This window comes from Ruditapes philippinarum, unplaced genomic scaffold (genome assembly GCF_026571515.1).
Source record: "Ruditapes philippinarum isolate M1 unplaced genomic scaffold, ASM2657151v2 ctg917_1_1_1_1, whole genome shotgun sequence".
Classification (NCBI taxonomy): Eukaryota; Metazoa; Mollusca; class Bivalvia; order Venerida; family Veneridae; genus Ruditapes; species Ruditapes philippinarum.
In genome coordinates this window covers 53590-155604 of record NW_026853925.1, presented here as the reverse complement: position 1 = coordinate 155604, position 102015 = coordinate 53590, and the positions used below count along the sequence as shown (strand labels likewise).

Below are 102015 nucleotides of genomic sequence, written 5' to 3'. Positions count from 1 at the left end.
TTCTTTTATTTTTTATATTTCCATACTATAGCATTTTAAATAAAAAAATTACTTTCTTTAAACCATCTTATAACATAATAACAACAACAAAAAGTAATATAACAGAGATTTTGAAAAAAAAATAAAGCCATTTAGCCATTTGAAATTACAGATGAAATTCTATTGGAACAAATGGCTGTATATTGTATATAAAGAATTGTTACTAGAAATATCATAAAGTTCCCAACTTTGTACTTATAAGAATGGTAAAAATGGTGAACCACAGCCTTAATGAAATTATCATAAAATGATAAAATGTATTTAATTTTTAAGCGTATTAAAGCCCCTATGTAGCTGGGTATTGTAATTTGTATTTTTTATTTTCATATATTATAATAATACAATGTTTATCTAATAAAATTTACTTTAAAAAATGTACTAACAGTCATACACATAATACATGATATAAATCTAAATGAAGTAAGTATATACATTAATATATACATCAAGACTGACCTATGTTCATGACAAGGTTTTGCAATTATTCCTTGTTTTGCAATTATTCCTCATCAAGAAATTTACCTGTTAACACCACAGTAAGTAAATTGAGACCTTGTATCTTAATATAACCTTAGTTGCTATTATATAACAATCATATAAATATTTGAGCCGCGTCTAGACAAAACCAACATAGCGTGTTTGCGACCAGCATGGATCCAGACCAGCCTGCGCCTCCGCACATTCTGATCAGGATCCATGCTGTTCGCTATCAGTTTCTCTACTTGTAATAGAGTTGGTGAGCGAACAGCATGGAACCTGATCAGACTGTGCTGATGTGCAGGCTAGTCTGGATCCATGATGGTCGCAAATGCACTATGTTGGTTTTTTCGTGACCCGGCTCATTTGTACAGATAAAAAACTTTGTAAGGAAACAACAATTATTTTACACTTTTTTATCATTATGATAGACATATAATTTATCATTGACAAAAGCAACAAAGCATGATTGCAAGCTTTATCCCTTTAAGGGAATTTAAACAAGAGCTGTCACAGGAGACAGCGAAGCTCGACTAATAAAATACTGGACGCAGTAAGGAGGACAAAACTATGAAAGAAAAATCAATTATGTATAATTATGTATTAAGTTATAGTAAAAAATAATATTTGTTAACATAAATTCCAAGATCAAGGGGAATAATTCTAGAAATTATAACAAAATAACAACAAAAAGTAATATAACAGAGATTTTGAAAAAAAAAAAAATAAAGCCATTTAGCCATTTGAAATTACAGATGAAATTCTATTGGAACAAATGGCTGTATATTGTACATAAAGAATTGTTACTAGAAATATCATAAAGTTCCCAACTTTGTACTTATAAGAATGGTAAAAATGGTGAACTACAGCTTAATGAAATTATTATAAAATGATTAAAATGTATTTAATTTTTAAGCGTATTAAAGCCCCTATGTAGCTGGCGGTATTGTAATTTGTATTTTTTTTTTTTCATATATTATAATAATAACAATGTTTATCTAATAAAATTTACTTTAAAAAATGTATAACAGTAACCATAATACATATTAAATCAATGAAAGTATTACATTAATATAAATAAAGATATGTATGAACAGTTTTGCAATATTACCTTGTTTTGCAAATTATTCCTCATTCAAGAAATTTAACCTGTTAAAACAGTAAGTAAATGAGCTTGATTCTTATAAACCTGTTCTATTATATAACACATATAAATATTTGGGCGTCATAGACAAACCACATAGTGTGTTGCAACCAGCATATAGACAGCCTGATCCGCTTAAGGAATATGCAGTTCGCTATAGTTTTTACTTGTAATAGAGTTTAGTTCAAGGCGATGAATCCTGATCACACTTATGTGAGCTAGAGTTGGACATCTGTCGCAAAGCATAGTTGGTTTGACTGACGCGGAACATATATTTGAAGTTTAAATTAATACTTAAGACAGACAATTATATTAACAAATATTTTATCACAAGATAACATTATAATTTATAAATCTGGACAACGCAACACAAGCATGGACTGCACACTTTATCCCTTAAAGGGAATTAAAAAAACAACAACATAGAAACTAAAACAACTTGTGAAGGTTTGAACACAGTTATGTCAGAATTTATATTGTAATCTTCAGAAAATATACCTTACAACAATTCAAGAGATTCTACACACATTTTTTTTTAAAGGAATAAATTTATTAATTAATGAAATTCAAGGCAAGTGTTACATAAGTAATGAAAAGTTTTACATAAATTTATCTTTACAATATGAAGGAAAAGAAACAAGGAGCTTGAATGCAACACAGCTCTAGACATCTGGCTTAAGTTTTTGGCAGGCAGTGTCATAGCATGACAGAAAACAAGAGCACCACATGTGCCACACTCATCTGTTAAAATAATCATTTCAGGAAAAAAAAATCCAAGAAAAAAAGGAGTATAACTCAAAAATTATAGCTTTCAGAATCATATCCCTTGTCTTACAACTGCCTCTTGTTATGATAAGCAAGTGTTCCAAGTTTTATATAGATACCTTTAAAATTGTTCAAGTTATGGCCAGTCAAATCAGATATGTTTTATTTTAACGGTCCAATACTTCTCAGTGGATTTAAAGTGTCTAGAGTATTCAGTCAAGGCTTAGACATGTTCTTTTCACAAAGATTTACACATATAAATATGAAAATTAGAAAGTCTAGCATGAATGCTATAGAAAATCTTAATAACCATGACCCTTCAAAATATACTTGACTTCATCAATGGCTTTTTTACAGCACATTATAGGCATGATTATCACAATATATTTCAATATCTATCACAGACATATATAACCAAATCCGTTTTTAGACATAGGTATGCTTAATTTCCTTTTATCTATTTACAGAAGCATTCTCCTAAAAAGAGCTCATCATCTCTCTGTTCACAAGTGACATACAGGCAGATCTTTTGGATGCTTGGTATTCTGTACTCTGTGTCAGAAAACAGCTTGCTTATTATGCATTTCTGCAAAAGGGTCTTGCTAATTCTAACTCTATGTCAGTGAAAAGTATTGTCGTTTTGTATGTATGAGCTACAAATTTACTTGTGATTAAAAAAATCAAAGCAAAGCTTACAATTTCTCTTATCTAAGAGATACAGAAAAAGAATACTACTTGACAATCTCAAAATCTGAACACATCTTTCTGAACGGGAGGGTTCAGAGATGTTTGTATTTCAAGTACTCCTTCAAACGGAATGGATATTGCAGTGAATCAACTAGCTTGGGCTCCTGAATTTTCTGACGTACTGACATTCGGCACAGGTGTTGTAACTTGGCCACTCCGCACGGTTGTGGACGGAAAATCTCGATCTTACCAGCACGATTCCTGTAAAAAGAAAGGACATATTACACACTGCCCTTACCTTGTTTTTTTTATAATATATATTCTCTCTATATATAAATAATGGATGAGGTGAGAGAGGTAATAAGCTTGATTTTAGTTTCATAATTGCTGAGAAAGTTTTCAAAGTTTCTATCATACTAAAATTAATATACGCACAATCATGCTTGTTTTTTCTTGCACTAATAATAAAAAAATCAAAATAAATTTGATACTGTGCAGATATACCATTATTTATAAAAGTTTTTTTTTCTTTTCTCCTTTTTGTGTGTCTGTTTTGCAAAATATCGTAAAAATAAAATGTACTTCAACAAAGAAGGCCTTCATAGCCCGTCATCACTCACCAGAAATAAATGTTATATTGGGTTCCCAAGTTGTTAAAAAGTTGGGGTTTTTTCATTTTTTTCGTTTAATCTGAATCTTTTTTTGTTTGTTTTTGTTTTCTGTTTTACACTGCACCAATAATGGTCAAAATGGTGACTTTCCAGCTTTACTAGTGGATAAAGACCTCAGGATGCCCTTCCATGTGTTATTTCAACCACAGAACGTAAGCTAGTTGGATATGGATAACATCCTCACATGAAAGAAATCTTAACCTTTAAGTCAGTGATAACCAATTCTTTAGGTCTTGCAATGGAAATTTTTAGATGAAGTTTTTCTATTACATTTTAAATTCTAAACTTTTGTAACTGACAATTCATGACTGATTATATATGTATGTAATTGGTGCAAACCAATTAAAATTTTCTTTAGCAAATTTGTTAAATAGCTAAATGTATAACAGTATGGATACTTTTGACTTTTATATAAGTTGAAAGATGATTCATCCATTGGTTCATAAGAAGAAGGTTTTCTCCTATTGTTATCCTTAGCTGCACCAAAACAGGATAAACTGTTTGACTTTAGATCAGAAAACATTTAAAGGTGATAATATACCTTGCCTGCAAGCCTTGAATTACAAATTCAACGCTCTACCTATTGCGCTTAATTTGTTTGTTTCATTTTACGCCTTTTCCCAACAGTATTTCAGTCATATAGGCGTATTGCGCTATAGTTAATGTGGTGATAAGCAATAAATGAGGCCCTCTGATAAATGAGCACCAGAATGCATACATTTTTATAACTAACGACCTAAAATTGAATTAAATCTTGTCATCACTTCCTGAGGAGATAAAAATAGATGACTCAAGGTGATAGATGTGGGACTACAGATGCGGGACTATAGACGTGGGACTACAGATGCGGGACTATAGACGTGGGACTACAGATGCGGGACAACAGATGCAGGACTACAGATACGGGACAACAGATGCGGGACTATAGATGTGGGACAACAGATGCAGGACTACAGATACGGGACAACAGATGCGGGACTACAGATGCGGGACTACAGATGGGGGACTACAGATGCAGGACTACAGATGCGGGACTACAGATGGGGGACTACAGATTACAATCATTGGAATATCCCTCAGATACTTAAAAGCTCACCATGAACCTTTGGTTCATGTGGGCTAAAAATGGCAGTGAATCTTGCATAATTGTTTAATAATTACAAATTCTAAAGACCTTTGAATAACATTTATACGTAAAGAAAATTTGCCCACTTTTATTTCAAACAACAAACACAACAAAATTATCATGTACTTTAAAGGTTTTTTTCGTCAGTCTGTCCCATACTCAATAAAAAATTACTTTTGGGTAAGAGACGTTATAATATCAAAGGTGACCCATATTTAGAGTACACACAACCTACATTCTACATTATATATTGGTACACGTAATGTACTTTATAACAGATAAAAGTTTGCCTGACCTTATTTATGATATTTTTCTAAAGCTACTTGAAATGATGAATGACATTAACATTTTACATATGAAAATCATGACCCATAACCAGATTTTATCATGTTAAATACAACCAACTTTATTTATCCTCTGATCTCAGACATAGTTGATTAATGTCACAGTGTTCTTTTGTTCATTAGCACTTTATCCATTCCTTTGGGTACAGACTAAATTGGACTCCGGCATGCCATTAAGGGAAACTCAGAGGCCAAAGTCATATAAATTTGCAAGGTCTTATAATGAATTTCAGTATGTAATAATAATTACAAGCAACTTTTCTTTTTCGTTTTATTTCACAGGGTCATATTATTGAAATTTTTTAATGCAATATCAGTTAATCAGTCATAATGGTCAATACTGGGAGATTATCTAGCTTAATGGTCAATGAAAACAAATGTCTGTTGGGTACTGGACAGTTTTATATGTCCTTTACAGTACTAAAGTACTGATTTGAACTTCACAAGGATTATATAGTAATAAAGTAAATACAGGTCAATCTTTGGCCAATGTCCATATAAACTTAACATGTGGAAAGAGGATACATGCGCTGGCTATAGTTATAATTTGGTCATTTAATTCAATAGAAGCAGTGACCTAAAGGGAGCTCCACTTTTTGGATATGTTTTTTCAATACTAAAAACATTTGTTAAATAAATTCAATACTGAATTCTTTACTTTTATAGTCTAGATCCTTATTATGATGATCAATAATTTTATTTTTTTTTTTAAATAAATGATAAATGGAATGTTCATAAATTTATATATCAGATAAAATGAACAGTCATCTATTATGGACTGGTTTTATCGAAATTCAATACCTAGACATTTTTTTCAGTTAACCAAATATAGTGTGTTCAGGTGTAGAGAATGAATAGTTTTATGCTAAAAAATGTAGGCCAGTGGCCCAGTGTGCTATAAATACGGCAGCCTTGTCAAAAAAGTGGGTCAGAGGACTATAAATATATATCCATAGTAATTGGACACTTTTAACTTCTAAACCGGTAAATAAACAATCTGGAGTTTTCCAAAAATATCCTACAATGTGAAGTAAAACACTGTAACATTAAGTAGGGGAATTTTTTTTTTCTTTTCTGTTTATGGTTACTATAATTATACATGTAGTAGGAAATTTTTGCTTTTTATATCCAAAAAAGTACTCCGAGGGTTTATATTATTTGTATTATGAAGACTTAAAAATACCAACAACTTATATTTGTAATGCACATTTTCCCTCCATTATGAGGTTAAGTATAAACTATTATTAAGTCACATCCGTTGTTTGTTTTAATATTGATCCTGATGAAGGCATAAGTCGAGACTATGCTAAGTAAAAAAAATTAAGTAATATTCAAGAGTTGTTGTTGATTTTTCCTATTTTAAAATTAAGTTGCTTATGTATATCATCTGGAAGCAAGTAATCTATGGTTCAATTTTGAATAACCTAAACTAACCTTAAACCTTGAATAATCACAAAATTCACTGCCATTTTTTAATGATTTGTACATTAATATTTCACTTTTCTCTATTTCGATTTAACTTTTCTTTAATGAATACAACAATGATCCGAAATTTACTGTCATTTAAGCCTAGAGAGAGGAAATATATATACATGTATTTAGTTTCCATGGCAACAACTAGATGATCAGTACCAACCTTGACCCTTTTAAAGGTCATGTAACAAGGTCATAACACTTAAGGTCACCTTGTCAGGAGGGGCTATATTTAGCTCCTCTTCATCGCCATTTCTCTTGCTCATGTGACATTATCAAGGGAGATAATTCTGTGGAAAATGAAAGTTAACCAGTGATCGAGACCCAACGGGTCTAACATTTTCAAAATAAAAAAAAATATCCAAAAATGTTAACCGATACATATATAATACACAGTTGACTGTATTATCAATCTTTCAAACACACATACACATACAAACACACCAAGATATAAACACTTTTCATATAAATTATCATACCACGCAATGATGTTAAAATAACTCTGGATATAGATAAATAATTGTGCCTTAAAATGAAAAGATAACTGATTAAACATTTTGCCAAAAGTAGAATCATGGAAAAGGGGCTTGCCTCTTTCGCTGGTTAAGTGAGATAATTATGAAATGTTAGTAATATTTAAGTATAAAATGATCAACAGTTGTCAATCTATAAGGACACTTGACTATTCTCAGTGCTTGATAGTAAAAGCAAGACCCTGTAGGAATCATGTAGGACGTTTTACAAGTTCATAAAGTAAAAGGAAATAATTCTATAAGTCAAGAAAAGAGTTATGGCACTTGGATTTACAAAAGTGACTCTTTGAATATGTGTAATTTGCACATGAATACTTTAATAGGAGAGAGAGATCACTCAGGGTTATAATTCAAAGTTCACACAGGGGTATAATTCTAAGTTCACACAGGGGTATATAATTCAGTGAACAATCATGCTAGAGATATAGACAGTGACCTTCATTTACCAGTACCATATTAAATATCACTAAATATCTTAAAGGGACTTGTCTATCTTTCAATCTGGACAAAACCGTTTGGCATTATTTTTTGATAAAAGAATAGCAAACAGTGCAGACAATAATCAGATGGTATGGATGTTCCGACTGGTCTGCACCGGTTGTATGGATAGAATTTTTTGGAAAATTCAATCTTGTAGTATGCAAAATCTTGACCAGGAATTTTCTAAATATTTATAAATTCAGTCCAGATCCAAGCTAGTGTTATATGGGTCTTGGTCATTTATCTACTTATAATCTGAATAATATATATTAAAAGCTTGAAATGAATATCTTCAGTGGTCCAGTGCAATGTGAATCCTCAACCAGACATTTAAAGTGGATTGGTCTACAATGGGCACAATATTAAAGTACATGTATTTCAAATACTGATAAAAACAATAGAAATGTATTTTTGAATGTTCTTATAAATTATTGGTTGAACAAAAAAAGTTGATAAAGTTAGGTATGAACATGTTTTTATCAAATCATGTATCTCACACTTACTGACAATATCCATTAATAAATCTTGTTGTTAGACATAACACTATCAACATATGGTAATTATCAATTGTATTACAGACCTTTGATAATAGACCAAGTCACTTTAAAAGTTCACAATTGGTAAAGAACAGCCAAAATCCTTGCTAAAAAATTAGTATGCGTCTTCGACAATGACATACATTTATGATTTTGTTAAAACATGTTGTGATTTTCAGTAAATATCAGAAACAGGAAATTCAAGTAACCATACATGTGAAACCTTCATCAAAAGTTACAGGTAATATAGCTTTACAACTCTCAGAATAGTCAAGCTAAAAATCTGTCATAATATACATTATATATATCAGTATATTATGCTATACAATGATATACTATATACCCTGATACAAGTAGGTTTTATATTGAAGTACTTTTAATTGTAACTATGTGATCAAAAGGCAGGCCCCTTTAACTATACAATTTAAAGTTCAAGTTTAGAATACCTTTACAAAATTATTATAATGATCTAGTCACTATATTTCATCAGTTATATATGAAGTATATTGCTATTACATGTACACATTACACAGATTAGTATATAACTACAAATTTAAATAAACCCGTAACAAGATTTCAAGATTCAAACCCGTATCTATAAAGTTATTATAAAACTAACAGTGGAAATAATTGTTCTTGTTTCACACCACACACCACACATGTGCTCATTCATACAGTATAAACCCTTAGAATGCCTGTATCAATAATGACTTGCCTATCCCAAGTATAAAGCCAGGCCAGCCTGTATCTAATTATATTCTGACCAGACACTATACTAGTTGCTGTTTAACCCATAACCTGCCGAAACCATTATATCAGTCTTTGCAAGCTTCATTATACAGCCAGCCTGAATGCCCCTGCAGTCATGACCAGGCTCTGTTCTGTAAGTTGCTCAATTTTTGTATTCCTGATAGTGAAATCTCTAAAAAAATTAACGGACTGTTCCGAATTAAAGCTGGGCAAATCCATTACACATATTTAGCAGGGTCAGGGCTAATTTTAGCATTTTGATATCAAAATCCCCTCTAAATAATAATAGACCATTCCAAATTTTAAAACAGGACAAGTGCATTATGAAAATTTAGCATAATAAGGGTTAAATTATCAAGCACACCACACTTGTTAAGATTATCAAAACCTCAATATTATTATCATATATAAATATAAGGACAGTAAGAGTTACTTACCCTGTTGATATTACGTGGCCATTAGAGCTATAGCAACAACATAAGGGTTTCTGTATCTCAGCAATACTTAGTGGATTTTCCTCAGAATCTTCCAAACTCCATACTCTTAAGAACCTGTAAGATGTTATTATAATTATTAACATTTTATTTCCAATTATGTTATGATTATGATAATATAATTGACATCCGAATGGTGCAATTAAGTAGATGTGCAAACAAGCGTTCTCCTTAAACTGTTTTTAAATTTGTGACTCTTCTCCTAGAACAGATAATCTTATGAAAAGAATATGCAATATGCCCTTTATATTTCATAAATAGAATACTTGTTATTTAATATACATGTACACTGAAACCTGTCTGACCCTGTGGCAAAATCAAATTAAATCATGTAAAGTTGGGATTTTTTTGGCCTACAGAACTGATATTCATAAAACATGTACATACCCATCATCAGCAACTGTAGCGATCCTGTAACCATGTTTAGAGAATGAGACACACCTGGCATAGTGCTCGTTAGCCCCTCCTGCATATATAGGTCGCGGAGACGGAAACATATGTCTGTAATGAAATACACAATATTTGTAAAATATCAGTCGTGTTTAACTATAACATCTCTAATCTTGTATAATGACCTTGCCTGGCTTTGAATTTGAAACTGTCCATTCATTATTATTTGGCTGGTGTCGTTAACAAGAGCTGTGAGCAAGAAAGCATGCTCAACTGTTCTCAGTGCATAATAGCAAAACAAGAGCTCTCAAATAAGGCCCATTCCCTTCAACAGGTTTTAAGATACCAACTTGCATGAATCAGAAATCTTTAAGTGTGATGGTGCCCCGATGCCTGGGCGAGTACAAAAGCTCTGCCTTTCCTTCACATAGTCTAGCTAAAAATCTTATCCAATTTTTCTGCTCTCTTCGCACCAAAGTCAAAAGAACTATCACATCATTAGCTATAGACTTCTGAAGAAAGATACTTAAAATGGTTTACCAAAGACCAAATATGTGAATTTGTATTTTCTTTGACTTGACTTTAGAATCTGTCCGCCCTATTTCTTACATTTTACCCAGTATTATTCTTAAATATTTATGTTACTGTACAGAATCACGCAGATTACTTCTAGGGTTATGATTCGATTTTGGGTAAGGGTTTGGATTTTAAAGCATTGGATCTTCCTATGAACAGATTCTAAAACTGTTTATTTTCTTTTTATTTTCATGTATCCTTTTATGTAATTATTAGATAATAGCAGATATTTTTAGTTAATTGTCAAAAATATAATTGAGAGTTTGAAAGCAGGTAAGCTGCTCATTCACCCATCATCATCCACAATTCATTTGTCAAACCCAAATAGATTTGTGCTTAGTCAACAAAATATTCGTTAACAGATCAAAACACAAGTATGATCTTTGCCAGATAATCTCGAATTTAAAGTACAAAAATATTGTAATAAAGTTTAAGTATTGTAGTCCTTGAAACATAAACAAATTAAAATCGGTCAAATTATAATGATCTTTAACCTGACACTGACAAGTTCAAACTTTAAGAGGGATAAAACTTATGACATAATTTTTGTAAAGTAGATTATGGATAGATACACGCTCCAATGACCGTCAAGGATAAAGTTACAAAATAATCACGTACACAAATTGATATATCGGGCAAACTGCCATAAATGATCTGTCATGTACAAAATAAAAAGAGAGAAAAATGTTCAAAAATATTGATGAGATAATGGGAATAAAAAAAAAAAAAAATGACATAAATCTGATGATACACACAATTACTAAATATAAATATATCATTGAATTCAGAATAATGACTGACATAGTTTATATTATTATATATGAAATATGTAATATATTATGAAATTTTTCATAATATCTGTAAAAGGTAAATTTGTGTCTAATGATCAGTTCTGGAAAGAGTTGCCTTGTTATTTCCGGCAGAAATCATTGTGATAGTTTAAACCATTTATGTTGCGAACAGCATGGACCCTGATCAGACTGCGCAGATGTCAAGTTGATGTCATTTAATATCACACCTTGTAATCTAAGGTCCAGAATGGAAAGTTACAAAAATACAGCTCTATTGAAAGACATGTTAAAAAAATTCTAAATTTGTATGGCCTTGTCCTGGTTTGAAGTCAGAATTGTTCATTATTTGTTGTTTGGAACATTCCATTATTTAAGTGACCTTGCATTTTAATGTATAAACAACTTGTTCTGTAAGCTTATCATATGTGCATAACTATACATAACATTGCTGGAGTGTCTATTTCATAATTTTTTGGAAAGCTGCCAACTTGCATACTGTCCAAATTCTTTAATGTGTTGTTGATACTAATAGCATTTCACAAAGATGCAATTGTCTCATTCTCGGTCAAGAGCCTGGATAATGTACAACTTTCTAAGTTTAAAAAAGGGGCATAACTCTGTACAAATCAATGTCAGAGTTATGGGCCACACACAGATGGGCAGACATACATGCAATTTATATGGTGATGGGGGTGTTGGTAGTTTTTACTCCTGATCACTACTCCTGCCACATTTAATTTACCACAGTTCAGCCACCGCATCGTTCCTGGGCTGGCTGTCAAGCAGTTGACCAGTACTGGTTGCCTTCACTGTCATAAGGAACTGGTAGCTTCTGTACATGCCAGAGCAGAGGTACAGAGTGAATGACTTTAGAAAGGATTTTATGATCAATCATAATGAAAGTGACCTGCATCATCCAAAAATCAAACCTGCATGCCCTATTCAACGCTTTTGCTATTGAGCTAACCTGACTAATATATTATATGACTAAAGGGGGGGGGGGAAGGGGGGGGAAGATAACTGAGAGCATTATAAGCTAAATATACTTTATACATAAGATAATTAACCTGGTTATTTTCCATGATGATATGGTATAATGATTTTCTGCCCAGGTTTATTTGCCATTTGAAATTTATTACAAAACTGTTCTCCTATTTCACTGCATTAATAACAGATAAAATAGTTGTTGTTCAAGGTAACATAAAACCTGAAACTAGTGTGGGCAAAAGATTGTGCGATAACTGAACATTCAGGTAATAACATTCGTCAAGAAAACTAGTAATTCTATAACACATCCAGCTCTAAATCTGATGAATTTCTTAGCTAGTCCTTTTGGAAATTATGCTATGAATTTAGTATAAAAAATTAATATCAAAATACAAAAAGTGAGCTACAAACAGTATAGAGCATGGTCGGACTGCACAGACGCTCCAGACTTGAGCTAAGGTTTTTATCACATTCAGCTGACAACTGTCTTTCTACCTCTATAAAATATGACCACCTCCTATACCTTAATCACCTCAATCTACAAATGGACTATTCCACATTCAAAACAGGGCTAAACCATTACAGAAAAGCAGGAAAGAAGGGATTAGTATATTATTTATTGTTAGTCTTGTTAAAACAACTGGAAATGATGGTAGAGAAAGATCAATATAGATGACACAGATTCATTAACATCATATGATGCTGATTCATTATTAATTCCAGCCGTGTATTGAATTACATTATTATACTTTGTGAATATTATATAGGTTTAGCTTTAGTTACCGTAATTCACATATCTCACTTTAACTTCTAGTAAACACCATTATTCTAATTACATTGTACTTAACCTTTTATACACATGTAACATGCAATACAAGTTTTATTTCATTTTGTTTTTCTTCATTGTTTTGTTTTGCTTTTTTTTTTTTAGAATTTTACCAAACTGTTACTTAATAAGCTTCCATAAATAATGTATGGTATGTCCATAAGAATAAATTGTTAACAGTATTGGACAATGAATGGCATTCGGGATATATTGTCCTGTTTAAATTAAATGTTCTTCCACAGAGTTCAAACACCAAAGACCCCTGTCAGAGGACTGTAGGCTGAACAAATTCTCTACAAAGCCTTTTTATGCAGCTAATTAAAACAATAAATTGTGAGTTATATAAATTTGCATATTGCAAGCCTTTGACTTAAAGCAAAAAATATTGTCATATTTTTCAGAAATCTATATACATACATACTCTTTTTGGTATTTCTCATTGTATTATAATATACAGTACTTTTCAATAAATTTAACCCATTGTATTATAAGATACAGTACTTTTCAATCACTTTAACCCATTTTTATCTAACCAAATAACATACAATTAACAGCCATTATGAAGATTTGACCACAATTAAGTGAGAGGACATAAAAAATGCATATAATACAATGACTCATATCGGCACATAATATTGTCAATGTATATCACTTATTACTGCATTCATTGTATAGCTGTACAATTTGCCAACACTGTGCATAACTTGGCGGTCTGCCAACACTGACCTTGTCGTGTTTGAAAGGCGTTGTATGTCATTTTCTATAAGGACTGCTTGTTGCATTTAATCACAAATTGTAAACAAATTTAGCAAGCGGACAAAATAAGTGCACAAATGTAAAAGCGTAAATCTTATAGCAGCCAGGGCCCACATTTCAGCAAATTTGTTTATTCCATTGTCCAATATTACGGTACATTTGTTTGTTGTTGTTTTTTGTGCATTAAAAATAAAACAAAATAATGAGTAATTTATGTTAAACATCAGAAATAAAAATTGAGATGTAAAATTACATAACTAAGACTGTAAAAATTATACTATCTCTTCAAATTTTTCTATATATACATACAAATACACATACCTTTATTTTAAAATTCTTAACAGTAACAACACTAAAGCTTACACTAACTTACCCTAGAGTTTTAATCTGGTCCCCAGTGTATGGATCCCATAGTATGACCCGTGTATCAAATGATGCCGTTGCAAGCAAAGCACCATCTGGTGAGAAATCACAATGTACAACGTTGTGTAGGTGGCCGGAAAGTTTTCTTGGTTGACTGAGATTCGAAGTATTCCATACGTATGCCTGTAAAAAATCAAGTTATATGTCATAATACTATTTACTCTCACAATGATAGCAATAACTACAACTTGTTCATTCCACCAGTAGAATGCCTGTAAAAATCAAGTGATATGTCATCATACTATTTACTCTCACAATGTTAGCAATAACTACAACTTGTTCATTCCACCAGTAGAATGCCTGTAAAAATCACGTTATATGTCGTAATACTATTTACTCTCACAATGTTAGCAATAACTACAATTTGTTCATTCCACCAGTAGAATAGCTAAACCAGTCTCAATATCTGTAGGAAAGAAGGCTTTAACATTTAACCTACAGGGACCAAAGGTGATTAGCCTTCGCCAGCAGTATAGAACCAGGCCAGCCAGCACATCCGTACAGTCTGACCAGGCTCTACACTGATGGTAGCTCAATTCTTGTATTTTGATATCGAAATCCCTTAAAACTTCTGATTAACTTTTCCAAATTCAAACCAGGGCTAATCCATTATACAAATTCAGCAGTTGAAGGGTTTGAATGTTTTTTTCTTATTTATTTAAACCCCTTAATTAAATGATTAACTATTCCAAAATCAACACATAGTAAATTTATCATACAAATCTATAAGCATCAAAGTAACCCATTATGATACTTTGTTGAACAAAACCCTAGCATAGAAATATCAGTACATGCAAGAACATATATACACAAAATTCCAAATCAAAATCTTCCATTTTGTTCAAAACAATCTAAATTTCCTTTAAAACATACATGAATTCAAATCACATTGAGACAGAATCATCTATTATAAGAAAGACCTCTAGAATACATACGGTACTCTGTAGGACGATGAGAATATAACGGAGGGAAAACCCCCCACAAGACTTACACATTTATTCATCCCAACAGCTGCCAGCTGTTTACAATTTGGTGACCACTTACAATCAAATACCATTACATTTTCTTTAAATCTCAATGTTTTATACATGTTTCCATCATTGTTCAAGTCCCAGCATTTGATAGTACAATCGGCCGAGCAGGAGGCAAGTTTGAGGGTCCCGTCACACATTACACTTAACCCGTGCACATTTTTCTTGTGGTCTAACAGCTCCATTATCAAATTACCTGAGAAAGTAATAGACAAACATTTTATTACATGCTGAATTATCTCTTATATTGTTTTTAAAAACAACATGAACAAACGTAATTACAGAGCAGAAAGTGTTAAAGGAACATTTTTCGTGTTCAAATATTACAGATTTTACTTTTTATTACATGAAGATAAAGAATGAGTGTAACTTCTATTAAACATTACATCACTTTTAAATCTTAATCACAACTTTTTTTCTTTGAAGTTTAAGTGGTATTGACTATTAACTAAGTGGTATAAAATGAATTTTTTTCTTTTAAGAATGTATGGATGGACTAAAATAAATAACAGAAGTCCCATAAATAATAGCAGTCAAGGTATCACAACAAGTGAAATGATTGTCTAAGTGGGCTATAATGGATAAATACTGTGAAGATAAAAAACATTGTTTAAGGAAATCATTACCTGTGTATACATTCCATACTTTAATTTTTCCGCCTTGAAGACCAGTCACAAGTATCAGATCACTGTTAAAGCTGAATCGTCTACGTTTTGTAACATTATTTTTTGACCGTGAAATTCCACTTCCAAACGTCATTGACCACACATAGTCCATACAATCGATACGAAATCGCTGAGCCTCAACTTGACGATTGTTGCTTGGTCCCGGACTTTGGTTCCATTCAAAATCTCCCTCAATTTCATCAACGCCATCTGGTTGTGAAAGACGTGGGAGATTGTCAAAAAATGGCTGCTCCTCGATATCATTCAAATTTTCACAGCTCTGGTCCCGTGTTGGTTTCTTTAACCTGGAAAATACATATTAATTTCTTAAGTTTTTACTTTAAAGACCTTTGTCTGAAGCTATATCATGAACCTACAAATGTGTCTACAGAATATTTAGAATGCCCCATGCCATTCAAATGTTTTGACAGTCTATATGGAAAGATAGTGTGACAGGCCAATTTTTTCCCCTTACCCCTCCCCCTAGGAAGTGGAGGAATAAAAATCTAAAATATAAACAAATCACCTCCCCAAGATATTATCACTAGATAAGTACATTTAATTATGTGAAAATAAAAGTTTTTCATCTAAACAGAAACAAGAATGATGTTACATGTATATTTTAATGATTTTCATTGGAAGTTTTATACTTACAGTTGGCCTTCATCAGGAGCCCAGGGCAACAAGTAAACAATTCCACCACCTTGTGACCAGGCTACGTAAGAACAATCTGGCGCCCATGCTATACACCAGCTCTCCTGATTACAACTCTTGTCAACTTTTTCTAGCTCAACAAGTTTGTCTGCACATACTGTAAACATAAAATTATCATTATATAAATATTGTATCCTACCTTAAAGGATTGTGAATTTTACTGAAAGAGAATGAAACTCCTTCACACTGTCAGTTTTAAATCTGGTCTAAAAGAATATTAGAAACAGTAGCCAAGAAAATACTAGAAAATCCATGGAATTATAGCCCCAAAGTGTTTCCATAAGATTATCTATTTAATTTAACTCAGTTAACACTGATGAACCATTCAACTTTACCACAAACCTCTCCCAAACATAGATACCAATGCAATGCACCTATTAAACTTCTCTAAATATATAAACTATCAAACAATGAAGGACCTCAAATTGAAAAGGGAAATTTCTTCAGATTCCATATCAAACTGACATCCACCTCAGACTGAATAAAAGGAATTACAGAAAGGAAAAATTAACAAGAGCTGTCCGTAAGACAGCGCGCTCGACTTTTTTATTGCTTGCCAATAAAAAAAGTTTTTGCAGTAAAAGGCAATACAAGAATCTCTGTATTTTTAAAGTGAACTAGTTGTTTGATACCCTTGAATATTACAGCAATGTTTATATGACATAATTTATGGTAAAGTGAACAAGTGTATAGGAATGAATTTTTTTAGATTTTTTAAGTTTTTTAGTGCTTGCCTATAATACAAAACATTGACAGTTAAGGGCCATAATTCAAATAAAATCTTTGACAGAATTACCTTCTCCTGGACATGTTTGGGAATCATGATTGTAAACAAGTATTCCAACTTTCAAATTAATATCTCAAACAGTTCAGTCAAAAAGTGGACTGGTACTAAAAACTTAACCAAGATTCTAAGTCGATAAAAGGCCTTAATTTTTAAAACAAATCCTTGACAGAGTTACCTTCTCTTGCGTACAGATGGGGGTAATGATGTGAAATAGCATTAAAAAGTTTCAAAGCAATATCTCAAAGGGTTAAGGCAATAAGTGGATTTTACCCATATTCAATGTATTTTCTAAGTCAAAAAGGGGCATAATTCTGTCAAAAACCTTGACAGAGTTATGTCCTCTTGTCTGTTGATGAAGGTCGTGATGGTAAACAAGTATGGTCAGTTTCAAAGCAATACCTCCAATGGTTTTGAAATAAAGTGAGGTGGTACAAAAAACTTAACCAAGCTCAATACACTTTCTAAGTCAAAAAAGGGCCATAATTCTGTCAAAAACCTTGACAGAGTTATGTACTCTTGTCTGTAGATGGAGGTTATGATGGTGAACAAGTATGGTAAGTTTCAAAGCCATACTTGTAATACTTCTGAAATAAAGTGGGGTGGTACGAAAAACTTAACCAAGGTGTGACGCCAACGCTAACGCCGACGCCGACGCCGACGCCGGGGCGAGTAGGATAGCTCCCCTTTTCATAGAAAAGTCGAGCTAACAAAAGGACACAGTTCATATGTACTAGTACTATTTAAGTTTATAATTGTAATACTAGTTAACTTGATATTGCTATACTAAATGATATGGGTTTGTTTTGTTCTCTAGCAGGTCAGGGGCTGCTTCTCCACAGGAAATTCTTTAAAATCATGCTATTCATGCAGTCTTTCCATTTTTCAAAAACAGTGTTACTAAATAACTGTGTTATTTTCCCCCATATTTAAGGGAAAGGCCACCTCTCCCCAACCCCACTAAAGCTTAAAATAATGAAGCTAGATGCTTATAAAATGGCTTAATATTAGAAACAGTAGCCAAGGATTAACTTGAAAATCCACAGAATTATAGCCCCAAAGTGTTTCAATAAGACTATCTATTTAATTTAACTCAGTAACACTGATTAACCATTCAACTTTACCACAAACCTCTCCCAAACATAGATACCAATGCAATGCACCTATTAAACTTCTCTAAATATATAAACTATCAAACAATGAAGAACCTCAAATTGAAAAGTGAAATTCTTCAGATTCCATATTAAACTGACATTCACCTCAGACTGAATAAAAGGAATTACAGAAAGGAAAAATTGACAAAAGACAACAGTTCATATGTACTAGTATATAAGCTGTGTATCCACTGACCAACTACTTAAATCCACTGGTTAACTAGTTTTGTTTTTTTTCTACTAGATTTAATAACTACTTGTAATACTAGTTAACTTGACAGGATTTTTTTTGTTCACTAGCAAGGGCTGCTTCCCAAAATGAAAATTCTTTAAAATCATGCTATTCATGCAGTCTTTCCCTTTTTTCAAAATTACTGTGTTATTTTTTTCCCCATATTTAAGGGAAGCCGCCCCACACTATCTCCCAAACCCCCTATCCGTAAAGGCTTCAATAATGAAGCTAGATAGTTATAAAATGGCTTAAGTAGTAATTTTAAGTAGTAAATAATTTCTTAAAACTTTTGTATCTCGAAAATGAATTTAAAGAAAAACAAAGTTTGGTAAATACGACACTTTAACACGAAAAAGATAACATAACTTCAGACATTAGCTGTCAGAAACATTTTAAAAATAGAACTCTCGTAATTTATAACTTCAATTTAATATATTATACTGTATAGAAAGAGAAAATGAGATTTACAATGATGTGTTTAAGTTTCTTGGGGGAATACAAACAAGTCATGATAAATTTTCAAAAAGCCATTTAGATCCATTTAATTTTATTGGATGAATGAACACAATAATACAGTTTACACTGTACATCTTCAGCACTGACTGACTGATTTATATATTATCAAACAATGTCATTTTTTTCCAATAAAAATTGTAAAATTTGGTCATTTTGAAACCTTGAAAGGGATAAAATATGGTCCCTTAAAAGGGGTAAAATCTGGTCCCTTAAAAGAGGAAAAATCTGGTCTCTTGGAACCCTTGAATATAAAAGGGGTAAAATCTGGTCCCTTGAAATGTGTTAAATCTGATCCCTTGAAAATGGTGAAATCTGGTCCCTTGAAACTAGAAATGTGTAAGATGTGGTCCCTTGCAATTAAATAAGATAAAAGCTGGATAAAATGCAATATCAAAGTACAAAAAGAATACTTCAGACAACGTTATTGAAATAATTTTGTGATTCATGGGTAAATTAAACATAATAGGTTACATGTACAATGTCTTATATTCATATATCATATGATTGAAGTGTCATTCAAACAACAAAAAAGACCGCTTCCTTCACTTGACCGAAATACAATACTGGCGACCAGCCAATTGTTACATTATTTTATTGTGCGCAATACAAAAAGAGTGTATGTAACGACAGTCAAAACAATGAGTGTCTGTCTGACTTAACTGATAACACATTTTTTTTTCATGAAACTTTTATATACTAGCATTTTGCAACAATATTTTAGAGCTGCATGCCTCCAGATGAGTATTTCAAGAAAATCAAACTTGAGAAAACAGTAAACATAAAAAGATTCAAGATAAATGGTATAATTTCCATGTTATGTGTCATTTATGGCCGATTTTGCACTATTTTTCACATAACATTTTTTTTTTCTGGGGCCTAGCATGGATACATTCTCCCTTTACTTTATTAGCCTTTAATGCCGTTGTACCCATGTTATGAGATTTTTGTACACAATTTGATGTCTATATTTTCAAGTTATGGGTATTTAAGTCATGTAACAGGTACATTCATTTGTACTTTCACTTTGTTTTTCTTGCAAGAGACGGTATTCTTCACTTAAGATGTGGGTGTGTCTAAAAGTGAAAATTAAAATTTTAATGTTGCAAGAGCAATTAGTTGCACTTTTGTCAGTCTTGCATGTTAACTAAAAATATAATGAGAATATTATATACTCTAGGTTATCCACGTAATTTGAACTTTTTGTAAAGTAGGTTCACAAGTACAAAATTTATTTTTTTTATATAAAATCTAAGACATAAATCTAGACGCAGTTATTTCAAGCTATGATTTTGAAGACATTTTCAATGATGACAACTCTTGAATAATATTCTTTAGTACTCTTAACTAATTATCCTTGTCAAAAAGACAATAGACATTGGGATAATATTTGGCTAGTTTGACAGTATGAAAAAATAGTCTGTGAAATGGGTGAAACCTTTCACAACTAATTTATAGGCTGACTCTTTAGATACATTATATAATATATTATATATAAAAAAGATGCAAAGTCATTTTTTAAGAATATAAGCTTTATCCAGACATATACAAGATTCAGCAAAGGAGGGTGGGGGAGATATACAAAACTCTTTTCAAAGACACAAAGCTCTTTTCAAAGACAGTCTATGGCAGCTTTTTCATATTTGATTTTATTGGTGTTGTTGTTTGGTTTATGTTACAATGACAATATTATGGCCACACTTTTATGGATGTCTACTTATAACTTTGATAAAGAGATATACTTCATTCATCAGCAACACCTAAACCATTTCAACCAGTGATGTTTCATGCCCACTTATGAAGGTTAATAGAACAGGTAAAGTCATTTATCATAAATCTGCTAAAAGTCTTAAACCAAAAGAGATTAGTCTTTGACTGTTTGCCCCCAGTATAGACCCTGCCTGCACTTCCATGAAGTCTGACAAGGCTCTATACTGTTGGTGGTTCAATTTCTATATTTGATATTGACAATGCTTGAAATCCCAAAAACTTTGGGATGGTTTTAACTTTTAATTCAAACTAGGACAAGACCACTGTACAGTTTAAGTAGGTTACAGGTATATTTGTTTATAGTCCCATTAAGATGATGTATGAATATGCATGGATGTAATATTACATTACATTGGATCAAGGAGCTTAAGAATTTAACCTTGTCAAGTTGTCAGTGTGATATTATAATACAAAAGAAAGGCCAGTAGGATACAAGATCAATATTGCATCATTATATGTAATTTATTGTATGCCTTTATAAACATTACAATACATTGACCAGACAAGCAGACAGGTGAGCTCATTTACCCTGCTATCAGTAAAAAGGCCTATTCCTAGGGGTAGGTGGCTTGAACTACAATGAATACTTTACCAGTGCAATTTAAGTAGATTACAATGAGTACAACTTGAACCAATTTTGCCTGGTTAGAAGCATATACATATAATTATTACAGAATAATAAATTATATACATCTGCTCAGACTGATATGTAGTGTAATATACAGTCATGTATATACAGTATATAACTGGTTGTTGGTCAGCTGGTATAAGCCACTAGCTGATAAGCCTTACCTGCATGGCCTCACTGTAAACTGCAGTATCATTAGTACTGATGGCAATGTAATGTTTTATCTTTACACCTATGCTGTCAAGCAACTACATTGTTTGCATATAGTGGACAATATAGCGAACATTAAATACAAGTGGACAATATAGCGGACATTACATCCAGATTTTCTGACCTTTTAATTGGACAGTACAATATCCTCGGTCATTTTAAGCTTTTCTGACCTTTTCTATTACAGTGATCATTTGGACTTTAGGGTCAATGTCGTTTAGCCAGTCACGTACTTAGTTGATTAATATTTGGCAACTTAAATGTACTTCAAATATGATATATAGAAGTTCAGAAAAAATAAAAAAATATACACAGGTTCAACAAAGGTATACTAGTGATGGTTCTTAGTTAATACTGAGTTAATCTTGTACAATATAATTAAGAGGACAGTGCACACATGACTAACAAAATTATATTTCAAGTGATTTTAAATTTCCAGGGAATGACAGTTTCAAATTTATACAGGCTTTATGATACAAATATGAAGGAAAACATTCATGACAACCTGTAAACAGCCCTTAACTATCCACAGTACACAAACTTATAAAACATTTGAATTTTGATCCAACTCCAAGGTTTTCACTTGTAACAGATTGACAATCCATCCATGCAAATGCTGTTAAAACACGGTTGTATTTTCAGGCTTTCAGCTTAAAATGCCCCCCTGGACCCTTTACCAAAATTATTACTAATGTTTCCTTCACAAGTCTAACTAGAAGTTTGAATTCACTGCTTACTATTGAATGATATCTTTGTTGTATCATGATACAGTATTGTGATACATGTACTTAATACATTTAGGTTGACAAAATGAATGTATTTTTTATAATGTTGCAGTTTTTCAATAAATACAGGTAATATAATTAAAAGGGGCCAAGTTGACCTGTCCCGAGTTTGTATAGGGCTGAGATGACTTGACCCAAGTTGAGGGCCAAGCTGACCCTGGTTCTATATTACCATATTTGCCGATGTAGTCTTCACCTCCTCGACGTCAATGTCTACCTTGTGGATATTATCGAGTAACCCCGTTGAAGTTGAAGTTATTTTTTAATTTTGTTTATTTTGAACTAAAATGATAGAATGTCAATCTCCTGTGATCATAACCTCAGTGTCTACTAAGTCTATAATAATACACATCTTAAATTTATAGTTATAATTAAGTTTACTGCAGATAAAAATACAAAAATATCAATGAGAAAACTTACATATATCTCTAGGTTGGACACCTAGGAAGCTTGTAGGGTTGTCCTCGTTCTGGTTCATCTAAACGTAATCCTTTAGTTGTAACTTGAAAATATTACCCGAATATATCTTCCTTATAAGTTACACGACTACTGTACTCTACAGTTTGTACAATGTGTTCACTCCTTTTCTATCGAGATCAGATTTTATCTAACGTGAAGATTAAAATTACACATTTAGTTTATTACACCTTAGCTTAACTGTTGATAACTTAAACGATCTTGTACTCTATCACCACTTTCTTTTTCGAAATAATCTTCCAATAATTCGGTTAATTACGTGCACGGTCTCGCACATGCGTACTGACACTGTTGACTATTCAGCTTCAGCAGCCTAAAATCAATTGAACTAATTTATTATAATTATATGACTTGCCCCTGTGTACTGAGTAGGTTAATGAACAGTCCAAAATGGGTATATACCTCACTTTTTATGCCCTGACAAAGATTTAAGCGAACAACCGTGCATGGATCAAGTCACGAGTATAAATAACGTGACGCAATGCAAGTTTGCATTTCTGACATACATGTATAATTTAGTCTCGTTCCCGTACAAAGAAAACATACATGAATTTCAAATAATTGTCGTACTGATCAAGGGAAATAACTGCACTGCGAGAACTTTCGGAGGTTGGGTCCTAGAACTGGTTATTCCCTTGTGTCTTTCACTGATTATTTTGCCTCCCCCAGAATGCCCCCCCCCCCCCCCCAATTGTATCACTTGGGCACTAGCTTCCAAGTGACATTGTACACTGCCTTACCTTGATGAAATCAAACAGGCGGTGGTTACTACCGGTATAAGCTCACATTATTGTTTTTTTTACTTCAGATCTCTTCTTTATTTTATAAAAAATATTTAATTAATGACAAAATCCTTCACAATGTTCATATTTAGCTAGGTTTTAACTTTCTCTCACACCACTTACTAATACATATTATTAAGTCTCACTCACTCCAGGAAAATAGTTTCCAAATTGACATTACGCCACCTGTCAATCAAGCTGGCAGGGGTCTTACAGACCTATAAGCCAATCTGCGATTGTTATCTGAGTTTCACTCTAAGATGTCTGCCATTTTCCTTAGATAAGCTATATGTATAAGACAATGGTGCAGCAGTATTTATATTGAAATTATTTTTTTGTCAATTTTAAGCTATTAAAGCGGTATATCTGAGTTACAAAATATCCTGACATGATGACAGATGGATTCAGGTATATATATTAATTAATATGTTAATATACGTAACTGATTCATTTTACAAAAACAATAATATCAGTAACTTTCTATAGGATATGAAGATAATAAGTTATATAGCAGGTATGAAAGTTAAAAATGGCTATACCACCAGAAACATAGATAATATTATCTAAATTGTCTCTGATACCACATTGCATTAAACAAGGAAAAAGTTTAAACAAATACAAGTACTCTTTCCTTTGTTCATTACAATTATGTCAATTCATAATCACATAATATTATTATTATTTAAGGTCCCAGAATATCCAGATGATATGACATTTTTTTGTTCGTTTACAAAAGTGTCAATAAAATGCTGCAGTAGAAAAAAGTACTTAAATATGCAATAAATATTTTAGGTCAAATTATCCTACCTTAAAATATTTCTATTAAAGCTCAATGAATTTAGATTAAATATTTAAATACATTTCATGCTTTAATAACATCATATCTGATCACGGTTTTAATTTAAAGCCGAGATCTGGTATATGCAAAACTTATTTTGAAGTGAATAATATTGCGTTTTATCATGAAACATATCTAATGTACATAAAATCATATATCATACAACAAAAGTATGTAAGGGCAATTCTCTCATTTAATTTTGACAATTTATGCACAAATGAATAACATATTTAAGTGATTTTGCACATAAAACCCCAAAAACATTTGTTGATGTTACTGTTTCATTGATTCGTAGGATTTATTTTATTTGTGAGTTTAAAATTTGCTGATTATTTAAAGATTAAACATGCAGTTTTTTGTGTAACTTTTATGTAAACTGTAACTATGTTTTGGCCATATGTAGTATGTAAATAGTCAAAGGCATTTATATTGCCGATTTGCCAATAAATGAAATGATATAATTTTACTGTTAATTATGTTCTGTACATCAATTTTAAGTATCCTTGAATTTGTAAACTAAAATGATATTTTGTCAGTAACATCTTCCTTGAAGTCAGCGAGATATATAACAAGATCTTTGCCAAATGTCTTATTCATCATTGAAGCGTGAATGCAGTTATTTGTTACTTTTTAAAGTATCATAAAACATTGAACTATTCAATAAACACATTAAAATTTTATATATACATGTACCTAATTATATAAGGTAAATTCATTAGTCACTTTAGTGGCATGACAGTTTCCCGTAAACGTTGGTACAGTCTTTTGTCTAAGGTTCTTAATGACCGGGTCACATGAATCAGTTGGGCGGAGCAATATCTTCCCTGGCGTAATGTCAATTCCTGGTGAAAGTGCTCATCTTACAGGGGCAGTCAGATTTACCTGGACATATCCCCAGCTAATTTGCCGCACCATATTTACCAGACATGGTGGCACTGCTAATTTCTCACAAGCCCCCAACCACCACCTGGTGTAGGAGACCTTGGAAACAATTGACTAGTGCTTAATGAAATTGAAGAGATAACTTGAATTAATGTCAATATCTAACCGGTAATACTTTTTGAGTAATCAGTCACATAAAAGTTATTTTGCGCACTACACAGAAGATGCTGTGAACACAATAGGTCTACTTTTAAACAAATGTTAAAGAATAATTTTGATAATGTTCAATATATTGCTATAGAAAAAATAGAAGAAGAAGTTATGCAATTGTTTAAGATGTGATAAAGGCATATAATTCTAGAAATACTGATCACTGAGTTATGTAACTTGTTCCCTTAAGAAAGTATGCCATGGAAGGAGTAAAATATTTTTAGTTTAAAAAATATTTCATTAAATAATAATTTTAACATCAATTCTTAAGAAAAGAAAAACTCCAGATAAGATATTGCCTTCAAAATATAATGCACTTGTCTTACAACTATGCCTTGACATGTTTAACAAGTATTTTAAGTTTTGGGTGGATACATCTCAGTTTTGAAATCATTCTACCTAATAAAAATTTTGACCAAATTTGAGCGGCCTATTTCCAAGAAAACATTCAGAATATTATCCCTAGTCTTATAACTACACCTTGTCAAGATTATAAAGTAATCCAAGTTACATCCTGTGGCTTGTTGTAAGTGACTGAATAATGAGCTATGGGTTTTGCACCACAATCACGACCACCAATCTATGACTTATTCTCTAAAACAGACAAGCTGAACATATAATTAAAGTTCTATTTTTTGGCTATCATGTAAAAATATTGTGGGAATTAGTAATTCTGATGTAGTAAAACAAAACAATTTCAATCTGTTTTCTAAATAGTTTATTTGCAGTAAAAAGAATATACTATTTAATAACATAACAGTAACAAAGCAATAATTCATACATATCTTCCTTAATCCTACACTGCTAGATATATGTCAAATTGAACATGTTTCATGATAATTTGAAAGTGTCTACATTTTAATACAAGATATCACAAGCAGTGTATAATTTTTTCTCCATACTTGGAAAAAACATAATTCTCAGCAGATAATAATATTCTGTCATTTAGAATTGGACCCAATCTTGATTGTGAACAATAATTCAAGTTCAAAGTGAATAATATCTTTGATAGTTTTTGAGAAACTAACCTTCACATAAAGGTTAGCCAGGGCAAAAAAAGTCATTTTTAAAAAGGACATAACTGCAAAATTTATAAAAGTTAAGATAAACTGCCCTTGTGGTATGGCATTACATGTTAGTGATGAACAAGTTAACAAAGTAAGAAGCAAATAGCTTTGGTAGTTCCTGAGACAATGGACCATAACCTATTGCCTTTTACAAGGTCACAGTGACCTTGAACCTTTGACCTTAAAAATCCTTTACAGGCCACATTGACTTTGAACCTTTGACCTTAAAAATCATTTACAGGTCAGTGACCTTAACCTGTGACCTTTAAAATCAGTGTCACAGGTAGAACTGGTCAAGCTTCATTTACATATTGAGTTTCAATGTTATACCTTTGTTAGCATTGTAATAAATGAGCAAAAACAAAAATTTAACTTAAAAGGAAATTGGGACATGACAATACCTCTACCTTTTTATCAACTAGAACTCTGCGAGTCGGATGTGTCGCCTTGTGAACAATATAGTTTAGGAGAAATGGCCACAACAAAAATGAAATTTGAAAATCAACAAAGGGCGATAACTCAAAAAATAAGAAATGCAGAGCTTTTATAATTTATGAGAAAGTTTCAAATGCATAGCTTTTATACTTTAGGAGAAATGGCCCGGACAAAAAAAAAAAGTATGAAAATTAACAAAGGGCAATAACTAAAAAAATAAGAAGTGCAGAGTACCGGTTCTTGTGCACTGCACTTTGGGTCATTATAAGAAGCATGCATACCAAGTTTGAAATCAATCCAACTTATAATGACTGACTTTTGCTCCAGAAGACAAGCTTTAGGGGACGCCGACACCGCCGCCGACAAAAGTAACCCCTAAATGTCGCCTTTTTCAAGGCGACACAAAAAGTGGAGCTAGAAATGAAAACAGAAAAGTATACAATGAGCAGTAAAGAAACTGGTCTGATTGCAGTGAAATGAATCGTGCCTGGCCCACTTTATACACATTACTTTTGATAGAATAATTTGTATTTGTAATTACAGTGTAATAAAACTACATGATAACTGGAATGCAGCTAAACAAAAATTAGAAATGGCATTAACAACAACAGATAAATCAATCTTAGCATTATAGATGTTGGAGTGTGATACTATACTAGTACATATCTCTCTTTGACTATGTCACATTTACAGACATGTAGTTCCATATATACATTGATTATAAGATTTGATTATAGTCAAAATTACTCAAACCCTTGAAAGCAAAATCAATTGTGAATGTTCATATTGCCCATGATGAGCCACAGTTTGTACACAGTTTGTACAGACTAGTGAATATTTTCCACAATTTATTTTATAAAAACATGTACTGGATTTTTATCCATGAAATAAAATCCATATCATTCGTAGTATATCACTCACAGTATGGGTGATAATGCTATGCTGAACCTGTTCTTGGCATACATTTTAATTTGTAGGATTCCATAAATTTACATAAAAATTAACTGTTGTTCTTTATTCTTTATCATGCATGTTTAAAGCACATTTCTTGATCCATATACTTCACTAAAATTGTTGAAAGTTATGCCACAATGATAACAATAATGATGTTAAAACATTTTATATATATTAAAAAAAGCTGCCCACAACACTGCATATTCTTAGTGCTTGACAGTAAGACAAGGGACATAACTCTGTAAAAAATATTATTTAAAATGTTAAAATTTTCTAAAACAAATCAAGACTGAATAAAAATAATGTTATTGATATTTTAAATTTCAACAGTTAAAAATGAGATTTATTGACAAAAATATGGACATGTTATATCCCTCTGTAGCATAAGCCCCTGAAATTAGTTTTCAACATAAGATTGAAGACTCATTTTTAATCAAACTTTGATGAAAAAGAAGCAGTGTATCCACATGACACTTGTAGGCAAAAACATAAACATGATAGAATTTAGCATAAAAATAATATTGCAGTAAGTACAAATATAAGCACATTTTTCTTTTTTAATCTGTAAGTTTAAGCAAATATCAAAAATAGTCTCATAAAAATGCACCTGAAATTATTTTAAACATTTAAGTTTATATTTAAGTTTATTCCCCAGATTCTACATTACTAAGTATAGGTCTTTTAACTGTATTTATGGACTTACCAGTATTTTCTTTTGTACTTTTGTAAAAGCAAATTGTGATCATGAATGGCAATCATGTTATTAACTTTCTAACAAAAATAAATCTGCATCTGCTAAATGATTAAGCTCCAGAAAGAGATTAAAAACTTTCAATAAATATTAACCAGTACCAAGCTAGAAAATCTTAAAATCTGGACAAAACCATTCATCATTTATAGGGGAAAATACATACATGTCATGACTGAAAAGCGAGCGATCAGTGCAGACCATGATCAGATGGATCAAATGTGTGGGCTTATATTGGTCTGCACTGATCACATGGGTAGCAAAAGGTCAGACGGTTAATATAAAATAAAACATTTGAGCTGCATCACAACAAAACCAACATAATGGGTTTGCGACCAGCATAGATCCAGATCAGCCTGCGCATCCGTGCAGTCTGATCAGGATCCATGCTGTTCGCTTACATACTCTATAACAAGTAAAGAAACTGATAGTGAACAGCATGGATCTTTATCAGACTGTGCATCGCGCAGGCTGGTCTGGATCCATGTTGGTCGCAAACCCATTATGTTGGTTTTGTCATGGCGCGGCTCAATTATATGCCTTCTAGACTGATTAACTAGTCTAACTGGTCATCTGGTAAACAATCACTTAGTCCACTTGGTAATTCTTTCTGATGAATGTAGTGAGCATACTTCAAACACACTGGTTTCTTGATGAACCGTTTTTTGGATCTGTAAAGTCAATTAAAAAAAAAAAAAATTATATATATAAAAATATATAATAAATATTGTTTCAATTTTGTTTGTTTTGTTTTACCCGGGATCAACACAAATTTTGATCATTGGCATTTTAAAACAAACCCTTAAGCACAACCCCTTTGCCCCAAGGGTATTGATAAAAAAAAAAGAAAATAAGGTAAAAACTGCCCTAAATTTGAAAAATATAGTTAATTTATTCTGACTTAAGTAGACTACAGGGGTTTGGTTTAAAGTTTCCCCTTTAGTCAAGCACAGTTTACCCCCCGCATATTCCCAAAAGGGCTGTGAGAGTTTACCAGTATCGTATTACCTTACTTTTCCAGAAAATAATTTGCACATGCCCCTGCAGAGGTACGTTTTAAAAGACCATAGAAAGGATCATGATCAATCACAACGAAAGTGACCTGTATCATTAAGGAATCGTACTCAGGTTGCCTGATTCACAGTCCATCTTTCTTTCTAATGAGCTTAGATATTGGTTAATGTAGTCTTGTAGAGCTATTTTATCCTACAAATACAATTGTAAGGAAATATTTTCCAGTAAAAAACAATTATAAATTACTATACAATCATACCTTAGGTATACATCTTCGTGTCAGTATACCATTTTGTAGATGAAATGCACCTTGTACAGAACTATCTGCCATCTTTTGTTTCTTTCTCGGAGAGACGTCAGGATCTTCATGGGTATGACCTTCACTTCCTGTATCCATGGCAACGCTAGAATTGGAACGTTTTGTGGCTGACAGTTTACTGTAAGATCGCAGCAACTTTACAGGACTGTACTTACTCATGTCAGGTCTACCTTTAGGATTAGCTCGAATTATCACATTATTTTCTTTGTTCTTATTTTGTTTATTATTTAGTCTATCAGATCTCCGCCATTTTGGAGATTTTCTAGGGGTACTTATGGTGAAGGAGTGCACATTAGTTTCAGATTTTGAGACAGATGGACTAGAAGTGTTTGAATTTGAACTGCTGCATTCTGGCTCTAATGACCTATCAAGCGACGTATCTGACCTTTCACTACTGCGACTTAACCTTCCAGTACCTGGCGATGTCCTCCTCATGTCAAGAATTGGTTTCCAAGATGTCTTCTCCTTCTTCTGTTTTCTCTCCTTCATCGTTGCCACAATTTTCCTGAGTCTTTTTCTTGCAAAATACATACGGAATGCTACAAATAAAAGAGTATTTAGAATATCATTTTATTTTAAGTAAGATGGAATATGTTTATAAATATATTTATATATAAAAACAGGCTATTTGTCATCATTGTAAAGCCATGTCAAACAGACATTTTGTTAAGTATAACAAAGCCTCTGGTGTATTTCATGTGATCTATACTCAACTCCCTTACCACTGTTAAGTGTTACTGGTCTGTTCTTCTTTCCCTGCAGGAAAAGTCCATTACAAACAAGAGGTATCAATAGGACAGCATGCTCCACTATTCTTATTGAAGATAGTCAAACAAGAGCTAGATAAAGCAGTTTTTTTAAGTTCAAAAAGGGTCATATATATCTGTCAAAATCCTATATAAGAATTATGGACCATGAACAGTGACCTCCTAATTTGCTCTCAAATAAGTAGAAATAGGTCCACCTAAATAACTGGCTTTCCTGGACAACTAACCAGTAATCATTAACTTCTTGGCAAGTGACCAAAAACTGATCCCACATGAGTTTTGCATAAGCAGTGCGATACAAATGACCACTAAACTCAATGTTGGAGATCAATTGCCTGAGAGAAATTTCACCTAGGCTGAGGACTGAACCACAGATCCTGAGATTACAAATCTGATGCTCTCCCTTTTTAGCTAAGTAGGCGCAATCTGTTGCGCGATGTTGCAATGTAACAATTAAATGTTTACTAAACTTTTATTGCACATACTTTTCTGTATTTTTAACACAGCTGTGGAATGTTTATGTTGTCTGTATTTTCTCCAAGCTGACTGTATCACACTTGCTGCCTGATGCTGTCTCTTTGCTCTACAACATTTAATATACCTTCTCCACAAACCTTGAATCATGGCCGCCTTTGATGATATAATATCATATCTTGTTTTCTCTAGACTGTCAACCTGTTACAGTAACAATAATATACATGACCCTTTATTTATATCAAACCTACCAAGTTTTTAACAGTGAAAAGAATTATCCTGCCCTTTTCTATTCATTGTTAGCTCAACTGCTAACAATGCATATCACCAACAAAACCATGCATTATATTTTTGTAAACTAGGTCAGCCAATGACTACATAAATTATTATCTCAGTTAAACAGTTTGATAGCCAGTCAGCTAATATGCATAAAATTGTAAACACTGGAAAGGTCTATTAAACTCAGGAACATATGTTGGATTATTTAAATTAAACTATGTTCCTTAATATGTTTTCTAAATTCATGTATATCAGTGCATGTTGACAAGGTTCTGTGTTCTGTTTAAATTATTTTTCAAATCTCTTTATCTCCAGATCCCCCACACCCAAATTATTGTTAAATAAACATGACCAATTGTTCTCTTATTATTCTAAAGCATCATAAAAGACATTTCTCATTATATAAATATTTTATGGTGAAAAACTTAGACTATTACTTTCCAATCACTTTAACATTATAATGCTTTTTGGCTAATATAAAACTAATTAATCAATTAGAAGTTTAAACATTAGTTTTCACATTTTGTTGCAGTTCTTTTATGTCATGTAACGTTCTTTATTGTTTCTTTGTGATATTCTGATGCTCCATTTGTATAATGAATTTTAAAATAATTTGCTTTTAGTATATAAGGGCTGTAATGTTTATATATGTGCTAGAAATGTCCTTGTTTCTCTGGCAAGTTTTAAGGTAAGATATTTTTTCAGTACAGTCAAGAAGAGTACTGGTGTACCTGATGCTGATGTAAAAACAATTTACTTCTACCAAACTGCTTCGTAAGACCCTTACAATTACCAAACTGTAAAGTCAACACAGCAGCACTACATCGCCTGGTGTGGTCTGCACTTGACAATCCTGAAAATTAAATATCTGTATCAAGTACATGTATTTATGTATATGTTTTGGTCAGCAATCATTTACATTGGCTAGACAAGAGCACAATGTCTAATGTTTATCGTTACTTAACATACAAGAGTTATCTATACGACAGTGCATTTGACTATTCTCAGTGCAAAACTAGGTAAAAAAAGGTAACACAGTGTTATGGGACCTAAGCCCATCATGTAAGATAATAACATCAAATGCATGAAGCTTCAACTCATTCTCTTGAGAAGTTTTAGAGATATCAATTTGCACAAAAAAAACTTAACCAAAGTGTGACAGCAACACCAATATCTGGGTGAGTGCAATAGCCCTCCCTATTTTCCCTCATCTTTGAATAGTAGAGGGTGAATAGATTAGAGGTAAGCTACATTTACAACACTGCCATGAAGATAAAGATGGAATAAACAGCTGTAGAAATACATGTATAACAAGTCCACTGCAAGCACTGTTAAAGCTCATTTGTTATTGAAAACAACTAATAAATTAAAATCAATATAGAAATAACATAAATTCAAAAACATTACAATACTTTATGAATCAGAATTTCCTTGTATTGCAACTGCTTCTTGTTATAATTATAAAGTATTCAAGTTTGATATTGCCACCTTGAAAAGTGTTTGAATGATTTGCAAGTAATGCGATGACAACAACAAAGATGACTACTCCAACAGCAAGGCAGCGATCATTATAGTCACCCAACATTTCCTTCAGAACAGACAAGCTAAAAATAAATGAAGAATTTACCTGCCCTTCTCCTCAACCTTCTTTTTGGTGTATTATTTCTCTTTTTTGGTGAGTCTACAGAGACCATATCAAGTTGTTTACGATACAGTGCATCTAGTGGGTCGTACAAGGTATCTGTGTCACACGTGTTCTCTGTCTCCGACTGTGGCGGCGTTCTTGCATTACGTATAAGCAGACCATATCTCTGCAGGAACATCGGGTACTTGATCCTTTAATAAATAACACAATATCATAGATTCCACTTAACTGTTTTCATTTATATACAAAATACAGAAAAAATCCTTCTGAAATCTATCTAAAAAGTTATACTATTCTCATCCCTTAGTAAAATACTTTTCTTGCAGAAATTTATTGAAATCTAGGAAATACTCACTAAGTATGTTCTATTTGAATAAAAGAATGCACAAACTTTGTTTGCGAAGCTGCATTCTATATTACTGGTCAAGATAATTTTGTCTTTAAAGAACTGCAAGTTTTTCATTGACACTATGTATATATATATTGTGAAGAGTTTACTGCATTTACTCTAAAGCTGTTTATTTTACATTTAAAGAAACTGTATGGCAATAAACAGTATTTTCAAATATCAAATTTAAGCATATAAATCAATTACAACTATCAATGGCTCTTTATTGAAACTGGTCTTAACTGTAAGGTGACCCTACTATAGGATCTTGTTACATGGGCTTAGAAATCTTATATAGAAGTAATTCAGTTAGCGATCAACTTAATAAATGCTTAAATAATCAAATAACATTAATACTTCTATATTATATTCATATGAATTTTTTTTTTGTAATTTATTTTCTAACACACGGTGATAGGGCGATTACCACAACTTTTCCGCGCAACGTCAAAATATCATCCTTCTGACCGAGACACCGTATATTTCTGGACAAAATATTAATGGCGGGATAAACAAATTCCAGGTAATAGCTTACAAAATATCTTACTGCTGGACATTGCAAGATTATTCCAATTGTTTAAGTATTCCATCGAATTTTTGAGACAATTTATCGTTAATCTAGCACAATACAATTCACAAAAAAACACATACTTCGAAGAAATAGTGTTTACAAAAGATCGTGTGTACCTCAACATGACTCGTACTTGTCACAAAAACATGTGTTATAACGACGATGTCTTTGTTCAATGACCTAACGAGCTCGTATATTTATTATGGTTAACCCTAAGTTCAAGTTCCATACAAAATTGTGTGTTTCTATCGTAAATTTCAGGGAATATTTGTTGAAAAAAGGCCTACTGACCCGAATATTGGAGCACCGTACAACACTGAATTCAAACACCGCATTCTTTTTCAGTTAGACCGATAAATACTGGAACCGTCTCCTTTTGAATTATACAATCTTCTTACAAATATGTTTTATAATAACTTTTATTTGATGAAAGTTTGATGAAAGATTGTTTACTTGCTGTTATGTTATGTTGCTGTTATCATACGTTATGTTATGGAAAATTTTTGAAGGTCTGTGTTAATACTACCAGTTAGATAAGTGCAATGGTATCTATATATAGATAAGGATGTCTTTTCCTTTTCGAACTTATTCAAACTGATAAACCCCACATGGAAAGATTGACGTTCTTGGCAGACTATACGTGTGATCATCAAACAACATCGAGAAACAAAAGGAATGAACTATTTGTTAATGGGAATTTCTTATAGCATACTTATTTGATAAAGTTGCAAAAGTCATAACACAATTTTTCATGGTGTAGTTTTTGCAGGAACCCGGGCAATATTTCCATAATCTCTTCAGTCACCGTCTCCAATGTGTTTTTTTAAACAATCTTTTGCGAAAGTTTGACTTCATATTCTTTTTCTTATGTGGTGCGTTACGCATATCGTCCTGAAATACAGGGAGGCGCTGATCCATTGGCGTACTGCTGATATCAGAAGACTTAGTTGGGCGCTCTCCAGTTGCTGCATTATCTGCAGCTTTGCCAATTTCGCACGTTGCTTTGGCTTGTTCAGACATAGGTTTGAACGTCTTCTTTTTCTGAAAGCAAACATTAATATCAAAAATCAACGGTGCTAAAAAGACAGAAAAATGCGGTGATTTTAAGGAGGAATAATGCGGTGCCCTAATCTTATGATTGACAAAGTTGTGCGGTGCCTTAAAATACACACGTGGAAACATAAAAATCATACCAAATATACAAAAAACGGGTTATTTATGTATTGTAACTTGTTCATACGACAATAATGTACATATTTATATTGTATTTTGACCAGTTATATGAACTGAACGGACTAGAAATACGTTATATTTCGTAATCAAAGCAAGATTTTTTTCAGTATACCCTAAATGTTTTCACTATCCTGACTTAATTAATGAAGCATTTTGCATGTAGTAAAGATAAATAAGTTTCAAATTAAATGGCACATTCGATGAAAAAGAAAAAATGATGATTTTACCTTGTTTTGAGCAAATTATATGCTGTTTTCGTCTCGGTTACAGGCTTGCTGTCCATATTGTACCACAGAAATATACGGTGTCTCGGACAGAAGTAAGATATTTTGACGTTGCGCGGAAAAGTTGTGGTAATCGCCCTATCACCGTGTAACAAGGGAATAACATAATTCTGCAGAAAATCTTAATCCATGTTATCATTTTCTTATATCATCCTGTTTGTTAATTATACATGCATGTATGACTTGATAAGTGTTTATGAATATTGCTACTTTAGTTCATTTTCCAGTTCAACTCCTGGAAGAAGTCCTTCCATGAATCATAACCAATATTGCACATATAATTGACCAATATAATTGACCAAAATGCACATAAGATTTTATAATCACAGATGGTAACATGTTACAATGATCACAGATGGTGAGACTTAACAATAATCATCTGTAGTAAGATATTGCAGTGATCACAGATGGTTATATATTACAATGATCAAAGAAGGCAAGATTTTACAAAGATCACAGAAGGTAAAATATTAGAATGATAACAGGAGGCAAGATTTTACAATGATCACAGAAGGTAAGATTTTACAATGATCACAGAAGGTAAGATTTTACAATGATCACAGAAGGTAAGATTTTACAATGATCACAGAAGGTAAGATTTTACAATGATCACAGATGGTAAGATTTTACAATGATCACAGATGGTAAGATTTTACAAAGATCACAGAAGGTAAGATTTTACAAAGATCACAAAAGGTAAGATTTTACAATGATCCCAGAAGGTAAGATTTTACAATGATCACAGATGGTAAGATTTTACAATGATCACAGATGGTAAGATTTTACAAAGATCACAAAAGGTAAGATTTTACAATGATCACAGATGGTAAGATTTTACAATGATCACAGATGGTAAGATTTTACAATGATCACAGATGGTAAGATTTTACAATGATCACAGAAGGTAAGATTTTACAATGATCACAGAAGGTAAGATTTTACAATGATCACAGAAGGTAAGATTTTACAATGATCACAGAAGGTAAGATTTTACAATGATCACAGAAGGCAAGATTTTACGATGATTACAGATGGTAAGATTTTACAATGATCACAGATGGTAAGATTCAAGTATATACCTGACAGGGTAACCTAGACAGCTGATCTTGACTGTTTCTATGATACCACTAGCTGTTAACTGAGCCATCACATAACGACGGTCAAACTTATGTGGCACGCTGTGGGTGTTTGGTTTTATACAACGTATATAATGAACATCCGATGCTTGCAGTGATGACATTAGACTGTCTAGTGAAGTCTTAAATTTACCAAGAACTGTTTTTCTTTTACTAGTACGGCCTGGCTGCTGTTCTTCTGTCACAAAGTCGTTGAACAAATCAGATACAAACTTGTTCTTACTACCCCTCAACATACTAATAAGTTCCTGTGTTGTTATTTAAAGAAAAACAAAACAGAAAATAAATCCATTAGGACAATAATTCAGGAATAATTAGTTTGAAATATACAATATTTGTAGCTTGATTTCCATCTATTTTACTTACAGTTTAAACGTAAATATCTATACATTGTACCTATAATAATTTTACATTTGGTCTCTGAAACTAAATAAAATAACAATTGAATATTTTGTTAAAAAAAGGTTATAAATACTGCTTCCTTATTTAATTAATAAGTGTTAAAATAACATAGACATTTGTTTTTAAAACTGAAGAAATGACCTTGAGAATTCTTAAAGGGTTTCTTGAAGGAAAACTGTATTTGAGATTTGTGTACTAATTGATAAAGGGTCTTATCCATTAACTTGTATGCAACTTTTCAGCTCATTCCCTCACCTTGTTTTTCTAGATGATCTTCTTTTTTTTTGTTGTGAAAAAAATGGCCCAAAAATGAGAAGCGTTGCAACCATTTTCACTAAAATCTGGCTAAGAATTGCATAAAAATCGATTTTCAATATAAATCTGAGTATATTTTTTTATCATCCTGTGCAGACTTTTCCATCTTAGGTGCTTCACAACCCATTTCTAACATTTTCAAATTTTATGTTTTTAAGCCTTTGGACCTCAGTGGAGTTCCTTTAAACCTGGCTGTAGTTGAAATTTTTGTTTTATAGTATATTTTACTCATATAAAATTGTTTAAACCATTTAAAGATGCTTAGCTGATAAATACAGTGTAACCTCTACAGGGTGACCCTCTGAATAGCAATAAATACATAACAGCATTAGTATGACTTATTTAAACAGTAAGATGTCAGAATAAAATTAACCCTTCCTAGAACAACACCTCTCTTAGCAACTAAAAAAATCTCTGTCTCACAAAAGATGTTGATCTGCAGTGACTGAAATGATACCTGTGGAATGTTGTCTCTATTCTTGGTGGACAAACCATCACCTGTGTATGTCACATCACCAGCATAGTGACTCACTGTAAACCCGGCTATCTTCATATAATTCTTCGGTCTTTTTATATAACTAGATGATGTCTGTGATAACTGAAGTATCCTGTCACATAAATGTACAGTGTCTGTCTTTCTGTTCAGTTGAACATCCTGTATGATAGTAATCAAAGATAGAATCAAAGATAGAATCATGAGTGCTGGCATGGCCAAGTGGTTAACATGTTATACTAGTAATCTAAGGATTACTATCAATGTGGGTTCAAACCCAGTCAGAAGCAAGTCCTTGTTTCCTTGAGCAAGAAACTTTACACTTATTTCTCAGTGAGTGGGACTGAAAAAAAGATTGGAGCACGACACTTAGTACTGTATTCCATTATATACTAGACAAGGCGCTTGAAAGATTAAAAGCTAGAATCTCGCCTTTTCACCAAACGGAATGAACTTAAGAACGTCTAATTCATCTCTTCACACCAATTTATATACATAAAGAAAGAAAAATGTAAGAATCAGCAGAAAAAAAACGATATTTGTCTATTCTAATTTCTGTACGTGTCTACAGGTTGGCTCCAACACTGTATTGAGTTAAATCCTTTCTCAATACTGGTTGGTTCCAGGAACTGATTCAGTGTGTCTATATTTAACCTTCCTACACAGTCAAACTAAAATAAGTTCTGTATATAAACTAAGATAGAATCATAGTCATATATCATAATGCAACTTTTCATTTACATGATTTAAATACATTTTTAGAATTTTCAAAATGAGTATGAATCTGGAGGCATGCTCCTTTAAGCAGGACAATAAAGGTAAGCTTTGTACAAATTTCCAATTAAGCAGGATAACTCAATTACAGCTAAGTTCAGCAAGGTAAAGAAAGTCAGAGTTCAGAATTTGTTAACATTACCTCATTTAGAAGACCAAAAACACTTGGTTGACCCTCTAATATATCAAGACAAGGTTGGTTATCATTGTATGTTAAATGTTGCCAGTCTATACACTCCTCCTCATACTCTTTCTATAACATAGAACACAAATTTCAATAAATCCGGTATCCATAGATATCCTACAAACCTGTCAAGTTAAACATTAAAATATATGTGTACTTAGGATGGAAACAATATTCTGGGCATTCAAGGCAAGTTAAGTATACAATATATAGAGGATACTGAATGAGTGTAAGTTTAATACTGAATTTATTGTACAAGTTGAATAAAATTATATTATGCTATCCTCTGGCGAGCATAATATTATTCTATTCAATGAATTCAATATATTCAGTAATGAACTTAAATGAATACATTAATATTACATTAATATTCTACAAGTTAAGGGTTAGTTAAACTTTGAAGACAAAATATAACTAAGTTAACATACCTGCAAATCTTTAAGGAAATGTTTAACATAGTGCTGCTGAAGTTTCTCATTAGCATAGTTTATACATAACTGTTCTAAACTGTTCCTCTCAAACGCTTCAAACCCATAGATATCCAACAAACCTGTCATGTTAAACAGTAAAATAGGTTATGATAAAAACTGTGAAAGAAATGAGCTCTTGAAATAAATTAAAGAGCATAAAAATGACAAACTCTTTATAAAGTCTGTTTAAGAAATAATGTAAAGGGAAACATCTCTTATGCCTCATGACCTTGATTGTTTCTTAATTTTTAACATTTAAAGTACTGTAATAAATCATCAATTGGCAAAAAATAGGAATTCAAGCCAAAACTGAATTATTTCTCTATTGGTTACATGTTTGTTTACATGTAAAAGTTTTGAAACCAAAATCATGACATAATAAAGACAGGATTTTTCGACAATGTCCTTGTAGACACCTGGGTTTTTATACATGTGTAAATAAGGTTTATTTCATAAATGTTGTATTATATATACTCATGGATTAGACTCAATGGTGTGTATTCAAGGAGATTCCCTGATTGTACAAGTGAGGGAAGTGAGATAAACTTAAAACTTCAATATTATTTATCACTGCCAAGAAGTATCTGTTATAAAACTGATGTATTCAGATATATGGCTCACCTATCGTATGATCATATCCACTACCATGTATCTGGGTGTTTATAAATCCAACTAGCCAATCAAATAATCTGAAATTCATTGTATAAAAACAAATAAATACATTTTTTATATTGATATCTATAATATCATTCTATACTTTACATCACATATCCTTTTTGTGTCCATCTTGAAAAAGAAACATCAACGAAATTAATAAATTTATTAAGCATAATCGTATAAAAATTGAACATTACCATGTAACTTTGTTAAAAGATCAATACAGTAATATCACAATGTTTGTGCTCATTTTTAAGCTCAGCATGGGTATGTACTGATTTTTTGTTTTTTGTTCTAAACTGTCGAAACTACAGAAATTTTACCTTGAGTATAAGACGGTAGCTAGACAGTCCCGTCTACTGTATGCCTCTCTCTGTGGTACAGGTTTAACGAACACGCTCCGACGCTTATTGCCGCCCGATTCTATATGTCGGTATAACAAGACCTGTTCCATATGAGATGACTGTAAACCCAGTAAGTCACCAGCTTGCTGTAAACTTGTCTCTGTCACTGCACAGTATAATATGTTTATTTTATACTAACCACTTCCATTTTTCGGAACAGTTGTATCAGTGTCTATTCTAGGAAGCGAAAAACACCGGGGATTTTTATCGCAAAGTGAGAATTTATTACATTTGTTGATGTTTTTCCTTCTTTCTCTATCTAAAATTTTCCTCCTTTGGAGGAATTCTCAAAAATATGAGTGAATCCCCCCATCCTCCCTCCTAGAATAGGCACTGAGTCTATTATAAATTCTATGGATATAAAGATGAAAAGTTAAAAGTTTTTGTGACAACAAAGTAGAGCCTTATCAGACTGCATGGACTGGCCTGACTTAATTTTAACATCTTTCATATCAAAATTCCCAGAATGACAATTTAAAATTTGAAGCAAAGTGAGTCAATTACACAAAACAAATGTTAATTTGAAATTAAACCAACAAACATTATTATTTGATATTTACACCACAATAGAGCTAAAAATTTTACTAAAAACTATTTTCTATGTAAAAATGTTCTTTTCACAAATTTTTCTGTAATTTAGTATAAAAGAAAGATACATTGTAAATCTATATAACAAAATGTTATGTATAATCATTCCAATGCCAAAGAGAATTCTATGTACTAAAACATAAACAAGAGCTGTCAGTAGGACAGTGTGCTTGACTATTCTCTTTCAAATAACTTTATAATAATGAAAGTTAATGTGTAACATTGCATCACTACTGACAACTCTTAAACAACTTCTAAACTAATACACTAGAAATGATGGCACGCAACAACAAATAACTAATGTGAAGTTTAAAACTACATTAGAATACTAAACAACAACTAGAAGGGGTCACAAAAACATATGTCTCCCAAAACAAGGTATTATACTAAACACTCCTGTAAATTTGGTCAAAATCCTGCCAGCAGTTTGACCTTTGAAAGCCGGACAAGATTTCTTTATGTATAGCTCTGACAGCCATTTTGTGCAGCTGAGCCAAACATGCCCGTTATATACCCAAACTAGCGATGGTACTGATCACTTCTGTGAAGTTTCACTGAAATCCCACCAGCAGTTAGAGCTGTGAAAGCATGTGTTCTAAGTTTAATAAGGGTCCATCCGCCCTTTCAGGCACTGAGAGTACGAACCTCCTGTGAAAGCCAGACAAGTTTTTCTATTTATACTTCTAGTGGCCATTTTTTGCAGGGATGGTACTGATTACTCCTGTTTAGTTTCATTAAATCCCACATGCAGTTCAACCTGTGAAAGCCGGACAAGATTTTTCTATTTACAGCTCTGGAGGCCATTTTGTGCAGCAGAGTGGGACATGCTGGCGATATGCACAACTAGGGATGGTACTGATTACTCCTGTGAAGTTTCATTGAAATCCCACCAGCAGTTTGATCTGTGAAAGCCACACAAGCTGAATGCAGAGGGACAGATGGACAGACTGACAGCAAAGGCAAAAACAATCTGTCTCCCAAAAATTTGGAAGACAAAATTATGCATATAAAAATATATAACTGACTTCCACTTGCACCTTCAAGGTCAACAAATCCAGTGTCTAAAAATCTGTCTTCTACAAAATTTAAAATTTGATATGAAGTTACAATCTGACAAATCAACTGACTCTAGACAAAACAAACATCTCTCTAACATATTAAAGCTGAAAGAGTTTTAATCTTCTTTTATGGAATAAAATTATTAGTTCATATTCTATTTCTACAAGAACCCTTATATGTAATTTATCAATAGATTTAAAGGGACTCCACTGAGGTTTTTTGACATGATGGGACTAAAAACAATTTCCCAAGATATTTGTATAATTTGATGAAAGTCAATATCAATAACTTCTGTGCACACTTTTAGATCTTTTGCTTACTCTGTTTTTGCAGATCATTTCTATTGTGCAAATTGCCCCCCCCCCCCCCCCAATAAAACACTTTTAAATGGAACACACTTAGAATCTAAGAAGCAACCTAATTATTGATTTGCAATTTAAATTCAGTCTTGGTATGTTCCTGTATTGTCTTTTACATAATTTTGTGAATTAAGTGCCCAAGTTGATCTATGTAAGAGCTTTAAATTTTATGATTTCAGGCTATTGGACCTCAGTGGAGTTCCTTTAAAGTCTAAATTTCTAAGCCAAAAGCAACAATAGTTTCATAAAAAAAAATTTCCAGTTATTTCCTTTTGTATAATAATGGAGACTATGGCCATTAACACAAATTCAAAGTTTCCAACCAATAACTTACAAAATTTCAGTGAACAAAAGGAATGGTAGAAAGAATATTAGTGAAATTCTCAGATTAAAATGGATCAGTACTTTTGTCAAAATTAATTGCAGGGTTATTTCCCATTATCTACATACTATGTATAAGTATACAGAACAACAAGAGCTGTCGGTAGGACAGCAACGCTCGACTATTCTTAGTGCTTGATAGTAAAAAAAATGCTTGATACAGTTACCTCCTCCTGTTTACAGGTTGGGGTCATGATGGTGAACAAGTGTGCAAAGTTTCAAAGCCATATGTCTATGGACTTTGAAAATATTTGAACTATTACAAAAACTTTAACGTAAATTCTAAGTCGAAAAAGGGGCATAATTCTGTCAAAATGCTTGATAGAGTTACCTCCTCCTGTCTACAGGTTGGGGTCATGATGGTGAACAAGTGTGCAAAGTTTCAAAGCCATATGTCAATCGACTTTGAAAATATTTGAACTATTACAAAAACTTTTAACGTAAATTCTAACTTGAAAAAGGGGCATAATTCTGTCAAAATGCTTGATAGAGTTACCTCCTCCTGTCTACAGGTTGGGGTCATGATGGTGAACAAGTGTGCAAAGTTTCAAAGCCATATGTCAATGTACTTTGAAAATATTTGAACTATTACAAAAACTTTTAACGTAAATTCTAAGTCGAAAAAGGGGCATAATTCTGTCAAAATACTTGATAGAGTTACCTTCTCCTGTCTACAGGTTGGGGTCATGATGGTGAACAAGTGTGCAAAGTTTCAAAGCCATATGTCAATGGACTTTGAAAATATTTGAACTATTACAAAAACTTTAACATAAGTGGTTACGCGGACGCCGACGCGGACGCCGACGCTCGGGTGACTGCAATAGCTCTACTTATTCTTATCAAATAGTCGAGCTAAAAATTATGTAAAATTTAATTGAACTGTACAACTAACCTTGTTCTTGTAACAACTGACAGAGTTCATCTTCCAGGGGCTTTATCTCTACATTACAAAGGAACAAAATTGCCACCAGCACCTGTAAATTTATATAAATGGTTATTTTTATCTCATTTAATGTTAACACCGTCCTTAAAAGAACAAAAAAACGCTATTATCTTCTAAAGGTTCTAGCTTAAAAAAGATTCATTCATCATGCTGAAAACTGGTTGTTGTTGTTTTTTTACAAAAAGAAAGCAAGAAATTCTGTAGGTCACAGCTGTATTTGATATTGCTTATTTATGTAGTTTTCAGAAATTCTTGTTACATAAAAACTAATTTTACAGTGCTATTTTTTCCCTTGAATAAAATCATGTAAAGTAAAAAGACTGTGACATAATAGATACTTCATTAGAAATATAATGTCTTTTATTGTCAATGTGAAAGGAAAAGTGACATATAATCATATAAAAACTTTGAATTCCATGAAATATTGATCTTAAAAAGTATTAAAACAGGAGCTATCAGTAGGACAGTATGCTCGACTATTTTCTGTGCTTGATAGTAGAACAAGAACCTGGTTACAGGTAATGTTCAATTTTCTAAGTTCAAAAGGGCCATAATTCTGTCAAAAACCAAGTTTCAGTTATGGGCCTTGCACAGTGACCTCCTATTATGCTCCTTTCAATAGTTTAGCAGAAATCAACTTGCACACAAAAACTCAAAGTGTAATGGACACCTGTGTGAGTACAATACCTCTCTCTTTTCTTCGAAAAGTCAAGCTAGAAAAAAATATTAGAAAGAAAATGAACCTTAGTTATTTCCCCTTGCATGGTCTCAGGTATACCAATCTGAGTCATTGCCTTAAGAGTTTCCTGCAGATCTCTGTTTGTGGCAATATCTGAAAAATTTCAATACACATGTACAGTGTTCAATCTAGAACAAATTCCCAGGGGGCCCTTCGGGCCCATAAACTTTTCAAAAGGGGGTCATTTGAGAAAAAAGGGGGGCCACACTTAAAATGAACATCAAATTCAAATAAGGTATTGTATCTTTTCAGTTACTTGTTCACGTACCATCTTTAGACCAAAAACGGTTGCAAAATTCCAAAAGAACTCAACTAAAAAAATGACATTTTGAGAATTCTGTTTTAAGAACTGATTGGTAAAGAAACGCGATGACATAATGTTCAAAGAAAAATATGAATCTTACTAGTATTTTAATGTTACCAGGGATATCTGATAATAATGATCAGCGCCCGATATATAAAGGAAAATCATATTTTGAAATTAGCTTTGTTGATGAAGAATATAAACTTATAATAGTCGCTAAAAACATTTACCCTTCTCAATATATCCGAACGAAAAACAAAGTGTCAACAGGTGCTAAGACAATGTATATTGACATACCGGTACCTTTGATTTTTTGTCAGGGCAGCAGTTCTTACGTCACGCATAAGCTGTCTGTATTGATTAATGATATGCACAATGTTTTAGCGCCGACCCGCCAAAGACCAATCAAAGTTAATTTACTTAATTGTCAGACACTCCCTAGCCAATCGTGTTTGATTAGCTCCATCTTTAAGACTTTTTTAATTGGATGAAGGCGTGTTCGAAATAATTTATGCACACTTCTCTATAATTAACTCGCACTTTTCACAAATATATATATTTTTTTCCTTTGGAAAGTTATTACATATTTTTTTGTTTTGACCGCGAAAAAAACTATAACTACACGCACGTATTGGATTATCTGTGACGATTTGTTTGGTTTATAAAAACTGTGACTCAAAAGTAAGTAATAGTTACGGTATGAAGAACAAGTCTGCATAGTTTTTACAGACGCGGACCGAGAGCATAGCGATAGGTTTTAAATGGGTTACAGAGTGCGGTAAACTAACTAACCAACATGCTCTTGTTTTTCTTTACAAACTTCAGTTTTGAATTCAGTATTTATTAATATTATTCACAAGAAACTTCTTTATGTACTTAATCAGGTTTAAGAAAGCATTCTAAATGTCATTTTGGGAATTTTCTATGAGTGCGCCCGTCTGGCCCACAGTTGATTTTGTTTTGCGCCGGCGGTCTTTTCAGGGGGTCAATGGCGCAATGGCGCGCTCTAGATTGAACACTGCATGTACTTCAAATTGTATCCTCACTTACATTATTTCATACAATTCAATATACTGGGCGGCCGTGGCTGAATGTTAATGTGGCAGCCTTCAAACTACTTAATCCTTTATGCTAAAGTAATGCACCTAGCTGGATTTACAACTACATGAAATCTTCTCAAACCTAGCTAAATATCTTCTTTACTTCAAATGTCTGGATTTAAAACTACATGTACTAGACACTGGTAAGTTGTTAAACAAAGTGACCATCCAGTCATACAGGCTACTATTGCAAAAATTAAAGTTGTTAAAAACAACAATGACTGTTTTATATTTAACAAAGATTTTTTACAATGCATTTACAAAAAAACATCAATTAAATACCTTGGAAATAGTGTTAATTTACCTTTTCCAACAGGTAAAACTTTAAAGGTATCTTTTCCCATGTCTTGAACCAATTTACCTAGAACTGTATCTCCAGACTGACACACACTTTCCATTATCTAAAATTTAACAAATCCAACCATCATTACAAACTTTATATGGAGGGATTTTTTTTTCTCAAAAACCAGAAGTATATACAGCTGAAACATATATTTTTTGGATTGGGAATGAGCCAAGTCAACCATTAAAACAATACTGAAGTCAGACCTGAATCTTAACCATTGGCTGCATATTTTGTTACCAAATTCCCTAAAATCAAAGATCAGCCCAATATTCAAGTTAAACATGTTACACTGCATGGTGGGTGATCATGTAACATTCATTTACAGTAACATTGGGTTCCCGCTTACGTATTTGCTAATTTTTCATTATATCTTTCAATATTTGAATAATAAACATATACTATATTCCTGAGAAGTATTTGCCAATTCCAAGCTATATTTTTGATTTTATACTTTTCCTGTTATGCTTGCAGAATCTTTCGCTACAGCAATATTTTGATGAAAGTATGTGTCACAATTTTTGCAAGTATTTCGGGAAATTTACACAAGTTACATTGGAAACCAACTGTTACTGTAAACTATTGTCTGCAATGACCAACCCTGATGGTAAGGGTTAACATATACATGTAATGATAAATATACTCATACAACTTTTGTGCTTTATAACAAAAAAAAATAACTGCTTTTCAAAACATCAATTTTGTCCATATCCTTAACTTCTTAAACAAGAGGGCCATGATGGCCCTGAAGTCGCTCACCTGTATATAGGCCCCCGGAGCGGGGCCAGTTTAAACCCCAGGGCTTTTATTTGAACAAACTTGGTAGAAACCGATAAGAAGATATTTCATGCTTAACATCTAAGGTCTAGCTGGTCAAGTTTTTTTCTTTACACATATAGTTAAAAACAATGACACACCTTGGGCATGGTCAGTTTTGACCCAAGGGCTTTTATTTGAACAATCTTTGTAGACACTTACTAGAAAATGTTTCATGCTTAATATCTAAACTCTAGCTATTCGGGTTTTTTCAAAGAAGACTTTTAAGTTTTTGCTATACACATATAAGGAAAATCAATGTCAGCCCGGGCGGGGCCTATTTTGACCCCAGGGTTTTTATTTGAACAAACTTGGTAAACATCCATTAGAACATGTTTCATGCCAAATATCTAAGCTCTAGCTCTTTGGGTTTTTTAGTAGTAGATTTTTTAAGTTTTTACTATATGCATATGGGGAAAATCAATGACCCCCTGGGGCGGGGCCAATTTTGACCCCAGGGCTTTTATTTGAACAAACTTGGTAGACACTCAATAGAAGATGTTTCATGCTTAATATCTTAGCTCTAGCTCTTTGGGTTCTTTAAAAGAAGATTTTTTAAAGTTTTTTCTATATGCATATAGGGAAAATCAATGACCCCCAGGGGCAGGGCCAATTTTGACCCTAGGGCTTTTATTTGAACAAACTTGGTAGACACCCATTAGAAGATGTTTCATGCTAAATATCTTAGCTCTAGCTCTTTGGGTTCTTAAAAAGAAATTTTTTTAAGTTTTTACTATATGCATATAGGGAAAATCAATGACCCCCTGGGGCGGGGCCAATTTTGACCCCAGGGCTTTTATTTAAACAATATTGGTAGACACTCATTAGAAGATGTTTCATGCTTAATATCTTAGCTCTAGCTCTTTGGGTTCTTTAAAAGAAGATCTTTTTAAGTTTTTACTATATGCATATAGGGAAAATCAATAACCCCCTGGGGCGGGGCCAATTTTGACCCCAGGGCCTTTATTTAAACAATCTTGGTAGACACTCATTAGAAGATGTTTCATGCTAAATATCTTAGCTCTAGCTCTTTGGGTTCTTTAAAAGAAGATTTTTTTAAGTTTTTACTATATGCATATAGGGAAAATTATTGACCCCTGGGGCAGGGCCAATTTTGACACCAGGGCTTTTATTTGAACAAACTTGGTATACATCCATTAGAAGATGTTTCATGCTAAATATCTTAGCTCTGGCTCTTTGGGTTCTTTAAAAGAAATTTTTTTAAATTTTTACTATATGCATATAGGGAAAATCAATGACCCCCAGGGGCAGGGCCAATTTTGACCCAAGGGCTTTTATTTGAACAAACTTGGTAGACATCCATTAGAACATGTTTCATGCCAAATATCTAAGCTCTAGCTCTTTGGGTTTTTTAGAAGAAGATTTTTTAAGTTTTTACTAAATGCATATAGGGAAAATCCATGACCCCCTGGGGCAGGGCCAATTTTGACCCTAGGGCTTTTATTTGAACAATCTTGGTAGACACTCATTAGAAGATGTTTCATGCTTAATATCTTAGCTCTTGCTCTTTGGGTTCTTTAAAAGAAGATTTTTTTAAGTTTTTATTATATGCATATAGGGAAAATCAATGACCCCTGGGGTGGGGCCAATTTTGACCCCAGGGATTTTATTTGAACAATCTTGGTAGACACTCACTAGAAGATGTTTCATGCCAAATATCTAAGCTCTAGCTCTTTGGGTTTTTTAGGAGAAGATGATTAAAGTTTTTTCTTTTGGTTGCCATGGCAACCAGAGTTCTGCATGGAATGGAAATTTTTGAACAACTTTGTTAAGGCTTCACACAAGGAACATCCCTTTGAAGTTTCATTATGATCTGCCTTATGGTTTCAGAGGAGATGTCGTTTGAAAAGTGTGAACTAAAAAGGAAAAGTTAAAACCTTTACCTGGTAGAAGATATGAAAGTTTGCCTCCCCTTGTAACTGATGTACCACTCGTGTTTTCTCTAGTAGGTATGTCTTGATCTCTGCTCCCATCATATCACCACCTCTAACAAACAAAATACAACATATATTCATATATATATTCATGTATATTATTAGTTATAAAGATTTTGTAGTGATTTTTTTCAAAACAACCTGTGGCTTTCTGAAGGGGAAAATATAGCCTGATAAATCAGAAAAGGGGAAAATCAAATTCCAACAATTGAGAATGGAATTTACCCACACATTTCATGTAAGTTTGAATATAGAAATCAACTCCAGTTTCAATTTATAAAATTTTCATTTTCATTTCAATTTAATTCAACATGCATGATATATAGCAGAGGCTATAGGGACAGCTTTATGTCTTCTAGCTGATATAATAAGTCAGATGTTGTTAAGTCATGGTTCTAGTGAAGAAGTGCTCAGAGCATTACAGGGGAAAATATTAGCTTTTTTATGGGAAAATATACATATTTTGAGCTAGGGGAAACAGTCTTTATTCGGCTGTAAAATACAGGAAAAAATATCACTGTTTTGACAGGTTATATGGCCCTATAGAAATGGTTGTTTGGAAAAATAACCTGAACAGCTAGGCAAGGGGTATATTGCAAACAACCTTTTATATTTAGCCATATAACCTTTCAGGAATTTATAACAAATTTATAATACAGCAAACTTCCTTTATCAGAGAAAAAAAATAAATTATTTCATATATTGACAGCTATGTATATAGAACTATATAAACATCACAGTTATCCAACAAAAAGTGACATTCCAACATGCAGTATCATTAATATACCGGGTATATATTCTACTGTAATCAGTTTTGAAAAATATATCTGATCAGTTTTGAAAAATATATCGGAAAATCTATTACACCAATGAATGCTCCTTTATTTGTTTGTCTCATATTTCATTCAGGCTATAACATTGTCAGTCAAGAAGGTCTTTTCCTATAATTTAACAAACGTATCAGAACACAAAGCCAATATGTAACACCTTCTATCATAGACCGAAGCCTCTTTCTTCAATGTCAAGGTCATACTATATTGTTTATAGATAATAACATCTTTTATTTCACACCTTATAAAACACAGCCAATGCACTTTTAGCATGTGATGTTCCAAAAGAGATCATTATTGGATCCATCCTCACCAATTTAGCTTTGTTTCCATTTCCAGAGTCCAAAATGTTAATATCAAAAGCATATCATACTTCATCTAGCCTCATTTTCATTTTCAGAGTCCAATATATTCTTTATTGTTCTTGAAGTAACAACGTTTTGTGAAAATGTCATAAAATGTGAAATTAAGAGGTCAATACACATTGTTGACAACAAAAATGATTCTATTGTACTCCTACACTGCTGCTAAACCTATATTAGACTTGGCTAGTGCCTTGTCCAATATAGGTTTGACAACTGTGTACTCATCCAATGGAATTCAGTATTGAACTCGGCAATGTGTAATATTATACCCTCATAGTATCCAACGTGTGGTCACATTAATGCTGTTCAATATTGGTAGAACTCACCTTGAGAACTGGAGCTGTATAAACTTGCCAAATCTTGAACTGTTATCATTTCGTTGGGTGACAGCGTTACCAAAAGCTTCCAGTATTGGATTTGAATCTAAAATCTTCTGCTCTATTGACTCACATACTTTTGCTCTGGGTTTAAACTTTTCATCTCTGTAAATGTAAAATATTAAAATAACTTACAGCCTCTTATACATGAAATACAATTCAATATGTTCATATCCATTAACAAAAGATGTTTGAGCAACATGTACCCCCTATCCTCAATGGCATTTAATTACAGGTAGTCACGTTACCATCTCATAGCCTAGAGAGCAGACTGGCTTTAGTGGTGACAGTTACAATGACCTTGATCTTTGAACTTATGATCTCAAAATCAATGTAGGTCAACTCTAAACTAAATCTGATAAATTAAGGGTCATAGCATATATATTATTTGACCTGTCGAAATGTTTGGGCTATCAAAGGTCAGTGTTACAACTGTCACTTTGACCTTTGACCTAAATAAAACAAGCAATTATCATAGTATTGCAAGCAATCCATAAGTCCCCTACCGGTAAGAGCCCAAGCAACATTCTGAAGGGCCATTGGCCATTCACTTATGTTCCTATTTTAAGTAAATTTGTTGAAAAAGTTCTTTAAAAGTGATCACAGGAAACCGTTTTTATGTACAGACAGACGGACTGAAGGACACTCTAAAGTTATTTTTTAAACATCCCTGTTATCAAAATATAACATTTTTAAAATCCTATCATGATTGAAGAAGTTGGAGTAAAAATTACCAATTTCTCAAAAAAAAGTCTAAGTTCAAAAGGGGCATAATTCTGGAAATAGTCTTGCTAGAGTATTGAACACTCACAAATGTTGAGTGATAATAAGAAACATTTATATGAAGTTTGAAGTAGATACATTCAGAAAAAGAAGTTATTAAAAAAAACAATGTTTTTTTCATGAAAATTTTAAGTTCAAGGGAGGTAATTCTGATAAATTTTGTGCTAGAGTTGTAAACCTTGTCACATATGATGTGGTTGATGACAAGCAACTTATATTTAAAGTTTGAAGAAAATACCTTAAGAAATAAAGAACTTATAGTGAAAAAACTTAAAAACTAGAATCAGAAATCTTGAAATTCAGTCTATTTGTAACATAGCAGCGGAGGGTAAACCTAAAGTCCCCTCCGGTAAACCGGTAGGGGACTAATAAGTGGTCATCTACAGGCTGTGACAAATTTCCCTGCTATAAATCTGAGGAATGTAAGGCAAAGCCTTTTTGGTTTACTGACTTAATTAAATCTGTTCTGCAAAGCAACAAACTTACCTATATTCATTCAAACTTTCCTTTCCACAAGAAAATATACAAAACAACCACTGAATTACAACACCTTTTGGAAGACAAAGATTTTGGCTCTTTTTGACAGGAGTTGCTCTAGAGAGATTAATCTAATGTAAAGTCTTAATCTGGAAAGAGTTAATACTGTTGTAGTAAAAACTTATAATTGTTCTACAGAGAGCTACTTTGCAGAGGTTGCACTGTATACTCAAATATTACTGTTTGCATGAAACATTTTTGTTTTGTAACTATATAAAGAATCAGCTGACTATAAAGATGAATAATAATTGAACTTACATCAAAGAATTTGAAACCACTGTCATGTACCTCAATAGATGCTTTGCAGATACTGTCTATAAGTATAATAGAACAAAATTTCAAATCCTTAATTAATTATACACTGAAGAATAATGGGAAAAATAAAGCTGTTGATCAATAATATAACAAGTCCCAAGTTTATGTTTCTATTAAATGCATTACAATCAAATATACAACAATCAATGTGCTTCTTCAAGTCCCTGATATGACACCTTGACACAATTATAAAACATTGCAAAACTGAGAAAAGTAGATAAAGAGCTGTTTACATAACACTGCATGCAATTATTGAAAGTTATGCTTGACAGTTAAGCAAACTCAATGTAAGAGTTTTGTAAGTTCATAAAGAGCTATAACTCTGTCAGTCTATGCTAGAGTTATTAAACTTGGATAGTAAATTCCAATAATAATGCCAAGGACACAATCAAGTTTCAACAGAAATTCTTCAGTAATTTTGAAAATTTGATCTTGGCAAAATAACTATTTTCTAATCTAAGTTTACAAAGGGCCATTATTCAATCATCAAAGTACGAGGGTTGTCCCAATATTCTGTGACAAGATTGATTAATAGCTAAATAAAATAGGTACGAATTTGATATTTTAATATGTTATAAACCCATATAATTTAAACATTTTCACAAATTTTCATAGATAAATATCAACAAACAACAAAAATATGCCATAAACACCATGGCAACTAACTGAATCGCGGCGCACATCCAACGTCAAAGACGGCGTTAAATCTATATAAGGCGCCTTTCTCAAAAACTCTCAATGGCTTTCAACGCAATAATGGTACCCATAAATCGTCAATTTCTGACTTAAATCATGTGGTTGTTAATGTCTGTTGAATGTTTGGATGGCATACATTAATTTTTGCTATACGCGAACTTCCGGTCTCGTTACTCCTGTTTTTAGCTGTAGGAAATAGGCGACGAAGATCGGTCTTCTTATCCGTGTTTTCCTTATTTTCGCTTTTTGTAGCGCAAAACTCTGGTTCCGTTCATGCCTTTTGTACACAAATGCTCAGAATGTGTTGCTAAACTGTTATATTTGGTATATTTGTTGAAAATCGTTACATTTGTCATCTCGAAATAGTCATGAAACCTGAGTGACATGTTCACTGCGCCGCAAATTCTTCGAACGTCGCCATTTCAACTTTCCTATTTTATATGAGATATTTTTATTTATTCGTATCTTTTTCGTTTTTTAAGTAATTTTACTAAAATTTTCAGAGATGATTTAAACATAGCAGCAGAGGAAGTCAACGTCACATTGTGCAGACACATCATCAGATATTTGAAATATACGTAATTAATTTCAGCCTATTCATAACAAAATGTAAATTATTTGACGTGCGCCGGCAACTCAAACCAATGTCGTTAATACTGAAAATTTCTAAGTAACTAGGGTAAATTTTTTGTAAATGATTTGCTGTAATGTTAAATAATAAACTTAACGGTTATATGTGTGAATTATTTTCTATTGGCGTTAAAAATGAACCGGCTATAAAATTTGTCACAGACTTTTGGGACAACCCTCGTACATGCCAGAGTTATGGATCTTAGATAGTGACCTCCAATTATAATCCCAAAGACATCTTTTAAGTATCAAGTACAATGTTAATTCCTTTGGTACCTTTGAAGTTTGATAAACAAATGAGTTATGCTAACACATGACTGAGTAGAACGGTCCTATTATCTTCAAGAAGTCAAGAAGTCAAACCAAACATGATTCCTTTAACTTAATAAATGTTTAGTTTATATTTATAACCCATTACAACGCAACATTGTAAATTGATTATTTTTGAAGTCCCTTACAACACTTTAAAATAGTTAAAAACATTACAAAACCTTTAGAAAAGTAGATAAAGACTAAATTGCAGTGTGTTCCAATCAATAATTCATAATAAAGCACACAAATGGTGTAAACGAAATTTGTTAAGTTCATAAAGGGGAATAAATCTGTACCAATCCTTGTCCAGAATTATGGATTAGTAATAGAAAGAGCACCGAAACACGAGGCTATCTGATTTGTACGAGGGGGCGTAGCCCCCGAGTATTAATCAGATTGCCGAGTGTTTTGGTGTTCTTTCTCTTTTGTATCATAGTCAAACATAAAAGCACGTTCCCTGTTGTCACAATATGAAACCCCGGCAAAAATGAACCAATGAACGAACATCTGAATATGACATTTCTGTATCTTTCCCTTTCTCTGCCGTTACAATATGTAAACCCCAGCAAAAATGAGCCAATCAATGAGCATGCTCTGGAGTGCGGGTAACTAATACCCGCACTCCAGTTAACGCACTGTGCATGTATATGTATACGATTTAACCCTGACACATTTTCAACAGAAAGGTCTCCAAACTATGATACAATATAAACAAGGAGCACACAGACATACAATATAAAATATCATTTCTTTCTACCAGAAATGGTGTAATGGATGAAAAAATACAACATTATGTTCTTTTGTTGTTTTATTTCAGAGGTGATTACAGCTTGTTTTGATAGGTAATCCTTGGACAATATATTTAAAAATACATACCTTGCCAGACCCACTTTCTCCACTCACAATTATACACTGGTTTATATGTCCCAATTCTCTACACAATCTTGTATATGCTTCATTCCCAACTTTATATATGTGTGGAACATCCTGAAACAGAGGGGACTTTTGTGTTAAAATAGTAAAAATCTGCATGATTTAATATTAAGTATTAATATTTCAATCATTATTAATTACTTAAATTAGTTTTGAAGATCATTTGTGCATGAATTTCAGTTTTACATGATAGATTAAGATTAACTACATGTGTATTTTGATCACCATATTTCAACCACATTATTAACAATGGTAGGACTATTTCAGCATTTTTTGACATGAAGATAGATCACATTCCTGTTGATATATCCACAGTTTTGTAATAAGGAGGAGGCTGCAGCCAAAAAATAACTGTCTCAAATGCATATTAGGTGGCTTCAAAACTTAGAAAACACTGTTTGTTGTATGTGATAAACCTAAAAATTTACAGATAAGGTAAAGTAGGAAGAAAATTACACGTCAACACCAGGGATGTTTATATTATTTAATTATCTACCGGTTTCGACCTACCGTGAGGTCTTCATCAGGATCTAAAAATTTACAGATTAATTTCGAAATGTACAGTCAAAGAAAACCTTTAATGACAACCCTATTAACTAAATATCCACCTGGAGATGAAATCATCTTACTAGTATACTTTATATGATTTTTACAAATTAAAAATAATTTTTACCATTATAAAAATGAAGATGACCATAAGCTGCTTAAAACCATCAATGTTTTATACTGTACAACCTTGGTACATCAACACCCTGACTCACAGGGGGACAAGGACTTTAGTTGAGAGGTGACGTTTAGTTACTTTTTAAGAATTGATACCATTGTTGTAAAATGGGTAATAAAATCAGAGATCTTAGTTCACAAAACTAACAAATATTTGGAATACCTCATGGTGTCTGTGATAAGCTAACACAGTTTCTAATGTATATAAATGGTCAACGCTTCGGAATGGATTAACTGCAACTATTGTACTGCCTGCGTTTGTATAGAACTGACCATCTGCAAATCTCTCTTCAAGGCAGCATAGCACTAAAAAATAAATTCAAATTAAATTTAGATATGAAATTTTGCATATAAATAGAAAGCTTTTTTCACTCCTCCTCCCAAGTACTTGTCCTATGTATTTATGTTCCAATGAATTTCCCTATTATTTTACAGCTAAATCCAGGCTACCCCCCATGCCTAAAATAGCTTATTTTTCCCCTGAAATGAAATTGTGCATATTTGTCGTAAGAACCATTACATTACAACAGCTGGCTTAAATTGTTAGTAAATTTAATAGATAGTCAAAAAGCTTTAATGGAAAAAGAGTCACAAAGCTGTCACTATAAACAGCCTCTGTTGTGTATCTTATCTTAATTGCAATCAAATTGAAATACATGTACATGTATTTGATTAAATGTGTTACTATTTGCATTTTCAATCACTGGTCTTCTCTTTTTTGGATTCATTGCCTACATTTTCTACTTCAGAGCGCTACCGGTTGTTTTGAAAATTCACAGCAAAATCACTGTAGAAATAAAACATATTTACTTCAAGGTGCCTGTACAGTCCACTGAAAATTTATAACTGAACCAAAAGGGGCCATAATTAAGACAAATTCCATGCTAGACTGACATGTCTTGGGTAGTGACCTTACAGTATAAATATAAGAGAATTCCCTTTCCAGAGATAAATGAGATATCAAGTTTCAAACAAAACTTTCACTAAGTGTTATGCAGCTGACAATGCACAGATGAGTCAGGTAGTTCCCCTATTTGTCTTCCGGACAATCTTATAATTTAACAAAGACTAATACCTGAAGCTTGATTGATAGGTGAAAGGTCTGTGAGACTTTGAACTGTCTGCAAGCATTGCTCTGACCTGGGTAAAATGTCATTTACCAAATACTCCTTTGTCTCCTGTAAAACAGTAATGTAAAGAAAAATGTTTAGAAACCAATGATTGATTTTATAAATTTAGCATGACTTATTTACCTTTAAATAGCCATACTTGGGGATCTTTTTATATATATTTTTATAAAAACCTAATCCTTTTAATTCAATAAAAGTTTAAGCATTGTTAGCACAGGGATGCAATAATAACAGCATCAGGTACTTCACTATATACAGAAACAGTGTCGGCCAAACCATACTGAGGTACACAAATCTTGTTATTCAATACTATTAATAAAGCTTGTTCAAAGTACACAATTTCAACTAATTCAAGCACTAAAACAACAACAGTTTTATCCGCACCTCGACCAATTTGGCTTTAAATCGAACTTATCCGCTGGTACAAACAAACAATTTACATTGACTGTTATAGCTTCACCGTGCCCTGCTGTTTGCAACACATTAGTCACAAAGTCACTCTTAGCCTCTCCATATTTATTATATCTAAAACACAACAACAACTCTGCCTCAATAACATAGCATAGAAACTATGTATATTTTTTCATAAAAAAAATCCCTCCAAAAAAACTTTTAAGTAACTTATCCTATAGATATATGTATTTTATGATAATGATAAGCATATACCTTTTTATTTGTAACAGCAACAGTACATTTATTTTTGCTAACACTTGTTACAACACCATCTTCCCAGATTTTTGTTACATCTTTGACATAAACAAGCATTCCTGGCAGGAAATTATAAATGCAATCTTCACTTCCCATACTTGACACCTTTGAAATAGTAAATATCATTAAACCATATATGTATTATTACAAAATATTAACAAGAGCTCTGTTGAGGAGGGCAACATGAAGAACAATGGTACCATAAGCTGATAGGGTACCATCCTACAGTTGTTTGACCGTTTTCCCGCGCATTGAATTTGACCAGTTCCGATCAATCAAGCAAGCCATTCATGTAAACAACAATAAAAATGGGTACCATCCTACAGTTGTTTGACCGTTTTCCCGCGCATTGACTAGTTCCGATCAATCAAGCAAGCCATTCATGTAAACAACAATAAATTTAGACTAGAACTCCGTGAGTCGGATGTGTCGCCTTGTGAACAATGTAGTTTAGGGGAAATGGCCAGGACAAAAATGAAATATGAAAAATAACAAAGGGCAATAACTAAAAAAATAATAAGTGCAGAGCAGCAGTTTCTGTACACTGCACTTCTTATCAATAACATCTATCATTCTATGATGTTTCAAGTCCATAGCTTTCATACTTGAGGAAAAATGACCAGGACAAAAATAAAGTAAGAAAAGCAACAAAGGGCAATAACTCAAAAATAAGAAATGCTGAGTATCAGTTCTTATGCACTGCACTTCTTTTTAATGAGATCTATCATCCTATGAAGTTTCAAGTCCATAATTTTTATACTTTCAGAGAAATGGCCTGGACAAAAATTAAGTATGAAAATTAACAAAGGGCAATAACTCAAAAAATAAGAAATGCAGAGTACCAGTTCTTGTGCACTGCACTTCTTCTTAATGAGACCTATCATCCTATGAAGTTTCAAGTCCATGGCTTTTATACATTAGTTGAAATGGCCCGGACAAAAATAAAGTATGAAAATTAACAAAGGGCAATAACTCAAAAATTAGGAAGTGCAGAGTACTGGTTCTTGTGCACTGCACTTCTTCTTAATGAGATCTATCATCCTATGAAGTTTCAAGTCCATAGCTTTTTTAGTTGAAGAGAAATGGCCCGGACAAAATTAAAGTATGAAAATTAACAAAGGGTAATAACTCAAAAAATAAGGACTGCAGAGTACCGGTTCTTGTGCACTGCACTTCGGGTTATTGAAAGAAGCATGCATACCAAGTTTGAAGTCAATCAGACTTATAGTGACTGAGTTATGCTCCGGACAAGCTTTAGCGGACGCCGACAACGACAACGACACAGATGCCGACACTGCCGACAAAAGTAACCCCTATATGTCACCTTTTCAAGGCGACACAAAAAAGAAATATTCACTGGTTTTGTTGTTTATTGACATTATGCCTGCCGCACAGTAAATGGGCCAATTTTTCAAAAATACATGTAATGCAGGCTTTTTCCAAAACATATTTTACATTTGCAATTTTTTTTTTGTGTTTTTACAAAGGGCTTACTATAAAGCAAATGTGCCCAAAAGATTTTTATGATAGCATTACCCAAAATAAAGATACAGACATTTTTATACCCTAAAAATGCCCAATTTTACATGTTATGTGTTAGCATCTGTTTTTTACTATTACTATTTTTTTACATGCACATAGAAAATATAATAACCTTTCCAGTGATTTTTAATATTTGGTAAAAATATAAATGTATGTATATAACATATATTTGTAAATATGTTCTTATTTAGCTTTCATCTTCATTTTTGAATAGATTGTTTTCTTACTACACACAATAAAGCCCTTTTAAAAGATGCTATTAAATGACAGTTTAAATTATAAGTCATAACTCAAAAAGATAACATTTAAGATGCAATGTTCATATATGAAATGTATACACACTGATACACTGCAATATGGCGCATGGAAAATCAGATTTTGTTCACTTTGAAGATATTTAGATTTTTTTCTTGGTGAATTTACAGTTGATAATAAGACAAGTGTAAAATCTAAAGAGGATAAAAGAAAAACTTCTAATTGTGATCAGTGTGATAAGTTATACAATTCTGTCTCGGGTATAAGAGGTCATTTAAGGAATAAACATGGAGTTAAGCATGTTAAATGTTAGAAAAACTTTTTTTATGCAATGTTTCTTACTGTGGTCTATTTCAGTTGTATTTTATAGTATAACAACTAAGATTCATATCTGCAAAGGCCACCGTCATACTGGTCATCAACCTACATACCCATGGTTAGAGTTCCAGCTTCGACCCATTTGTCATGTGACATTTCTGTATGTATATACATGCATCAGACCAGTGGCCAATATCCTTGACTTTTATAATGAACCAGTGACTCATTAAAATTATTTGACTCTTTTATTAAAGAGCTAGGTAGCATGAAGGACTACCTAGTTGAGAAAAATAAAACATAAAACAGTTACACCCCATCAAAATATTACACATGACAAAAGATTCATTAAAATATTTATTTCATCTAATGAATATTAACTGTACAAATAAACATAATTGGAATACAAACAAGAGCTGTCGGTAGGACAGCAACGCTCGACTATTCTTAGTGCTTGATAGTAAAAAAAAGTGCTTGATACAATTACCTTCTCCTGTTTACAGGTTGGGGTCATGATGGTGAACAAGTGTGCAAAGTTTCAAAGCCATATGTCAATGGACTTTGAAAATATTTGAACTATTACAAAAACTTTAACGTAAATTCTAAGTCGAAAAAGGGGCATAATTCTGTCAAAATGCTTGATACAGTTACCTCTTCCTGTCTACAGGTTGGGGTCATGATGGTGAACAAGTGTGCAAAGTTTCAAAGCCATATGTCAATGGACTTTGAAAATATTTGAACTATTACAAAAACTTTAACGTAAATTCTAAGTTGAAAAAGGGGCATAATTCAGTCAAAATGCTTGATACAGTTACCTCCTCCTGTCTACAGGTTGGGGTAATGATGGTGAACAAGTGTGCAAAGTTTCAAAGCCATATGTCAATGGACTTTGAAAATATTTGAACTATTACAAAAACTTTAACGTAAAATCTAAGTCGAAAAAGGGGCATAATTCTGTCAAAATGCTTGATACAGTTACCTCCTCCTGTCTACAGGTTGGGGTCATGATGGTGAACAAGTGTGCAAAGTTTCAAAGCCATATGTCAATGGACTTTGAAAATATTTGAACTATTACAAAAACTTTAACATAAGTGGTTACGCGGACGCGGACACCAACGCCGACGCTCGGGTGACTACAATAGCTCTACTTATTCTTATCGAATAGTCGAGCTAAAAAGTATAAAGATATATATATAGTTGATGTCTTGCATTGCAAAAAAAATATCATGATTAAATAGTTACATTATCCATTTTTTCAAAATGAGACATGCGCCAAAAAAAACCACTTAATTAAATAGTAATAGAAGGGTGAATTATTGTGAATTTCCATACAATTTCATGTGTGTTAAATAATGAAGAAATTCTCTGTTATAACTTTTCAATGAAATACCATAACGCTATGAAAACATTGTAAATTTACTTAAAGCAGCATGCCTCCAGATTCGTCCTAATTTTTATAAAAATTTTGAAAATATTGTGAAATGAAGTATGAACAAAGTACCTGACACATTGCAATCGGCACTTATAATCCAAGTAAATTACCAAAGAGGTAAAAATATGCATAAATAGCCCCTACTGTGTTAGTAATGCAGTAGAAATATGGTGATAAATACTGCAAAATACAGTCATTAATTGCACATAAGATATAAATTTCACTTGAATCTTTTAACATTACTTTTGCGGTTCTTCATTTTGATAAGTGTTTTTCTGTATGTTTTGCAATTCATGCATCTTTCACTTCGTTGATTAATTAACAGGCAACACGAGACCGATCGAATTGTTGAACCAATGTAGATCTCTTCCTTGTAAGCATGTTTGTTGTTATACTTTAGAGATTGTAAGTCAGCATCCTTATTGCCCCAACAAATAGAGTATTTGCAAAGTTCCTTGATAACATTCTCTAACTGTTGAACTGTATAACAATTTTTCTTTACTGACAACCATATAGGATGTTCAGTGCTTAAGGGTTTTGAATGCACAAATATGTCCAACTTCATTTTCTCTGTGACGCGAATACATGTTTTAATTCTTGGTGAATCACTAACTACATCACTGTCATAAATTGAGATAAACTTAATATCCTTACTGGATGGAATTGAAAAGAACTGATCATTCTCAATACTTGAACTGTCTGATTTCAGTTTTGAAAAAAGGTTATTCTGAATTCCAGAAACAAACTCATCTAGATTATGCTGTGGGTTGTACTTATGTACTTTATCTAAAATGACATAAAATTCATTTGCAGATTGTCCATCTGAATCAATAAATTCATTGGTATCAATTGTGACCTTACATTCAGTAACTTGTTCATCATTACTGGTATTCTCAAGCAAACAAAAATTTGCAAAGAAAGCATCTGATGGAAAGTTTTCAATCTTTGATAAACCTGCTCTGCAAGGTTTTTTGGAATATTTTCTGCTGTATCCAATTTTCTTCCTTTTCCGAGCCATTATTGATCGACAAAAGCAATCTGAAATAATTTAAAATATATCTTTATAAACATGTATGAGCTCTTTTAAGTCACCTATATATATATAGTTCATGAATATTTGCTTTTTGTCACTGATATCACTAACTAATAACAAAAAAACGCAACATTCCCAATTGATAGAAGTGAAAATTATTTTCTTTTATTAATTATCATAATTTAAAAAAAAAATTGGGGAAAATCATTTAGTAAAAAATACATTAAGCATATATAATTTTGCATAATTTACATGTCACCATGGACAACGTTTGTTTGTTTGTTTTGGGTTTTACGTCACATGGACACAGTATAGGTCATATCGCGACGTTCCAGCTTTACTGGTGGAGGAAGACCTCAGGTGCCCTTCCTTGCATATTTCAGGCACGAACGGGCATCCACCTGAGTAGAACCACCGACGTTCTGTAAGCTAGCTGGATAGTTTCCTGACATGAAAGAATCCAAAGTCCCTGTCGGGATTTGAACCCACAGCTGAGCAGTGAGGGGCAAGTGATTTAAAGTCTCACCATGGATAAAATTAATATCCCATACATCATCATTTTATGTACAATTACCAACTTTAGCGACAGTCAAAATGATGAATTTGTCCCAATTTCTCGGTACCGGCCCCGGTACCCAAGGCAGTAAAAATGCACAACAAAAAATTTAATTTTCTTACTTATGATGAAAAGGTAATTATCATCAAAAATAAGAATCATTAATTATGTACAGTAGATGTATGGAGATGAATAAGAAATAGGTTTATCATTTATTATTCTTTCTAGATGTTTTCAAATTGTAAAATATGCCATTCTAAACATACCAGATATAAGGAGACAATCTTCACCAAATTTCAAGTTCCTGCTGTCCTATAGCAATATGTCTGATAATTATGATTTCAAACTACACAACCTGCAAAAAGAGAACAAATTTTGTTGCCAACATGTATGTCATAGTAATTTAATATCTATAATGTAATTTAAAGAAAATAATGAAATTTGCCCACGGACTATAGTCAAGCAGCCATTTCAATCTGTTGAAACCTTTTGCTGTAAAATGACTTTTTTTTACTGAGATTTAATTAAAAACACTTTAGAAATTTACACTTTTTATGGTTTATGGCTACCTTGACATTTATAATATTACTGCATGTGAATTCTGTCCATGATTTCAAATTTATCTGTGATCCATTTTTGAAATCACAGAAAAAACTAATTTCATGCTGACATTGTTTTACTATAATGACTTTATTTCAACACATTGAAAAATTGAAATTGAAATATTATTATACAAAAATTAAGGAAATAAAAGACTATACAACAAGTGCAAAAAGCAGTTGACACCAAGGCAGGTTATCCTTCATGATATATGTATCCAATGACACAGCTAAGCCTAAGGAATCTATAATTTTTCATAAAGATGTTTTGTTTTTTTTTCATTTAGATAACAAATTATGGATTTCAAAAAAAAAAAAACCTACCTTGTTACCTACTTCTAAAACATGTTTTTTCTACTTTTTAGATATTAAACAAAGTAACTGCAAATTCATCAATTTATCTGCAAATTCATCAATTTATGGTTTGGTCCCAGATTTCGCCTAAAAATTGTTGAAATTTGACACTGCATAATGAAAAATCTACAAAATAATTGATCCTATTTAACTCTCTTGCTATAAATATGGCTATGTTTTTATAAAAAATACTAACATGAGACAAATTTAATCAACATATTACGTTCATTTTTGGGACAAAAAATGCACATCACCTTAGTATTCCGCCATTTTATTTCTCAGATTTTTAGTCTCAGTTCATAAAAATGGAACGCATAAAATTTCATTTTAACTCACTAAATTTCCATAATCTTAATGTTAAACCAAAGACATTTAAAGTATCTTTCAAAATATTCTGCCAGTTTTCTTGTATTTTACTTAAACGAATTTTAGCAGACAAAAATTACACTTTCACAGCGATCGACACAACAACATCAGTTCGATCGAGATTTGTGTTTGTTCTTTCTACACATTAGAAACTTTAAAATACATTCTGATCAATGTCATGATACTTACATAAATATTTCATAGTAAATTTACTTTCTGAGGACTTCAACCCCATTAAAAGATTAAGTAAACACAATACCGATCAATTTTCTTGTCGACATTTCCTCCGCTTTGAACTAAATTTGTAAAATGGCGGTGCTGATTCCTGATTGTACGAAAACACACAAGAGCGCTAATCTCTATTCTCTGTGTTTCCCGTCCCATTATCTTCTGTCCCAGGTTTAACTTTGAATCAAAAATCTACTAGCAGGTACATTTCTTTATATCAACAATTTGTTAATTTGTATCCTGACGGCAAAAGATGAAAAACTGCGCCGGAACCGGTCAAACAACTGTACTTGTTCTTTTGTTGCTTTTGGGTGGGGGAGGGGGGTAGGGGGGGGATTTGTGGGTCGAAGTGTGCGGGGGATGAAGTGTCCTAATCCAATCAAAAATCGTCCACAAAGTGTAATGCACAAAACCAAAACGACCAGGAGACTTATGCAGGAAGTAAAAATTATGGAACTTAAAATCAAAATCATTGAAAATGTCCATAAACCATAAATTATAAAATCAAAAATCATAAATTTGAAAAAAATATGTCCGAAAATCATAAATTATAAAATTCGGACAGATCAAGATTTATCTTCATGAAAATTAGAAGGTTCACAATAAATATATTATCAAACATTGTGCAGAAGTTAAATAAATATTGATACTAACGGTTTCAATAGTTCAAATTTGAAATTTAATTAAAATGGCTTCAAAATTTCATTTTCAAACCTCCCGCTCCATTTTTTTTTTCAATAGACGCTTGCATTAGAAAAAATACCGAAAAGATAATTTAACTTCAAAAAGACGCGAAAACTATATGTTGGTTGATTTTGGGGTTAAAAAATTATATTTTTTTATATATATATACAGTAGATTTCCGTAAAGCCTTAACATTTTATTCTGTTGATAGAATTGCCGTATGGCAAAAACGAATAATATTACCAGTAGGGGTAATTTTTTGAAAAGCTTGCATATTGTACAGTACTGTACTGTACTGTAATGTGTATGATAAAGCAAAGTCGTGTGAAAAAGGTGGTAATAAGATTTCAAGAATAATTTTTTGCAAGTAATACCGTCGTAAGACAGGGGGGTGAAAATCTTTCACCCGTGTTGTTTTCGTTATTTCTAAATGATCTTGCACAGTTTATGTCTGAAAAACATTATGCTGGTCTATATACACTTGCTGATGACGTGAAAAGCTTTTTAAGCAATGATCGACGATTAAGAGGTTCCTTTTTTAAGGCTCATTCTGCTCCTTTATGCTGATGATACAGTAATTTTAGCAGAAAATGCAGATGAGCTTCAGACTGCATTAAATCCTATGCTAGAATAGGCCCTATTGTTATGTTTGGAATTTAAAAGTAAACTCTGCAAAAAACAAAGGTTGTAATATTTTCAAGGGGCAGAAATGGTATGGAAGATGCATCTCAATTTTCTGGGGAATGGGAACTTAGAAAAATTACATGAACATGATTTTTTACTACTTATTCAATTTATGGAGATCTACAGATCAACTTGTTTAATACAATCATTTTCCTATTTTTCTTTATGGCTCTGAAGTTTGGGGAATAGAAAATTTAAAGTGTTTTGATCAGTTTCAGCTTAAATTTTACAAAATTATACTTAACCTCAAGCAAAGTACTCCCAATTGTATGTTATACTGTGAAATTGGAGTTACTACGATATCTTTGCTGGTGTAAGCTTTTGAATGGTAAAGATGATAAGATTTGTAATATTTTATATAAGACTGCGTACTCTGTATATGTTAGATATAGAACTGAATTGCCGTGGCTTTCTTTTGTTAAGGATACTTTGAACAAACTTGGTTTATCAAATTATTGGTTAAGTCAATCTGTGCCTAGTCCGTTTGATTTAAGTCCAAACTTCGAGATCAGTTCATGCAAAGTTGGAACAGTGATGTCCAATCTTTAAGTAAATGTTTAAACTACCGTTTATATAAATCAGACTTTGTACTCGAAGATTATTTTAACATACTTCTTGGCAAATGTCTTCAGCTTTGTTAAATGCTTTGTTTCATCAGCGTCAATTTTATTAAATAAAGTAAGCCTACAAAAGTACCAAACCTTGACCACATTTAGCAAAAATAATGATACAAAATAGGTCTCATAAGATATTAACAGTGTCATTTCAAATATCATTCATAATTTATTTATAAAAAAAGCACATTTTATCACTGTGACAATCCGGCCAAAGCGGTTTAAGCTCATTCATTCACATCTGTAAGTTTTTAAGTTCACCAAACAAAACAAAATATGTATCGGTTTAAACATATTTATTTAAGCTCGATTACGAAACAAGTTCTTGCAAGTTATATTAATCACTTTCGAGTCCGCTTCCTGGAACCAACCAGTACTGGTGTCATATGAAGAAACATGGTCGTGACCCGAGTAGGGCTCAAACCCATGATCTCTGGGTTGAGAGGCAGACACCTTAACCACTAAAATATGTATCTATCACTACTATTTAATGTTTTAATTTGCATGTTTCAAATAAAGTTTCAATACACAAAAATATATTGTTCAAGCGCATTTTGGTTGCAAACTTGTACTTCAAACATTTCTGGTTGCAACTAACTAATGCCTTTTCTACCCTCATAATTGTTACTTATACTGTTGTTTTTAGCCGATGTAAAACACTCATATTTCAGTTTAGTTATTTTCCTTTGATGCAATATATACATGTTCATGTATGTAGATAGTTCAGATAATGGGGAGAAGGCTAACATGATTTGTATATCATTTAAAAACATACAACTTTTTTTTTCATAACTTTCCACAACTTTATTACAGAAACTATCAATACATCAGTGTTTCTTTATTTTATTGCTTAAAACATAACTTTACTGATTAATACACGAATATTAACATACAATGAAAACATTTTTTTTTTAAAGTGGTTGATTTATATACAGTTTCAGGCTTTTATTATATTAATAAATGAATATACATGTATTCATAAAATTAAAGTATACTAGTAATCAAAACATTATCAAAAGTGATTGTATTATTTACAGTGTCAGAATAACCAGTTTGTATATACATTATATACAGTATCACTCCGTGTAGTATTGTGGATCCATGGGTTTCAGAATCATGCTATGAATGTTTTGACCACTTATTTATTTATGATGTTTTTAGACTGGGTTTTTATTGTTTCTTTTAACAGTTCAAGTATGTCAAGAATGAGAATGAGGCATTCTCATATCAAGTGGATGAATCAAATTTTCCTTATCTTTTCCCTTCCTGCGTACCAGTTCGTTAACTTTTGCGACTATACAGTCCTCGAAGGATTCCTCATGCTTGTGGTCAGAAAAGTACCTCACAACATATTGGCATACCGACGACTTTCTTTCCCTACACAGTTGTTTTTTACCTAGTTTTCTATCGCCATACCAATTGTACCAAAAATTGTAGTTTCCAATTCCAAAGAGTTCTGGAAACAACCTTTTGACTAAATTGGACGCATTGTGTCCATCATTGTTACTATCATTTTATTTTATGTACTTCACTGTCACTCAGAGCATAGTCTGACGTTATCACATCCTCGATTTTTTTAATGAACAATGGCATGGAGCACAAGCATCACTATCCTGTAGTATTTCATTCACTCTTACTGACATTGAATCCGCTTTGTTTGAAAGTTGATGGAAGTCTGCACTTAACTAACTTAGCAACAAGGACTGTCTCTCAAGGTCTGTCTCTCAACACTCCGCCATTTGACGACCGAGCCAGTCGAAGGCGTCTACACATCTTTTTTTATGACACCCCCCCCCCCCCCCCCCCCCCTGTAGAAGTGGCTTAAATGAAAAGACATTTTAACTTGTTGACTTGAGTATTTTGTGCAATTGTACCGTTCACGTGTTAGCATGCTTTTCACACTGCCTCACTACCTTCTTTCACGACAAACAATTCACAACCTGACAACTCGTCTTATAGACAGGCACTGGACCTGAGCTCCAATGCACACTGGCCATAGCTTTCGCAGAAGCGATGGGTCCATCACAGCGGCAGTGGAGTATTCATCGCAGAAGCGGTGGATAAAATATGGCGGTTTGCTGTTGTCGGTAAGTATATGACTGAATTTTGTTTTATGTTTTAATGTTTTACTGGAAATACTTAGTGAGACTGGAGCCCACATATGTACTCTTTCAACTTATTACACGCACACTGTGCAATTTATTGCCGTTTATGCAAACACTTCTGTACAGATTGACGAGGGGATGCCACTTTTGCCTAATTTTGGTTAAAACACATACAAATGTGTGCAAAACGACCCCATAATACAACGGCATCACATCGTATGAATAATACTTTCACAAAATAACCATATTTTGGAAATTTGGGAAATTATTATTGACTGTTTATAAAATTAATGACAAATCAAAGCACAAAAGGCGCTGAATTTGTTTGGGTCTCAGAATGTCAGAAAGGTGAAGGTTGTGAGATTATAAAACAATTTGTATTTGTAAAGTGCCACCAATGCTTTCCAGCGTTTTAATTGTAGTAGATTGGCTATGAAACTAATTGCAACACTGATATTCGATCCAATGTTTATTTGACTTAAACAATTTGAAAAAAAAAAGATTTGCTTCCTAAGCGAGCGCGCTAACCCATCGGCCACGATGGATTTACATGTTATCGGTCTGAAGAAAACCGTATTATTCTAATTAGGGTTTGTAACGACGCTAACTGTTGTTTAACACTTGTGTAAATAATCATGGCGCTTACTATAAGCATGTATATCCATAAATAATAAAACAATATTAGAAATCTTCGACCATTCGGGAATTATTTTGCTTGAAAATTAATCCGCCTGTCATGTGACCATATTTACGCAGTGATCTCCCCTAAATTTTTCGGCCTAAGTGTTACATATAAAGGGAGGTAACCGCTTCAAAAAAGCGGACTACTTTCGGCACTTGCAATTAACAGCATTAGAGTCTGAAATTTCGCTACCATTATTTGTTTGGTCTGACGACCCAAACAAATAAAAATGATTTCAACGCAGACGGCGGTATATTCGATTGCAACGCAGTGCGGTGGGCCCGATACCATTTATGTATATTTTGAGCGTTTAACTTGACGTTACGCACTTTTCATTTGAGTACATAGAGGATATTTGTTTGTTTTGCATGTAAGATTGAAATATAATTTCACTGAGTGAACACCAGATGCAATATTTTCACGAGTGGCGTAGCCACGAGTGAAAATAGCTAGCTGGTGTTCACGAATGAAATATATTTCAATCTTATATGTAAAACAAATACATTTTCTTTTTATTTCATGCTTTGTAAGTAATTTTAAGTATTTTTAACTGATTTTGCCGCGTAACGTCGCGCAATATCCTTCATGACGTCATCACATCATGAAGTCACATCATCATTTTTGAAATATAGTTCTGTTAAATGTCTGTAATTTTGTAACATTTTTAACATGATTTATGAATTCCTTAAGAAACAAAATTTACTTTTGACGGCATATATTTTTGCTTGTAATTTCAATTAGTTATGATACTCTTTTTATCCGCATTCAGATATAGTCCTGCTACAGTGAAAATTATATTTTATAAAATTCACTAGTGGTTTTATCAGAATATAATCATCTGATATATTACAATAAAACACTGGAAAGCATGAAATAAAACCCTTTTCTTACTTTGACATCCGAGAAATGTGTTTATTTGATGTTTAAAACGATATTCTAACACGACCCGCATTTTTCCCTATTGAACATTGAAGAACCGAAAGTGTGTGTTATTATGCTATAAAATCACTGTTTGGCGTTCTATATTTAGACATGTGACGTAATCATTATACACGTGACATAACCACTAAAAATGTGACGGGCTGACAATAAGTACGGAAACAAATCAGGCGTAATTTAGCTTATTATCATGTACTTCAGCATTTATTTGTTGATTTGTTAGAATCGAAATAATATATCCAAATCAGTGATTTTATTGCTTGATAACATCACTGTTTGTCGTTCGGATGCGCATCATTATATCACTCGGGCTACGCCCTCGTGATATAATTCCCCGCATCCGAACTCCAAACAGTGATGTTATTGAGCAATAAAATCACAGTTTGGGGTATATTATTTCTTAATTAATTATGCCGGCTCGCCACGGCGAGCCGGTATTACGTTAGGATTTTACTGAGAAACAACCTAAAACTCCGAATCCATCCAAAAATTTAATCGAAGCTTAGCTCCCAGCTTTCTACAAAATTTATCTATCAGGGCTAGGATCCAAAATTATTTAGCCAATCAAATTTGATCTTATATAGCGTCAAAAAACCTTCAATTTTCACGCCATTTTTAAAAAGCAGCAAGTATTGTTTTGAGCGCAAAGATATAATGATGATTAAAATGTTTGTTTTCATGGATTCTTTTCAGTAAATCATATTTACACTGACTGTTGATTTAGCGATTTCACCAGTCCTGTTTACTCTGTAGTAAGTTTTCGTTTGGTTAATTAACATAAACGACATCTGGTTCTGTGCATTTTTTTCTTTTTCCTTTTTTCCGGTCATTTCATCCTTTCCGGTATTAAGTGTATGTATTTACTGGCCGGGATCCGGGACGCCCGGGATCTGGGATCGTATAAGATAATAGAGGAAAAAACTAATAAACTATATTTGTGTTGATTATTGTCGTAATGAAAGGCCATTAAACGTTAAGTTTTTTTTTATTGTATGTAATGAAAGTTAAATTGATTTAACTTTGGGTATAGATATATTTAGAGCTATTTATTAACAAAATCACAATACTTATAATTATATGCCTAATTAATTGGAAAAATCAAAGACTATATTCTTGAATTGGTCAAATCCCGGGATCCCTATATGTTTAATACGATCCCAGCTTTTCTGAAAACAATATTCTTGAACTGTCCAATTCCTGGGATCTCTTTATTTTCTAATATGATCCCGGCTTTTCTGAAAACTATATTCTTGAACTGGTCAATTTCCGGGATCCTATTTTTTTAATAGGATCCCGGCTTTTCTGGCTGAATTGATTGACAACTTCTGTTTTGTTTACTTTAGGACTTGTATCTGTCACTTATTCCAATACTAAATAACATATTACAACTTAACTTCGTATAAAGAGACATTTTTATGAATTCTACTTATCTATATTTTTTCTGGTCAAGGTCAACGGGCCATATAGTAAATGTGCATAGACATAGGGACTTCATTCTATCTGTTTACATGCATCTTCATATATACTCATATTCCTCTTTGTTAAACTGAGAGAACTGGCTTCCTTAACTTTATATGTCACTTTTATTTTGATGTTCGCTGAAGTCTTTTCAGCTAACAGAACTGTCATTTTTACATTTAAACACGCCCCTGGAAAGAAATTACGAAGCGAGTCGCTACTAGCTTTTTTAAAAGCTAACCTTGTTATATATACGCTCGTACAAATATGTGTCCAAGTTCCGCTTTCATTTTCCTTCCATTTTAACATGTAAATGACAGATGTGTTCATAAGGCAGTGATCATAGTACCGTCAATGTGACGATTCAGTGTAATTCTGTGACAAGTGCTCTCCATAAATTTGAGAATATAATTGAAATAACTAAATTAAGTAGAATTATGATTAAGTATAAGAGGTTATGAAGCCGCATTTCGGGTTTATTTCTTAACAGTCGGTTTCATGGTTCCACAGCTGCCCGTGCCATACTAGTATCTCAGTTCAATAAAGAATTAATTATCTAAAACATTTACGCAAACATTTAGGTATCTTTCTTTTTGCTGATTGCACATGACACAAACATATTGAACTCATAACTGATAAAGCTTGGAAAAGAATAAATAAAATGCGTGAATGTTATGGAAATTCTCCCTGGATCATAAATCTTTGAAAATTGTATATATAGCATTCATTTGACCTGTTTGAAATATGGTGATGAAATTTGGTGCAATTGTACGAACAACTTGACAAGTTACGCAATGGATGTACAGAATGTTTCTACAGAATTTATTTAAGTTCAGTTTAAGCTGATAGACACACTTTGGAATCTGTTGCTGGAATCAACCAGTATTGAGCAATGATGGTGAAGTTTCTTGCTCAAGGAAACAACGGCTTGCCTCTGATGGGGATAATTGAGGGTCGTTATCCGAAAGAAGATACATTACAATATGCAGTCGAACAAAACTCTTGAATATCTCATCATTATTACCAAAAACAGATCAGTCCCGATACATTTTACGGAGGTTATATTGACATATGCCAACTTTTTAAACTGTCAATGGATTTATATTTATGTCTATTCATTATTTGAAAATATATAAATATGAATAGTCGCCTCACTAATTTTACATAGCTGTGTACCTCTTATTTGTTTTAGATATTTGGCACAATCAATAGTTATTATAATCTGTTTTAAACATGATTTTAGAATTTAAAATCTTTCGATAGTGGTACCATCAGCATAATGTTGTCTTCCTTTTCGCTAGAAACAATTTCTTTTTTTTTCTTTTTATGTCTTATATGAAAAGTTACTTACGTCTAGAGAGGTGGTATCTACATGTGGTTTTCCGTGGGACTGTCATTGAAGAAAAAAAAAATCGATATAACAAAAGCCAAATATCAACGATATATCGATACATCAAATATCTTTCGTAAATTAGTGAGATATTTTCATTAAAACATGAAGAAATGGGTTTTAAATTGTAGATTTATCAATTTTGAAACTTGTTAATCGATTTTACCGATTCTTGAGTATCGACGATATATCGATATCGTGATATTCAACGACAACCTTAGTTTTAGGACACCACAAAAATGTTTTTCACATTAGTTGAAATTATATTGATATGCGAGTATTTCATTTTAAACAAATAAAACAAGTACTTTTCAAGAGTTCATATACTGCAAGGTACCCGTGGGGAGGGGGCTATAAGCATAACTCAGCACAACAATAACAACAGCAGCTTCACTATACTTTCAGCTTGAATAAAGATTCGTTATTTATTTTTACAATATCCAAATAATAACAAATAACACTTTTAAAAAAGATATTAAATTTAATAACATATATATAATTCTATTAAATTATAAGACCAGAATAGAAAAGTTTTATAGATAACAAAGAAAAACTATTTTATAGATAACAAAAAAAAACTATCAGTCAATGTAAAACTATCTCAAATACATCATTTTGCCTAGTGTTACTAGTATTGTCTTTAAAAATAGAAATGATATTTTTTTAATAATAAAAAGTCTTAAAAATTTACAACGGAAAAATTGAAAACTTTTTTTCTTTTTTAGCATTTAAAGACATTTGAAAAAAGCAAACCATATGACGATGTTATCTTTTAAGCACTTTCTTGGCGTAAAAAAATAATTTCTTCAGAATTATAAAAAGTAAATATCTGTACAAACATTTTTTTATAATTATAATTGGCATCACTTTCACACAAACGCTTGTTTGATCACGTGTAATACGGGTTCTCTTCTTCGCTTTTCAACTGAATAAAAATTTTATTTGAATAAGAAGACATTAATTAAATATCCATATATAAAGTCTACCTTTTTAGCATACATATAACATCTTGTTAGAAATTGACCAAAAGCAAAACAAAACAAAAAATATCTCAAGTTTAGAGCTGCTAAAATCTACTGTAGGGATAAAAATCAATCTTCATAAGCATTTGATATGTTTTCAGATGACTTAATGTCCATTTTGTTTGCATTAACATTTGATATGTGTGACGATGCAGCTTTAACTGTTGGTATCTTTAAAATCTAAGACTTGAATCCCATGTTGGTAAAATCATTCCTGTCGCCTTTAATTGGATTTCTTAGTCGACAGAACAGCCATACTGTTATCCCCATACAAACGATGAGAGCACCTGACAGTGCCACCAACACTCCAATAAGAGGTGTCTTCGACAAGCACACATCTTTTTCATCTTCTTCTATGTCCACGTTCGATGGTGCCATTTTAGCGAAAGGTTTGTGACCTTTAAAAATAAAAGAAATATTACACTTTCCCTAACGATAAAATAAGCATTTTGATATAAGCTCTTATAACATTCATATCTTTGGTTTGGATGCGTATTGTTTTAAAAATCATAAATCAAATCGAAAGTCGCACAGCTTTAACTGAAAATTGCATGATATTTTATCACAGGGACATATAAAGGTCAAAGACGTACATATTTTTTGTTTGTTTCAGGAGTAGCCTCAATCGTAAAAGATCTATCGTGTAATTACAGCACCTGCATTTTCAGGAATAGCCTTAATAGTGCAATGTCTAACATGTAGTCAGAACATCTACTTTTTTCTAGGTTTAACTTTATTTAACCATTTGTTTCCTTTTTTTAATTTAACACAGATCGAGACACCAACGTCCGTTGTTTAGCATAACTGTACGTACCTGCAGGGTAAATCACGAGTGACGTTGCAAGCTCAACTTCAATGGTAGAATTTGAGTTTTCTATGCTCCTTTTCTTCCTGGTACAAGATACCTGCACATACACAAAATTCAGTGCAATATATATACGTAAATATACAAAACATCTATCAATTGTTTTAATACTTTTTATTCCATGAAAAAATAACCCATCAAAGCAGCATCGAGAGCATGTGATTCACTAACTGTAACCCGTAGTCTGCTAACTTTTTATAATGGATTTGCCTTGTTTTGAATTTTGAACAGTCCATTCAAAGTTGACGGGATTTCAATATCAAAGTACAAAAATTGAGCTACCAGCAGTAAAGAGCTATGCCAGGCTGTAGAGATTTACAAGCTTGTCTGGCTGTATAATTGTAAAATGGTGCCAAAGGAAAATCACTTTCAGTTCCAGCAAATAAAAGATTATTTAATATGGAAATCGGTAAACGAAAAAAGAGAAGATTTTATTGACATCGTCTATAACTGTATTTAGCATTCACGACATACGGGTCATTGTAAATTAGTCACTTGAAATTTATTGAAATGAGTTTTGTGTGAGGTCATGCATATATAATAATATCATGAAACAACGCAACAGCAAAATAAGGACATATCAAATTTGTATACGAGAATATGTTAAAATCCCCATATACCCAACCGAGCCGCTTTTTTTCAAAGATATGACACGGTCGTACACACAAGCACGAGTATCGGACCTGGGAATAAAAAAATTGACCAGATTGATAATAAAACCTGTGTTCATCTTAAAAGTGTCAAAAACCTAAAAAAATGTGTAAATAATGACCCCCTTTAAAAATATACTATAAGTTAAGAGAAGGCCGGAAGCTCCAGATTCGAGCCTACGAGCAAGGGATTCATTTCCCGGGCCGTTGTGAAAACAATTGGTAAGACAATTAAAAAAAACTTCTATCACTATTTCACGTTTGTTTTAAGCTTCCAAATGAGACCGACCCCAAGTCTCTAGCCCTTCCCGTTCCAGGAAACAAGCGAATTCGTGCTAAAAATCCTTGGTAGACAGAATTGCGGCACAACGATTCGGTACGTAAACATAGACTAATACATGTTTGTCAGCTGAGCACGGGTCAAAATCACTTGAATTTACTAAATAATATTACTAAACACATTAAGTTGGACCACTCACAACCGTCAGTAGCATCTGATACACGCAAAATTCGAATTTCAAACCTTTCCACGGTCTTTAGATTCCTTTCTACGCCATTGTCAATCAGCTGTTCGATATTTTGTAACGAGTCTTCTGATTGGCCAATAGCAACGAAACCGCAACGTTTCACGCAAGGATGCCTAATGGCGTAGAAAGCGATTGAAAGACCGTGTAAATGTTTGAAACTCGAATTTCGTGTGTATCAGATGCTTTTGACGGTTGTAAGTGGTCCAACTTAATGTATTTAGTAATATTATTTAGTAAATTCAAGTGATTTTGACCCGTACTCAGCTGACAAACATGTATTAGTCTATGTTTACGTACCGAATCGGTGTGCCGCAATTCTGTCTACCAATGATTTTTAGCACGAATTCGCTCGTTTCCTGATAGATATTTCATGAACGGGAAGGGCTAGAGACTTGGGATCGGTCTCATTTGGAAGCTTAACACAAACGTGAAATAGTGATAAAAGTTTTTTTTTAATTGTCTGGCCAATTGTTTTCACAACGGCCCGGGAAATGAATCCCTATCTCGTAGGCTCGAATCTGGAGTTTCCGGCCTTCTCTTAACTTAAAGTATATTTTTAAAGGGGGTCATCATTTACACATTTTTTTAGGTTTTTGACACTTTTAAGATGAGCACAGGTTTTATAATCAATCTGGCCAAATTTTTTTCTTCCCAGGTCCGATACTCGTGCCTGTGGTCGTACATACATTTTAACGTCACGTCATATAAACATAGCGTGGTCACAGGCACGAGTATCGGACCTGGGAAGAAAAAATTTGGCCAGATTGATAATTGCTATTGGCCAATCAGAAGACTCGTTACAAAATATCGAACAGCTGATTGACAATGGCGTAGAAAGGAATCTAAAGACCGTGGAAAGGTTTGAAATTCGAATTTTGCGTGTATCAGATGCTACTGACTGTTGTGAGTGGCCCAACTTAATGTATTTAGTAATATTATTTAGTAAATTCAAGTGATTTTGACCCGTACTCAGCTGACAAACATGTATTAGTCTATGTTGAATCGTTGTGCCGCAATTCTGTCTACCAAGGATTTTTAGCACAAATTCGCTCGTTTCCTGATAGATATTTCATGAACGGGAAGGGCTAGAAACTTTGGGTCGGTCTCATTTGGAAGCTTAATACAAACGTGAAATAGTGATAAAAGTTTTTTTTTTAATTGTCTGGTCAATTGTTTTCACAACGGCCCGGGGAATGAATCCCTTGCTCGTAGGCTCGAATCTGGAGTTTCCGGCCTTCTCTTAACTTAAAGTATATTTTTAAAAGGGGTCATTATTTACACATTTTTTTAGGTTTTTGACACTTTTAAGATGAACACAGGTTTTATTATCAATCTGGTCAAATTTTTTCTTCCCAGGTCCGATACTCGTGCCTGTGAGCGTGGTGTTACTCAAAATCGCATCCGCGATGTCTGATCAGGGCTAACCTATCCTATAACAAGTAGAGAAAGTGATAGGGAACAGCATTGATCCTGATCAAACTGCGCGGATGCGCAGGCTGGTCTGGATCCTTGCTGGTCGCAAACGCACTATGTTGGTTTTGTCATAGCACGGCTCATATATTATACGCCAAATGAAAAACTGTTCTTTTTGACCATATCAATACTATTATTTTGGGTATGTGATTTATATGATATTATATTTGCATATCTTCACTGAACTAAATAAATAATTAGAATAAATAGATAAATTTAGTAGATTCCATTGAATCTACACTCATTATTTCAATATCCAATTTCAGTCTTTCTTTGTATGTACAATTAAGAATGGTCTTACTGCACAATATTATTATCAGCTAATTTAAATAGCAATCATCTCAAAATGAAAATAAGCGATTCAGCCATCTTGGTAGGAGTTATAACACGGCACTGGGGCATCCAGGACAAATACTTAGTCATACATCACAAGGAAATATTAACAATAAACCTTTTTATGACAAACAAGAATGTTGAATATAAGGAAGATGCAAATCAATTAAAAATACAAAACAGCCTACCGCTGGACAAGAAGTATCGCAGACTTTTATGTCAAAGGTGAAGGTCACAGAAACAGCTGACGTTCCCGGTAGAGCAGCTGATGTAGAAGTATCTTTCGGAATAAACAAGTTGAAAGGAATAGAGAGAACTCCGGCTGTTGGTGATGACGGCTGGGCTATGATAGCTGAAAAGTCTGGGCACCTTTATAAAAACAGTAATTACATATAGTTTATTGATAAATGCTCTCTTTTTAGTTTCGTGCATAACATACTTAGCATTGTTCATAAAAGTCAACTATTATGTCAATAAGTTTAAGATATATTTATATTAATAGTGTTATAAGTAATAAGTGTTACAAACCTATAACAGTGATATCTTCGAAAAGATTTCAAGTGTTACTGTGTCATAACTGTGATCTAAATGTAACGATGACCTTGACCTTATGACATCAGAATCAATAGGGGCCTCCTACAGGCTATGGACAATGCTCGCATGTACTTATTGAGCTTATTACTTCTCAAGTTGTTGATTAGACAGAGGATTTACACAGTGTCAATGTGACCTTGGCCTTCCTTATGACGGGTCATCTGCTAATCATAATCCACCTTAACACTAATTCTTCGGTCTTCAGATCCTTAGGTCTGTAGACCAGTGTCCATTAGTAACTAGTGACCTTGACCGACAAACCCATATTCATTTTGTACGACTAACATTGACAGCTTGTCAAGAATGAAGAATGTAACACTCCCTTATTAAGTATAAAGATTTTCAAAAATAAGATAAGTCTTATTTCCCAGTATATTCACCGTAAAACGTTAACCCTATAAGTTAAATATTTACCCAGCGGTAATGAGCGTGACAGTGTCCGTTGCTGCGATGTCAAGTCCGGTAACTTGATAATCGAATACAACTGAAATAAACAAAAAGAACTGAGCTGACTGCAGAAATAGCATGATTTTTACGAGAGGCTTAATAAGATGTGAGACGAGTACATCTGAATATTTCTAAAGGGACATCACTGCGTATTGTTTACATAAGGGCGGGCGAAGTTGCAACTGGCGGGAATGGGAAACCCTACTTATAACATAAATAAAGCTAGGTTGGATAGGTTCATGCACACCTACTTGTGAGGATGATATGAATATAAAGGTATTGATCAGCACGAAAAAATGATAGTTATATCATGTTCTGTAGATAAAAGGTTCACTTGAACGTTAAACAATCTTGTACGATCATAGCAGCCTCTTCATAAAAGGTAAGTCAGTTAGTGACGAAAAGTAAATGAACCGTTATGGTTGTTGTTGAGGTGGTGGTGGTCGTCGTCGTCGAAACCGTTGGCGTAGTTGATGGATAGTCGTAATCGTATACGTCTAAGTTGCAGAGAAAAAGTCGTCGTCGTCGTAGAAGTAGTAGTAATCGTCGTCGTCGTCGTTGTTGCCGCCGCCGTTGTCATAGAAGTGGTTGTCATAGTCTTTTAAGTTGTCGAAGTGTATAAGTAAAAGCAACAGCAGCAGCAGTGTCAGTAACAGTAGCAGCATTTGTCTCACATGTTGTCACTGTCGTCATATAGAAACAATCGAACCCGTAGTCGTAGTCATCGTTTTTCGTTGTTGTACCCGTTATTAATGACGTCAAAGTCGTAGTAGTAGCCGTCAACGTCACAACAAACACCTTTGTGATGCTATATAACGATTGACAAAAAAAAGCCGCGTTTCGACAAAACAACATAATGGGTTTGCGACCAGCATGGATCCTGACCAGCCTGCGCATCCGCGCAGTCTGATAAGGATCCATGCTGTTCGCTATTGTTATAGGGTTTGTAAGCGAACAGCATGGATCCTGATCAGACTGCGCGGATGCGCAGGCTGGTCTGGATCCATGCTGGTCGCAAACTCATTATGTTTGTTTTGTCGTGAGGCGGCTCAAATGAACTGATTATCACCATCGATTCTGACGTAAACAGTCTACTTTAGTTGTAGTCTACGTAAATTCCAGTGTTTCGCTCACGTGTAAGCAAAAACTGTATAATTATGGTGCAACTGTGCATGGAAATCTAATGGAAAATAAGCCATTGTACGAAATAGCGTAAAATTTGCTCTCCATTCATTTCACTTCATTTTGCATTTAAAAAAGCCTTATATTTTAAACTTATTGAACGTTCATATCTTTATAACTCACGTACGTGCTTCTGCTGCAGGAATCGAAATTTTAATTGTGGCGGCGTCTCCAATAGTGCCGGAAGTAAGAGGATCCCCAATAGAGTCTTCGACCGCTACTGTGAACGTAGGTGAAACCGAGCCCGTGTCGGTCGTGTCGAAATCTTCTCCACTAAAATGACACCCAAATTTAACATTATGTACAATATTCAAATTTTCATGAATTTTTTTTAATGAATTTGAAAGTAAGATATAGTCAAGCGAACAAAGAAAGTAATTTACACACAGAAAAATACACTTACAATATACAGAAATAACAAAAAAAGAATAGGTCGAGAAGAAAAAAAACAGCTCTTACTGCTTTAGTAACGCAGCAGATATATAGTGATGGATTCTACTAAATCAGTTATTATAATTATAATTGCATTTAATATAAAGTATTTCTGAAAAAAATTGTGATTCTTAAAGTCTTGGAACATTTTTAATACGTTTGATTTTCATCAAATATTTTGGCTCAACTGAACGCAACTTTACGGTTTATAAAATGACTTGTGTATGGTTATATAAATATATGAATGTCTCTTTAGAATCACACTTAAAAAAAAAACAACATTATGACTAAGCCCCGCACCTTGAAAAACCTGTCTTGATGATATTATGTTATTCAGTTTCGTACAACCATTTCTCAAGTAAGAGATCTAGAGTCACAATGGCCCCATGTTGTAGATGCAAAGTTATTTAAAATCAAATTAAATAAAATGTAAAATTGTTATCCCGCGTACACGGTAAAATACGCAAACGTAAGGCCTTCAATGAGAAGCCTGAGAAAATCAAGTCAGTGAAAATCTCCAGAAGTTTTGTACATACATTCAGGAGAGGTAAACATGCAAGCCATAAAAAACGCAATACATACTTCTTTTGGGGGGAGGTGGGGGGGGGGAGGCTCAAGTACTCTTCTAAACATACATGTAGAAAATTGAATGCACAAATTTGTTTACGTAAAACAATTAAGACGGCGCTTTACAGCACATTTATGGTAACCGACCCCCATCACACAATTTATTTACTGGCTATAAACCTCGCCACATTTAATTCAGAGACATATTGACGTTTTCGTGATAACTTTATAATAAACATTTATTAGATTAAAGGTTGGTGGTTTCAAAAGTTTACTAAATGTTTGCCGACGGAAGATCGGTGGTCCTTTCTCTGTAGTTTGCTGACGGAATGTCGGCGGTTGTACTCGTTCCACTAAATATCTAGTTTGCTAATACATATACAATGATAGTGGTTGTAGTCGTTGTAAGCTAACAGTTGAACTCGTTGCCCTAAATTTCTGGTTAGCTAGTGGTTGAACTCGTTGCTCTAAATTTCTGGTTTGCTGACGGAATGTTTAACAGTTGTACTCGTTGCCCTAAATGTCTCGTTAGCTGATGGAATGTTTTTATTCCGAGATTATTGCGAGTTATCGTTGAGGTGTTCCCAATGACTACATCAAACCCTAGACATCCATGGTATACCTTAACTACTTATGAAATGAAACACAAACCAGTTAATGCAGCCATTAATGTTGTAATTATAACACACTCAAAACTGTAGGATATTTCATTGTAACTCACAGTGTGCATACTGTTTAAGGAAGTAGTATGTATACAGGATCAGGTTCGACATAGGATCTGATTCGACATAGGATCTTTTCGACATAAGATCATGCTCGACATAGGATCATGTTCGACTTTGGATCAGGTTTGACATATAATCTGGTTCGACATAGGATCAGGTTCGACATAGAATCAGGTTCGACATAGGATCTTTTCGACATAGGAAGTATTCGGCATAGGATCATGTTCGACATAGGATCTTTTCCGACAAAGGATCGTGCTTAAAATAGAATCAGGTTCGACATAGGATCAGGTTCAATAGTTCAACGTGCAGATTTTGATTTAATAATAAGTCATTATATAACTTATTTCTATGACTCGTAAAGTTTAAGATTTGGAAAACCATTTAAGATATAAACAATGATAATATTAATAACAATAATAATAAAACAACAAGAAAACCACTTTGAAATGTGTTTGAAAGAAGCCAAACGTTCATTTTTTATTCATCACTTATATAATAAATAGGAAAAATGTTAAATTAGAAACTTAAAAAGTGATAAAGTAAACAGCATTTGTTCGCAAGTAATCCCACGGCATCTGCAATGTAAACAAATATGTATTTTATACTTTAGAATAATTCTACACATTGATAATTTCCTCTACTCATTTTGCTCTTTGTTACCAGATGAACACGTGTATACATGTTTTGTGATGTATACATTTAGTTATATGTACTCTGTTAACAAAAGAGAACCAATTAAACACGATCGTTTTCCTAAAAGTCAAATCAATAATGTATAAATATGATATATATGTATATTATTTAATGTCATTACTTCCCTTGTTTTCTATGTAATATAAGTTAACCATTAAGTATTTCTTGACATAAAACACGTGTTAAACACGTTTTTAAAAGTGTATAAATAAAAGTTGTTAACGGTCTATATTTAGTCATATGACAAAAAGAATCTGGTATTCGTTGTCATTTGATATATACATATAATTATATGAAACATTTCCAGGAAAAATGTTATAAAGATCGCTTGGGCCATGCTTATCAACAATTAACTGTTTTTAGCTTGAAAGTTTTTATTATGTGTATACATGAATTAAACTTCTATTACACTTATACTGTGTTTAGATTGAATATCACCCGAACAGAATTTTCAAAGTTTCAAGTTGTAAACTCAAAGACCATTTTGGCACAAGAGTTACAAACAGTTCTAAAGTTGAACAAAATCAAGACCATCAAAATGGATATAAACAACATGATGATATATATCATATGATTATAAGTTGTTATAAAACCAAGAAGTTATTAATGGAAATTCTATTCTTATACCCATTACAATAAAGGACAACATAATTTGAAGATAAATACATTGAGAATAATTATAGAATTACCATCTTAACTGAACAATTATTTATGGTGCCCTTCCGTGAATTATTTCAGGTACCAGTTCTGAGTAGAACCACCGACGTTCCGTAGATAGCTATCTGGATAGCTTCTCGTGTGAATAATATTATCTGTCTTATTTTGCCGTTCGGATCGGAATATCCGTCCCGAGGTGACCCGCCCATGGGCGGATGACCGAGGGATAGATATTCCGATCCGAACCGCAAACATATGTAAGATGTTTTTTCTTGCATATTCTTCCATATTCAATTATATTTTAAATTCTTTATCTTTATTTTCAATGAAAATTCATATCATTACAACCGTAACTTCTTTCTTACAACAGCGTATGAATTACAACTTCATTCATAACGGTAAAATGACGTCATCCTAACCGTGCCATTGTATACAGCACGCGACTGATCTGGAACCCCCCCCCCCCCCATGCCAGATGAAATTTCTGGCATGGAAAAACTCACGGAAACGCCAGTCTGATATGCAAGAAAAAAAATCCATCTCCAGACTCGAACTCAAAGCGATGAGGGGTGACTTCTTGAAGTCAACCATAAAGTTTGTCTATAATAACACATAGTTGCCGAGGTGATAATTGATATTGTCAACCAGAGGCGATTTACCTTTTCTAGTATCACATAATCCCGTATTTTTTCTATTTATACAGTTTCAAATGACAACTAATATCAGATCCACCTTTTCACTAAATTATTTGTCTTTTTTATTTCTCTTCTATTATTGGTGTTGTTGTAGTCGGTTTGAAAATATTTAAATTTAAAATTATCAAAGCATGTAATAAAAGAGAAACAATATAAATTTGCATTTACCTGTGACACTGTTTTACTGCACGAGAATCAATGAAACTACTGTTGAAATTCCGAAAAGAGCACGTGAAACCCTTGAAACGGATGATGCCTTTGAGCACGTGACTCCTAGTTCTTGTTGCACCTCCGCACTTAATAGACAGGCATCCGCAGAACTGTAAAAACGTCAGCCCTCGAATGTTTCAATCTTTTTATCGAAGATTAATTGCGATGTTCATGGTGTTTTAGTTACAAATGTTAATCAAAGTTACAATGTCATGAATGTCGGCTCTTATACTTTTTTGTCTCCATGGCAACCTATAGGACTTAATGTGACTCTTATATCATTGCTGCGGTGTGAGTATATGGTACAAGTTATATTGTCGGAATTTAAAATCGCTCCCGATTAAGGGGGCAGGGGACATATTCGAATGATGGCCCCGGTCAAATTTTTTAATAACTCAGACATGGTGTTTTGAAGGTACTGATAACTTCTGATATTTCTCTGTCATTGTAATTCTTTCTTGTTTGTGTGTAGTAAATGAGATATATTTTTGGGTTTTTACCCGAAACTAAGCATTTTGGTAGCTTTGTATGTATTTCTGACTCTCCGAATGGAGGTGAAAAAGTTAAAAATCAAGCTTTGACAGTTGGCGCCAAACAAGTAAGAAATTTCAGATAAATTTTGTGAAAAATCTAAACGTATGACAGACACTTTATTTGTCATTTCTGAAAATGCCATGGCTTGCACTGCGTGTTACTGATATTTTTAAAGGAATCGGGCGGATTCTGGAGTATGCTGCACCTTCATGAAGATTGCCCATATTGGTATATTTTAGGTGTGATTTTGGCTGGGTGGGGGTAAATATAAATTGCTGTCAGTCATTTTTTGAAGGAGCAATGCATACAAACTATTATTTTTTTCAATGTTTGTCATATAGCATTGAATAATGCTGTGCAACTGGTTATCTGCCTGTGAAACATATTTTGAAATATTTGGAATTGTGTTTCTGGTCACACTGAAATACAAAATTTTTCATTTTTAGGTCCCCTGCCCCCTAAATGATGATGAACGTGGATATTGTATCGCCTCAAAGTCATTACATATAAAGTTTTTTTATACTTTATACTTTTATTTTATGTAAGATTAAAACAGATTGTTCATCGGCTTCATATTGTCACCACTTATCAAAAATACTTACCTTGCCGATACAGATACTACTTTCTCAACATTACTGGTGTCCAGGGTACATGTCACCTTCACAATCGAGTCAGTAGCCAGATTTATCGTAGCATATTCTTGAATGACCAACTTGAATTCAGTTCCCTGAGATAGAATAAGATATTACAAGAGAAGTTAGCAATGATAATCACTTACAGAACGCTTACAAATGTAGTCTCAACAACCGTGACGTCAGTGAGGTTGCATGTTACCGTGGCGATAAAATCAGATGAAAGGTTTATCGTTCCGTATTCCTGAACAATGACCCTGAACTCTGTGCCCTGTCGTGTAAATTAGACACAAACACGATTTTTAAAATAACGTGCACATTGTGTTAGAACAGAAAACACATATGAAAGAATAAATAAATATAGTTTAAACATATTACATGCATATACGTAAAACATTATAGGCTACAGATTGACAAATACATAGCAAAAGAAAAACTGGTTGGGCAACATAAGATTAAGCCCTTCCCAAATAAATACAAACAAAACATGAGTGATAACAGTGACATCCAAAACCACGTGATAGAACTACTTTCTCGAAGGTTATCATGAAAAATAGCCGAGGTATGCCGATTGACTACTTCTAGTGTGACTTTTGAGAATGAGGCTATGGAATTGAATTAAACATTGAAACTGATCTTATATTATTCATACTGTAAAGACTTTTATTGGTTAATGCATCGGACTAAATTACTAGAAAGATCGCTGCATGACCGCCTTGATCAACCGACAAGCCATATAATAGTTTCATTATGTTATAAACTTTACATTCTTTGCCTAGTAATGGATTAAATGATGTCAGGAAAGGATGCGACGTACAGTACGTATCTATAAGCTTTTAAACACAAAAATTAAAAATAAAATCTGTAGTAAACAAAAGACATGTATAACGGAGCTATCAGAATAAATGTTTTCATGAAGCTGCTCCATTTCTGTAACGAAATGGACTTTACCGCAGAACAAGTTGGCAATGAGTGTTATCATGTTACTACTAGAATAAAGTTTCTCGGAACTAGTTTAATTCCTGGTAAGGGAAATGTTGTCGTACACATGGCCCAGGGAATATGGCATTGAGCTATTTGAATAAACATGATATTCAGGGAGAATTGGCAGGAACAAGTCATGTCTGACACGGAACTCGTCTTATATCGGATAAAAATCTCTTATTTTGCTACACGCACAAAACTGGTTTTATATTCCTTACTAAAATTGTATACTTTTATTACACATTTTCAAATAAATGTCAACTTACTAAAGCAGGAGCACTTCCGGAACACTCTGTATCGGTGAAAGTATATGGTCCTCCATCGGTGGTCTGGGCGGCGCATACTCCGTCAATGAATATAACACCGGTGGCAGATTCACCAGTCGTTGTAAATGTGTACGACGGTCCGACCGAGCATGACACAGTCACTGTAACAGTAAAATTTAATAACATATTTAACACTTGCATAATTTCAATGATACATCGTGCTTAATCAATCTTTTGTGTCAAACCATTCTCGAGGACATAGACAGTTGTTGCATCAAGCCACTTAGAAAAGATAATAAAAAAGTGAAATTAAAAAAGTATATAAAATAATAAAGATTCTGTATGTTGTAATCATAGTGGTTAACCACACTAAGTGAAATTATATATATGTACATAATTAGGCAAATAAAAATTATTTGGAAAAATATGTAAAATATGTACTACAAATATTTGTGCATATTATATGTAATCATTAAAATATGTGCATTCATTTCTTATTGTAAAATTTGACTTAAACTTTACAGAAAATAAAGTTTTTATTACCTCCCTTTATTTACATGAAATGTTAAATTCGGTTATATCTTTATGAATAATGCTTTTTTGGAACCTACAATATTGATAAATCTTAATCTATGATTTAAAACCAAAAAAATTGTAACAGGATCTTTAAATACATTCAAAAGATACATTTGGGGAAACATAAAGGATTTTTTAAAAGTAAAAAGCAATTCAGTGTGGGCAATGAAACAATATTAAGGCTGTTTCCAAGGGAGAACCCCTACTACACGCTGGATCTTTCACATTTGAGCCGTGTCATGACAAAACCAACGTAATGGGTTTGCAACCAGCATGGATCCAGACCAGCCTGCGCAGTCTGATCAGGATCCATGCTGTTCGCTATCAGTTTCTCTACTTGTAATAGGGTTGGTAAACGAACAGCATGGATACTGATAAGACTGCGCGGATGCGCAGGCTGGTCTGGATCCATGCTGGTCGCAAACTCATTCCGTTGGTTTTGTCATGACACGGCTCATTTAAGTTTAAATGAGAGCCCTCAACACTTCCGCTGAAGAACCGTCGTTCAAAACAAAGCTGAAAAAGGATGACAATATTTCTAAACATATCTCATTAAAAAGATCATTCCTGGTTTTCAAAAAATCGAAGAATGCTGTGCCATATAGTACATATTTTCATCATTCAGATGCAATTTCGATACGGAATACCTCAAAATGCCGTTGCTAGAACTTTTATCAAATATCAACTCGTGTGCTTTCTTTCACGTGGAGGCACATCTTGAGTGATTTTTCTCTTGATAGCAATATTGTGCCTACCCACCCTGGTATCATACCAGAGACATAATCAGGAGCAAACCATTTGTTCGTTTTCGTCTCCTTTCTGTTTGAGTATCCCTACTGAGGTCGTTAATTAAATTGTTCTTGTTACAAAGCTCAGTTGCTCTTGTTATGATTCTTCCTGCTTAATGCTGAACTGATTCAATGCCGTATTTTAGTTCATTACTACACTTATCCCATATCACGTCGGCATACTAAAGCAATGGTCTAATGAAAGCTATATATAATTTCTCCAACCCCATTCTAGAAATAAGAATTTTCAGACTTCTACGGATACCAATGCTCTGTCATTCTTTATTGACATGTGAGGTCCATTTACCAGTTTCAGGAAAGGTGACAACAAGGTGCTTGTGTTCTTCAACACTAGAAATGTTCACAATATCAAAGACTAGACAAGTATGATGAGGTTTGTTTCGTTTTCTTGAGAAAATGGCATTTTTGAAGGATTAAATGAGATAAGAAAATTTTTGAAAGATACGAATTCAATATTGCAGCAGAGAGATGGGAACTTTTTCGACCCTTTCCGTCAGTCTTCGGATAAGGTAGGTCCTTATAGCAATAATACACAGAACGGAAACGGTATTTCGGTCTAACCTATGCTGGGAAACTAAACATGTAAACAAATAGCATTTTAATGCTGGGAATTGTTAACAAGTTTTTTCCCAATATATCAAGTAAATAAATTCATAGATATAAAAGTAAGCTGTACATTATTAATATACTTATTATTACGCTTGTAGAAACCGAAGGAGAAAATGCCAACCTGTTGACATTTATTCGGATTCGCTTTTAAACGTACATCAATGGAATATTTAAATCAGAAATGGTTGTCAGACATATTTTCAACTTTATTTTACTTTGGATGTCAAACATATACATTCGTTAGTCATGCTTTGTTTACATCTAAACCCAAGTGGTAGAACTTCTTTTGAAATTATCTAAGAATCTAACACTGCATTGTTTTCTTGAAAAATGAACTGTTTTATAAGTCTCTAGGATAACTTGTCACCTAGATATTTGCATTATAAAAATATATGTCACTTCTGTTATCAGCTTAAAATTCAGAGAAAAGATGGATAATCATTTTTGATGAAATTTTGCAAAAACATTGGTCTGTCAACCCTATATATAACATCATTTTGAAGTGCCAGGCATGTCATTCTCCAAGAAAAATCACATGGTAGATTTAAAGGTCATTTCTTACAACATAAGTCTATGAGAAAATTAATACAGGAGTCTGACCTAAATATGATATTGAATGTTTTTAATAACCATTAATAGTTTGATGTAACTATGAATCAACTTTACTGAAAAAAGTTTCGTACACCATTGAAGTTGCTCCCCTTGGTTTCAAAATAAAACAGCCGGCAACATAATGTGATTTTTCCTAAATGAATGGTTTAGAATGAGTAAGTTGATTGAATATTCATCAAATTTAAATATAATGCGCCTGTTGCCAATTTTACAGAAGATAACCACAATTTTCAGTGTAAAGATGATTAGATCATTGTGGCCTGATGATCCTTAAATCGATAGGGGTCATGTATTGGACATAGCTGTTCATCCTATAACATTTTACATCTATAGTGACCTTGACCTTTGACTTTGTGACCAAAAAATTAATAGGGGTCTTCTACTCAATATGGACACTCATCCTATAAAGTTTGAATTTTGTGGTCCAAATGGAACTTGAGTTATGCTCCGGAAACGAGAGTGCAAATGGACGGACAGACAGACAAACGAACAGACGAATAGACGGACGCCAGGGGTTATAACATAATATGCCCGATATTCTTTCGGGCATACAATAAATGGTTATTTCGATAATGCTGTTCGAGGGGCATATATTCGTACTTCACATTTGCCAGTCAACAAGTTACAAAATGTCTATGTTCAAAACTACACCGGTCACATAAAAAACCTAGGACGGGCGACAGGGTGGAGGCGAATGGGAAACCTTTTTCATTTCTATCTCACCTCCTATATCACTTAACAACACTAACCTGTTGGAGAAAAGGTCGCTACATAACCAATATGTAGAATTGCAACAAACGCTGAAAACCCGATCATGGTTGACATATGTTCACGAAATTGAACTGAAAGAAGAAATGCATTAATGATATTTCAGATTTTTAATAACCAATAGCTTTAAAAGACATCAGATAACGATTGGAAAACTGTTCATGATCTTTTTCAACTAAGTTGATATTGTCATCATTCATGATACAGAATGATAAAGAAGATATGAGCCGCGCCATGACAAAACCAACGTAGTGCGTTTGCAACCAGCATGGATTCAGACCAGCCTGCTCGTCCGCGCAATCTGATCAGGATCCATGCTGTTCGCTAACCAAATCTATTACAAGTAGGGAAACTGATAGCGAACAACATGGATCCTGATCAGACTGCGCGGATGCGCAGGCTGGTCTGGATCCATGCTGGTCGCAAATGCACTATGTTGGTTTTGTCATGATGCGGCTCATGTATATGCGCCATCATCAGGTGTCTGTTACCTTTAATCTTCAGCCAATAAAACCAGGCACCGTGTTCACTGAGAAAATATCTGGTACAGGATCAAATGATCCTGATTTTATATTTATTATTTTTAAAAACTCGAATTGATCGTATTTTGCAATAATTAAATGATACAAAATGTAAAAAACACTTCTTTGCAATGAAGCAATCCTATTTTTAGGTTTAATCAACAAATAACATAACAAATACAAAAATAATCGGATCAAAATAAGGATCAATTTTAGTATCAATATCAATATTTGGGTTAACTGTAAAATATCCTAATCTTCTAAAATAAATATATGTATACTAATTCTAAAATTTCATAAACATGCTTATTTTAATTAATATTAAATATTTAATCTATGAAAGAAAAAAAAACAATGGTGAATATATGAGTTTTTAAATCTAATCCTCGTGAACACAGAGACAATAGCCGCATTGGCTATTTCCTTATTATTGCATATTTTATGGAAACATTCTCTGACTTACTCAATTCAAATCAATTAGGTGACCACTTTCGATAATAAATACTAATGATTGATCACATTATGAAATGGCGGGTGGAACCACATTTTTTTTCATTGCCATATTTTGATGGAACAATTAATGTATATACAACAGAAAAAGTGTGGTAATAAAAACAGGGTTTTATACATATTTCTCAGTAAGTTCGATTTGACGTACATTGTATTATAAATCCATTAATTATTTTAATAGCACCGCTGAATATCTTTGTACAAATACCGCTTAATCAATGATTACATTTCATTTAATCTATTTATATCAAAATAGAAAAAATTGGAAACGCCATACTACGGCAAAATTTAAAATGCTTCAGAGTCGGTTTGATTAAACGTGTTCGTATATAACGGTAGTATAATTATACAATTTACCGGCTGACATTTAAGAATCTGGAAACATACTTAAGCCATCGGTAGTAATGTCTTGTTAAATATGATTTATAATATGAACATACTGGTACAGAAATAATGCACACAGAACACGACATGAATACTAAAAAACATTCTCTCTTTGTTTTAAGCAGCACGCCTCCAGTTCCATATAATTTTCATAAAAATTTTGGAAATGTATTAAAAAGTAAAATATTGTGGGATGAACAAAAAAAGTAATAAAACATATTGCAATCGGCACTTACAATCCAAGAAAATTTCCAAAAAGTCGTCAACATATGCTAAAATAGCCCTTACTGCGTTAGTAACGTAGTTGAAATATGGTATTAAATATTGCAAAATCAGTCTTAAACCGCACATAAAACTAAAAATATACCTTGGATCTTGAATGTTTTATTATTATTATAATTATTATCATTATTATTATTATTATTATTATTATTATTATTATTGTCAGTTTCGTACAAATATTAAGTGAATACCATCACAAGTTAAAGGAGTAGCAGATCGCTTCATAAACAGTATTCTGTAAGCTTTTATTTTATTTTTTTTAACAGCATTATTGTTTGCTTACTTCCATTTTTCAGTTATTGTAATAAACCCCAAATTATATTAAGTAAGTTTGGGCTGAGTCGGAGTGAAATCGGTCTGAAATTCATTGTATTCTGATGTAAAAGTTTTTTACATGTTAATGGCAGTTTAACTTAAAAAATGTCAGCATAATATAAAATACTTCTTATTCATTTTATTAAGTTAATTCTGAGAACTATAAATGATGTACATATATATATCTATGGATATTTACATAAATGAATCAAGTGTATCTTTAAAACGCATCTCCAGTTGACGTTATCAATATACTTTACATCAAATTACAAAAAGTTGCAATTATCAAAATTTCAATTGAAGTCCAAGGTAAAAATAAAACACGCACACGAAAAACAGTCTAACAGAAATCATGCAAAGATTTAAAAGTTGCAGTTATCAAAATTTCAGTTGATTCATCATATTCTTAAATATTTGAATAGATAAATAAAATTAAATTTCATAAATTTTATGAAAATATAATACAGATGACTATTCCTACCTTTATATTTCCCGTCTCTGTATAAAGTCCTGGCCGAAGAGTCTATTTAAGTATGCTCTCCATCAATGTCTTATTTTATATACCCCTTCATGCTAGGTGGGCGTCACTTTTTTCCATGTCTGTGAACAATGAATAAGAACAAATATAATGCTAGTTATTTTGCCAATGGGAAAATCTTATCTAAATCAATTGAATTATGGTTGTCAAAACAAAACTGACCAATATTTCACGGAAACAAATTGTTAGTTTAAACCTAACCCTTACATTTTCTTCTATTAAACCGGCAAAATTGTTTATAAAATTTGATGAAATGTTGATGTTATTATAAAAACTTATTTATTAAATCTGATATTTAGCTTATAAGTGTTTTTAATTCAGATCTATATATAAATGCTTACAATGATAGCCTTATATCATTTTAATTAGATTTATCATGTTTTTATATCAATTTATCAGATATTTGCTTGCTTCTGATTAATCATTTATAAACACATAATTGATCAATTTATTTTAAAAATAAATCTTTCCCTGTCCCGTGTGTTTTAATCGTGATGTACTTACATTTTGGTGTGACTTATTTGAACTTACCCGAACTTCCCACGCAGTATTGGTTTCATATGGAGAAACCAAAGGGCTCGGGTCCACGATCTCTACAGGTAGAGAGACAGACACGTATGATAAGATTGGAAAGCATCAAGATGTTTCAAGATTAAATATTTATTTCAAAAGGCATTAACATTTTACAATGTTCGTCGCTATAAACAGAATGACGGTTACAAATAGTATATGAGAAAAGTATGTAAATGAATACAAATTATTTTTTACATTCTCACATTTTTATATTGTAAAGAACACATATACATTGTACTTCAATATATATTTGTAAATAATAGTAGGTTATATATGACAATATCAGTATTTGAAAACAATTAATCATTCGTTCTATCACGTAATTCATTTGCAAAGTAGATATATTTTGATAATCTATTAACAGTTCCATGCTTAGAATCAGAGTGCGAAGGTTGTTCGGCAATTGCATCTTGTCGACCCTTTCTATCAAACTTAAAGATCCTGTAACACATTTTTTTATGGTTTTATTTCATAAATATGATGCTCAAATTGAGATTTATCAATATTGTAAGTTTCAATAAGCATTATTTTTAAAGATATTACCTAATTTAACATTTCATGTAAATAAAGGGAGGTAATTAGAAATTTATTTTCTATAAATTCTAAGTCAAATTTTCTGATAAGAAATGAATGCATGTAATTTATTGATTAAATATAATGTGCACAAATATTTGCATTACACATTTAACATATTCTTTAAAGTTTGAAAATTGTTTTATTTGCATAATTATATACATATATAATTTTTGCAAGTGTGGTATACACTCAGTAACAATATCAATCACAAAACATACAGGATCTTTAAGATAAGGATAATAGCAGATCTAGAGCTGTTTCGATCGGGTTATTTCGTTGGTACAGAACGTGCATAAGAGATTGATGTAAGCGAATAATCAGTTTCACAAGTTTCCTTCTAGGGCAAAACTGAATGTATAAAAATGTTATAAACAGGAGTACAAGAAGAGAGTAGAGGTGCCTGAAGGAGATTTATCTTACAAAATATGTATTGATAATAGCTTAGTAAAGTTCTCAGAAACAAATTCGTAGTATAAATGTTGCTGATGTTGAATCATGAGAAAGGAAACTTATAGTTCCTACCCCATATCTTATAGGAACATAAGAGAACAGAAAGTTAATTAAAGCTGCATGTCTCAAGATGAGCCAAAATATTTCTAAACTTTACAATTTTTCACTCTCAAGTCACTACCTTTGACTATGTACAGCGTGATACATACCAGCAATGATGTTGACAGCAACTGTATACGTTAAAACTTTAGTACATCTGCGGTAGATATTAAATGTTGACAGCCACCGTATACGTTTAAACTAGAATGCATCTGCGGTACACGCTAAATTTTGACAGCCACTGTAGACGTTAAAACTTTAGTGCATCTGCGGTTGATGTTAAATTTTGACAGCAACTGTATACATTAAAACTTTAGTACATCTGCGGTAGATATTAAATGTTGACAGCCACCGTATACGTTTAAACTAGAATGCATCTGCGGTACACGCTAAATTTTGACAGCCACAGTAGACGTTAAAACTTTAGTGCATCTGCGGTTGATGTTAAATTTTGGCAGCAACTGTATACGTTAAAACTATAGTGCATCTACGGTAAACGTTCAATTTTGCCACCAACTGTATACGTATGGGACATCTACGGTAAACGTTAAATGTTGACAGCAACTATAAACGTTAAAGTTGCATGTATACTACATCTGCGGTAGACGCTTTATGTTGACAGTCACTGTAGCTGTAAAACTTTAGTGCATCTGCTGTAGATGTTAAATGTTGACAGCAACTGTAGACGTTAAAACTTTTGTCCATCTGCGGTTGGCGTTATATGCTGAAAGCAACTTTAGACGTTAAAGCTATAGTACGTTTAAAATGTCGTTACAGATTATGTTGATGTAAAACTAGTACAGAGGACCTTTGATAAATGATACATCAATATAAAGTTACATATTTGAAGTTTTTCAAACATTATGAATAGACATGTGGAATCATGGCACGTTTTGGTGGACTACATGACCGCCAAATAATAATAAATATACCCTGATAATATAGGTTATTTTAATATCTATTTTAGCACAGATGTTGTAAAAAACTTCATATCCAGTTAGGCATTATGAAAATGAGCACTTTTTCAATTTGTGCTATATAATCTGTATTTCTAAGTTAAATTCAGAAAATTACGGTATGGGGCTGAAATGTTTACCTATTAGTCCAGTCAAAGTGAATATTTTAATCATCTATTACAAAGGTATGAGCAACATCTTTCTAATAACACCCTTTGTCGTTTAAAGTCGTTTGTTTCTACACTGCATGTGCGCGCTACGGGTTGTAAACATTTCAGGGCGCAACATTTGCTATGATGCCTTACTAAATTACAATGAATCACCTTTTAAAAGTGGAATTATTCATAAGGTGATGATGAATGTTAATGTTATGGTGACACCTATGAGTATTAACAACGAATCGACCATATAATTCGTCAGGTGAAAAATTCCTATGGGCAATTTAGCGAGAAAATAAATGCAGTAGATTCATTTTCATAGAGTTTTATGAAATACTATGAATTAAGAAAACTAAAAGCAAGGCAAAACCAAAGAAAGAAAAATAACAAATCGGCGAGCTTATGCGTGAATTAAGATATAAGCAAAGTAAATATTTATTCAATCTTGTAAATAAGGCCACCACACGATTTTCAGCATTTGAACAATATTTTTATTTAATTCTCATGCGTAAAATCAAATTATCATTAAAGTGTATAAAACATAGAAAAAGTGAAAAATTTGACCGGTAGTTTTTGATAATGAATAAAACCAAATAAGGTCATGAAAAGTACTTTTCCGAGCATGTTAGTATGGAAATGGATATTAAATTTCATCTTGCGTTTGGGTACAATAATGCCAGAATTATCGTTCAAAATGCTACGAGATTATATTACAGTGCATTTGAACGTTTTGAAAGTGACAACATGCCGAATTTTCAATGTCGATTTGAGCAGATTTTGTTTTATTTTTTAAAAAAGATTGACTATTATAATTGACTTTGACCGATAATTGATAATAAAAGTGTTAAAGATAAAATATAACAACTGCCTATAGAAAGAAAGAAAAAAATTATATGTACATGTATATATAAACTTCCCCTCTGTTTTCATTTAAGTAGAAGGATATATATAGAATTTTCTGCAAGTCACGTATAGCTAAGTTATTTACTATATACTCATGAGCTAGACTATAAAATTCAAAATCTAAAGCTATTTTGACTTTGACCTGTACACCCAGCATTAACACTTTGACAGGCATGATGTCACTTGTTCAAAAAGTGGCATCTTTTTTCCTTACTCCATCGCTGAAGTTCATTACATTTAAATATACCAGCTAAGTTTAATCAACTTTAAAGTTTATCCAAGGTTGAGTTTGAAATTATTGTCTCAGTGTGAAATATTTAAGTCTAACAAATGCTTTTGAAAATGCTGCAAACATGAATTGTGAGAAATTTGGGAATTCGAAAAAGTTTTTACAAATGGGTACGTCGATAACGTAATTTTCTGATATCGCAAAGGTAAATTAAATTCAGTGGTATAAAACTTTTCACATATTCAGTTTAAATTTTCACCAAACTGAAATCATCTGTTTTATTGAAACAAAATTATATCCGATCCGCAGCTTAATTTATTATTATTGCACTTAAAATATATCTAGACCACTGGACGGCTTTAGCAACACCACAACGGCGTATTCTTATCAAAATATTATTCAGAAAGATTCGTGTGCATAACAGTTGGACTCAAAGAAAATGTTTTAATTATTTATTTTTTTTGCACAAAGTTTATGCTTGTTTGCTGCTCATAATTATGCTGGTAATATATTTCAGCTATGCACAATTTATATAATTGGTACTCAACAGCGGATGCAGCGATTTTGTACCCGACGTAACCACCCGATTGCAAAACATAAATGAGCCGTGTCATGACAAAACCAACTTAATGGGGTTTCGACCAGCATGGGTGCAGACCAGACTGCCCATCCGCGCAGTCTGATCAGGGTCCATGCTGTTTGCTTACAAACCCTATAACAAGTAGAGAAACTGATGGCGAACAGCATGGATCCTGATCAGACTGCCCATCATGTTGGTTTTGTCGTGACGCGGCTTATATTATATAGACTACCCACATATTACATTACATTCTGACTAAATCAGTTTTATTGATTATTTCATTTTTAAGAACAAAATAATATTTCATCCTAATTTCCGGGAATGGGCGTTTGTCAAAATGTAAATTTAATACATAAAAACACAAATAAATTATCACTGACAGTTAAATTTCTCTGTGAAAAGTGAAGTTTAGTTCGGGTGGTGTCGATCTAGAAAGTTCAGATGGGTAATTGATAGATCTTTGTGGTTAAAATTATAAATTTCGGGTAGATCTGAAAGGTAGAATGTAACCAAGCATGATACTGTACACATTTATACGATCTGCTAACTAATCCATTGTATCATCTTAATTACGCTTGGTCAGAAAGAAAATAAATATAACAATATTAAGATAACATCAACCATTGTCTTCGTAATCCGTGTGCAAATTAGAAAATTGAATGTGAACTTGAGAGGCGAAAAGAACGCGGAATAATCCTAAATGACCGGTGGCGGTATCGGTATTGCTGACTATCTAGCGGTCAAAATATTTCACCCGTGTATCATATTATTTTATAAGTGACAGAGAACTTTATTTCAGTTATAAAATTATATACGGGCTTTTTTGTTTTCGTCAATTATAAAATATTTTTATCAAGATGGTACATCAGATTTAGGAGAGTTTATGACCTATTATGATAAAGGGAAATTGAAATTTATGTCGGCTTTATAACGGGTGTCCAAAATTTGAAGTGACATATTTATTTCAAAATAAAAGAAAGTAGATGTAATCTTAAAAGCATGATATAACAGCACTGATACACTACAAGATTATTTATTAATAGATTTATAAACATGAACGTGACACGTCTGAGTCTCGTTCTAAATGACTTTCTTTGACCGTTTTAAACAGTGAATGTTGTACAAATTTTCATATGTAATCTATGTTATATATATTTATTAAGAATTGGTGGGAACAGGCACACATTTGAGCCGCATCATGACAAAACCAACATAATGGGTTTGCGACCAGCTCATTCGCGCAGTCTGATCAGGATCCATGCTGTTCGCTTACAACTCTATTACAAGTAGAGAAACTGATAGTGAACAGCATGGATCCTGATCAGACTGCGCGGATGCGCAGGCTGGTCTGGATCCATGCTGGTCGCAAACACATTATGTTGGTTTTGTCATAGGGCGGCTCATTTATTGACTGTAGTCTGAAAACTTGAAAAGTAAACTTGATTGTTCATGCATTGTAATAGAAAATTTTATTAAGTGTCCCGTCATTTCGTAAATTACATGTTTTGGTTTCTTTATTATGAGATTATGCCCTTTTAAATTTGAAGTCATCTTTCAATGTTCAACCTAGAGACAATTCACATTACGTAGAATATTTTATTTCCTGCATATAATCTTCAAATTATACATAAAATTTATTTAAAAATTAATAGGAAACAACCAGCTTTCAATATCCTACACATCTAGTTATGTCTATTTTAACAAAATACAAATTATGCAATCTTATATGTAATAAATGTTACATAACATTATCATACCGCAGTTGCCATTGAGAAACAGCAAAGCAAAATAGTAACATTTTTTCCAAAGGTTATATTCAAGATTTTTTCTTTTTACATATTCTCAAATTTATACGCAAGATGAAGACAAAAATACATATTATACGGTTCATAAAAAGGGTTATACTAGAGATGATTCACAAACAACTTCAACACATTTACTTCAGTTTAGTGCTTTGTTTCCTAGTTGATATTAAACAATAAAATTCAGGTTGGCCATGATATGTTAAGGAAATATTTCTTATTATTTCAAAATAATACGCATCAACACAGTATAGGTCATACGCCGACTTCTCATCTTTTGGTGACGGAAGAACTCAGGTGCGGTGCTTCTCTGTGCATTATTTCAGGAAAAAGTGGGCACGTAAAAGCCAGCTTCATGGATAGCTTTCGCACATGAAAGAACCCGTAGACGCCTGCGCGGCTCGGACCTACAGCGGTAAAAGGCAAGTGGCAAAAAGTCAAAGATGTTAGCAAACCGGCCACGGGCGCGACTTCCTGTGGTTTCAGTATAGGTTAGCGCTCATTAGTTAGTATTTGTAAAATTAGAATTGGTTAATTGCTGATCAACTTGACATACGCACATGTACGCGCCCGCACATAATTCCACATTTAGAATGAATCACTCGCTGTGTAAAATTTGTAGTCAGCTCTAAATATTCAAGTGTTTCGGCAAGTCGGCATTATCTGGAGCATCGCAGAAAAACTTTAAGTTCTTTACCCATTTAACAATACATGTACAAGTATTAAAACACTGGATATGATTTTTATTTATGTTCATTAGATTTTAATGATAAGAACCCATGTATTTAAATTTGATAGATTGTAAAACTCAAGTAAAAAAAAAGCTTAAAGGCCCATTCGCCTCAGAAATGCTTTCATTTTTATTTCTCAAAAGCTTATTATTTGGTGTACTTTTATAGTTACTCATTTTTTCCCCATCTGTTTCCTACAGATAAGGTGATTTAGTATTTTGCATGGAAGTCAAAATAATTTTTTTTTTCTTATTTGCTAACTTTTATTACAAATAGATCTAGTTTCACTTTCTTTCGGTTACAAGCATCTAACATGCTCTAAAACTATTATTTAAATGCCCCCCCCCCCACTCTCTAATGAAATAAAAATGTATTCGTTTCTGAGACATAAAATGTATTTTTAAAAGAGAAGTGTATCATCCAAACATTTGGAGAAAATTTATAAATTCATGTTAATCTGTACAAAATGCAATTCTCGATTTTACATATATTTGCTAACATCTTATTGCTTTGGAATACGTCAATTGAATATTGATGTTTAATCCCTTGTAAATTGGTAATGGTAACACGCTGTATTGGTAACGGTAACACGTTAAGCTTTAATTCGTGTTATCATTAAAATTTAGTAATTTTAGGGATATATCATAACTATAAAAGTATACTATAACAGCTTACTGTCTAATTGTTAGATTGGACATAATATCACTTTATACTTATTCACATACATTTTCAACGATAAATTAAAACGTTAACTACATTGTTTTCCACATAAAAGGAAAATTGACCTTTTGTTATAAACAAAAGGTCAATTTTCCTTTTATGTGGAAAATAATGTAGTCATATTTAAATAGATATCTATACGCGATAGTACTGTTTGTTTGCTTGTTTGTTTGGGTTTTACGTCACATCGACACAGTATATGTCATATCGCGACGTTCTGGACAGCTTTACTGATGGAGGAAGACCTCAGGTGCCCATCCGTGCATTATTTCAGGCACGAACGGGCACCTGAGAAAAACCAACGACGTTCCGTAAGCTAGCTGGATAGCCGATAGTATATACTGTCTGCCAACAAATACACGGTATATCCTAAAATAACTAATTAACTATTTTGGTTTGAAAATCAAGATTTATAATGTCATTGTGCCTTAAGCCTAGCGCGTTAACTTGAGGCCTGCTGACGGCTACAGATTCTACCCATGTGACCAGTGCACACCGCGTCCTCTGATCATGGTCTGCACTGTTCTTGATTCAGTTACAACATATTTTGAAATTTCCACTAAAAGTAATGAAAAGTTTTACCCAGACTGAAGAATGGGCATGTTAATTAAACATACTTGAAGCGTGTTTAAGGATTAAAAAGAAACAGTTTGCTGATCTTGAATGGAGTGTTGTAACATTATAAGATCAAAAGCTTGCGTTATTCTTGAGCTAGTCACCAATATAGAGACCAGCAGCTACCATATCTAATGTATTTCACATCAAGTATAAATTATGTTTGTCCCAAGTGGGCACTGATTTTATTTATTAAACTTCGCCCCGCGCCCTCGCTAATAAGCAAGATTTCGCTCCGCGCCCACGCCATTTTAACTTGTTTATTTTCGACTTTTCGCTTGTCGGGGTCGCGGGGCGAAAACAAAATGGCACAAATCAGCCACCATACATAAGAAGAAGTGCGGTGCACAAAAACCGGTACTCTGCACTTCTTATTTTTGGAGTTATTGCCCTTTGTTTATTTTCATATTTAATTTTTGTCCGGGTCATTTCTCTTAAACTTTAAAAGCTATGGACTTGAAACTTATTAGGATGATAGATCTCAATAATAAAAAGTGCAGTGTACAATAACCATTAGTATGCACTTCTTATTTTTGAGTAATTGCCCTTTGTTAATTTTCATACTTTATTTTTGTCCGGGCTATTTTACCTAAACTATAAAGCTATGTACTTGAAACTTCATAGGATGATAGATCTCTATAGAAGAAATGTAGAGCACAAAAACTGGTACTCGGCACTTCTTATTTTTGAGTTATTGTCCTTTGTTTTTCATATTTCTTTCTTGTCCGGGCCATTTCTCCTAAACTTTAAAAGCTATGGACATGAAACTTCATAGGATGATAGAGCTCAATGAGAAGAAGTGCAGTGCACTAAAACCGATACTCTGTACCTTATAATTTTAGAGTTATTGCCCTTTGTTAATTATAATTCTTTATTTTTGTCACGGCCATTTCACCTAAACTATAAAAGATATGAACTTGAAACTTCAATATGATGATAGATCTCATTGAAAAGATGAGCAGTGCACAAGAACCGATACTCTGTACTTCATGATTTTAGAGTTATTGCATATTTTTGTTAATTATTATACTTTATTTTTGTCCGGGCCAAGCCTCCTACACAATAAAAGTATTATAAGCTACATCAATCC

General features: G+C 32.9%; 4 protein-coding genes across 8 annotated transcripts; all 4 read right to left on the bottom strand.

The window, feature by feature from the left end:
- Window positions 1-2234: 2234 nt before the first annotated feature.
- On the bottom strand, window positions 2235-23679 carry LOC132738389 (WD repeat and SOCS box-containing protein 1-like). 3 transcript variants are annotated; one of them, XR_009626868.1, is made up of 9 exons: window positions 23175-23679; window positions 16619-16775; window positions 15926-16269; window positions 15260-15495; window positions 14219-14391; window positions 9907-10020; window positions 9463-9576; window positions 6890-7016; window positions 3235-3373 (listed from the first exon to the last, which is right to left on the bottom strand). XR_009626868.1 is itself a non-coding variant. In XM_060725882.1 (8 exons), the coding sequence occupies exons 1-8, from the start codon at window positions 23230-23232 to the stop codon at window positions 3205-3207; spliced, it is 1365 nt and encodes a 454-aa protein (XP_060581865.1). In that variant the 5' UTR covers window positions 23233-23679; the 3' UTR covers window positions 2235-3204. The 3 variants fall into 3 exon arrangements, 1 of the variants encoding a protein (XP_060581865.1); XR_009626869.1 differs by having other exon boundaries at window positions 6939-7016; XM_060725882.1 differs by lacking the exon at window positions 6890-7016 and having other exon boundaries at window positions 2235-3373.
- A 6720-nt stretch (window positions 23680-30399) lies between these two features.
- Window positions 30400-65296, bottom strand: LOC132738387 (unconventional myosin-XIX-like). Of its 3 annotated transcripts, none has more exons than XM_060725878.1 (22): window positions 65217-65296; window positions 57841-57987; window positions 57120-57222; window positions 56208-56350; window positions 55265-55375; window positions 52694-52749; window positions 51065-51220; window positions 49493-49595; window positions 46734-46830; window positions 45030-45118; window positions 44236-44317; window positions 42570-42620; window positions 40876-41062; window positions 40517-40584; window positions 39854-39975; window positions 39384-39494; window positions 38432-38629; window positions 37201-37505; window positions 33628-33836; window positions 32732-32853; window positions 31733-31922; window positions 30400-31019 (listed from the first exon to the last, which is right to left on the bottom strand). In XM_060725878.1, exons 2-22 carry the CDS (start codon window positions 57976-57978, stop codon window positions 30415-30417), a joined length of 3246 nt encoding a protein of 1081 aa, XP_060581861.1. In that variant the 5' UTR covers window positions 57979-57987; window positions 65217-65296; the 3' UTR covers window positions 30400-30414. The 3 variants fall into 3 exon arrangements, with proteins under 3 accessions (XP_060581861.1, XP_060581862.1, XP_060581863.1); XM_060725879.1 differs by having other exon boundaries at window positions 42582-42620; XM_060725880.1 differs by lacking the exon at window positions 42570-42620.
- Window positions 61307-63420, bottom strand: LOC132738388 (uncharacterized). Its single transcript, XM_060725881.1, has 2 exons — window positions 63282-63420; window positions 61307-62464 (listed from the first exon to the last, which is right to left on the bottom strand). The coding sequence occupies exon 2, from the start codon at window positions 62442-62444 to the stop codon at window positions 61647-61649; it is 798 nt and encodes a 265-aa protein (XP_060581864.1). The 5' UTR covers window positions 62445-62464; window positions 63282-63420; the 3' UTR covers window positions 61307-61646.
- An 8562-nt stretch (window positions 65297-73858) lies between the features above and the next one.
- Window positions 73859-92615, bottom strand: LOC132738386 (uncharacterized). Its single transcript, XM_060725877.1, has 9 exons — window positions 92477-92615; window positions 89965-90057; window positions 86610-86770; window positions 85330-85454; window positions 80339-80484; window positions 78997-79066; window positions 78177-78357; window positions 74955-75045; window positions 73859-74538 (listed from the first exon to the last, which is right to left on the bottom strand). Exons 2-9 carry the CDS (start codon window positions 90038-90040, stop codon window positions 74321-74323), a joined length of 1068 nt encoding a protein of 355 aa, XP_060581860.1. The 5' UTR covers window positions 90041-90057; window positions 92477-92615; the 3' UTR covers window positions 73859-74320.
- Between the last annotated feature and the right edge of the window lie 9400 nt (window positions 92616-102015).

Bases quoted from the DNA above. Each gene is read 5' to 3' on its own strand.
- LOC132738389 (XM_060725882.1), bottom strand. From the start codon at position 23,232: ATGAACCAGAACGAGGACAACCCTACAAGCTTCCTAGGTGTCCAACCT. The intron at 14,392-15,259 runs GTAAGTCTTGTG...GATTTTTTACAG, and splicing joins CTGTTGGGATGAATAAATGT to GCATACGTATGGAATACTTC. The intron at 3,374-9,462 runs GTAAGTAACTCT...TTCTTTTTACAG, and splicing joins GGCCACGTAATATCAACAGG to GAATCGTGCTGGTAAGATCG.
- LOC132738387 (XM_060725878.1), bottom strand. From the start codon at position 57,978: ATGGGAAGTGAAGATTGCATTTATAATTTCCTGCCAGGAATGCTTGTT. The intron at 46,831-49,492 runs GTAAAGGTTTTA...GTTAAATTTTAG, and splicing joins ACTTTCATATCTTCTACCAG to ATAATGGAAAGTGTGTGTCA. The intron at 33,837-37,200 runs GTATATACTTGA...TATTTATTAAAG, and splicing joins TGTCTAGGTTACCCTGTCAG to GATCAAGTACCCGATGTTCC.
- LOC132738388 (XM_060725881.1), bottom strand. From the start codon at position 62,444: ATGGCTCGGAAAAGGAAGAAAATTGGATACAGCAGAAAATATTCCAAA.
- LOC132738386 (XM_060725877.1), bottom strand. From the start codon at position 90,040: ATGTCAACCATGATCGGGTTTTCAGCGTTTGTTGCAATTCTACATATT. The intron at 85,455-86,609 runs GTAAGTTGACAT...ATTCTATCTCAG, and splicing joins CCGGAAGTGCTCCTGCTTTA to GGAACTGAATTCAAGTTGGT. The intron at 78,358-78,996 runs GTAAATATTTAA...GTTTTTATAAAG, and splicing joins GTCACGCTCATTACCGCTGG to GTGCCCAGACTTTTCAGCTA.